Here is a 144,179-nt window from a genome sequence, read left to right as displayed (position 1 = left end):
GATGGGGGCCTTAGATATGCTTTATGCAAGTTCAGCCTGAGCAGCTCTAGCAGTTTCTTGAACTTGACTGCATTTGGGAAATTTTTAATATTTCCTGGAAATTGCCTGAGTCAGTGCAAGACCAATGATAAAACATATCTTGTAAGTCCTGTACACCACGTGGAGGCAGAGGCAAGACAAAGCAATTCTCCAGCTGTTTAAATAATGAGTACAGGATTCCCTTCAGGGGGTTCTTTCGCTTTGGAAAGAAAGTTAAGGCAGCATGGAAGGAAGCTTGCACAATGCCTGGAAAATTAAGTGGGGAAAGAAGACTGGGTGGTGGTAGGAAGCCCTCTAAGCACTATGAGGACAGATCTTGGGAAAGACCCTTGGCATCAAAGGAGAAACTCCCCTGGTCTTCATTTTTCCACACACAACTTTGTCATATCTAAGACAGCTGCGGGAAAAGCAAAGAGTGCAGTGTTTGAGAACTCCAAAGAACAAAATGAATGTGGCTTTTCAGTCTCAAAATCCCTGCATTTATCTTGCAGTTATTTGAATGAGGAAGTCACCCCTTCCACTTATGTGGCTGGGTAATGTCTTAGAAATAAGACACATTTTTTAAAAGAAGAGAGAGAGAGAGAGAGAGAGAGAGAGAGAGAGAGAGAGAAGCAAACCATAAGAGACTCTTAATGAGAGAGAACAAACTGGGGGTTGATGGAGGGAGGTGGGTGGGGAATGGGCTAGATGGGGCATGGGCACTAAAGAAGGCACCTGTTGTGATGAGCACTGGGTGTTGTATGCAAGTGATCAGTCACTGAATTCTACCCCTGAAACCAATACTGCACTGTATGATAACTAACTAGAATTTAAATAAAAATTTGAAAAGAAAAAAAAAAAGACATAAAATACATTCTGTCCCTGGTTCCAAATGCTCAGATTTCTAGGGTAGCACAGGACTAGCAACCTTGAGTCTCTCAGCTTCACATAGAGCTTTACTTGATCTCACAGCTTTGTTAGGGAACCAGCCTGCCTTTTTCCCCTCTCGCTTCCTTCCTCCCTCTTTCCTTCTCTCCCTCCCTGCCTTCTGCTATTCATTCAAGCAACAGCTCAGACAGTACTGACGAGTGTCAAACCCTGTGACAGGTGTTAGGGGTAGAGAGGGAAACACGAAGGCATCATTTCTGCCCCAGAGGAGGTCATTCCCTAGTTCAGAACAAGAGTACTTCAATTATAACAGGGAAAGATGAGTGCTTAGAAGGACACAGCACGGTGGAGGCCCAAGCTGACAGTGGAGTGTTGCTGTCCTCCTAGCTGAGGTAGGGTAGGGGACACCTCCCCAAATGCCTCTGCAGAACCAGCTTGCAGAATTTTCACATTTCCTTTCATATACTACCGGTCAGAGAGGAAACTGGTATTGTTTTTTGTTTATTTATTGAGGAGAGGGACAAGTCCTTTGGTCATTTCTCTATCAAAAAAAAAAAAAAAAAAAAGAAAGAAAGAAAGAAAGAAAGAAAAGCCCATGAAAACACACATCCTTTGTTTCTGCAATTCTATTTCTAGAAATCTGGCCTCAGATGCTTTCTAAAGAATATACAAGGATAAGAGTGTGAGTTCATTACCACGTTGTTTCTAACAGTAACAAACTGTAAGTAACCTAAACGTCCAATTATAGGGAAATGGTTAAATAAATTATAGAATGCTGTATAGCAGCTTAAGAGAATATTACAAAGTTTCACGTACTGAGTGAAAAGAGATTGTTGAATAAAACAGCATGCTGTCGAATAATTTATATAATCTGATACCAATTATAATTTTAAAAACCCTACACACATACACATACCACATTATCTATCATCTATCTATCTTCCAACCTAATTATTTAGAAAAAGCATGAAAAATGTGCACAACCTTTTCACAGTCTGTATTTCTAGGGAAGGGAAAAAGTTTGGAACAGGCATAGGGTGGATAAAAAGGATATTAACTTTGACTTCATATAATGCTGTATCATTTGAATTTTTTTTATACCAAGCAATATTCATGCAATACTCTTGTGAAAACATAAAAATTACACTTTAAACTTCAATGGCATACCACTTTAGGCAGCAGGCAGGAGTATCAGGCCAGCCAGGTGATGAATGGTTGGCAAGTTTCCGCTGCACAGGGTTGGACTTGAACATTTTGAAAATTCCTATAAAGAGAAAGGCTTCAGACCTGACCTTTCAAAGTCAAACCTAGGATTCTAGAGAGTTAGTTAGCCAGGTGGCAAACCTCATGCAAACATGTGAGACCTCCGAGCGGAACGTCTTGGTTCTGTCTCTGTGGTGCCCAGGGACAATTTGCAAAGAGGAAAGCTCGGTTAATATAACTAGTTGTTTCAAATACCAAACTGAACTTATCCATTCCCCATAGAGCTCCTTGACTACATCAGTCCAACTAGTTATACTTGTTATCATGCAGACAATATGCCCAATTATTAGACTGAGACGTTCCCTTTTTCACCAGTAGCTGTCCCTTCTTGCACAGGCATACGGAAAATGTGCTTGGCGCTCCTCTATTAACTTAAATTGTCAGCTTCTCCTTTGTTCTAACGATCTTTGACACTGCTTCTTGGCAGGAGGATGGAGGGGGCCAAAGGACTTCTCAGCTCAAGAGATGAAATCGATCCAGCTTTCAGAGAAGGAAAACTGACCTTTGGAGTCTGACAGACCTAGGTCAGAGTCCTGACTGCCCTCAGAGGCTGTGACTGCGGGCAAGTTCCTTGACCTCTCTGGGCCTCAGTTTCCCTATCTGTAAATGGGGGTAGTGTATTCTGCAGTTCAGTTCCAAAGGATTAAATGCACCTAGCACAGCGCCTGCCATGTCTCCTGCGTCCTTGTAAGCATACTGAGGAAAAGCATTGGTGTTTGTTTTTAAAGCAGAATCATCCTGAAATTATCATCTGGTCCAGAGGTTTCCTTCTTGGTTGCTTTTTTAAAGTGAGCAAAGACCTCTTTTCTGGCTCGAAAGAAGTCTTGGGGTTTAGGCTAAAGGCAGCTTGGCTTTTGGGCAGGGTGGGGTCAGCAGAGCTTGGGGGTGTCCTAGTGGGATTCTGTTTCCTGCAGCATATCCATGCCTTCAAAATATCTGGTAAATACCAAAAGCAAATTTCAACAAGCTGGTAATTCCAGGGGAAACAGGATTTCAGACTGTTTACTGAGAAGACACCCAGGCGGGTATTGACTATTTGGTCTGATTTTTACCACCGGGGACAATTTTACTTTATAATCCTCCCAATTCTCCTGCTACCGCAGTGAGATTCCTTTTGGGGTTAGAGCCCGGGCCTGCCATTCTGTGGGCTCCAAGGAGCCCCACCCGCTTCCCAGTCGTCTTCGGAAGACAGAATAACAAGGGCAGGTATAAAAAGTATATTCAGCTCTTGTGTCTGGAAGAAGACCAACTTAAAATATGGGGAACAGGGCAGCGTATTAAAAGCCTCTTTTAGAACAGTGCCTTTCTATATCCGGGGGTAGAAACGAGAGCTTTTATGAAGGTGCCTGTATTCCTGCCCAACGGAGCTTCCCCATAAATTGCTACCCACTTGTGTGGCTGGGGCAACCATCGAGGTGAGCGGGAGGCTTCCTGGGAAATCCTTTCCGCAGAGCTGCTTGGCCAGGCTGAGGAATGAGCGGGCGGACGGAGGAAGCTCATCCGGTTGCTCTGTTGCAGAGCCTGAGTTTTAAACTACACTGTCAGGCTCCGGAACTGGGGAGGTCACAGGAAGTCCTAGGGATTCCATGACACTGCTGGCAGCTGGAGGGCCTTGGGCTAGCAGCTGAACCTCTTCGCAGCCTCAGTTTCCTTATCTACAAAATGGGAACAACAAGCTGTTCCTCAGAAGCAAGTTGTGAGGATTCCATGAGGTCACAGACCCAGAGTTTGGCCTACAAGGCCCATGCATAGTAAGTGCTGACACGGGGTTATCTGCCAGGGTGCTGATTCCTGGCGGGATGAGTCCCGAATGCCTACCATGGCAGCCTTGGCTAGGCATTAAGGTCATTTCATCCTAGGAGGGAACGGAGGCTCAGGACCCTCAAATGCCTGACTCATATGAGTAAGTGGCAGAGGTAACTTGCTGCCCTCAGGTTAGTTCTCTGATACCTATGACACCATTAACCGATCCCCTTGGTAGAGGTGGGAAGCTGGACATCAGCAGTTGGTGAGGGACCTGTTGTGGAGACAGCACTCTCTCCCAGGTTTGCACACAGGAGGCCCTGTAACAGTCTCCTGTCAGCCTCCCTCTTCATGACCCCCTTCCTCTAGGTGTCCATGAAGAACCAGACCATCTCCTTCCTCCTGGCACCCTGGCCGCTGGGGCCGAGCCCGCAGAGGCGGCTGCACTGGAGAGTCTAGAGCTCAGGATCAACCTGAGCATGAGCCAAGGTGGGCTCAGGCCCTGTGACTACTCAGCTGTGGCAGAGCACTAATTCCGGAGTGACAGGAAGTCTGGAAGGAAGCTGTCTCTCGGGGAGTAAGTCTGGCTCAGCATGCAGCTGTGTGGATGCTCAGGGCCTGGGGAGAGCAGAAACCTCTGCCAGGCAGTTGAGGGGAAAAAAAAATTGGAAAAGGTCAAGAAGAAAAGCCCCTGTAAGAGATTTTAAACCTTTTTGGTATTTCATGCACAATGATGATATATTCTGCTCTGTGGGCTGGATCTGTACAAATCCACAGAACTTTCTAGATGAAATCTTTTGTGTGTGTGTGGCAGCCTCTGTCGTTTTTTCAACAATATTCACTATGACCCTAACTGATGCTGGGCACTTGCTGGGTGCTCTGTAGAGCAGGGAACCTGGCAGACCTCATCTTAGCTCTCAGGGAGCTCATGTTCTAGAAGGGAGACAGGCATTAAACATTAAACATGTGCTTAAAAGTATCATTATGTGAATTATAATAGGGATTAGCATCATGAAGAAAAAGGCAAAGAATGGAGGAATCTGATCTAATGGGGGAGAGGGTAGATAGTGAGAGAAGCCTTTAGGGAGAAAGTGATATTTAAGCTGAGGCTTGAAATGTACACGGAGGTTGGCCAGGCAAAGTGGGTAGAACGGACTCATCATTCACTGGATGATTTGATACTTATCGAATACTTCTTATTGCCAGGCACTGTTCTAGATTATTAGGAAACACTAGTGAGCAAATACAACAAAAATTGCTATGCTCCTAAATTCCCAGTTGTGCCGAGTTTCTATTGCTATGTAACCAACCACCTAAAAACCGAGAGGCTTAAAGTGGCCATTTATCTTGCTCAGAATGTGTGTTTCAGGAAATTGGGAAGGGTTTTTCTGGTTTGTTCATCTCAACACAGAATCACTGGGGCTTCACTGGCATGACCAAATCCCGGCCTGATGCTGGTTCATGGCCGGGAGATCTGCTGGGGTTGTCATCGACCTGTCTGTAAAGTTTTGGCGTTATGACTGAGCATTCCAAGAGGCCTGAGAAGCAGCGGCTGTTGCAGCCTCTTCTTCCCTTCTCCCCCTCCCCTCCCTGTTTCACTTTCTTCTTCTTCCTCCTCCTCCTCCCCCTCCTCCTCCTCCTCCTCCTTCCCCTCCTCCTCCTCCTCCTCCTCCTCCTCCTCCTCCCCCCCTCCCCCTCCCCCTCCCCCTCCCCCTCCTCCTCCTCCTCCTCCTCCTCCTCCTTTGCCTTCTCCTCCTCCTTCTTTTTAAAAAGTTATATTGACTTATGCTTCCGGTCTTCTTATGATCCAACCTCACAAGTCCCAAAATGTCACGTCTGCCACATCTACTGGTCAAACAAATCACTGAGGCCAACTCAGATTCAAGGCAAGGGGAATTAGATTCATCCTCTCAATACAAAGAGTTTGCAAAGACTTTGAGGCCACTGTTAGCCTATCACACAAGCAGACACATTAGTATGTGATATTAAAAAGGTCAATAGATGTCAAATAAATAAATAAAATCTTAATTCGTTAATTCAACAAAAAAAATCTGTCAAATAAATAAAATTTTAATTTGTTAATTCAACAACAACAACAACAAAAGGTCAGTTGAAGGTCAGTCAAGTGTGAGTAGGGACTCTGATTCTCTAAGTTCAAAGGCAGGTACAGTATGTGGAAGAGTCTGGAACTCTTAACATTTATATTTATTTAATTCACTTTGGTAACAGTGAGCCAGTGACCATTAATTGGGCACCTCTGATATACGCCTATGTAGCAGGGGTCAGCAAACTGGTCTGCAGACCAAACATGGCCTTCTACTTGTTTTGTAAATAAAGTTTTATTGAAACACAGCTATGCCTGTTTGTTTACTTTTTGTCTGCGGCTGTTTTCACACTATAATGGTGAATCTGAATATCTTCAACAGAGGCTATCTGGTTCACAAAGCCTAAATTATTCACTATTTGGCTTTTTACAGAAAAAGTTTGCTGATCCCTGCTATGTGGCTTCTATTAAATAAACAATGATGTGCCAGGTGCTGAGCTAGGTCTTTCTGTACATTAAGTCATTTGAGCCTCATGGAAGGTGTTATCTTCTATACTGATGTTGTTTCTACAGAGAGGAGACTAGAGGCAAAGTTAGGGAAATAATAACAGTAAGGCAAAAATGGATATAGCTGAAGGGAACCCAAGGAGAGTTGCAGTAGCCCAAACAGTTACCTCCCAAAGATGTCCCTAGTCTGATTTTGAGAGTCAGGAATGTGTTGTGTCACACGGCAAAGGGGAATTAAGGTTGGAATGTGGATGGAATTAAGGCTGCTAATCAGTTAGTGTTAGAATAAGGAGATAAAATCTTGGATTGTCTAGGTGGGCCAAAGGCAATTGCAAGGGCCTTCAGAATGGAAGAAGGAGGTAGAATAGGACTTGGAGTCAGAGATTTGAAGACACTACACAGCTGGCTTAGACACTACACAGCTGGCTTTGAAGATGGCAGAAGGAGCTATGAACTAAGAAATCAGAAGGTCTCCAGAAGCTAGAAAAATCATGGTAACAGATTATCCCCGGGTTCTGCGGAAGGAAGGCAGGTCTGCTGACACCAACTTCTGACCTCCCAAACCACAAGATATTATATTTACGTTGTTTTAAGCCTAAATTTGTGGTGATTTGTTACAATAGTAATAGAAATCTCATATAGGATACAATCCATTGGCTCATTATAGTGCAATCCCATGTGCTTCAACAAGGGAGGGAGGCAAGGATGTTCTGATAAAGACTAAATTCTTAGAGGATATGTCCTGTCTGGCAACACTCCCATCATTAAATAAAAACAAGGAGAGTAGCCCAAGGGAAACATGTAGGGTTCCTTAATAGCTCTTACTGTTCCCAATAATACCAATGTCATCTATCATAACTGAGCACTTACTATGTTACAGGCACTCTGCAGACATCTCTACTCTTTATAACAACTCCATGACATAGATTTTGGTCTCTATTTTTCTATATAAACAATAGCTCAGAGAAATTAAGTGATTGACCCAAGGTTATACATGTAGCAAGGGAATCTGAACTCATATTTCATTTGATTATACATCATTATTGGGTCAACCTAACCATGGATTTTCTTTACACTTTCACATTATTTGGGGAGAGGAAAGAGAGGTCATAAACCCCATGGGGAGAGATGTTATTCATCCTGGTTATCACCTAATTCCTCCGCCTAGAACATTATCTAGTGCACAGCAAGCATTCCACAGATACATTTTTTTCAATGGATGGACGGATGGATGGATGGATGGAAACTCTGATGGAGGAAGATGGGAACCCAGATTAGAATCAAAGTACCTGAGAGTTGGAAGTACCTGAGACTTTAGAAATGGTTTAACCCACTCCTTTATTTTTATAGGTGGGCAAACTGGGGCCCAATGAGTGGAAGAGAGTGAACCCATGAGGGCTTAAGAAGTGCTGTGCTGACTGACAAGGGTTAATTTTGGATGAATATACATTTATGAAGAGTGCGTTATTGGATTCCACAGAGCGGAAGTTCACATGTAGCTGATTCCATTCTAGATATTTTAAGCTGAGCTTTAGAAAATAAAGGTTAATGTGGGTCATTCCACTATCTCACTTTCAAGATTAGTCATCGTCTATAGACAGTAGGAGGACAGGGGATGCCCAAGCAGATACAAAGAGGGGAGAGAGCGCAGGGACTGACTTTTCAAGCTGATCCTTTTCTGAAACCCTGGGTGAAATCAGAGGCACTATCTGATCTTGGAAAATAGTACAGTTTTCACTGAAGTTTCATGGTATTACACTTGTGGAAGTATGCAAATCTGAGAAGAATGAGGTTGAAGGAACAGGTGGGCAGAGGGGGTAGTTGAAAGCAGGCTTTGTAAAAGTAGAAACAGAATTGGAGCAGAAGGGTCTTTTCTGTTCAGGAAAGTGAAGACATGTGGAACACCTGGGACAGGTGAGAACATACCTACTAACTGTGGCTGAGCACTTGGTACACTGTATGAGCTCCAGAAAGCCCTGTGGGTTTTATAGAGGGCAATCATAAGAGCAGAGACAGGACTGGGGCTAGAAAATGATTGCATAACTTAGCCTATTGTGTTAGAAAAAGGTGACAGTCAGCATTTCAATCAGTTGAATGAAAAGACCAAAGTTTTCTCTTTGTTCATTATAAAGAAAATGTATATAATAATTCAAAGATGTGCTTTCCGGAGTATGGATTTAGGATGGTGTTAGGAGGCTCTTAATTTGGAGAATTTTTTTTTCCCAAAGTACAAAGGACTTGATATGATAATACCATGAGACAGAGAACATCAGACAGAAGTGATTCATCTTCAAAGGGACATAACACAGTCATGGCTAATAACTTGAACTTCAAGCCAAAACAGACCATCCTTTACTTGCTGTGGACATGGGTGAAGTCACATCTCGGGTTCTTCATCTATGAAAAGGGAATACTCATGTAAGCTTTTCAAAGGATTGTTTTCAGGATTAATCAACACAGGTAATGCATGTGGTGCCTAGCACATACTCACTAAATTCATGTTGTGTGTATCCATTTCTAAGCTCTCTGGTGATGTTTTGAATCATTTCAGATATTTTTGTGAAGCTGTTGTGTGGTTAGGCATACCTGCCTCTCTGATTTTTTTTTTTTTTTAAGTTGGGTAAATTGTGTCCAGAGGAAGAGACAAAAATAAAATAACACTCATCATCCAGCTTTGTAGCCAAATGAGTCCTGGAGTAGAAAATGACAAATCAGTGTACGTGCATGTGTGTACATGCATGTGCCTGTGCATGTGTGTGCACAGTGCAGCCCCAGCCACTCAGGGTGTATGCAGGGATCTCATTTCTGTTTTCCCAGATGCACAGCTAACCACCTCACCCTGAGGACTGGTGCCTCTCTCTGCCTTTGCACGCTGTAAACAGCAATTTTCCTCTGGTCTTCCCTCAACTCAGGCTTCTTTTTACAGAGACAAACACACACACCTTTTATGTAGCCAGCCTGGGATCTTTCCTCATGGAAAGTGGACCCCAGGCAAATGTGGGTTGGTTCCTTGACCAAATACCAGTATGTGCTTTATTTACAAAGATCTGATGAGCAAAACCAACAAAGGTGCTCCAGAGAGAGGCAGGCTGCGTTGACCCCAGGTAAAAACAACAACAACAACAAACAATTGAAAAGGCAGCCTTCCTGGCAGTCCTATCCTGGTGTCTGACTGATGAGTCTGCTGATTAAATTCTTAACCCATACCTATTTGGGGCTTACGTCAGTTTTGCGTCTTTGATCCTTAATTTTGCAGCGCTTCAGTTCTCAATTTATTTTTTTTTTCAGTAAACTGCATAAATGACTCATCGACAGGAAATGTGGATAAATAGTCAACTTAACTGAAAAATACAAATAAACGTTATCTTTCTTTTGTGGGGAGGATTGGCTTAAAGGGGAAGGCGCCTTGGGAGAGGAGGCTGTGGTTGCCCAGATTTTGCCTTCTGTGGGTTCTAACCCCTTTCCCTCTGGGATGGGGATGGCATGATCCCCGCTGCTTAGGAGACAGCTGGCCATGTGGGGAGCTCGGGATGACTGGTGTCAAATCGGCAGTTTCTTCATTAGGAGCTTAAGTGATTTTTGAATCTGACAAGCACACGTGTGTGTGTGTGTGTGTGTGTGTGTGTGTGTGTGTGTGTGTGTGTTTGGGTAACCCTCATGAAGGATGGATCTTTCTCGTCATGCATAAGACTAATACTGTGGCCTCATCCATATACAGGGAGATCTAACTGCACACTACACAGATAATAATCGAACACTAATAAACATGCCATGCAAGTATTGAAAGAGAATTCGCATCCAGACGGAATCGTTACCATATGGGCACAGGCCTGTGAACATGAAGACATTTTCTTGATTCCCATGTCCACATGCCCTTTGATTCTGAAATCTTCCTGATTTCCATGTCAACAATTTTGTTAGCAGGGCAATCCCAGGGAACAGTTGCAAGAACCTGTCTTGTATCTCTCGGCCGAGATCAAAGCGATGAAAGTGGGGCGGGTGACACAAGGGCTGTAGAAAGAGCACTTTTCCATATTTCATGTCTGGGCTATGTCCAAGTTTCAAAGTTCAGGAGGCCCCCTGAGCATGCTGGACAGACCTGACTCCATGACTTATGAACGGTGTAAATATTTCTTTTCCTTTGCTCAGGCCTGGGGAATCAACCACCTTGCTCTCCCCCCGCCCCCAGCCGCAACCTCCTAGCAGGTCTCTGTGGTGGGTATGTCTCCGACTCTGCCATCTGTGATAGCCCCAAGAACTTGCTCGGATGCCATATGGGCGGGGAGATGTTTGCAGGGAGTTTCCTTCACGAGGGCCTTTTGCTACTGCATCTAGAAAATAGGAACCTTCAATTGATCCCTCTGATATTGAAAATCTAGATGCCTGCTACATGCAAAATAAAATTCAGGGCAACAGGTTATCGAGGTCTGATGAAATAGAAATACAGTTTTGTTCTGTTTTACAGGAATAAGAAATACTAAGATTAAAAATTTCAATTTGAAATTTACTTAAAAGGATCTAGAATTACAATTATGGTCACTATCATTTAAAAAATAATAATACGGGGAAAATTGGCAAAAGGTGGAGGGGAATCCAAGACCCTTCCTACAAACCCAAATGACATTAGTAAACTCTGAAATATCAGGGTGCAGTGTCTAGAACACCAGCAACACTGAATTAAACTTCAGGGAGAGTCTGAAATAGACTCTTCTCTCTCTGACTCTGGGAACTCGGATCTGGGATGAGCACAGAGAGATAAGGGGACACCCTCAGGAGAGCCACTATTAGATCTGGCAGGTGCCTCAGGAAACCCCTTAGTGATTTGGTGTGAAAATTCATCTTTCTTTAAAGTATTCCCTCATATTTATTCTCCCTCTGATAAGCTTTCTGATTTTATTAGATTTAGGTTTCTGGTTTTCAAATACTATGACATGTCTCCTAATAATGGTAGCAGCTAGACGTCCATAGTTCTGTATAATTATGGTCTCATTTAATCTTCACGTTACTATTTGTAAGAGGAGTAGTCATACTATCCCTATTTCACAGACATGAATAGGGAGCTGAGAGATGCTCTGAGTTGCCCAAGGTCACACATCTCATGGGGTGGGGAAGGGTGGGATTTGAACAAAGAAGTGTCTCCTCTGGCCTGTGGGGCAAACATATGCTGAGGGCTGGGACAAAGGCTCCAGAGCTCCACCCTGTCCCCAGCTACTCACCAGGCTGGCCTCTCCCTGCTCCTAGCACCCCGACTTTTGACCTTTCTTCTCTAACTGCTCTCACCACAGTAATCAATGAGGACTTACTTGTTTCTTTGAGGACCGTGACTGTGCTTTTCTGGATAGCTGGTCAAGACCCAGGTCCTAGCAGTGACTCCAACTCAGTGGCTATAAATAAAAATTTGCTAAGTGCATCAATTCCCTTCTATAAAGATTTATAATGTTGGGTGGCATTCATCTACTCCCCTAGAAAGTCAGGGCACTCTTCCCTTTTCAAGACACACAAGTTAACCTCAAATATTAACAGTACTTTCTAAGTACCATACAAATAAAAACCTGGAATCGAGCTCTTAGGGGCAATGGGTGAGAATAAATTTGTTTGCTCTTTGAAACAACAGATGTCACAGTGTGTGTGTATGTTTTCACGTAGTTGAAAGCAGTAGTACCAGTGCAATACCTGAGACATTTGGAGGACAGAAGCAAGGTGCCCTGGGTGGGGACTCTGGGTCTGTCACCTACATCTCTAAGCCTGGGGGCACAATGTGGAGTCACTCTGCCTCAGTTTCCCTGTCTATTCAATGGGGATAATAATAGAACCTATCTTCTAAGGATAGGTGTGAGAATGAAATGAGTTAATATATGTAAAGTTTCTGAGGTGGGGCCTGGTATGAAGTAACCACTATATAAATATTTACTACTATTATATTTCTAATGTGTTACTATTTTCGTATCTCTTCTATTTCCCTACTATTTTTATTTCACTAGTTTATCACCATTAGATGTTATTTGTATTATTGTAGTATTTCATATTTCCTGGCCTCTTATGTCTTGTTTAATCATTTGTTCATTTATTCAGTCTTCTGACATTTTTTTTTAGTATCTATCATGAGCTAAGATCATAAGAACATCTGAATCACTCTTTTTTAATGACTTAAAAGAAAGTTAATGCTGGCCTAACATGGTTGACATTTTTTTTTCCCTTTTCTTGTAATTACAGACACATTTAGTGGTGCATCTCACCAGCAGGTGTTATTAGGCAATTCACCAACATTTTTGCCAGCATCTATTAGGAACTTTCTTGTTCTTTCTCAGTACTCTACAAATATACCTGTATGTGCTTGTATATTTGTAAAGAAATCAATTGCATCCTTCTTTCCTTTCCTTTTTTCCTCTAGTAAGTTTTTTTTAGCATATTCTAACTGCCATCCACTTGGCCAGGACACCCAGCGGCTGCAGAACTCCAAGGAGCTCCTCTTTGAAGAGCTTACAGTCTATTGGGGAGATACACGCTAAATAGAAACATACAAATATATTTGTGATTCTCAATTATTCTTTGTGAAGGAAATATTTGAAATGTTAGCACCAGAAAATATTAATGGGTACCTGGACTGAGAATGAGAAGGTCAGGAAAGAGACACTGAGGAGGTGACATGCAAGACACAAAGTGGGCTCTTTGAGGGCAGGAGCTCCTGGGGAAGCCCAGGGGGTGGGTAACGTGGTACAGCGGCAGAAGCAGGGCCTTGAAGGACCTTCTGGTGTTCTGTGCTTTACGACTGAATGCAAGGACAGCCTCCAAAGGACTGCAAGCAGTGGAGTTCCATAAACAGGTTTACTTTTTGGGAGGATCAGTCTTTGCTCTGTGAGTAAAGTGTGTTAGAGGACCACTTGGGACCCTATCAGCCTTGGGAAGGTGTTGAGCTGACAATCATCTTCTTACAGGATCAGTGAAGACCATCCAAATTCCTATGGATGTGAACATTTGATACACTGGCCAAAGAGGCCCACAACATTTTTAGGAATGGGTTGCTTAATCCAAGATTCTCCACCATGGGGTGCCATGCTCCAGAGAGCACACAAGTGCAAAACATATATGTAATTATATATTAATATATATAATATGTTACATGCATAATTATATGTAATATATGTTGTATTATATAACTTTAAACAAATAAATATATGTATACAAGGTGGTCCTAAAAGCTTTTTACTGATTGAGTGATTCTCCACCACCTTTCTGGTGAATCTGTTACCCATGTCAAAGGCTACTCTGACTTGAATCCTGAAGTTACTATTCTAGGATTTTACTGTCATATATACTACAGAGGCTTAGGGAAAATTCAGGCCAAAATTCATATTGATAAGCTAAACAAATAAAAATAACAAGTTAAAACTAAACTTTGCTCATCTCCCTGCTCAGAATTTCTAAACCCTAGGACAGTGTCTGACACACAGTAGGGAATCAATAAATGTTGGCTGAATGAATAGACAAAGAACTCACTTACTGAAAACAGTTAAGTCTGTAATCTAAATTTATTAACCTTCTAAAATGGCTTAAATTTGCCAATAAATAGAACTGGTAAATTGTCACCTGACCAGAAATATTTAAGACACCTATCTTGTTATTTTTCTGTATTATTCTGCAGTTCCTTTGTGGGGCTCATGGTTTGAACTAGTGCATCCCTTCTTTCACCTTGCCCCATCCAGGCTTTGGCATTTTCTAGAAGCTGGCCATGTACTCTGCCTGGCAGATCTCATTCCATCCCATTCTCCCTGACTCACTTTCTTTTAAGAGTTTGTATGGAACCCCGGGGTCTGGCAGCAGAAGCCTAAGTGACATGTAAACCCCCTCTGTAATGGATCTTGTTTTCTCCAACCAGACTGGGTATTGATTTAGGTTCTCTTCCTCAAAGAGATGGCTGACAAAGCATGACAAGATAAACAACACAGCTTCTAACAATGTTCTGAGGAGCTGCTCAGTTTCCAGGGTGAGCACGAAAGTCCAGAGAAATGCCTGCACTGACTCCTGGTGTTTGCAGTTGCTCCTGGTAGAACAACTATCTAGAGCAGAGGTTGCAAAATACAGATGGCTCTGGGGGCTTAGCAACTAACCTTAATGAAGAGTAGGCGTAAGGAGATGTGGAAAAGGGAGGATAGAGATGGCAGCAGAGGGAATACACTCCCCTCCATTTTAGCCTTATGTTCCCATACAAAACCTTTTGGTATAAAATACTTCACTTCTAAATATTGGCAATTAACTTAGTTAAAAAGACTCATTGTGCTGGCTGAAAAACACACCTCAGAGGGACCGAGTGTTCTCTGGGCCCCTATGCGATGCCTGCCCAAAGTACTAACCACTGCTGTTCTCTTCCATTATCTCACCAGTGTCTTTCTGGCTTGGTGTCACATTTGTTTCCTCTCACATAAATGGCCTTAAATTGGTCTAGATTTTTCCTTTCTTCATTCCTTAAGGAAGAATGAGACAGTAAGGATCTTCCTCAGAAATCACTTTGTTTGGGAAGTTCAAAACCAAAACGAAAAATAAGCCTTCCTTTTACAGGAGAACATAGCCACCTGGCACAGGCGTTGGAGTAAAAGTGAAGAGGAGTTAGAAGAAAACTTGGAATAAGAGCCAGATAGTCTGTTTCCGTTCCTCAGAGCCTTACCTTGAACCTCCAAAGAGATGCTCAGCTTTCTATTGATCCTTCATTCCCCTGTGATGCCCTTCCTGCCTTCCTGTTTAAAGGTATCATTTGCCTCACTGAAGTCATGGCTGGGGCTTCTTGCCTCCAGGTGTGGAGAAGCTGACATTTTCCAGCACTTTGAAGAATATCCTTGGTGGCAGATATAGGTGGGTTTTGCTTAATGACACCTTCACGTTCCTTTGGGAAACCATACCTTTCTGTTTGAATGCAGTAGGGTAGGGTACTGGTCTACATGGCCTGCACTCCCCTGGCTGGGGAGCTGCCCTTGGGGTCTCTAGGGAGGGTGGTTCCTCACCAGAGCATTGACAAACTGGGACCAAAAGAAAAGAGTACTCTCATTGGACAGGCAGAATTAACTGGAGACCACAACACCTAGCACCGGGTAATGTGAATTTGGAGAAAACTGACATTCGCAGAGAAGCCCTTGCCTAGATCCCTTATGCTCTGAATAAGGAAACTGAAGCTCAGAGATGTTTGGTGGCCAGTCTAAGGCAAAAAGATGGGACCTGTAGTTTGTCACCGGCTTCTGGAGATTTGGCCCATATTGGTTTGTCGTTCCTCTGCCTCAGTTGCCTTATCTGCAAAGTGGTGACAATGGTTTCTGACTCAAATAAATTTTCTGAGAATAAATAAGGTCTTATCTTCAAAGTACACTGTGCCTTTGAAAGTACAAAATGTAACTAGTAAACAGTTTACTCTGGAAGGTTCACATCCTGTAAAATCAAGAGACACAAAGCCTTGAATATAAATGAGTCTTCTCTTTCCATTCCAAATTATCTCAGGGATGGTAGGACCTCAGATGCATCTCATTCAACTTCTTGAGTAAATCAGATTGCTCTAGAGAAGCTTCCAGGGTTTGAGTTCTACCAGTGAAAAATGGCTTTGGAGTGGGGGCTAAGCATGTACTGATAAACCTGGATTTTAACTCTGGGTTGATCACTTTCTTGTAAGACCCTGGCCAAGTTGCTTAAAGTCTTGATTTACTAGTTTTCTCTTCTGGAAAGGAACATGAATGGCTGTAGCTACCACAATAGTGGTGAGGATGGAAAGAGATCAGGAAAGTATATGCTGAAGACACTAGCTGGTACACAGGAAGCTCTAAGTAAATGGTAGTCAATGAGGAAGATGATGAGGTGATAGTACTAGTTAGTCATGGAGGTATTGTTACTGACTGGGTAAGTTCTTGGCTATCTGCTGATTTTCAGGGAAGATATGTAAGGACAAGGGTGAGGATATCACAGATAAGCTGGCTCAGATGGGTCATCTGCTTTTCCCTTCACCACCCAACGCAGGTCACACAGGACCAACTGTCACATGCAGTGGGGTCACCTGACCTTGTGCTGCTGTTTGTGTAGAGAAGATGCCCTCCTTCCTAGTGAAGAGAATGGCAATAGCAGGAGGGGGAAGGGAAATGAGACAGGAACAAGGATTGGCCTGGTGATTGTTGTTCTGTCAGTTTGCCTCAAAGCCAACCCAGCATGGTAGGTCCTCAGGGAGTCCTTCTCTGAGTATCCATAGTACATAGGTCTCCCTGTCATGGTATCCTGTGTTTTCCTCCACATCCCCATCACAAAATAATTGAACACTATTTCTGTAGTTAACTGTGAATCATGTCCCCTCCACCTGCCTATGAGTTCCACAAAAGCAGAGACTACTTCTGTCTCACTCACTACTAAATTCTTTCTACCTACCCCAGTCTCTGCATATAATAGGCTCTCAACAAATATTTGCAAAATAAATGAAAACATGAATCTGTTGCCAGCTTTCTGTTCTTCATGTCTGGAAACATGAAGCTGCAAGTGAGATCAAATTTGTGCCCAAATTGCCTCATTTTATCATGTCACCCTGGATAGACTCTTTGTTTCTGTAACCAGAAGAAATTCTTAGAGGAGGCAGAGACTGGATACATAACGATGCTTCTCATTTGGAGTGACTCAGCCTTTTCTGACTAGGTCAGACTTTGCCCATGTCTCCAAAGTCAGTCAAGGTTTCAATTTGGCCAGTTTTGGGGAATTCAGGGAGGGGTTAGACAAAGTCCCTAATCCTCAAAGAATTCACCTTCTAACAGAGAGACCAAAACTTAAAAAAGAAAAGTTAATTTCAGGTACTGATGGGAACCACGTTGAAAATAGAATGTGGTTACGTTACAGATGTGATAAGGATGAAGGGGTGGAAGGAGTCATACAGATGTGTGTGCACAGGGAAGGCCTGAGGACATGGTGGTTGTATTGAGATCCAAATGACAAAGTGAACCAGCTCTGTGGAGATCTGTGAAGAACATTCCAGGAAGGAGAAGCAGCAAATGCCCCAGGAGATGAGTGTGGTTTGTTTGAGGAACAGCAACAAAGCCACAGGAGCATAGGGAGCCTCTGTGGACTGGGATAAGGTAAGGAGGAGGCCGATAGGTAGGAACTGGGCCCTGCATAGTAATACAGGTCTTGATAAGGTTTTTGTACTTTATTCTCAGTGGGATGGGAAGACATGAGTGGGTTTTGGCAGGGAGACTGGGTTGTCATGAGTGAGTCAGGAGCAAGAATAGGTGCATTTTAGCCATGCAGGTGAAAAATGGAGGAGGCCTGCTCTAGAAGAGCAGCCGTAGATATGGGAAGATGAAGATCAACCGATGAATTGGATATGGGGAGAAGTGGAATCAAGGGTGAACTTGAGCAATTGGGTGAATAATCGTATCATTTACTCCTTTGGGGAAAATAAGCAAAGAAATAGGATTTGAGGGGAAGTCTGAGACACTTATTCCACAGTTACCTGGAGATGTCACTGGCAGGTGGGCACACAAGTTTTGAGCTCAGTGGAAAGGTCTAGGCCTAGAGATGGAGCTGTGGAGTCACCAACATATAATGGTTCTGAAATAGATCACTGATGGAAAGTAGGTGGTTAAGAATGGTGGAAGGAGGGAGTTGAACTCCTTGAATATTTAGGCCTAGAATTTATGCTGATTTATTTTAGGGTCTGAATCATCCTGATAGTTTCTTCCATTCTTCAGGATAGTTTGCTTTCTTACTTCTGAAAAGTCTCAAATTTTTATTAATTAGGTATTTGGTATAAAAATCGTTACTGTAAGCTATCTGTAATCACATTCTAGAAATCAGTTGGTGGGTAACAGATGCACATATGACCAAAGGAAATGCCAAAACCCACTTCCCATGGCTGTTCCTTTTGCTGGTACACATCTATTTTTAACACTCATTATTGCAAGGCAAAGCCCTTGTCACTTGAGGAAACTACGTTTCCCAACGGAGACCCAGGGCAACCGGACACAGAATGTGGTATGCCCCTGTGGGCCAACATTTACTGCTGCTGATTTGGCAACAGAGCTCAAACCACAAGAATGTAAGGATGACCTTTGGTCGCTTGTGTGTGGGATGTGTGTGTGTGCGCGCAAGGGAGCAGTAAGTGGTTGCAGAAAACCAGCTCTATAGTTGTAAGGGTTTCCTAACATGTCAAAGTTTCTCAGAAAGCTTTGCTAATTTAGGACTTCTTGACTGATTATCAGAAGTATTCACTCATGTCTTTCCTAAGAGCCCCTGTTCAATACACTCTCAGCTAAGTGGCATTCATTCTTTTCTGACTTGGTGGGTTTTGACCCAAGAACCTGAGAGAGGAACCTCAAGGATTCAAACCCTAACAGACCCTTGCTCGTACCCCAGAGCTGTGTTTCCATGACTCCCAGATTCCCAACTGAAAAGCTAATTATTTTTTAACAAAGGGCTTGTACTAGCTACAAATAAATGGTTTATTTTGGGGGTCAAAATCAGCTATTTCAGCTAAGTGGTACTGCTTAAAGGCAGCCTGTTTTGTAACCAGAAGCCCTTGGTTTGAATCTAGACTCTAAAACTTACTGGTTCTATTAATGAGAGAGTCACCAAATACTTCAGCTTTTTAGTTTGATTGTCTGCAAAATGGGTATTGTACTTTCAGCTTTCCCAGAGTCCTATAAGGACTGAAATGTGCTTTCTAAACTCCTAAGTGCCATATTAACCTTTAGATGGTGGAGAAATCCTTACTGTTCTTCCATTTTGTTAAGAAGAACTTTTGGAAAGGAGCAGAGGGTTAGAGGGAGAATCCCCATCTCCTGGGATTTCCTGAATTCAAGAATTCTTACAAAAGAGGGATGGGACTTTTATTGTCACGTCTCACTCTAGCAGGCAGGATGTGGGTGAATGTGAGTTTATAGCATGGTGACTCAACATAGTCCATTAAGAACTCGCTGGTCTTGGTTTTATCAGATGAGGAAGAATCGAACACCGTTTTGGCTTCTGTCACACAAAACCATATTACCTTTAACACTTGAGGGTTTCTGTGCTTCATCTGACTCACCTCTCCACGCTCTTTCTGGGCACATTTAGAGGAGGTTCTAATGCCCCTTTCTTCAAAGTTAGGCTCATGGTTGGGGGGAGAAATCAAACAGTATTCACTGGGTGTCTAAATCATGGGCCCTAGCAATTACAATTTAGGAATTTATACTTCAAATAGACTCATGAAAATACTCAAAGATATATGAGCAAGACACATCACAGCATGGATTGTAATGCTAAAGAACTAAAAAAAAAAATCTTAAATCCTAGGGGATATATTAAATAAATTACAGCATTTCCATTCAATGGAATATCAAACAGCCTTTATAAATAAAACAGACCTATATTTTCTGATATGGGAACATATCCATAATAAAAAAAAAACAAGCTGTAGGACATTTATAAAATGATTCCATTTATGTAAAATAGGATGTAAATACATCTGCCTATATATTCATAAAAATTTTCTTAGGAGATATATAAGGTTCTATTAAGGATAATTATTTAGGGACTGAGGATGAGGGGGGAATTTTTACCTCTCACTTCATATGCTGATTCCATGATCGTGGATTAACTTTTACCATATATAAATCAAACTTAATGAAACCTAACAGAAGATTTAGAAGCCATTAATTCCCCCTTACAAAACAATAAAATGAAAACATATGACTTAGGACATCCTACTTTAAGTGACAAAAACCAACTCAAGCTACACATAAAGGAGTATTTTCTTTTAAAGATTTTATTTACTTATTTGACAGACAGAGATCACAAGTAGGCAGAGAGGCAGGCAGAGAGAGGTGGGGAAGCAGGCTCCCCGCTGATGAGGGGCTCGATCCCAGGACCCTGGGATCATGACCTGAGCCAAAGACAGAGGCTTCAACCCACTGAGCTACCCAGGCGCCCCAAGGAGTATTTTTTTTTTCCCAAGGAATATTTTTATGAGAGAATCTTATTTTATGGAAACTGGTGGCATGAAGCACAGAGCCTGTCCTCAGAAATACCTGGAAATGGCAAACCATGGAGAACTCAGGCCATAGCCTTTCCCCATCTCTTTCCTCTGTTTTTCTCAACATGTCTCACTCTTACTCCTCAGAGACTTGTTTTTGCTGCTCCCCGGCCCACATGGCACAACATGGTGCCTTATGACTCTCAAACTTAAACAGTACAATACTAGTCAAGTGGAAAGACTAAGTCTCTTTCCCTTGATCCTAATTTCAAACTCTCTGGCTCTGCTTGTGCCCAGTGTCCAGCCCTTGTCTGGTCAACAGTGACTGGTGGGATGGGCTCCTGTGGTAGCAGGTGATTGCTGAGGGCCCATTCAGGGCAAAGGTATGGAAAGTTATTATGGGAAGATACTACAAAAATTATTCCAAGTAAGATTATCAGATGCTTTTGCAAGCTCAGGGGACTGGGTGGCTAGGTTATAGATGATGTTATATTTTTAAAGATTTATTTATTTGAGAGAGAGACCTCAAGCAGGAAGGGCAGAGGAAGAGAGAGAGAATCTCAAGCAGACTCTTCATCGAGCATAGAGTCTGACACAGGGCTCAATCTCACGGCCCTGAGATCACGACCTGAGTCAAAACCAAGAGTCAGACACTTAATCGACTGTGCCACCCAGGCACCCTCAAAGGATGTTATTTTTAAGTGCCACATCACTAGTATATTCTTTTTTGTCATGTGTCTGAATTTATTTTGCTATGAAAGTTCACACTGTATTAAAGAACTAATGGTTACCAAAAAAACCAACCAACCAACCAACCAAACAAACAAAAAAACACCATTTAAGGGCTAGAAAGTACTGACTTTAGATATATTTAGTAGCTTGGTTTTAGTCACTAATCAGTGCACACAAGCTGAAGTCACTTGGAGTCACCTAGTGACTGAGATAACTCAACTATCATATATCAGGTAGTGTTAGAAATTATGAGAAGGGAACACCCTATGTCACCAATTATATTCCTTCTTCTTAGTCTTTAATCAGCTGACATATCAGGAAACAACTAAAGGATTGTTTGAATTTATGTTTAAGATACATCAGCAGTAGAAGGAAAGAATGTTGAGTATCCTAGGGGAAATTGTATGTTTGCATCCATTCAGCCATCCATCCAGCTAATATTTACAGAGTATCTACTGTAAACCAAGCACTCTGCTAGGCATGAGGGTTAAAGGATGGTGCTATTACTCCTCTGCTATCAACAAATTCAGTCTAGTGGGGGAAACATGCACATAAATGAAAAACAACAATTCATGTAAATCATGTTGAAAGATGTAGACACAAATAAGAAGTTAGAGCCCAGAGGAGAGTTGGAAGGATGAGCTTTGGACAGGACAAAGAATACCTCTACTTTGTGACTGGGCGAGGAGGAGGAAATAGTGAATGCAATTTCAAGGAAAGTGAAGGTCCACCATTTCTTACAAATGCCCTAATGAGGAAATAGTCTCTAAGTTTGGGTTTTCTGTGCATTTATCTTCAAGCTTCAAAAAGGTCTGTCATTTCTACACACTGGGGAAAAAAGAGCTAGTTCATTTAATCCCTCATAGGACTAAGTCCCATGAAGTCCATGTTCCTTTTGTTTATTGCCATGCTCTCTAGACTTTTATCATGTCTGGTGCATCATAGGTGCTCACTAAGTATCTCTCAAAGAAAACTATTTACTGAATGAAAACACATAAAGTGCACAGATTGTAAGTGCCCAGTATGATAAATTTTCATAATGTGAACACCACCACCACGAGCAGGGAAGGGTATATTACTACCACCCCAGAAGATACTCATAGTTCCTCCCAATCACTACCCTTAAAAGGATAAGCACTATCATAAATTACTTTTGCCAGATTTTGGGTTTTATGTAAATGGAATTATACAGTATGTATAATTCCTTGCCTCTGGCTTCTTTTGCTAAATGTTATGCTTGAGAGATTCATCCATATCCTTGCATGTAGTTTAAGACTGTTCATTATCTTGCTAAATAGTGTTACATGGATATGACACAATTTATTCATTCTTCTGTTGATAGATATTTGGGTTGGGAGCTCTTAAGAGTAATGTTGTTAATAAGATTCTTGACTATATCTTTTGGTATACATGCACAAATTTCTATTAGGAATATCCTAGAAATAGAATTGGTGGGTTGTGAGTAAAATCCCAGTGTATAGTTGGACATGAGTAGGAACTACCAAACTTTTCTAAGTGGTTATACTGGTTTACATTCCTCTCAGCAGTATGAGTTTCAGTAGTTCCTCATGCTTGTCAGCAACTTGAAATTATCCATCTTGTATCTCACTGTGGCTTTGGCATGCATTTCTCTGATGACCAGTATTGTTGATCACCTATTCAAATTTTTTTTGGTAATATAAATATCTTCTTTGGTGATGTGCCCTTTAAATCTTTTGCCCATTTTTTTTCTTTTATCTGGTTATTGGTCCTTTTTCCCTTTGCAGTATTTACATATTTTGGATATAACTGCTTGGTTTAAATAGTATAGGTACTGCAAATATATTCTCCTACTCTGTGGCCTGCCTTTTTACTCTCCTAAAGATAGTTTTGCTACATATAACTTCTTATTTTAATGTGATCCAATTAATCCATCTTTTCTTTTATGGTACTTTAACACTTTTTGTGTCTTGTTTAACAATCTCGGGGCACCTGGGTGGCTCAATCAGTTGACAGTCAGACTTCTAGCTTTGCCTCAGGTTATGATCTCAGGGTCCTGGGATCAAGCTCTGAGTCAGGCTCTGTGCGCATGGGGGGCCTGCTTGTCCCCCCTTCCCTCTGCTCCGCTCCCCGCTGGTGCTTGCTTATGTTCTCTCTCTCTCTCTCAAATAAATAAATAAAATCTTAAAAATAAAAATCTTTGGCTACCTCAGGAACACCTGGGTGGCTCAGACAGTTGAGCATCAGAGTCTTGATTTTGGCTCAAGTCATAAACTCTGGGTCTTGAGACCAAGTCCCACTTCTGGGCTCCATGCTCAGCAGGCACTCTGCTTGACATTCTCTCTCTCTCTCCCTCTACCTCACCACTGTAACCATTCTTTTTCTCTCTCAAATATAAATACATTTTAAAAAATCTTTGGCTGCCTCAAGATCGTGAAGATATTTTCCAATGTTTTCTTACAGATACTTTGTTTTGCCTCTCAAACTGAAAATATAACTGGATTGATTTTTGTGTATGGTTGATAAAACTTCAATTTCTACATGTCCTAGCACCACAAAAAGGCCACTTGTCATAATTCAAGTGATTATATATCCATGGATCTATTCCTGCATTCTTTATTCTCTTCCACTGTTTGTCTATTCTAATGCCAATACCACAGTTTTAATTATTGTAGTTTTTTTTTTAAAGATTTTATTTATTTATTTGACAGAGAGAAAGAGATCACAAGTAGGCAGAGAGGCAGGCAGAAGGAGAGGGGGAAGCAGGCTCCCCACCAAGCAGAGAGCCTGATGTGGGCCTTGATCCCAGGACCCTGAGACCATGACCTGAGCCGAAGGCAGAGGCTCAACCCACTGAGCCACCCAGGTGCCCCTAATTATTGTAGTTTTACAGTGAATCTTGAAATCCAACTTTGTTTTCCTTTAGTGCTACTGTGGCATTCTTTGCCTTTTGCATTGCCATTTAAATTTTAGGATCTCTTTGGTAAGAAAAGCCTTCTGGAATTTTTATTGGGATTGCCTACTGCAAGGCCAGCTACTAAGTCAATAGATCCACTGGGAAAGAATGGACATAATTTACATATTGAATACTCCAATCATGGAACATGGAATATCTTCATTTGTTTAATATCATCATCACTTTCTGTTTTAATAATGTTTTGTAGGTTTGTGTAGAGGTTTTGCCTAATTTTGTTAACTTTCTATACTTTGACATTAGATGTTTTCTTTACTGCTATTGTAAATGTTATTGCTTTTTGTTTTAATCTAATACTATACTTCTTTACCATTAGAGAATGGTGCAGCGTATGTGATACAGAAGTAGAGCATCTTCCATTTGTTGGAAGGCCTAGCAGCTGCCCAAACAGTTTGTTCTGTCCCGTCACCGACATGGAGTGTGTGTGTATGCTATGGGTGATTTCCCACCATTCTTTTTTCCCCCAGCTTTATTGAGGTATAATTGACAATAAAAAATTTATATGTATTTAAGGTGTAAAACCTGATAACCCAATATACAAATATGTTGTGAAATATTCACCTATAGTCATAAGAGCCAAGATAAGGAAACAAGCTCACTGTTCATCTACAGATGAATGGATAAAGAAAATGTGAGATACACACACAATGAAATATTGTTCAGCCTTGAAAATGAACGATGAAAAAAAAAAAACAAAAACGAAGGATGTCCTGTCATTTGTGACAATATGGATGGCTGGACCTTGAGGGCATTATGCTAAGTGAAATTAGCCAGTCATAGAAGGATAAATACTGTATGATCTCACTTGTATGTGGAACCCAAAATGTCAAACTCATAGAAACAGGGAGTGAAATAGTGGTTGCCAGGGGCTAGGGAAGGGGGAAATGTGGAGACATTGGTCACGATGCACAAATTTTTAGCTGTGTGAGATGAATAAGCTCTGGAGAACTGGTGTACAGCAATGTGGCCAGAGTTGACAATACAGTATTATGTACTTGAAATGTGCTAAAAGAATAGATCTTGAGTGTTCTTACCATAAAAAAGAAAGAAAGGTAAGTACTATTGCTTTTTTAAGTTTTCTGCTTGTTTACTGTTGGTTTAACAAACATTTATTTGAGCAAATCAAAACAACTCATGGGTTCAATTGAGGAAAGGTAAAAGCAGTTATTTGGTATGACTTAGACAAGAATCTAGTGGTTAACATTTTTTCCACTTGAGAGGAGAATACAGAAAAGTAAGTATGTGAGATGGGTATTGTTCAGAAAGAGAAGAGAGGCTGAAGCAAGAGCACAAGACAGGCATCCAACTTCCCCAGTAGACCAGGGTTTCTCATTTGTTCAACAGTCTGGCCCACAGATGTGATTTGATTGTCACATGAATTTTTAAAATAAATTGAGTCAACATGTACAATTGGGAGATTAAAATACTAGATGGCCTTCTAGATTTTCTTGAAAAGTTAGAAATCTGACACATCAGCCTTCAATTTCTACATGGGCAAAAGAGCTGAAGGTGAGCTGAGCCAAGAGGCTCTGGGTATCCCGTTTTATCACTGTCCTTGTGACTTACTGTCTTTTGAAGTGAACTCATCTAGTTCCCAGATAAGCTTCATTTTCAAAATTCTCTTTATAGTCAAAGTTGTCAAAACTTAATGCTTCTGTGTTGGGACCTCCCATTTCCCTCCTCATTGTCTTTAAATGGCTTTTGTCCCTCATCACTCCACCGAATTTGCTCTTTTCAATCTCTTTGCCTTCTGGAATCTTGCCAAATCCAGTGGCCAATGCTTCATCTTCACTGTACTTGGTGTCTTGCAGTAGCAGTTGTTCCCTAGTGACCATGACTTCCTTCTCAAAACGAGGATCTTGAAATCTCTCATGATTCCAAGCTCCTCTTGTTTCCCTTCTGCCCTACAAGGTGCTTACGACTCTCTTAGCCTTGTTTTTACTGCTCCATCAGATTCTCAATGTGCCCGCTGCTCTGTCCTCAGCTTTCCTGTCTTCTTTATCTACCTTCTGTCTAGATGAGCTTATCCAGGAGTGTAGTCTTTATCATGTTTACCCCTCTATCCCCAGGGTCTATAAAAATGCCTAACATGAGAAAGGAGCTTGATCAATGTTGGTTGAATGAATAAGGGCCAACACTGGCAATGAGGGTTTCCAATGATTCTTGCTTTCTAATATGGTCAAGCTCTCCCCCATCTCCAGATTCTCACTGCTAACAAAGTTGCTCATTAGATCTTCTACATCAAAGGTGGCTCAGTGATGCTTCTAAGGGATGACTATAGAGAATCTTTTTTTTTTTTTGAGATTTTGTTTATTTATTTATTTGAGAGAGAGACAGTGAGAGAGAGCATGAGAGAGGAGAAGGTTAGAGGGAGAAGCAGACTCCCTGTGGAGCTGGGAGCCCAATGAGGACTCAATCCTGGGACTCCAGGATCATGACCTGAGCCAAAGGCAGTTGCTCAACCAACTGGGCCAACCAGGCACCCTATAGAGAATCTTTTTTTATCTTAATCAGATGTCTTTTTTTCTAACTTTTCAAAGAAAGCACTCATGACATTTTTATTGTTTAGCAAATCATCTGATTTCACCATTAATAGTAATTGCACTGAAAAACAAATTCAACTTTTATTATTTACTACTACCAAAGTCTGGAAAAATATCTTTTGATCACTTTTATAGTTTCAGTTTAATGTTTATCACGCAGTTTGCTACAGATCTCAGAATTTTATGCATTTCTGCATCAACAGCCATGGGCTGATTTTTATCTTTGCCAAGTGTTCCATTAAGACTCATTTCCAAAGATAAATAACTATATTAAAGGTAAATGTCAAAGGAAAGTATCATCTCTATGATCATACATTAAAATACAGGGTGAGCTATGTAGCCTTCACTTCAGGGTGTGTATTTACTGGGTTAAAGTTGAGAAGTCAGGGAAATTCTCTCTTTTCTGCTAGTCCTTCCTTAACTGTAACTTCCTACCCATGGGTGGACATTTTCCTTTCCGTTAAATACTTTCTGGAGGTTCAGACTCTCATTTGCTGAGTATGTTTAGATGAACTTCTTTCCATGTGCACATGGAGCTGTCTCAACAAGGTTCATGCAAACCACTCCTGCATCTTTTAGAGTTACTAATAGAGTAAGAAAAGTCTACTTATTGTAGGTAACAAACCAACCTAAGAAGGAAAGGCTGTGAAGATCTTAACAAGGCTGGATGGCTACTTGCTGGATATAATCCTATGAGCTATTTTATAAAGATGATTAATTACAGCAAGTGCCTAATCACACAACTATCAGAGCCCAGCTGTCTGAGAGTGAAAGCTAGAGGGATATTAGTCAGCTCTAGATGAAACCCAATATTAAGGGCAAGAAATATTCTCTATCCTCTCATTCCCCACCTGTGCTTTTGAGCTGAGGCTCCTAATAATTCTTGCTCTCCAGTTCGTCGAGGTTTCCCTCATGCCTGCATTCTTTGTCTCTGCTGGCCAACAAGCTCAAATCCCCCTTCATTTAGGTGGTGATGAGGGTATACGACATCAATTCAAGAATTAATTCATTTAACAGCTCTATTTATTGAGTGATGGCCAGGGATAATTCTAGGTTTGCAGACAAGACAGTCAAAATGCTGTTCTCTGCAAATTTACATTCTCGGGTGGAAGGGGAGGATGATAAGCAAACAAACAAACAAGACCATGTCAGGGAGTGTCAAGCACTACGCAGAAAATAAAACAGGGGATGACAGAGATGGATGGGGCAGGCAGAAGACCACCTAGAAGAGTTGGATGAAGGTGTGACACGCTCCATGAGGTCTGTTCCCTTCCTTCCATCTTCAGTAGCATCTTGAGCCATTCAGAGCCTAACTTCTAGAAGTAGGGCTGGATCTACTCTGACCTGAATCTCTGCTGCCACCCATTAATTCCTTTACCTTTACTGCCTGACATCACTGCAATCCCTCCCAGATTTCCTCCCAAATGTTATTCAAGCACGCTCTTTGTGTTCTAAGCCCTGTTCTTGAACTCTCCCAGCAGCAGAACAAGGCATGTCCTGTTATCACTCTTGTTTTTCTTTTTACATATGGGCCCTGAGGCCTTACATAACTTGCTCAAGGCTCATAGCTTTGTAAGTGGAGGAAAGTGCATCCTTTACCACAGGTCCTTTCAGCCTTCTGCACTTTACCACTTGACAGGAAGTGTGGCCCTGGCACTCGCCTCAACTCCCACAGCTAGATAACAGCCCCTCTACCCAGTTTTTCCTGAAACTCCCCACCCAACCCTCGCCCTGGGCGGAACTGGCAACATCACCCCCACCCCCCCCCCCCCCCCCCCGTTACCTGCACAGGATTGCTTTCATATCACCTGCACCCTTTCGGGAAACTTATGGGCTCCTGTTGGGTCCCTCTCGGGGGGCTGCAGGCATCTCCAGGGTGGATCCCCCTGTGGGCACAGTCAGCAACACAGACACCCCGAGGAGACCACCCTGAGGGAAACCTCTTCCTCCTCACTATGAGTGTGCTGTTTCCGGTCATGATCGGGGGAAACAAAATCAATCATTGTGGCCAGAAAAGAAATGCAGAAAACCAAAAGTCTCTGTTACTGGGTTTGATGTAGAATAGAATATTATATTTGCTCACGCCAGTTGAGAATATAAAAAACCTAGTATTACCATGCACCAAAAGGTAAACGGACCAATGCATTTTAATTCCATTTTTGTATTTTTTGAACAAAAGGGAAGACTCATACCTACTAATTGCTCTGCCTGAGAAATGAATGTCAGTATTACAATTTGGTTCCTTAACTTTTACATCTTTGCCAATGATTTTATCAAAGTAGCTCTTTTCATAAATTCATGCTGCTCAGATGGATAATCAGATTTGTCAATCTATCTTCTCTTATGGTAGACTGTAGAACACATTAAAAATTTTTAATTTTGAAAAGTTTCTTTTGCATGAAGCATATGTAGAGAAAAATTCTGAAATATGAGTTTGGCAGACACTTGGAAAATTCCCACCTTACCAAAAACTCCAGAAATTGCAATAATGTCCATGTCTTTGCTTATTTGGAATCAATTCTAACAGCCTTCAAATGGTTCTCCAGTCAAATAATTTTAAAGATTTATTATTGGAGAGAGGGAGGGAAGGAGAGAAAGAGAGACATGGGAGTGGGAGGAAGGGCAGAGGGAGAAAGAGAGCGAGAATCCTCAAGCAGTCTCCCTGCTGAGCACACAGCCTGACACTGGGCTTGAACCCAGGAGCCAATCCCATGAAATCATGACCCTGAGATCTACCTGAGCTGAAATCAAGAGTCTGTCACTTAGCTGAGTGAGCCACCCACAGGCTCCTCTCCAGTCAAATAATTTTAAATACAAATAATGCCATGTGAGAATGGTAGAGTTGAAATAACTCAAATTGTATTTCTTCATTTTTATGATTCCCATATTATCATTTTTTAATTTTATATCTTCTGTTTAAACTCAGGAATATGTGGTACCAAGGGTTTGGAGACACACTGAGCTTGAAGCACACCTAAATAATTCTAAACCATTATAAACCTACATTAGAAAAGAACACAGGGGCGCCTGGGTGGCTCAGTGGTTTAAAGCTTCTGCCTTCGGCTCAGGACATGATCCCAGGGTCCTGGGATCGAGCCCCACATTGGGCTCTCTGCTCCACGGGGAGCCTGCTTCCTCCTCTCTCTGCCTGCCTCTCCGCCTACTTGTAACCTCTGTCTGTCAAATAAATAAATAAAATCTTCAGGAAAAAAAAAAAAAGAAAAGAACACAGGTAGCAATTATATAACTGGGAATTCTCTGATTTATCTCCCATGTACAATACAAAGACATCCATTAAAGATAGGAAGTAGAAATCTGCTAATATGATTCTTACGTATTTATTACCAAAACTCAACTGTAACTGCAGTAATTGATTACAACTTAGGTCAACAAGAGATTTTTTGAGGGATGAATATTTTATCACTGGCATTGTTGAGAATTCCCAGCGCATCGTGATAATAAAAGGCAATATTTTATTATCATCATCATCATCATCATCATCGTTATTATTTTTGTTTGTTTGTTTTAGAGAAAGAGCACATGAGAAGGGGGTGGGGGTGCAGAGGGAGAGAGAGAGAGATAGAATATTAGGCAGGCTCCACACCCAGTGTGGAGCTTGACACGGGACTTGATCCCGGGACCCTGAGCCAAAATCAGGAGTCAGACACTTAACCAACTGAGCTATGCAGGTGCCCTTAAAAGGCAATACACTTTTATTTATTCCATTATTTTTAAGTTCTCTACAGATAATGCTCACACTACTTCTTGCTTGGTGTGTTGTGTGGCTGCTTCTTACTGATCTTTCCATTCCAGGGGCCTGGTACTACTCTCCGTGACACTTGGACTGGGTGAGCTCTGGTCTTCAAACTCCCTAATCCCCTTGGCTTTCCTTTTCCTTACAGAATCTCCTCCAACCTATATGCCTGACACTTGCCCTAGGGATCTGCCTCCTTTTTCCATACTCATCTCTTACCTTGCTGTCTAAACCTACCCATGCACAAAAACTCTCAAATCTCTATCCATAGCCTTAACCTTTTTCTGATTTGCTCCAGTTTGGCCAGAATTCCAAAGACGGACATTCCCAAGTATTGTCATCAAAAGGATTTTGGGAATGGTGATTTTCTTTCCCCCCTCAATGTGGTTAGAATCACAGCCCAGCAATAATTCTGAAAGTGCTGGGGTTTATGGGTAAAACATTCTTGAGCCTAAAGGGCACTGGAACAGACAATTCAAAACTATTCAAAATGCTCAGAAGAGTCACAAATGAACCAAACTGAGTGCGCACTGTTCCAGACCCTGAGAGGACCCCTGGAATGAGGAAGAGTAAATGAGTGACAGAGGTCTGCCACACTCCCTCCCAAGACAGCCATGGCTTATCACTCTTTCTCCAATGACTGCACACTTGCTCAGAAGCCTCCTCAACACAGCACTCCTGGTAGTCACTGCCAATTGATCAGAATTAAATTAAGAGAAGAAAACCACTGGCAGTGGGATTAAGTGCCCGGGATATGCTAGGCCCTGGGAATCTACAGGTCAGTACGACAGGTCCCCCATCTAGAAGACCAGAAGGAAGAGACTCAGTACAAATAGATAAGAACAGTAAAGTGGTACAGATGATAGGAACAGAGTTTGTGGAGGGAACAGGAGAAGCACAAAATGACCAGTTTCACCAGGGTGGGGCCCGGGTAGGGAACTCAAGTGGGTGACATCAGGACATTCAACTGGTGGGCTAGTTGCTAAGTTTCCCAAGATCTCAGCTTACTACTGTGTGGCCTTGGACAGATTATGTAACATCTCTGAGCCTCACTTTCCTCGCCTGTAAAATTATTACCTCGGGGGTAATAATATCACCTGCTCCACAGAGCTGTTGTGAGGAGTGAATGAATTAATCGACATAAAGTGTTTAGGAAGTCCCTGATTCATCAAAAGTACTCAAGTGGTAGTTGATGTTACCTTTTAATTCTGAGGCTAGAAGTCCAAGGACTTCTGATTTCATGGAGATGTCTAACAGTTTCATAGGGAAACGAAGATGAGCCTTGGGACAAGTCACCTCAAGCCAGGGGCAAGATGTGTCCCTCGGTGGCTTACTTGAATAGCCCCTGCTCTGCACACTGACAGCCTTCCTTTTTCAATCTGGAGCAGCCGTTAAGTGAACACACATCAGGGTGTCGGTCCCAGTGGGGCAGGAGGAACTGCTGGGCAGAGGGTGAATTGAGATTGTGTGGTTAAATGGGGAGATCTGTGTGTGCACCTCAATGCTGGCCAACTGGGGAGGGGAGGCCATCTGTAGGGAGCAGGGGACAGGTGACCGGGAATGGGACAAGACAGCCTCACAGCTCTGCCAGATAGTTTTAATTATTCAATACGTCATATATCATAGCAAAAATAAGTCTCTGTTTGGAAGGGATAAAAGAAAAGCCACATTTTCTCCTGTGTAAAAAAAATTCCGTGATGAAAGATGTAGAAAAAAAAATACAATTAAAATATTCCCTCTAAAACTGAGCAACAGCAGAAACATATTTCTGATTAGCACCCAAAGAAAACAGCCAAAGCAGGAAGCCAAAACTGATACTCAGTGGAGACTTTTGTATGTGTGTGTCAGGGGTTACTTTGATTTTCAAGTCACTTGGATTGATTTGACCCATAATGTTTATGTTACGTGAGGTGGAGTAGATGCTTTTCACTGGGAAATGAGGGGAAGTATGAGTCAAAGACTAGCCAGGAACCTGTTCTCTGAGGGGGCAGACAGAAAAGGTATGTTTGACAGACACACGACAGAGAAAGCGTGCCGGGGAAATACCAGCTGGACGAGTGGTGGACGCACCCCCTGCGTCTTTGGTTTCCTCCTTTAGGAGACCATCCCAGAAACTGGGCTAGGACTTCCAATTACTCTAAGTGGGCAGATCAGAGAAACTGAAGCTTTAGGCTCCTAAATCCACCCAGCCACCCACTTTCAGAGTAAGACCTGCAGTTTCTTTTGAAATCTCTATTCCTATCTGTCTTTCTGTGAACAAACATAGGCGTGTTCACAAAACACAGCCCAAGTCGTTTGTACTGTGTGAGCGTAGCCACTTACTTCGTGTTTGGATTTTTGCTTTCCTGTCTTTCCTCTTAAATAAGTCTGTTTAGAGGTAAAATGAGAAGACATTTCAATGCTCACTTCTGTGCAAAGACTCTCATTTCACCATGGGATCTTTTATGTCTCACCTCTGGGGCTGCCCTTACATCTACCAGTTGAAAAATGGAATTGTACCTATGTCAAATGGAGAACAATTTAGTACGCACAAAAGGAAAGAAAAAGGGTATTATTAGGTTTTTGCATTCATAGAAAAGAACCCAGACAGGCTGATGCATATGAATTTGCATCAATATCCACGGTGTTTTTGAACTTCATTTTTTCTGTACTCCACTGCGTCTGTGACAGCTGACGCACACTGAGAGAATGATAATGCCAGACGTCACTCTAGGGGTCTGTCTTCCCGGCAACCTAAGAAGCCGGGTACAGCTCTCATCCCTATTTGGCAGATGGGGAGGCTGAGGCCTAGCAAGTTGAGCTGATGAAGATTAATGGTACAGCTAGTAAGAGAAGGAGCAGGGCTCAGCCTCTGGCAACCTGCCTCCAGATTCCCTCCTCTTTATGCTAAATGCCTTCAGTCTTTTTATTTTCTCTCTTTAACTCCAAAACATCCCTTGGAGTATCCCTCTTCAGTATTTCCTCAAGGTTAGGAGCCACAGGCATTGACACAAACACCCCATGAGACTTACTCAGAGGCTGCGCTAAAGTTTCTGAACTCCATCCCACCCGCCTCTCCCCTCCCCAGGGCAAGGCTGCCTTTCAGGTCAAAGGGAAAAGACCTTTTTCTTTCTTTCTTTCTTTCTTTCCTTTAAGTTCTGCTAAAGCCCATTTCTCAAAAGGAATCAAGGAGTGATTTCTTTTTAACTAATTTCTCACCCTAATTATAAAGACGATTCAAACTCACAATGAAAAATTTAAATATGAGAAAAGCTGGAAGATAAAATTTCTTTCTCCTCTTCTTCTCAGAAGTAACTCCTCTATTCCTTACATGTTTCCAGAAATTCATAGTTTCTTGTCTGTTTTTTACACAAGTGGGAAGATATATTTTCTTGATTTTATTCAAAAAAACTTAGCGTGCATCTATGAGGTGTCAGCACTGGGAAGACAGTAGAGGATAATACAAATACAGATCGCTGCCATTATGAAATTCATGCTTTCATGATTTCACAAAAGAGAATGACTCAGAGTCCCACAAGTTAGATTCCCATCTTCTGACCATATTTATATAGAACCTGGAGAAAATCTATGTTTATTAACTTCTTTTGCATCCCTATCTCTCAGAGAGGGAGAGGAGCTAAGAAGGACCACACTACCAAGCCAAAGGGCAGTCTCTGGCTCTTTTCTGCAGTTGGGTCTATGTCTTTATTCTCCTAGGAACAAAATGTCTTTTGGGCACTGAGCAAAGTGCAACTTCGACACCTCCTTTCGTCTTTAGGAGTTTATCATCTTAGGGAGGCAGTGGTACAGTAGGGCAAAATTTCTGGTTCTAACAATTCCAGAAGCAACCATGTTTTCATTTTTAAATAATTTTTTTTAAGATTTTATTTATTTATTTCACAGAGAGAGAGATCACAAGTAGGCAGAGAATCAGGCAGAGAGAGGGGGAAGCAGGCTCCCTGCTGAGCAGAGAGCCAGACGCGGGGCTCGATCCCAGGACCCTGAGATCATGACCTGAGCTGAAGGCAGAGGCTTAAACCACTGAGCCACCCAGGTGCCCCGACCATGTTTTCATTTTCAATTCCTTCTCTTGAAGTATGTCTTTGAAAAGTCCACTCTCTCAACTAGATTTGTATTTAACTTAAAGGCAGGCTCCACTTACAGGCATCGTCTCTTTTGCCTTTCTTATTCAAACACGGATGATAATGCAATTTCACTAATTCTGCTTATTCTCGACTGTTCTACACCAGCTGAGACCCCAGGTGCTGGGCCCCCTTACACATCCAGCCAGAAAGCACACTCTCCTGAGTGCTTCTGGTCCCGTCTGTGGCAGGCATTTCATAAATGTGCCCAAGTAGGAAGTCTCACTCTTTATGAGGAGGAGAAAGCACAACTTCCAGCGGCTGTGTCAAAGGAAATTTTAAGAAATTTCTCTTAGCTAAACCAACAGTGGTGACTTCCTGTCAGAGTGGGAGGTAAGAGGCATTTCCCAGCACTGACAACAGATTGGGTTTGGTCAGACTGTTTATACAGTGTCATGATGAATTGAATGATAAAACAATGTGTAAAATTTCTTCTACCTCAACCAGAGCAGTATCCTAGTTGACAAGTGTGAGGAAAACGTTCTGTCAGTGACAACCTAGTAAGTTTAAGATCATTCAAAAGTGCTTCTTTAAGGGCTTTAAAGTACCTCAGAAACCAGTTGCAGTGGACACAGAGTCGGTCCCTCCTTTCTTCTTAACCCTTAGCCATTAATGTTTAAACTCGAGGCCTAAACAAACCATTAGCTTTAAGGTAAAAATTTTGTATCTTAAGAATTTTTAAATCCAAGTTGTTTTTTAAAAAATTATTATCTTAGATGTTCCATCACTTCTTTTCATATTTCATCTTCTAAGAACATGGCCATTGAGGCTCTCAGGGGTGCTGGGTTCTCCCAAATGGTGGTGGCGGCAAGCTGGAACCGTAGTGGGGGAGAGCTCATCCCTTATTCATCTCTAAGAATCCCACTTGCTATCAAAATCAGACTTCCTGGTCTAACATTTCCTGGCTCCTTTCTCTTCCTCTACGAAAGGGCTGGGTCAGAGATTTGCTTTCTCAGTCTCCTGGGTACATCAATTCTTGTCAAAGAACTATTAGAAAGAGCAGATGTTATCCTGTAGATTTTAGGTAGGAAGTGCCCAGGGGATGAGCTCTGCCACCGTGATGGTGTGTTCTTCCTCAGCCTGTTGTAGGACGAGAGATGTTTGGTTTCACATTTTCTGCCTGTTGCTTACTCCATGTACACCTACGGCACTGTGGTATCCCCATGCCAGCTTTGACCTTTCTTTCCATGAAAGAGAGCAAATACTCAGACTAATCCAAAGTCAGAGAAGTTCGTATAAGCAAGTATCAGTGGAGTGTTCCGAGCCTGCCTTATTTTGAGAAATATGAGGTTCGGTCACATAAGATATTTAAAAAACATGAGTGCCTCTGTCACATTAGATATTAAATCTAATCATGCCCTTCCTTTGTTTAGAACCCATTAGTAGCTCCCCATTGTATTTAGAGTTTAATTTAAACTTTGTGCCAGTGACTCCCACAGCCCCACAAAACCTGGCTTTTTAAAAAACAATGTTGAGGACATAGTGAAACACAAGGACCTGACATAATTAAGATATACAACTTGGTCAGTTTTGATTATGTCAAAACTGGTCATGTTGTCTGCCATCACCACAATCAAGATAATGAATGAAGAACAGATCCATCACTCCCTACAGTTTTTAAAATCCTTTAAAATCCATGTCTCCTTTTATACCCACGCTCAAGCAACCATTGATTTGCTTTCTGCCACTACATACTGGTTTGCATTTTCCACAATTTTATGTAAAAATATGTACTTTTTTGCCTGCCTTGTTTGACTGTGTATAATAATTTTGAAAGTCATCCATGTTGTTGCATGTATCAATAGTTTGTACATTTTTTAAAATTTAACTTCAACTAGCCAACATATAGGACATCATTAGTTTCAGAGGTAGAGTTCCGTGATGCACGAGTTGCATATAACACCCAGTGTTCATCACATCACGTGCCCTCCTTAATGCCCATCACCCAGTTACCAAGTTACCACATCCCCCTCCTCTTTCCCCTCCAGCAACCCTTAGTTTCTTTCCCATAGTTAAGAATCTCTCATGGTTTGTCTCCCACTGTGATTTTTTCCCATTCCATTTTCCCTCCCTTCCCCTATGTTCCTCTGCACTATTTCTCATATTGCACATGAGTGAAACCACATGGTAATTGTCTTTCTCTGATTAACTTGTTTTGTTCAGCATAATACCCTCCAGTTCCATCCACATCGATATAACTGGTAAGATTTCATCCTGTAAACAGTCAACAAAACAAAGAGGCAACCCACAGAATGGGAGAAGATATTTGCAAATGACACTACAGACAAAGGACTGATATCCAAGATCCATAAAGAACTCCTCAAACTCAACACCCAAAAAGCAGATAATCATGTCAAAAAAGGGCAGAAGATATGACCAGACACTTCTCCAAAGAAGAGATACAAATGGCTAACAGACACATGAAAAAATGTTCATCTCTTTAGCCATCAGGGAAATTCAAATCAAAACCACATTGAGATACCACCTTATACCAGTTAGAATGGCCAAAATTAACAAGACAAGAAACAACAAGTGCTGGAGAGGATGTGGGAAAGGGGAACCCTCTTACACTGTTGGTGGGAATGCAAGTTGGTGCAGCCACTTTGAAAAACAGTGTGGACATTCCTTAAGAAATTAAAAATAGAGCTACCCTATGACCCAGTAATTGCACTACTGGGTATTTACCCCAAGATACAGATGCAGTGAAAAGAAGGGCCATATGTACCCCAATGTTCATAGCAGCAGTGGCCACAGCGGCCAAACTGTGGAAAGAGCCAAGATGCCCTTCAACAGATGAATGGATAAAGAGGGTATGGTTCATATATACAATAGAATATTACACCTCCATCAGAAAGGATGAATACCCAACATTTTATCAACATGGGCAGGATTGGAGGAGATTATGCTGAGCGAAATAAGTCAAGCAGAGAGAGTCAATGATCATATGGTTTCACCTACTTGTGGAGCATAAGGAATAACATGGAGGACATTAGGAGAAGGAAAGGAAAAGTGAATTGGGGGAAATCGGAGGGGGAGATGAACCATGAGAGACTGACTCTGAGAAACAAACTGAGGGTTTTGGAGGGGAGAGGGGTTGGGGGATGGGAGAGCCTGGTGGTGGGCATTAAGGAGGGCATGTATTGCATGGAGCACTGGGTGCGGTGCATAAACAATGAATCTTAAAATACTGAAAAAAGAAAAGTAAAAAAAAAAAATTTCATCCTGTTGATGGCTGAGTAATATTCCATTATGTGTATGTATGTATATATATATACTATGTAAGTATGTATGTATGTGTATATGTATATATGTACTATGTATGTATGTATATGTGTGTATATGTATATATATACTATGTATGTATGTATATGTATATATATACACACATACATACATACACATATATACATAAATATGTGTGTGTATATATCTATATATACATACAAACACCATGTTTTCTGCATCCATTCATCCATTGATGGTTTGTTCCTTTTTACTGCTTCTTGATAATTAGCATTAATAGAATATTCTTTTGTACAGATATGCCATAATCTATTCATCCATTTGCCTATTGATGGACATTTGGACTGTTTCTAGTTTTGGGCTATTATGTACAAAGCTTTATTGATTTTTTTAAAAAGGAAACAAAAAGAAATTACTGCTGAAAATGGAAAACAAGTATTATTCTCCATGAACAAATTCACCATAGAAATGAGCACAAAACTAACAGGGTTGTGCAACTGCAAATGCACAATGATTTGCAACTGCAAATTATTGTATCACCAATACCACCAATAAACCCTCTTCCCGCAGCAGTCAGATGGGCCTCTTGCAGCCCCAACCCCATGAACTGAGACAAGACAATGACAAGCTATATTCTGTGGTGCAGTTAAAAACGGTGGATCTGGCAGATGCTACCACAGAATGTGCTGCTGTAATGTTGACAGATGCTATTCAGTCATTCCTTCATTAAGAAACAGAATGATAAGTCACCCTCTCCTCTGTGGTAAGCACGGCAGATACAAGGCTGAGCACGTGAATGGGGTCTCTACAGTTCATGAGCTTATTTATGGTCTTAAAAGCAGAGACCAACAATAAAACAAGTCTTAAAATGAAGTGTGATAAGCACTATGACAGGTGTCTTCTGGTGGTCTGAAAGAATACAACAGGGTACTCACTGTGCCTACAGTATTTCAGTGGTGACACAAATTATAATTAGGAGTCAGGCAGGGAAGCAGAAGAAGTAGGGAATGAAAAAGAGGTGCAGATTCTAGGAATAGGATTCTGGTGAGTCCTGTGATCTCATCTCAGCACAGATAAGGCATGGCCAAGAGCTCTGGATCATGTAATGGAGGATACATGCTAGCCTTTTTTTCTAATGCTCTTTGTTTCCACATTGAGTGATTTCTCCCTGATGAGGTAGTAACCAAGGTGATATAAATGTTGGTAGATTGGTGGTCTATAAGGATTTTATGAAGAAATTATATTTAATTTATGCCTTCTATATGTTAGATAGTTTACTTTATACAGCTAATATCAAGTTATTCTATATAAAATGAATCTGGCCCTTGTAAAGCCTACTGACTCACAATAAACTTCTGACTTAATTGAAGTCAGTGGGGGTGGTGATGAAATTAATGAAAAAATATCTCAGAAGATCATCAACGGACCCATAAAGCTGGAGGGAATCAAAGTTGTAATGGTGAAAAGCTGTCAATGTCATAAGACATTTGGGGACCCCTATGTGCTCCACCTAACATCCATTCCTTCCTTTTTTTCTTGTTAACTAAACTCCAAGTGTATTCAGGGATCCACCTTCTTCCTCAAAAGACAATGATCCTATCCCAAGGCTGGATATGGGTCTGATTGGACTAAATGAATCATAGTAGCCCCATGCCACCTGCCGATGATGGTTTAGGCATGAGCATGTGACACCACTCTGGCCACAGGGACATGATGGGAAATCTGTTGGGGGAGCTTCTGGCAAATTTTTCGTTAGAGAGGATCCCACAGAAGAACTGGTTTCTTCTTCCTCTGGGTGTTGCTGTCATTGGATATGGTCTGCTGCAGCCACCTTATGACCATGGTGATGGGGATGTTGCCAAAGCACATTCAGGGGATGGTAGAGCAGAGAGATGAAAGGATCTGGATCCTTAATGACTTCCGCAAACCTCAGACTCACTCAATTCTGGAGCTGCCCACTTTAGAAGTTCTCAGACAATAAGTTTTCTCATGCCTTAAGCCATTTTAAGCCGGGGTCGGTTAGGCCAGAAGCATCTGACTCAATCCATCCATCCATTCATTCATTCACCACATATTTTTTTGGTGGTCATTCTGGCCACTCTAGTGGCCAGAAACGCTACTAAGGGCTGGATCTCGAAATTCAAAAACTGAAGTCCAGTACGTAGGTTATGCACCTTGTTTTGGCTGAGGAAATGTGAGCAGAAATGGCCTGTGTTACTTCTGGGAAGGAACTTTTAGAACCAACAAGGGAAAGAAATGTTAGGCTTCCTTCCCTTTCTCATGATGACGAAGAATTACATGTTGAGAAAGAACTATTCAACCGGCTCTCCAGTGTCTAGGTTGAGTGAAATTCTACCCCTTCTCTCCCACACTAGTGAGATTAAAAAAAATAAATGTTGTTTAAACCACTGAGAATTAGGGATTGTTTAGCATCATGCCAATCCTGCGTATCCTAGCTGACAAGCATGTAAAGTGCTTAGCAGAGAGCCTGGTCCTCAGTGCACAAAGCCTTGCTGCTGCTATTGTTACAACGTGTTGGCGCCTACCCAGAGGAGTGAATGAAGGCCAGCATATGCCTGGAAATGTACTCAGAATGCAACTATTTAAAACCTAATTATTTATAGGCTTATCAGTAAAGAGGGTATCAGTCAGCTACAAAAGGAGAAAGCCTATCTGTTAACTACCAAAATACATGAGTGTACTCAGAGTTCAGGGTCCTGTGCCTCAGTACCCTAAGATCCCAAACATCTTTAGACATTGACAAATGTGACGTCTCACTTTTAAGGTTGGAAAATGAACTCGAGCAGGATCAATTAGAAATCTAATCTACTTACGGGGGGGGAAATAAGATGTAGGAAAATTGATATAATACAGAACAATGTCATGTTGCTGAGGCTATTTGCAAAAATGTAGTGTCCACTCAGTAGAATCTCATAGTACTTGGTGGAATGATCATGTCTGGGACATGGCACGGCACCTCTTTCAGAGGAACTTTGATAATTAGGCTATCCTGGGAAGAGGAGCCATGATGGTTCAAATTTAGAAGCCATCCTGTAAGGCCCTCAGTAAAGGCAAATCAGGTACCAACCTTGAAGGGGCACATTAACTGTCTTCAAATACTTTCAGAGGAGCAAAGCCAGAAGGCAAAACTAGGACAAGAGCTGGAAGTGTTAGGGACACTGAGCTTAGCTCACTACAACAAAGATACATGATCTTATAATAACTATATCTGCACAACAAGAGAAAGAGCTAGATCTTAAAATAGTGAGCTATCAATCAAAGTGTTTCCAAAGAGGATGAATAACCTGCAGGTATACAGAATTCATTCAACACTTATTGAGGATCTACTAAATACCAAGTGACAGGCAAGGAATCACAAATTAATGAGATACGATGTCTGACCCCAGAGTATTTATAATCTATGATGGGTAAATGACAGGTAAATAGGTAATTATTTTGTGTGGTAAGTGATATTGCAGAGTTTGTGCGAACTTTCATGGAGACGATGCACTCTTTGGATAATCCGAAAACACTGCACAGAAGTTATATTTGCTGTGTATTGAATAACAGTTCAGAGTTTGTATTGCAGAGGAGTAAAATATCGATGTGGGGTAAACGCAGTGATTTTAAAGTCTTTCAAAGTCTCCAGAACTTATTCCATCTTATAAAGGCAAGACAAACAAACACAATGGTGATGGAATGGAATAAGACACGTTTTTTTAAAAAATATTTATTTATTTATTTAAATTTTAGGCAGTGAACATACAGTGCAATATTGGTTTTTAGTTATTCTTCACTTACATACAACCCCCAGGGCTCATCACAGCAAGTGCCCTCCTTAATCCTCATCACCCATCTAACCCTTTCCCCCACCTACCTCTCTCCATCACCCCTCAGTTTGTTCTCCATTGTTAAAAGTCTTTGATGCATTGTTTCCCCTTCTCCTTTTTCTCTTCTCCCCCTTCCCACATGTTCATCTGTTTTCTTCCTTAAATTCCACATATGAGTGAGATCATATGGTTTTGTCTTTTTCTCACTGACTCATTTCACTTAACATAAGATCCTCTAGCTCCATCCATGGAATTGCAAAGGACAAGATTCTGTTCTTTTGATGGCTCAGTAACATTCCATTTTATACATATACTGCACCTTTTTATCCATTCATCAATCAATGGACATCGGGCTCTCTGCATAGTCTGGCTATTATTGATAATGCTGCTATAAACATCGGGGTTCCTGTACCCCTTCAAATCTTTGTTTTTGTATTCTTTGGGTAAATAACTAGGAGTGCAGTCACTGGGTCCTAGGGTATTTCTATATTTAACATTTTGAGGAACCTTCATACTGCTCTTCAGAGTGATAGAACTAGTTTGCATTCCCACCACCAGTGCAAGAAGGTTTCCTTTTCTCTGCATCTTCCCCAACTCCTGTTGTTCTTGTGTTGTTAATTTTAGCCATCCTGACAGGTGTGAGATGGTATTTCATCATGGTTTTGATTTGTATTCCCCTGATGATGAGTGATAGTGAGCATCTTTTCATGTGTCTGTTAGCCATCTGGGTGTCTTTTTTGGAAAAGCATGTATTTATGTCTTTTGCCCGTTTCTCAATTGGGTTATTTGTTTTTGTGTATTGACTTTGATAAGTTCTGTAGATTTTGGATACTAAGCCTTTATAAGTATGTCATTTGCAAATATCTTCTCCCATTCCACAGGCTATCTTTTAGTTTTGATTGTTTCCTTTGTTGTGTAGAAGCTTCTCATCTTGATGAAGTCCCAATAATTCATATACAAAAGACCCACAGCTAATATCATCCTCAATCGGGAAAAACTGAGAGCCTTTCCCCTGTAGTCAGGAACAAGAGAAGGATGTCCACTCTCACCATTACTATTTAACATAGTATTGGGAGTCTTAGCCTTGCAGACAATTAGACAACAAAAGAAATAAAAGGCATCCAGATTGGCAAGGAAGAAGTCAAACTTTCATTATTTGCAGGTAACATGATACTCTTTGTAGAAAACCTGAAAGACACTACCAAAATATTGCTAGAACTCTTTATGAATTCAGCAAATTTGCAGGATATAAAATCAAAGTGGAGAAATCTGTTTCATTTCTATACACCAATAATGAAGCAGCAGAAAAAGAAAGGAATCAATCCAATTTGCAATTGCACCAAAAACCATAAGATACCTAGGAATAAGTTTAACTAAAGAAGTAAAAGGTCTATACTCTGAAAACTACAGAACACTTACAAAAGAAATTGAAGAAGACAGAAGGAAATGGAAAAGCATTCCATGCTCATGGAATAAAAGAACAAACATTGTTAAAATGTTTATGCTACCCAAAGCAATGTACACATTTAATGCAATCCCCATCAAAATAGCATCAGTGTGTTTCACAGAGCTATAACAAACAATCCTAGAATTTGTATGGAACCATAAAGGCCTTGAATAACTGAAGTAATCCTGAAAAAGAAAACTGGGGGCATCACGATTCTGGATTTCAAGCTCTATTACAAAGCTGTAGTCATCAAGGCAGTATTGTATTGGCACAAAAACAGACCCACAGATCAATGGAACAGAACAGAAAATCCAGAAATGGATCCACACTCTATGGCCAACTAAATTTTGACAAAGCAGGAAAGAATGTCCAATGGAAAAAAGTCTCTTTAACAAAGGGTATTGGGAAAACTGGACAGCCACATGCAGAAGAATGAAACTGGACCACTTTCTTACATCATCTTACACACAAATAAATTCAAAATGAATGAAAGGCCTAAATGTGAGACAGGAAACTATCAAAATCCTAGAAGAGAACACAGGCTGCAACCTTGTTGACCTCAGCTGCGGCAACTTTTCACTGGACTCATCACCACATGCAAGGGGGAAAAATTATAATATGTACATATCTCAGATCTTTTTCAAGCAAATAAATAAATAAAAGAAGTAGTCTGCCTTATTCAAATGGGTGGTGTTGTGACCCCAGAGGCATTGGAGAGAGTCAATGGATCCAGAGTTCTTAAAAAACTTCAGGTAGTGGCTTGGAATGGAATCCAGAAGAAAAAATCCAGTCAGCAGGCAAAGAGCAGGCACATTTCCCTTCCTGCTTTGCATCTGAATGGAGAGTTTACCACTCTTGAAGTAGCTAGTTAAATGGTTCAGGTAGACTGTAAAATTCTTCAAGACCAGGGAGAGAATCTGGACTCATGCGATGGGGGAACTTCCCTGTGAGGCCCCAGCCCATCCAGATTTGCTTGGAAATGGAACTGGGAAAGATTGATGAGTTTTGGAAAAGGGATCAGTTTTATTTTGCTCTTCCTAAAGGATGTGGAAGACTGAAGTAGCCAGAGGGGTAAGAAGTGGGAGGATAAGTAACCATTCTGTAACTGCAACATCTGAGAGAAGGAGCAGCAAGCCACTAAAACCAATAGTTACTTTTTTTCATTTCAATTCAGAATCAATACAAAAGGGGTTACACCCTGAGAATGTTGAAAAGATACATGGTACTTGATGGGAAGGAGTAGCAGAGTGATAAATTGAGAAGCTGTGATAAATGAGTCCTAGATTTAAACGCTAAGGTTTCTGCTTTCCAGCTATCCGACCCTAGGTGAGTTATGTGCAAAGGGATTGCAAACACAGATCATGCAGGATAGCTGTGGGAATTATCGAGTATGTCGCAGGATCTATGTTGGCATGCTAGCTCAGTACTTGCCATGTAGCACATGTTTATCAACTATATCCAGCTTCATTATTTTATTCTTAGGAGACATACAAGCATAAAAGTAGTTAATTGTTAGTTTGGCCTTACAGGACTTTGGGTTTGAAATCTATTCAACAACTCTGAGCACCTACGCTGTGCAAAGCACTGACTTAGCGCTGGGGACACAGTGGGAAACAGCATAGTCGGGTTTCCCTTCATGGAGTTACAATCCAGAGGGAAGGTACAAACAGTAAGTAGGGAAATAAATACATAGGATACTTAACGATGAGAGCAATGAAAGAATTAAAACAAAACAAAACAGGGGTTGCAATACACGTGTGCCCTGAGAACTTCTACTGGCTGAACCGGCGACATTCAGGGAGAGATGTCAATTCCTGAAGGCGGATGTAATGTGTGCGCTGAGCCTCATACCAGCCCACTGACTTTGTATCCCACATAGTTATTCATAATGTCTTAGCGAAGTCAGGTTCCAGACAAATCGGTTCATTCATTTCAAAGGGATTTATTTTAGGACCCCCACACTTCTGGTCTTGGGCAAGTTGCATTACTCACTTACTAAGTATTTTGGCAAAACCTTCAACTGACATGTATTTTTAGTACTGGATTTATGTGTAAGAAAAATACATATGGAGGGGCTGGGTGAATAATCGGAGAGGAAAACAAAATAGCAACCTGTGTTTCTCAAGTGTCAGCTGGGTAGTAATGGAATAGAAAGTATTGGGTGATTTAGAGTATGTGGGGCTTAAAAACAATCATAAACAAAATATCAAATTGCTCAAAGTCTCATGGCGAGGTAGTCAATCATGAAAGAAGTGGAACTGACAGAGAGAAGGGTCTGAGTTGGAGGTGTGGAGAGACAGAGACAGACATAGACACAAAAAAGCAAGCTTTTAGGAGAGTGTTCTTTTTGATTGTAATGAATGAAACCTTTTTTTGGAAACAGTTTTGAAGAGCTCTTGCTAGACCTAGATGAACAATGTAGCCTCTGAAGTAAAGAGAGAATGCATATTTCATATCTTCGAATTTTTAGTTAGACCCTGAAAATATGCACCTGGATTAAAAAAAATGGTTGAGAAGAGTTTTCAACAACAGAAGTAGCTGATAAACAGGCTCATGACACACTTGGGGTGCTCGATATAAATGTCTGAAAAGAAGAGTATGGGCGTTTAATAAAAGCCCCATCTCATGACGTCCAAACTGCTAACTGCATATACTTAACACATACATCACTTTAACACAATTTATGTCATTAATTGAAACCCAGTCTGGGGAATAGCTCCAAGATCTGGCTCGGATTCTTCTTCCCTACTACCCATAGCTGAGCCCATGATTCAAGCTAGGATATCATTTATTTCTTCTGTAGTCTCGTAAGCCTTAAATCTACATTTTTAGTTTATGATGTTTCTTTTTTCTGAAGTGAATCTCCCAGTCTTCCTCCTGGCTTCCTCCTAACCTTCCAGATTTAGCTCAAATGCTTCTCCTCCATGAACCTTTTCTTAAGCAGAATTGCCCATACCTTGATTGGATATCCTATAACATTTTATACATGCCTTCATGATCCTTTCATTCATCATTGTCATGATTATCATTTATTGTGTGCCTACTACGTTCTGGAAACAGTGTTAAAGACCTTACATAGATTTCTTCATTTAATACTTGCTACAGCTTCAAGAGATGGGGATTATTATTCCGATTGACTGATGAGGTTAATAAATTTGCTTGATTTCATCCAGCTAGCAAGAGATGGTGCCAGGGTTTGAACTCAGTCTTCTTATTCCATTCAGTACATGCCATGCAGCTTCTCATACCATGCTGTTTCATTTTGCTGGTGTTGCCATTTATTTCTGTTCATGTCTGTTTCCTTCCGTAGATGACAACCATGTATTAACTCATGTTGAAGGGATGGATGGATAACAGGACAAGTAAAGGGTTCATCCACTGGTTTTATCCAGGAGGCAGAAGTGTCAGAGTAGGCAAGGTTGATTATTGGAGAGTTACGAGAAGGAAAATGCCATAGAGTTAGTAACAAGAGTCAAAGATCAGGGGTGCCTGGGTAGCTAAGCCCTTAAACATCTGCCTTCGGCTCAGGTCATGATCCCAGTGTCCTGGGATCCAGCCCCATGTTGGGCTCCCTCCTCAGCAGGGGGCCTGCTTCTCCTTCACACGCTCTCCCTACTTGTGTTTCCTCTTGCTCTCTCTCTCTCTCTCTCTGTCAAATAGATAAATAAAATCTTAAAAAAAAAAAAAAGAGTCAAAGATCAGAAATGAAGAAAACCATTCAGAGCAACAGTAGGTTCATAGAGAGCAATGATAAAGCAAGCTGTCATTCAGGGCAAAATTTAATTGGATACAAGTTTTAATTAGACACATAAAAGAAAGGACGTTATTTTTCATTGGGTATTCATAGCAGCTAGCCAAGTATGATAAACTTCTTTGACTACCTGACCATATAAAACTCAGAATAAGTTTCTATACTCTCCTCTCATATCCCTCTCCTCATTTAGGACTGGTACACATTTATATTATAATATTTATTCTATGTATTGTTTAAGAGTTCATCCCTCCTTGCTGGGCTTAGATCTCTTCAAGACTAGTGAATATATCTTATTCATGTTTGTAGTTCAATGTTTAGTATCTTAAGTGTTGAACTCAAAAAGGTGGGCCAGTGCATAAATGAAGTTGAAATAATCAAGAATGTTTTCTATACCATGATTTGTAAAATGAATGACTATATTAAAAATTTGTGATTTCTACAGACAAAACTTTCTTTTTAGAGAGGTCAAGATTCATTCCACACCAGGTAAATCCAGACAATCACAGAGAATTTTGTAGATACTAGGTCATAACTATGTTTTTCCTCTCCCTCCATTCTTCTGAAATAGGAGAAATACAAATCCTTTAGTCAACCACCTTGATTGTCTATCATTAAGACTTTGAAATACATAGAAAGTAGTATTTACTGTACAATTAAACAAAATAGAATTTTCATCTCATAAATAAGTTTTCTGAGTATTAAAAACAGTACCAGGTGATTGGATCAACAACTAATCATTTACTCATGTATTCTTTCAGTCATGCAACCAGTGTGTATTAAATTCCTTTCCTGTGTAAGGCTCCTAAGCTAGCCACTAGAGATACAGCTATGAGCCATAAAAAACATGGCCACTCTGTTCTTGCTGCTTATTATCCAGTGAGGAAGAAAGTCATCGAGTAATTAAAATATAACCAAAATTATACCTATGATAATTACTTCAAAGAGAGATGTATGGGACAATGACATCCCATTATAAGGGGAAAAGAATCATGGTACAAGCTGAGTCTAGAGACATGGGGATGTGTTTATCTTGTTGGGTGTAAGACCACTTTAAGTATTCATGTATTTATCCCAAGAGCAATGGGAAGGTTTGAGCCACTGAGTTAATATAATTAACCTGTGTTTTCAAAAGACCACTTTATTTATTTATGGTATAGAGAATGGAATGGGAGGAGGCAAGAGAGGATGTACAGACATCAATTTTTGCATAGATCTAATCGAGAATAGATAGTGACATTAACCAGGATTAGAGCCTCAGGAAGCTAGAAACAAGGTGATTTCACTGTACTGATTTCAAATAGAAGTCTACGAGTTTACTAAACCTACTGAGGCTACTCATTAGCAGGTGGAGGGAAACTATTGCTATCCCACTAGAAAGAAATATACCACCTATTTGCTTTTACTTTAGATATTAAAATATATACATTGATTTAATCAAGATAATCCAGCTTGACAGGAAAGAATGTCCAATGGAAAAAAGATAGTCTCTTCAACAAATGGTGTTGGGAAAATTGGACAGCCACATGCAGAAAAATGAAACTGGACCATTTCCTTACACCACACACGAAAATAGACTCAAAATGGATGAAGGACCTCAATGTGAGAACGGAATCCATCAAAATCCTTGAGGAGAACACAGGCAGCAACCTCTTTGACCTCAGCTACAGCAACTTCTTCCTAGGAACATCGCCAAAGGCAAGGGAAGCAAGGGCAAAAATGAACTATTGGGACTTCATCAAGATCAAAAGCTTTTGCACAGCAAAGGAAACAGTTAACAAAACCAAAAGACAACTGACAGAATGGGAGAAAATATTTGCAAACGACATATCAGATAAAGGGCTAGTATCCAAAATCTATAAAGAACTTATCAAACTCAACACCCAAAGAACAAATAATCCAATCAAGAAATGGGCAGAAGACATGAACAGACATTTCTGCAAAGAAGACAGCCAGATGGCTAACAGTCACATGAAAAAATGCTCCACATCATTCAGCATCAGGGAAATACATATCAAAACCACAATGAGATACCACCTCACACACGTCAGAATGGCTAAAATTAACAAGTCAGGAAACGACAGATGCTGGCGAGGATGCGGAGAAAGGGAAACCCTCCTACACTGTTGGTGGAAATGCAAGCTGGTGCGACCACTCTGGAAAACAGCATGGAGGTTCCTCAAAAAGTTGAAAATAGAGCTACCCTACGACCCAGCAATCGCACTACTGGGTATTTACCCTAAAGATACAAATGTAGTGATCCGAAAGGGCACATGCACCCGAATGTTTATAGCAGCAATGTCCACAATAGCCAAACTATGGAAAGAACCTAGGTGTCCATCAACAGATGAATGGATAAAGAAGAGGTGGTATATATATACAATGGAATACTATGCAGCCATCAGAAAATGAAATCTTGCCATTTGCGATGACGTGGATAGAACTAGAGGATATTACGCTTAGTGAAATAAGTCAATCAGAGAAAGACAACTTTCATATGATCTCCCTGATATGAGGAAGTGGAGATGCAACCGGGGTAGGGGGTTGGGAGGTAGGAAAAGAATAAACAAAACAAGATGGGATCCGGAGGGAGACAAACCATAAGAGACTCTTAATCTCACAAAACAAACTGAGGGTTTCCAGGGGGTGGGTGGTAGGGAGAGGATGGTGGGGTTATGAACATTGGGGAGGGTATGTGCTATGGTGAGTGCTGTGAAGTGTGTAAACCCGGCGATTCACAGACCTGTACCCCCGGGGCTAATAATACATTATATGTTAATAAAAAAATTTAAAAATTAAAAAAAGAGATAATCCAGCTTGAGGAAATAAATGCCTATTTGAGTTAATCAGGGGCCAAAAGTCATGATAAAAAACTAAAAAGAATAGAATTTGATTTCTTTTCATCTTCAGCTATAGTTTATTCACAATGCCTCCTTAAAAAGAACAAACTCTCCCTCCACTCTTCAAAAAAGGGTTTGAGACATTTAATACGTTAAAGTAGTCCATTTACTCATCCATTATTTTTTAATTTAATTTAATTAATTAATTTTTTTTTTACAACTGAACTTTGCAAAAGGCACAGAATTAAATCATGATTTGATGAGGGACAGGGTCTTATTTGATCTTTGCATTCCCAGAGCCTAGACCAATACCTGATTTTTTTTAATTGAATGCATAAGGAGAAGAAAAGAAAGTTCATTCACTGAAGAGGGACTTCCTATTAGTGGAAATAAATCTAAAAAGATTTGATAACAATGCTACACAGGAATTGGAAAACTTAAGATATATTTTAAATCTTTTTACCTCAATTTCCAATTTGACTGTCTGATTTATAATTTACATTTGTTTATAGTTGTCTTCACGCCAAGACTGGTTTCTTTCCATCTGCATGTAGAAATGTAATAAATTAAATCGTTATTGGTGCTGTGGTTATCTGTGGTATTTCCAGAGGTCTTTAGTGCAACCATGAAAATAAACACTGCATTTTTTCAAAAAAATTCTTGTATACTGAGAAAAAGATGCTGGGTCCCAGAGAAATTTGAAACACCAACTTGTTTTTTCTCCTCTCAGTTTTGATTCCATAGGACAGCATTTCTCTGGGGAAGCACCCTGAGTCTGGGTTATCAACATGTATTTTCTGAGTCTAGAGAGCTGAGTGTGTGGGGAAAGGAGGGCTTGTAAAGATGTCTGAAAGGACGGAAAGATGACATTGATTAATGGTACTGGTCAGAATCAGTGTTTTGAGCCTGGTGGCTTTGGGGAGCTATTCACGGGGTGGTGGATGTTTACTTCTGCTTTATAGCTACTGGAAGGCCAGGGAACTGGCTCAAGGTCACAGAAGAAAGTGAATCAAGGTTCAGGCTAATCCTCGATCTATGAGGGCCAAACCATAGTCCCCTCTATTGGTAAAACTCTTGACTGAATTGTCTTTGTTATGCAAACTCTACTCCTATATTAACTTTCACAGTTAGAAGCACTTTCATTCATCCTGTTGGCCAAACTAAAACCACTCATGCTCAGTCCCAGAAGCTTTCAGGTTCTGGCAGCTGCCGAAGATACATGAAGTGGTCAAGAATAAGGCAAATGGATATAAAGGGCTTTTGAACCTGTGAACAACTGAAAGACTTCAAATGTAAATTTAAAAAGAAAAAAGTCACATCATCCTGGTCCAAACTGCTACTCTGGTCTCAAGGTCACCTTCAACTTCTCTTTATTCCTAAGCCACACATCTTAAAGTTTAGTCTGTGCTATTGAGCCTACCTTCGACATGGTAGGCTGTTACAGCTTGCTCCTTTTCTCCCCTGCTACAGTCAGTGCTTGGGTTCAGTGCCTTTTATCTTGTCTTTCCCCTACCCCCACACCTCCCTAACTCCAGTTTAGCTGCTCTATTTTCCCTGAGTCCATCCAATGAATAGTCAGTGAAGTTATGTCTCTAAAGCCCAAATGTGTCTATGTGATTCCACTGTGAACTTTGACAGTTCCTCATAGTCTGTAGGGTAAGATGGAACACACCATGATTAAGCCAACCTAATTTTGAGATGAGAACAGGTTCATCTACTACCATTCCTCCTGTCTTGTTCTGTACTCCAAAAAACCAAACTATGTGCTTGTCTCTAAATGTGTCCCCTAGTGGCATTCCTCATTTGGTATGAGGGATGAGCCCCTGGAAATGGAAATGCTACTTGAGCCAGCTGTATATGGGGTCATTTCAGCATGGTGTCCCCAGAGAGGTATGTCTGGCACTGTACACTGGCAATGAGTCTCCAGATTATCTCAACTCCTCTGAAGTCATGACATCCCTCTGGCCATAGTTTCTTTGAGGACATGGGTCCCACAATTATTGGTCAATCATCCCAAGCTGAGGTTACACTGTGATTGGTTTTCTAATATTTAAGGGATGATCTATATTGTTGATGCCCCTGACCAGTTTTTGAAGCGACTCAAGAAGTGGAGTTCACCATTTAAGCTCTAACATGGTACTCTTCCTTTGTGTTCTTGGCCAGCTTCAGGAGTGATAATACTGGCAAGTCTTTCACCAATCCTAATGGGCCAAACCTGCTTCCTAGATTACAACATCAATGACCAGAGAAAAGGTCACAGAAACAAAAAACAACACATTGAATTACAAGACTATGGTAAGGTGCTCATTGGCTGAAAACGTGTGTTAATACTCACCATGAGTATGTAGTGTAGTTGATTAAATATATAATATATAATATTTACTTATTGTATGTATCTTTAAAAACTTACCCAAGTACCTTTTGGTCTCTCTATATAGATAGATATAGTGTGGCAAAGGACCGCATGAGTGGGGGAAGGCATGTTCATTTGTGCACGCTCTTCTCTAGTCTTATGTTCCCCCACCCCTTATCTCCACTTGAATTCCTACTTACATTTCAGGCTCTGTTTAAATGTTAACCTACACCCTTACTTTTTATGGTGTGCAGAATCTCAGGCCCTACCCCCATCCACTGAATCCTGAATCTGCATTTTAATAAAATCCCATTAAAGCCTGACAAGCACTGAAGCTTCCCTAAACCCCTCCAGCAAAACAAAAGCTCTAATTACACACCTGGCATTTAGTCTTTATGACACTGTATCATGATTAGTTGCTTACATGAACCTATAATCGGAGAAGGCCCTTGATGATGTTTGCTGAAACATGTTAGGACATACTAATCCAGAGTTCTGTTATTTATTATGATATCTGTAATACTACAGACTCTAGATTCATTGACCCAATTTCCTTTTCTCCTTCAGAGGTTGAAAATACTAAAAACCTGATTTTCTAGCCTCCCTTCCAGCCAGACATGGTCATGTAACAGTTCTGCCAATGAGACATAACCAGAAGCTTGCTAATACTTTCTCTTCTTTTGCCTGAAACTTGGACACAGTGTTGGAGGTACACCTTGGTTGCTACCATCAGGCCAAAGGGCAAAATCCAAGGGTTGGGGACCAAGAAGACAGAAAAACCTGATTCTCGAAAGCAACCTTCTGATGGCAAATATGATGTTCTCATCTCTGTGATCTTCCTGTATTTAAATGACTATCTGTTTGCTGTCAGTTGAGCTGAATCCATTTCCTACCCGTAACAGTGTCTCATCATTCAGACAAGCAGATCAAATTTGCATTTGCTCTCTTTACTAGTCCTTGCTGAGGTTCATCAAGGTGGGACAAAATAAGGTGTTAACGATGGCTTTTTGGTTGTTCCTTTTTTTTTTTTTTTAAAGATTTTATTTATTTATTTGAGACAAAGAGAGGGTGCGAGTGAAAGCACAAGCAGGGGGAGGGGTAGAGAGAGGGAGAAGTTGACTCCCCACTGAGCAGGGAGCCTGATGCGGGGCTAGATCCCAGGACCTGAACCAGAGGCAGATGCTTAATCAACTGAGCCACTCAGGCACCCCTTTCGTTGTTCCTTTTTTGCAAAAATTGTATTTCCATAAGTAACTGATTTAGAATAACATCTACTAACAACATTCCCCAACGAGTGATAGAGACATGGGATACATAAAAATGATATTACTGGAAGTTTTGGTGAATGTGTAAATCTTGGACTATCAAAGAAATTAGTTAAAGCCTCTGGTCAATATGAGAACATAAATCTCTCCCTTTGCTCTTCTTGATATCTTGATTGCCACAAGAATGGAGGGGGCAGCCATATGGGGAAGTTTAAAAAATACGGCAATTATGATTGCTTTAATAGGAGCTTGATGCAAACATATCTGAGTTATGTTTAAATCTAGCCATACTGCCTGACTCCCAAGGCATGGGGATGCTTTGAGTCATTACAGTCTTAATATTTTCCATACGTTAATTAGGCACAGGTTACATTTCACTGTGATGGCCAAATGGGAGACCTGCTGTGGAATTTTGTAGAATTAGCCTGTGTCACATCTTGGTCCCCGAACTACCCCATAAACTCTCGATGGGATTTTTGCTCCCACTGCTCTGGTCTTGAGCTGTTGGGATCTTGCAGCTGTTTCGTGGCCCATCACTGTCAAATTACCCTGAGAATCCAAATCATGCAAGTTGAACCACCCTGGAAAATTTATCCATCCATTTCTTGGCTCACATGGCCTCTGACCCACAATCTGGTGTCTCCTGAAGTCTATCGGTTTATCCTTTGTTATTGTGTACTTGGGCCCTATCCTACCTAGAAGAGCCACATTTTCAGATTGTTCCAGATGTGTGCTATATTTTAAAAGAGAAAAGATAAGGGCGCAATGAGCTCAAAGTCACAGTGAACATGTCTGACCTAGTTGCCCTAAGCACATTCTTTTGAACACTCTCTATGTGAAACCTGTTTCCTCTGAGGTTGAATTTGAGTTTGAAAACCTGGCAAATGACATTTAAGGTTGCGTTTGGTCATCAGGCTGTGTGATGTGGCTTTTTTGTGAAGATCCATCCAAATGAGGAAGCAGATGAACAAACAAGATCCGTTCTGGGTCTAGTCTCTGAAGATACTTTCAAAAGAGAAGTGTTTATCTCTTAAAGAAAGAATTATCACTAGGACAACTGCTCCCTGGAAACCCACAAGGCCACAGTCTCTGGCAAGTGAAGTAGTGTTGTGTTCCTTAATTGGCTTTTGTTCTTACTCCATTGGTTCTCAAACTTCAGCTGTATCAGAATCACCAGGGGTGGGGGGTGGGGGGTTATTATAGCACACACAGTGAGCTCTGCCCCCAGAGTTTCTAATTCAGTGGAGTTGAGTCCAATGGACTTGATAATTTGCATTTCTATCCATTTCCCAGGTGATGCTGATGGTACCGGTCCAGTACCACACTTTGAGAGCCACTTCTTGAGTCAAACATCATACTCTCATCCCATCCAGCCAGCTAACGGCTTGGCTGTCAATCCTGGGATTTTTTATTATTATTATTTTTAAAGCAGCCTGACCCAGTCTTATAGCTTTTACTGATTCTGATTTTCAATTATCCCAACTTCTCTTATTTTATGATTACATGGTTGATAACGCATATTGGATCTGAGGGCATCACCATGTTCAGCTGTGAGAGATTAGGCTAGCACGGTGGCACTGCTATGGGAGATCTTAGGGGAAGACAGAGTGGACAGAGTGTGGCAGTGTAATTGCCATAAGCAATTATTACAATTACAGCATGCAACTGACAATCACTCAACCTGAACCTTGTCAGTGAGCTCATGAACGGATTACATTTGCTTTTAGCCTCTACTATTTTCATACTCATAACTTCTGGAAGGAGCCACAGTTCTTCTGGCTGCAGTTGGCCATGTTTTCCCATTTGCGTGGCCAGGTATTCCAGCGAGACATTTTCCCCTAAGCTTTCCTTTTGTCTCTTTACCACTGAGGTACACAATAGGTGAGCTCCTGGTGCACATTTGAGATTTCTACTCAAGACTCCAGGGTGATTTTTCAATTACTTCTCCACTTCACTTTGATCAGAAAAGAAATACCCTAGTAATTCCAGAGTACCATCCAGCTGTGTTATTAATTCCTGTAGGCTTTAGCCATGTATGAGGATGGTATTTATCCCTTCAAGAAGTCCTCAACTATTTCAGACTTTTTAGTATTCTGTATTTGCTTTCAAAAAAAGGAAATATGGTGGTGGCTCAGAGAAAAGCCAGTAATGCCAAGGAGGCCAGCTGTCTTTTCTCACAGAGCACTACCACCTGGCCTCTGTCTGAACCCCACCGGGTGCCCTTCACCACCCCATGTGTGCTTGTTAGGCAGAGGCCCAAACACTGTGCTGGAGAAGGTATGCGGTGAAGAACAACACCCAGTAGAGATGTCTAATCCCTCCTCCTCTTGCTCCACTTCTAGTTCCTTCCCAATATAAGCCATGGGGAGAGCAGAGTTACCAGAATGCTGATAATTCCCCATAGCCAAAGCAACCTGCCTCCATGAGGAAGACACTCAGGACCAGAAAATAATGTCTGTGTATAGACATTTATAATCACAAGATGGAGGAAATGGCCTTTGTCTGACAGTTTCTTTCCTTTTATCTTTGCCTGTCAGGGAACCTAACAAGTAGCACTCATTCATCTTGATTTGGTGACTCAGAGTGTGTGTTGAGCACTCTGAAGAGCATTAAACCACCACAGGATTTATCAATATTTGCATTCCATCATTGTCCTGGGGCAGGGTCTGCTGGGTGAGTCACTCCTGGGCCACCTTCCCCCACTCCTTGGTAAGGAGTCAAGAATGGTCAGCAGGGTTCTCTCCCTTCACTTGGTGGCTAATGGGCACTCCTTGAGTCTGGTCACACATCTCCTTCAAGTTGGCATTTCATCCACCCCGCCCACCTGCCCACCCCTGGGGCCACTGACTAAAGATACCTCAGGAATGAAGAAGGCTGCTGACCCTCCCCCAGTGCTCATGTTTGCACTCTCTGCAGCTCAGCCCTTCTCCTCAGTGCTTTCTTTCCTGGGCCAAAACAAACCCAAACCAAATCCTTCGGGTGGCGGGTGGCGGAGTTTCCTGATGTGTCTGCTGACAGCCAGGGATTGGGGTGTTAGGGGATTAGACAAAAAATATATATATATATATATTGAGTGTGACATTTTAATAGACTTGTAACTCAGTTTGATGGGACAACTTGGGAACTATAAAGGCATCTGGAAATGAGGATGCTTGAGACTCAGGATCATGATCCACTCTGGGTTTTTAAATATTTTTTCTTCCTTCACAAGCAAAGAAAACAAAGCTGGCCATTTTTCACCTATGACATGGGAGGACGGGAGGGTGTTTCTTCAGAAAGTTTCCTCTCATTCTGGTTTTGACATTGATGAGTGGATTTGGCTTCAGAAAATCCCAGATGGGTACAGTTGGATCAATTTCCTGGGGGTAGCAAAGTGATTTTTCCCCCCAAAAGGATCTATTTTGGCTATTGGTACTTCAACCCACACTGAGGGCTAATCCTGGGGCCTCCGATGAAGCTGTCTTACCCTAGAGAGGGGCTGTGCATTTGCATTCCTGCTGCAGCCCTGTACTGAAATGCGCACACATAGGCAAACCCCACAGGAAGCTGCCGGTGCTGAGATGTGGGGCTCAAGCCCAGAGCACACTTCAGGGTGCAAGCTGTGTGCAGTCCTCATCCCTTTCTTGTGCTTCATTTCCATTCAAGTCAGCCTCCTACCAGAGCATGGCAGGAGGCTAATGCTGGCCATGGTTAGGGCGCTCCCCACCTTGGGTGACACAAGAGGCTAAATCCATGCCCCTCCACCAGTTCATCATGGTTGCTGCTGACATCCTCACCATCCAGGCCTGGAATTCTCTTCAAGTCCTGTAGTCTCTCCACAGGCCCACCATTGGCACAGGAAAGCTGCCGAGCCTGGAGAGTCTCTGCCCAGGGTCAGCCTCCTCAAAAGTACCAGAACGCCTACTACTTCAACATCTCACTGTCTCCTTGGCTGGCGTGGAGGGTGGGGGGGGGGGTGGGGGAGTGGAGTGGGTACTATGAGGGACACTGGATTCTGATTCTTCAATGGCCATCTGGTTTTTCCCCTTCCCAGGATCAAAGACACATCTCCTTTTTCTTGCCTCATCCTCAAAGGCATTCCTTGGTTTACCTCTCTCTGCCTTTTTAGGACATTAAACATCATGTCCTCAAAGAGCTGTAAATATTCATAAGATGCAGAAGCCTCCCCTTTTTCTTCCCCAAAGGGTTTCTGTTTTTCCCTGCCTTGTCTGCCTCTGTCAACTTCCTCCGAATAAAAGAATTGGGGGAGGGACTTTGGAAAATGTGCAGAGGGCCAAACTGAAGTGAACCGAAGGGAAGGTAATGCTGAAAAGAGCTGGAATTTCAGCCAGGGAAGTGGACCTTGTACCTAAGCGTGGTTATACCTGCAAGATGGTGTTACAAAAGGACTATTTCGTCTTGAGGCGGAGGTGGACAAAATGCTGGAGAAACGTCACAACGGCCTTGTGGTATTGTGAGCATCCAACGTCCAGCAGAAGACAAACTTCCTCTAGGTCCCACAGGCACACAGAGGGAAGAACAGGAATGAGAAGGAGGAGAAGTGAAAGCAAATTGGATAGGGGTTTCAGTGGGTGGAGAGATAATTGGCTTGAAAAGGAGGAAGTGCTGCTATTTTTGTTTGAGAGGGAAGGGAAGTTATAGAGGGCATTTAGGGTAACTGTTCAGTGGAAAAATTAGGAAGGATCTAATAAAACTGAGCAATAGATTGTGCTTTGAGGTTCATAAACAACGGCTCATGTTTCATAAAAGGTATAGTGCTTGCCATGCACCCTTCTAGGCATAAAGAGTATCATCCCTAGGATCCAGATGAAGGAACTATGCTGGAAAGGGCGGGGGCTACAGGAGGGCTTGGGCAAGCTCAGTCTCATTGGCCCTTTCCTGAACTGCCTATGGGATGGGATGAATCAGGGACTCTGGTTGGTTCAGCCTGAGTCTTGTACACGCCTGTCCCGCGTCTGGTAGTGGAGTTCACCTCACATCACCCAAGACATACAGAGAGTGGTAGATTTCTGAAGAAAACCAGGGTACTCCCCGAAGGAAAGGTTGTGTTAAAACAACTGGTGTTCCCAGGGTGCCTGGGTGGCTCAGAGGGTTAAAGCCTCTGCCTTCGGCTCGGGTCATGATCCCGGGGTCCTGAGATCGAGCCCCGCATCGGGCTCTCTGCTCAGCAGGGAGCCTGCTTCCTCCTCTCTCTCTGCCTGCCTCTCTGCCTCTTGTAATCTCTGTCAAATAAATAAAATCTTAAAAAAACAAAACAAAACAAAACTGGTGTTCCCAACAGAACCCCACTTCATAAAACACAGGAAAGAGAAGGTGCTTGCTGCTATGGGTGTAGAAGGACCTGCCTGGAGCCCCACGCCTGCACCCCTGACCCCTAAGATGCCCTGTAAACATCTCTTAGGAGCTCCTATGAACTGAGGTGTTCCCTTGATGCTCCTGGTCTTGAACAAATAAGAAACCAGAAATGAGCAGAGCAATTCTTTGAGCAACACAACAAATGTTACCAGGCCTTGGCACTGAACTTTGCCCACTTAACTAATAAGGGAGTTCCTTATGTCTCACCCAGAAACCACTTCTGGCTTCATATCAAACAATTTTTAATAAGCTCAGCTACTGGGCTACTACATCCCAAACCAACAGAGTAACAAAGGGCATTCTCTGGCCCCTGGGATATAATGTCACTTTTTGTTGCTCTGTTCTCTCACCTCAGGTCAGCAGGGACAGAAAAATTGAAACAGAAATCGTGGTCACGTACCTCTGGGACCTTCAAGCCTCCTTCAGTGTTTCAAGCCCAAATGAATTCACAGTAACGGAGCCAGTGTTCCCAGGATAATTTTCATTCCACTTTAAACTGTAATGGTTTGTAAGAGCACTAAGTATGCTCAGCTAGGGTGGCTGCACACTTCGGATATTGTGTTTGGCACTCCTTAGCTGGATCAGGGGAGTGCCTGCCAACTTGGATTCAGTCGATGGGTTGGGCAGACAGCACACCATAAAACTCCCTCTTTCTTGCTGGCTCTCAGTCTCACTTGTCTCTGTGCTTTGGACAAAGTCACCCTATTGCCCAGCATGAATTCATCCCTCCTTGGTTAATGAGAACAACTATGGGCTGCCTCTCTCTGGCAGCTGCCTATCCACAGAGGCTCGCTCTCTCTCTCTCCCCCAATATTGTACCCAGTAGCAAGGTGGGTCCACACAGACTAAAGTATTCTTTTTTTTTTTTTTTAAGACTTAATTTACTTATTTGAAAGAAAGAGACACAGCAAAAGAGGGAACACAAGCAGGGGGTCTGGGAGAGGGAGAAGCAGGTTTCCCACTGAGCAGGGAGCCTGACCTGGGGCTTGATCCCAGGACCCTGGGATCATGACCTGAGCCGAAGGCAGATGCTCAATGACTGAGCCACCCAGGCATCCCCAGACTAAAGTATTCTTGAGAGAGGAGTTCCTTTTCAATAGCAGAGAGAGCCAAAAATCTTCTCATACATCGTCACGGAGAATTAGGGGATCCTACGGATATGCTGGCTCTCAGGAGCAATGACTATCAAAGTTGAAAGCTGGGCCTGAGCTTGACTGATTGGGATGCTAAGCCAACTCCATGTGCCCTGAGGCAATTCCATTTTCCTCTGCTGTAAAATGGGGATATTACAGGTATAGGCAGCCCGGGGTGGCTATGAGGCTTCAATGCAATGATGTTCTGTGCCAAGTGCTCAGCAATGGGTCAGGAACCAGACAGTAAAATATCTGCAAATGTCAACCCCTGTGGTCGTTATCATGAATATTTTAATTATTAGCAATACTCTGTGGCTACATAAGTAACTCTAGAATGTTAAGAAGTTTCCCTTCTTGTACAATGGCAAAGGATCTTGCTAGCAGGTTTTCTTTTCTGATGTGTAAATCCAAAAAACCCAAAGACTGTCTTTTGAGTTGGACAATCCATATAAATCTCTATTTCACCACTTATTCACAGGGTAACTTGGAAAAAGCTGCTGAGTTTCAGTTTCCTTCATGTAGAATTCCTGTTAATTGACCTTAAATGTGGATAACAAAGTAGTTAGGTCAGAGAAGGCTGGTTTTGATGATGAGGTACATTGTAAACATTCAGTAATATTACTTTAACGGTCATGAAATAAAATTGAACTTCTATTAGATTATTTTCTTTGATTTACTTTTGAGGTGATCAGTATACTAGCCGAGGTCCGTCATCTGCTTCTAGTTTACTCAGATTCCTGATCTCTTCCCATGCTTGCTCTGTGTGAGTGGTCCTTCAGAGTTGAACATTTTGAAAGCTAGTCATTTTGCTAATTATTTTGATTGGGAAACAGGATGTGTTTTTAGAAATAAATGTATTATTTATGTCACTTGCTCTTAATCTCCTGAGGCAGCATAATGTACACACGCTTTACAATCTAGTAAATCTGTATTTGATCCACAGCTTGGTTACTTAACCATATCTGTACTTTGGTCTCAACAGCAAAATCTCACTCAGCTTTCTCATCTAAAATATGAGGATACTATTAGTATTTTCCTCATACTGTTCTGATGATTAAAAAGTATAATGTATATTAAGTGCTTACCACAAAAGAAGCAAGTTAATTGCTCTGTGGTACCTTAACTTTTATGAAACTTACAAAAGAAAATTGATGGCAAAAAAAAAAATACTGCACCAAGTACATTTTAACGCATCTACATACTGAGGATGATGAGCAAGTGAACTTTAATTCTCCATCAAGGACTCTATATTGAGTTGCCTGGTCCCAGATTCAGTGACAATAGAGTTATTAAATAAGGACATTTGGATTAGTTTATGGCACTTGTTTTATGATTGAACTTCAGACTCTGAGGGGGATAAACAGCACAGTCCTTCCCTTCAATCAGAAGCTTCATCAGGGTGGGCCGAAGGCACTAAATCTGGCTGGGGATCATCAGGAATAACACAACAATAATCCATTCAGAGACGGAGCTGCATTTGTGCAAGTGGTACCCATACTGAGTTCAGTAGGCAGAGATACTTTCCTTGGTTGCCAGGCAACAAGGAACATGCTAGTCCTAGTCCATCAGTATCAAAATGAAGCATTAACCAAACCACACTCCTGGTTCCACTTAAAGGATGGCAATATGGAGATGCTGGGGAACAGAGAATTATGTCATGTGGAAAAAGTGAGAGTTGGTGCTATATAGCAAAACCTCATCTTTGAAGCAGGAGTGGTTCAGTAGGGATCATCTACTGATTGTAGTTCCTGCTTGAATGGAAGATGTTAGGGAGAGAATACTAAGTATTCTCATGCCAAGTCTGCACCATGGAGCGAAGCAAAAATTTGGGAACCTTTTAGCTAACATGATAATATGACCAAAGTAGATAATTCTTGTCTAAAAGTATAGTTTTAAACGTGGAATAACTCTGATTGGCTCTGAATTCTCCAGTTCATCACGATATCCCTTGTCTAAGAGTTATTTGCAGTTTTAATTTTGCCAATAACCAATGTAATCAGACATTTCACTTTGACTTTATAGAGAAAGGCTTAGACTCTCAGGTCCACAAACAGATGTCAACACCGTTGCACTTCAGAACATTTTTATATTATACTATACTATATTATAATATATATATTATATATGTAATATAATATAATATAATATAATTATAAAGATATCTGTCCTAGAACTTGTGTGGTTCTCTAGCTAGGAAGGAAAATTAGCATTGAACTAGGTTATCACATAAGCTACTCATTTAGTCAGCAGTATAAACTGACTCTTTACTAGCTGTAAGAGAGTTTATGGTATGAAAGCCGATAAACTTTGTTTTGATCAATTTCCTTAAGTATACCATTTATTAAATCAGATATAATAAACAATAAATCAAGTTGGAAATAGAATTTTCAACTGGGCAGTCAGTTTAATTGAATATGGTTATGTACAACTCCCATGAGTATTGCCTGAAATCAAATAGTTGTTATAACTGGCCATAAGGAAAACCAAAAGGGGACAATTAGAAATATAGAATATGAGAAAAAGGGAAAAGGAACTATATGGAAGTTTTAGAAGATTTTGAGTCAAATTTGTGTTCTAAGACAGAAGTCATAGGGAAAGTTTGAAAAAAATTTTGAAAAAAACCCACCATGGTAGAAAAGAAAATGAAGGAGTATCTGATTGAATGTAGGTGAGAAGACTGGTCATAATTAGTCGCTTCTCATCTGCAGCAGCAGCATCACAGCTGTTAGGACAGAAAGCCACCTTTTCCCTACCTTTCTTCTGCTCTTGTGGTTTGCACATAGGTCTTTATTCAGAGAACTGGTCTGCACACACAGGCCACTGAGGTTTTCAGAGATATTAATGGTGATGGTCATGGAGCACAAAAGGACAGGGGACTTCATTTGTCATTGCTGGAAGCCAGTGGGTAGGAGTGAAAGAAAGGCGCCTACAGGAATTATCTTGGTGGAGACCTGGGCCACTGCCTGGAGCCCTGGCCAGGTAATTTATCTATGTCAATTAAGTTGGGACCACTAAGCCAACACAGGCATCTGCCAGGTCCAGCTCAATCTCTGTTTTCTGCTCCCCATGGGTTTGGTCAGACACCCTAGCTGTGCCTCACAGTAATGCAAAACAGCTTGTTCTGAAAACTTAGGCTTGTGTCAGAGATGTCCTTCCTGATGTCTGGAGGATTGCTCAAGATGAAAAACATGTCTAGTCAAAACAGGGGAGAATGGACCCAAAAAGGTTATGAGTAATCAAAAAAATCATGTGAATACACAAAGAATTTTTCAAAGGACCTGGATGCATCCTCACATGATCAACTCATTGGCTTTTATGCTGCTCTTAGTCATGGATTCTCTTTCTAGAACAGACCAGAAGAGTCAAGAGAGAATTAAATCCAGTGACTCATGGAACTACCCTGCTTTTCACAAATATTGAGAATTTTTTCTGCTTCAGACACAGGGCTTGGTATTATGTACTAGGTATAAAGCAGAGAATAAAACAGATGTGGCAGCTCTTGCTTGTTCTGAAAGTTTGAGATTACTCTCAACTAAAACACTAGCAAATAGAACCAAGCCAGGACATTTACAGTATAATACATTCTACTCTATGCAAGCAATGCAAGGATGGTTCGATAGTAGTTAATCTATTGATATCATTCACCATAGTAATAGGTCAAAGGAGAAGAGTCATTTGACCATTTCTGTACAGATGCCAAAAATTCATTTGACAAACTGCAGTAGCCAATAAAAATTATTGATAAATAGTAGATATAACTTGCCATAAGAAAAGCCATTTGCAGTTCTATAAGAATCAGGTATATCCCATTTATAAAAATAAAAAATATATAATATCTGAAATAACAAACATGCTTAAGAATGTTATATAAAGAAAACTTTAAAACTTTATTTCTATAAAGAAAACTTAAGTAGAAACCATACCATCAGCTTGAGTGGGAATATTTAATACCATAAAGATATTAATTCACTCTAAATTGAGCAATTAAAAATGATCTTGACCACAATACTAAGGCTCTTTCATTTTCTCTTTCCTTTGCTCACTTGAGCTCCATTTTTCAGAACTTGACAAGCTGGTTTGAAAGTACATTAAAATTAAAAACTATAGCCATTATCAGTGTTCTGACAAAGAAAGACAAAACAATAAATGGCACGGAGTCTAGAAATAAGCCTAACTATCCAAGAAAACTCAGACGGATATTTAGTATATAATAAAGAAAGACTTCGAACTGGAAAGGAAAATACAAATAAATATTTTTGAAATAATTAACAATCATTTTGAGGAAAAATAAAGCTGTATCATTCCTTCTATGAGATAGGTTAAAGATTTAAATATTTTATATTTAAAGAGTGAAACTAATGAAGTACTAGAAGAAAACAAGAGAAGAAAACCCTCAAATGGTGAAGTCCTTTCTCAGCAAGATACTAAACACAAAAGCCAGATAGGAAATAAATGATAAATTTAGATAGATAAGAATTAAACTTTTTTTTTTTGTATGGCAGAAACAAGAGCAAACTGGGAAAATACTTTCAGCACACATGATAAAAAAGTAGGTTTTTTTTTTTTTAATTTAAAAAGGGCTCTTATAGAACAAGAAATGAAGATGAATCAAAGAAAAATTGGAAAGGAAAAAGGTAAGAACTTCCTGTTTAGAAAAAAAGAAACTTAAGTGGCTTATCAAAGTGAAAAGAAAAGATATTCAAGTTACTCAAAGATAAGATGTATTTTTTCATCTATCAGATTGACAAAGATTAAAATGTTTAACAACATACTATGCAGTCAAGAATGTGAAGACACAGGCTATCTTATACTCTCCTATAGGGATATCCATTCGTACAAACTCTTCATGGGGATGCTGTAGATGTCAAAATGTGAATGCACATATTCCTTGACACAGCAATTATACTTCTAGAAATTTGCTCAATCAATATACTCACTAACATTTTCAAAGGGAAATATGTATGTGGGAGCATTTTACTTTTCATTTTACATCTGTGTATATTAAGTGACCTTTTGTTTTCTATGAATATTTATTGCTTTTCTTATAAAAAGAGCCTTTCCTGCTTTGTTGTACTGTATTTTTAAACAAGGATTACATATGTAGCAATATTGTTGTGAATAAAGGCTCATTTGCTTTAAAAAAAAATTGACTATGCCATCTAAATCCTCCCTTACCTAAATGAAACCGTAATCTCTTTTCAAAAGCATTCAATTCAAAAACCTTTAACTGGATGAATTTTGAAATACTGTTTTATAGTTTCTCCCCAAGATAAATGATAGTTCTTCCAATAATATCACTGAAAAACCCATATATATGTGAATGTTTTAACTAAATAAATAAAATTTTACAAATAAAAAACCAGTAAAGATATAAAAGCATTAAGACAGGGTCTCAATGATAAATTGAAGCTGATAAAATTTCCATTACACTATATTACCTGGAAACGCTTAAGATGTTGAGACTGTACAAGGCTGAAATAAAAACAAGCACCTGAATTTGATGTATTACAGATGGAATTTGATTTTTAAAGAAGAGTCCATATTTTTTGTACATAATGGCCACTTTCATTACCATTCAAATAATAGCATCACTTAATTAGCATATGCTCTCTAATCCTGGCTTAAAAGTGTCTTAAAACTTGGTATTTTTGGGGGGGTGCACCTTGGTGGCTCAGTCAGTAAGTGTCTCACTCTTGATTTCAACTCAGGTCATCTTGGGTGAGGGGGTGTGTGGGATTGAACCCCACAGTGGGCTCTGTGCTCAGTGCAGAGACTACTTATACGTCTCCCTTCTTCTCTCCCTCCCCCTCTGTCTCTCCCCTCTGCTTGTGCATTCACATTCTCTCTCTCTCTAAAATAAAAAAAAATCTTTAAAAATTTGGTATTTTTTTCTATACTTTAAATACTAGCAAGGGAATTTAAAAGTTCAAATACAAAATAAGTTCAGCACCAAAGTGCAGTCACCACATTGCTCAAAATCTCATGATTTAAAAGGTTTTTTGAGCTTTTTTCTGGGCAAGGAACTACTATGGAGCCATTATGCTTATAAAGCCTCTAATAATGCTCAGATGTTTCAACTTGGATTTAATGAAGGGGGAGAATGGCCAGTCCTCTTATTATGCTGTAGAGTCAAATGACAACTGGTAATCAAGAACAAAAATTAATAAGCAAACTTCCATTTTTATCTAAAGTATAAAATTAGGAAGTCAATCAAATATGAAGTCTATAGATGTTGGTCACATTTTTTGTTAATTCACTGTTTTTTTTCCTGGGTTAGACAAAGAAATAATTTATTACTGTTTCTCACAATACTGGAGTTTGCATTCTAATACAAAGTGAAGTTAGGAACAAAACTATGTTTATGGCAACTTGTTAAGTCACTCCTGATGGCTTCAGTTAGAACAAGCCAATCACAAGTCAGGTTGAATTTGCCAATAATCTGGGCCTAATGAGACAGAATGTATCCAAACTTTCTAAAAGGGATTAAACATACTGTTTAACTTTCATCTGCCTTGTTTATCAGTACAACATGGACGCATGGGACACTACTGATGGATGAAAATGCAGGTCACCTGCCCCCCAGAAGAAAGGACCCCAGACCAGGGAAGGAGGGCTCTGGATCTTAGTTCTGACTCTGCTGGAAGGGAGCTGGGTGATTGTGGAAAAGCAATGAATCTTTGGATGGCTCATTTTTCTTATTTGAGAAATGAAGAGAGTGAATTAGGCTTCTGAAAGCCTCTTTAGCTTTTAGTCCATAAATAACACTCGTGGAGTCTTTTGCATGGAAAACAGTGGTAGAGAATCTGAAGAAATAGATGGCCACTGTGTTGTCACTTATGACTATCTCAACACATCTGGAAAGAAACTTTCCCCTCTAGTGACTTCCTCTAAGCCATGTGGGATGATTGACTGATTTGTGCATGCATGTTTACTACAAGTACAATGCTAGGTACTGCATAATATACTTGTGAAGAAAAGACATGGTCCTACCCTTGTGGAGTGTATGTTGTTGTGTTAGCTGGTAGAGCTGAGTTAGGTTGAGTACCCCCAAGCTGCTGGGATAAATTAAACTGGTCATTAAATTCTACCTTCAGTTACCTTGCTGAAGTCTTCAAAAAATGAGTACACCAAGTACTCAAACTGATACACTTTAAACTAATGTGAAATGGCAAATTCAAAGTCTGGTGTACACAAACAGATTTTTCAATAAATCCATGTATGCTGCTAATGTTATCTTTTTGCAACAACAAAACCAATTTATGTACTCAGGAGTCTTATAATCAGTGGTATATTGTAATCTTATTTTAAGCTATTATCCATGTAAAATACTGTATGTTTATATTCACACATATACATATAATACATAAAATATGTACATATTATACATGTAAAATAAAACAATTATGTTACTGTTAAGAACCTAGATTTTTTTGGCATAAAAGAAAATATATACAAGTATGAAGTCAAAGAAAAAAACTTTTATCCAAAATATGAATTGGATATCATTGAGAATTCATTATTTTTTCCCTCTTATTTTTTTGTTGTTGCAGCTTTCTCTATTGGGAAGGCTTAGAAATAAAGACAATGCAGGAGTAATGAGTAACCTTAGCACTCAGATTGTAGTTTTCAAACGCTATGTCTCTCTGGAAGGAACCAGAGTTCTCAGAAAGAAGCTGATTCTAGTCTGGAGCTGGAAATGAGTGAGATAAGCCTGGGAAATCTTGTTGGGCTAGCAAGCAAGGAAGCCTTGAAGGACTAAGAGGGATAGTGTCAAGAGATGCAGGAGTCAACCATAAGGCATTCCCACTGTACTCATACAGGACAACTTAAATATCAAAAAGAATAATGATGATGGACTGAAACCCAAGAAACATATAAGAAAATTCAAAAGGAAAAATCCACTGTTACTAGGATATCAACTTACTGCTCTGAAGACTGATAAAGGAAAAGCATCAAGAATTCCTTGAATTCTACAGTGCCATCTATGAAGCATTCTTGCCTAAAAATATAAACTAGAATCTAATCAAGCCTCTGGATCTAGCCACCATTTGTAAGAAATATGGATGACAGAAGAACAAGTTAAATGACACTATGATGAATGAAATTCAGAATGTGTAGTACACTCAATTTCTCCAAGAAATCAATGGTACAAAAAGGTGTCTCGGGGGACTTTTCTAGAAGAGATTTAGGAGAAAAAATGCATTTTGTGAACTATGTTTTAATCCTGATTTAGACCCATTTTTTGCAGAAACATCCTTGAAATAATTTGGGAAATTAGGTATTAGATGGTATTAAGGAATCTGTTAATTTTTTAAGAGTGATAATAGCATAGTAACTATGTAAAATATTCCTTATCATGTAAAAATGCATACTGAAGCATTTATGTCATTATGGTTGACACAAGGTCTAAGATTTGGACCTTAAATTCTCCAGCCCCATTCCCAATTGCACTACCCTACCAACCCAACCAGAGAAGGCTAGATGAAGCATGACTGGCAGTATGTTGATTGGTGTTGAAGTTAGGTGGTGGACATATGAAAATTATTAACTTACTCTCCCTTCTCTGTGAATGCTTGAAAATTTCCATAATAAAATATTTTAAGGGCGCCTGGGTGGCTCAGTGGATTAAGCCGCTGCCTTTGGCTCGGGTCATGATCTCAGGGTCCTGGGATCGAGCCCCACATGGGGCTCTCTGCTCGGCAGGGAGCCTGCTTCCTCCTCTCTCTCTGCCTGCCTCTCTGCCTACTTGTGATCTCTGTCTGTCAAATAAATAAATAAAATAAAAAAAAATATTTTAAAAGTACAGGATCACAGAGAAAGATGTGCTGTTGTGTCTGTACATTCAGCCAGGGTTCACTGACTCCTGTAGTTTCTCTGTATTTCTCACTTTTTTCATCGTAGGCAAGATCTTTGTCTTGCTAAGTCCCCAATTTCTGGATTCACTGTGTTTCCTTTAAGTCAACAAATTTCTAATTCCATTTATCTCATCCTGTTTTCTTCATAGGGGTCTTGGGAAGAGATCCTATATATATAACACTTTTTCCATACCCCTAGCTAATGTAAGACCCTGTGTCTATTTTTTCAATCATCTCAAATTATCTGTCTTCATTTATTTTTCTTCTTGAGAAGCCTTTTCAGTTTGTGCTGGATTTGTGGGTGAATTTTCTGGTATATTATTCTGTCTAGGAAAGGACTTTTGAAGTTCTTCTAAGAGACAGCTTTAACCTTTAAATTTACAATTGCAAACAGACGTATGATTAATATTTAACCCACTTCATTATAGGAGAAATAGAAGGTGAATATGCTCCCCATTACATAAAGCTGCTTTCTGGACAAAACCTTTTTGTTTTTGTGATGCCATTCCTTCCAGATACTGCTGAGACAGTAAGATCACTCACTATGTATTTACTTAGAATTCTGTATTCCATATCAATCATATGCAATGTAGTCTTTAAGCTCCCTTCTTAAAATGGGCCACAGAACACTCACATCTTCAGCTACAACTGAGTTATGAATCATACGTGTGTGCACAGGTCTATTGTGAAAGAAGCCAAATTGGTGAGGAAATGTTCATCCCTATTTGCTGAGTATATACTGCAGACTAGGTTCTGTGCCAAGTGCTTACATACACCTTTTCATTAATGACAGTTCATAGTAATAAGAACAGTTATTATCATTACAAAGATCATTTCCTTAGCCTCTGCTATGTTCCACTTGATATATTTTCCATTTGAACAGACAAAAGCTCTGAGGTTACTGTGGCTATTTTAAGTGAGGTTAAGTAACTTACTCAGGTTTACTCAGATATGAAATGATGAACTATGACTTCCAGACCTCTGCTGCCTTTGTTTTTTTCCACTGGTCCTTTGCATATGACTTGCATAATTTTTGCCACCTTGCATACTGCTTGTACTATTATTCATGTATTTTTAAATTGACATATTTTCCTTAAATATATTTACCCCCAAATGAAATTAAGTGACTTTCATTAATGGGAAACTAGTATCACTTACCATAAAGAACAGGTATCCATATAAATAAATACTATGAAATTTTGGCCTCTGCAGCCAGAGACCTGCCCCACTCTGATGGAGTACACTGATTTCCCCTTCATGTCTGGTTATCCCGTGGAGTGTTGCACTAAGTCATCTGTGTACTGTTAGTGGTGTGAGTACCTCCCTTTAAGCAGTACTTGGTTTAATGTCTTCCAATATGGTTTCAAATAAATTAAGATATTATGGATCATGGGTCTCTGGCATAAAAGATTAAATCTCAGGCATATTTTGGCAAGTATACTATTGGCATTAGGCATGAAAGTCTAAGAAAAAAAGTCTTAGTTCAAATAACTAGTCAGAAAACAGGAACACAAAGGGGAACTTAATAAATGGGCTAATTATATTTCCTGGCAATATTTTGACAATATTGTTTTCCAGTGAGGTACAGTGCTATATATACAACCCTGTTTCAAATACACTGTCTATTCGTATTTGTGGGCACATGTATGTATATACATGGGTGTATATCTATGTATCATTCATTTATATTGTGAGTGCTTATGCTGTTGTATACTTCATGAAGATTATGTACTCCTAAACTAGAATGGTCCTGTGAATTATGCTTGTGCATAGCTGATGGTCCCGATTTATGTACAAGAAACTAGTTCAAGAACCATTATAAGAGGAATGTCAATCATAGTTATTCTCTGACTGAACATTGCAAATTTATTAATTAGCATGAAGATTCCTCCTGACAGTTTTGGGTTGGCATATGTGTGCACACAATGGTTAAGGATGTCAAATCCATTTAACAGGAAATGGAAAGCCCATTCTTTACATTTTTTATTCACAGGGTAAGATATCATTATAGGAATTTTGGTCCAAGATCAAGCTCTGTAGGCTGGAATCCAAAGTCTTTGGATATTAAAAAAGTTCAAAAACCTCTTTCATGTAAAAATTTTCCTATTTGGAAGGTAATATGATTTGGTAGAAATAAAAGTGGCTCTGGAGTCACACCTGAGTGTAAATCCTCATTTTCCACCTATAAGCTATGGGACCTTATCTTTGCATTTGTCTCCCTGTGCATTGAATGAGGGCAACAGCTCCTTCACAAGAGGATTTTTACAAGATTAAAAAGGTAAATATTTTTTTAAGACTTTATTTATTTATTTGACAAAGAGAGACACAGCGAGAGAGGGAACACAAGCAGGGGGAATGGGAGAGGGAAAAGCAGGCTTCCCGCAGAAGAGAGAGTCCAATGAGAGGCTCGATCCCAGGACCCTGGGATCATGACCTGAACTGAAGGCAGATGCTTAACAACTGAGCCACCCATGAGCCCCCAAAACAAGTAAATATTTCTAAATTATTAAGGCTTTTGTTTGTCCCACTGAATTTTTCATTTGTTTATAGTTATCATTTTATTTGTCATAGTTATTTATTCATTAACCAAACATGTAGCACCTATTATATGCCAGACCTTATGCCAGGGAGATGCAGGAGTAAATGATTCCTCCAGCCAATAAACCAGATTAAGAATATTATGTTAAGAGCTACAAAAACAATCGAGAAAAAAAAACCACACACACAAACAAATGAAATAGACAGTAAGTGCTGGGCACAGCAGTCAGCAGAGGTCTCTCTGAGGAAGTGGCATTAATCTGAAACCTCACAGTGAGATTGAGTTGCCCATGGGAAGAATCTGAGTGGCATTTTAGGGGAGGGAGAGACAGGGATAAGATAGGAGGCTATTACTACAGTCTGTAGAGATATTAATGAATTAATTGAGCAAGGACAGTTTAGCAATGCAGGTTTATCTGAATCTTGTAATAAATACTTCTTTCCCTTTCCTAAATGTCCTCAAAAAGACAATTATGATATTGGACAGTTTCCACTAAGCATAAATTCAAAGGAAGAAACCAAAAATGCTTCCTACAGAAAATCTTATAGAAAATAAGATCTTGGAGCCTCATGGACTTTCTATGAATTGTTTTTCATCCTGACTAGGCTCTGGGATCAGATATGTTACTATGACAAATGGGTCTGCTTCCAATTTGATTATTATTTTCATTTAGTATTGCCTATTCAGATTTCTGGTAATAAAACTTTCCAGAGATATTAAAAAAAATTAATGTTCTCTCCTTCTCTTACAGATATTCGCTCGGCTGACTCACTGGCAAATCTGAACAGAGAAATTGTTTTGTTGTGGTGCCTCTGCCATGGGTAAAGGCAATTCTTGTGTGATGTGCTGGGACAGCCAAAAAAACCATACGTGAAAGGCATGGAACAGGACGCGTCCCACAGAGTAAAACAACTTGCAGTTCATATCCTTTCCTCTTGGTTCTTCTAATCATGGCTTAATTCAGAGAAAAAACAATGAAGAGCCAACTGTCGGTTTGTTTCCTGGACAGCTAATCATGAAAAAAAAAAAATCTTCTCTCTATAGGGGTCCATGAATTTCAAATTACAGATAACCTACACTGCCTATTGCCTGCTGCCTTTCACCCTTCTGCTTTTGCGATTCTAGCCTCTAGACTCCTCCTTTTCTATTGTCTTTCTCTTGCCTTGGAGAGCTGACCTTCAACACCCTGCTATACTCTACTTTCTTTGATGATTACTTAATCCAAGGAAACCAGTTCTCACTGAAGAGTGAGCAACATCTTTACACTTGCAGATATGACAAGGTCAGGTTTCTTGCTTTTTAATTATCCTAATTGCCCTGGAATGGATTCAAAAGCAATACTGGAGGGTAATAACCAAAATGGTCTGAAATAACCCATCCCTAGCCCTCTACACCACCTCATCTTCTCCTTTGGTTTTGTTATGTGGTTTTATGAATTAGTGCAGTATATACACCTCAGCATTCCCTTATTCATTTCCTCAGATGACTGGGACACCTAGAGAACATATCAATAAAGTAGTCAGAGACTTACTAATGCCTGCCCATGGTTAAAATTAAGCCTCAAAAATTTTGAGGCTGCTTTGCAGATTCCTGTATAGAGAATGATTCAGCCTCTGATGTATATACTAGAGAAAACACCAGTATAGTGTGGTGGGAACAGCATGGGCTGTGAAAAAAGGCTGGGTTGGGTCAGGATTCCAATACACACTAACTGTGTGATCTCAGGCACTTTTATCAAGATATAATGGAAATTACCTCATAGAGATTTTGTGAGGATTTAGTATCATAGTGTAGCAAAGCAGTTAGCAAAGTCTGACACATAGTAGGAATTCAATAATTTGATAATTCAATAACTACTGGCTTTTACTTTTATTACCACTACAAATTGCCACTATTAGTTTGGATGGGATGAAGACTATAGAAGAAGCGCCTCTGGCTAAAAATAGGAGCTCCCATAATGGTCTGCTTAGTAATGGCTTCGATAGAATGTCTTCTCCTTTGTACAACTTTTGTGTTGGACCTGCTTCAAAACAGTGCTGTGTTCCCTGATCTCATTGTGAGAGGAGAGAATGTGCCTTTGTGCTTCCTCAGTGTCCTGCAAAGTGTCTGGTGCATAGTAGGTGCTTAACACAAGTTTGTTTGAATCAAAGACACAACAAACCTAAGTAATTTCTTTTCTATAGTTTTTCAAGACTCAGATGCTTAAAGGGTTGAAAAATCAGAGTTGTTTTATTTAAAGATTTATTTTTATTTGAGAGCGAGCACAGTTGGCGGGGGTGTGGGGGACAGGGAAGGAGAGAAATCCCAAGCAGACTCCCCACCAAGTGTGGAACTCATCATGAGGCTCCATCCCAGGACCCCAAGAGCTGCTTAAAAATAGAACAAATTCCTTCCTACTTTAAAATCTGTTTAATATAGTTATCACTGAACACATTCTAAATACTGAAAACATGGTAGAACCAATAATCTGCAGATTCCAGGCAGATGGATTTAAAAACAACTCCAATTCATCTCAGTTTTCTTTAGGCAAATCCATCTCTATCTGGTTTTAAAAATTTCAGAGATGTAATTTTGCAGACAAAAGACCTGGCCACTTTTTATAGTTGAGATTACCAAAGATAACAAAGAACAGCATTTTTCAAAAATCTGCCTAAAAATGCATTTCTTAGAAGGATAATTAATAATACTGTAATGTATATTTGAAAGTTGCTAGTAGTATAGCAAATTAAAAGTTTTAATTTCAAGGAAAAGACATTTTATAACTGTGTCATAATGGATGGTATCTAGACTTCTAAGAGTGATCCTTTCACAATGTGTACAAATATCAAATCATTATGTTGTACACCTGCAACACAATGTTATATACCAATGATATCTAAAAAACACATTTTCAGCAAACACCTGACAGAGGTAACCAATTGACTTAACTTACTAAATTAAGAGCAGTAAATTGATTGGGGCACCTGGGTGGCTCTTTCAGTTAAGCAGTTAAGTGTAACTCTTGGTGAGTGTTTCATGGTATTGTTGGAAGAGTTGAGGACACTCGGGCTATTAACATAGAGTCTCACTTAAAAAATCTGAAATCTTGAGAAAGCCTGTGTGGCTCGGTCCATTAGGCATTAGACTCTTGATTTTGGCTTATGATCATGATCTCAGGGTCATGGGACTGAGCCCCATCTCTGGCTCCATCAGTGCAGTGTCTGCTTGAGATTCTCTCTCCCTCTCCCTTTGCCCCTGCTCCCCTCCCCTGCTAGGGCACTAATTCTCTATAAAATCTTAAAAAGAGTAGAGTGATCTTATTAAGATTTTCACTTTTTTTTTTTTTAAAGATCTGAGTAACATAATTATCCAAAAGAAAAGGCTATGTTCTCCGTCAATGAATGCTTATTCAGAAAATTTTTGGACAGACTGTCAGGACATTGTTAGAATTGCTCAGAAAACAGTCATGATGGCTGGTGTTGGGGGTACAAACATGGTAATGGAACACAAATGAAGGGTCTATTCTGGGGATCTTTGTAATATCAGCCCAGACCTAACAGTGGCTTCAGAAAATAATTAAATTAAGGAGAAAAACAAATAGCTAAACCACAAGAATCTTTCCTCTTTACTTCCCATGTGATTTCACTTTCTATACGGCAATGAACTTTGGTTAATTCCCTTTAAATACTGTTTTTCCCCTTTTGCTCATTCTTTTTCTCATTATTGTTCCTTCTCTTATCTGTCCCATCTGGTGAACTCCTACTTGCTCTCTAAAGCCCAGCTCAAATGTTTCTTCCCTTCTGGAGCCATTCTTAATCCCCGTCTTTTCACTTCCTGGCAGAATAAAGCCTTCCCTTCTCAGCACTTTGAACAAACAAGCTGTATTGCAAACAGTTTGTAAATTTTCTCTCCAGACCAGGATGAGCAAACTCTGGCCCATGGGCCAAATCTGGCCTGTTGCCCGTTTTTGTACAGTTTGTAAATTAAGAATGTATTTTACACTTTCAAACTGTTAAGAACAAACAAAAGAAAAATACTATTTCATGCCATATTAAAATAGGAGATTCAATGAAGTATCATGTGTGTTTCCTTTCATGCTATAATGGCAGAACTGAGTTGCTCTGACAGAGACTATATGCAGCACACAACGTGTAAGATTTTTACTATCTGCTCAATTACAAAAAAAAAAAAATTGCTAGCACCTGCTCTGTGGGCAGAGTCCATAATGTCTTATTCCTATAGCGGATACGTAGAATTACCATGGGATGAGCACTACACTCTTCACGTGCATTAACTTTTTTTTTTTTTTAAAGATTTTATTTATTTATTTGACAGAGAGAGATCACAAGTAGGCAGAGAGGCAGGCAGAGAGAGAGAGAGGGAAGCAGGCTCCCTGCTGAGCAGAGAGCCCGATGCGGGGCTCGATCCCAGGACCCTGAGACCATGACCTGAGCCGAAGGCAGAGGCTTAACCCACTGAGCCACCCAGGCGCCCCATCACGTGCATTAACTTATCTAATCAACAACTCTGAGGTGAGCACTATTATCATTCCCATTTTACAGATATAAGGAAACTGAGGCACAAAGATGCTGAGACCTTCTTCTCAAGTTATATCAGTGACTCAGCTGTAGGACTGTGTGAAGCTCACAGCCACATTGTGATCCTGGTCATTGTCACCATGGCACCGAGGCAGGGCAGTGACTGGTGACATTTGTGGAATAAATTATGACATCACCTTCAACTGTATTCCTCTGCTTAGCAGAAGGCACTCAAGCACAACTTTTATTAGTTTTACTGAGGAGAGTGAAGGCCATGTTTGGTAGATGGATTAATTAGCCCCTTAGTGGTCTGTGCTGAATATACCCCACCAGCCAGGCTCTGTGACAAGGCTGAGATAAGGAAATGAAGGAGCTTGCCTTCTGGGGATGAATCGCTGAATCTTTGAACAAGGAGACAGAAAGCTCTCTCTAGAGCCTATCCAGGACAGTAGCTGAGTAGCAGACAGGAGATAACAGGTAGTTTCCCTGAAAGCTTCATGGCAAACGTTCTTCCATTGTTTTCATAGTGAAGCCCTCATTCACTGTATTTAAGTCTTTGCCCCTCATGAGAAAGATTTGGTGATGAGTTCCTATGGCACAGTGGCTGCTGCCCAAACACTAAGGGTGTTTTCCATTTGCTTATAACTTCTTCCCCCCACGTCCAGGAAGAAAAGGCCTGCCAGATACTTTTGAGTCCCCTCATCACTACCTGGGCATTTACTACAACCTGCAGAAAACCAGGATTTTTTTAATGACTGCATACAACATGACGGTCAATGGCCAGTGGCAGGGCAAAGGGTGGGAAACAGTGAGACATTCACTAATTAGGTGTGTGACCTGGTCCCCTAAAACACTCCCGGTGTTTTAGTGTCTCTACTTGGAAAATGGGGATACTAATTGCCACTACCTTGTAGGGTGGCTGTATTAAATAAAATAGATTTCAGGACATTTGCAGCCTGAGTTCTCCAGTATTAACCGCAGCTATGGCCATTACTTAGACCATCTGCTGGGCTCCCAGGGGAGTCAGGGTACCCATGGGCTGAGCACCCCGATGCCAGAGTGGATAGCGTTTATGAGGAAAAAGATCTGGGGGCTGAGAGGCTTGAGATGAAGCAAAAAGAACAGGAAGGCAAGGTTCTGGCCCAGGAGGCTGTGGACCCAAATGAAAAAGAATTCTTTTTTCTCACCACTTTCCTGTGTACAGTCGCCCTAGCTAAGCCCCCTCAAAAAGGCTACAGTGATACCCCTACAAGTGATTCAGGAGCAGGCAGCATTCCCAAAAGCTGAGATCCATAGAAGAAGAAAGACCAGAAGAGAAAGCTGGAGTTCGTGGATGGCTCAGAAGCCCAGCAGAAGGCTTAGGACTGCCAGGAGCAGCTGATCAGCCTGGAGCTACTGGCCTATGAGTGCTAACAAATATGAGATCTCCTAAACGATGGCTTAGCCCGGGATCTGTGCAGCCTTCAGCCAATCAGAGGACCTGGGATGCATGGAGGGCGCATTGGGGAAACAGATGGAGTCATTCTTGAGGGTGAGGGGTCCTGCTATGTGCCACTGCTGCAGCCAGCCCCTCCTGAGTGTTGGCTCCCCTCCTCACTCTGCCACTTTTTCTCCCTTTTAAATCCTTGTATAACCTGGTGTCATGCAAAAACAGTTTCTACTCTGAAATAGCAACCACCACCACTAATATCACAGTATCACTAGACTCTAGAAATCCGGTCTTGAAAAGAGCAGGCAGTTGGGCTAAGGAGACGTGCTGAGTATGGGGAGTGTGTGGGGCAGAGTCATTGCAGCCGTCTCCTACTCTGCTATTTGCTGGAATGTTTTTCCAGGCACAGTATTAACCAGAGATCCCTACCTGAAACCCCTTTAGTCTCCAGTAGATTGAGGCTAGTCAAAACTCCTATCTTTGTCCTTCAAGACCATAGACTCAAGTTGGAACCTCTACTGCCTTACAATCCCTCAACAACCCCTTGCCAATGCTGTCATCCTCAGCTGGTCACGGGCACCACCCATCCACGCCTCCACCCACAGTTTCTTTTTGCTCAGTGCTCTCTCTTCAACACAAAGCCTTCAACCTATGTGCTCTGTAAAATCCCAGTGGGGCTGTCATCATAAACCCTTACTACACAACGTGTGTGCAGTCTGTGAATCATCAGCACTGGCACCACCTGGAGCTTGTTAGAAATGCAGACTCTCCAGCCTGAAGGGGTCCTCAGGAATTAGAAACCACTTTTTAAGAAGCTTCCTGGTTGATTTACATGCATGTTATGTTTGAGAAAGACAGCTGCAAAATGTAACTCACTTGAGAAGTCAACATCTATCCTCAAGGAACACAGGATCCATGGGAGGATCCAGATGTATGGGTAAGGGAAAGAAGGCGGGGCGGCTGGCTGGCTCCGTTGGTGGAGAATGCAACTCTTGATCTCCAGGTTGTAAGTTTGAGCCCCATGTTGGGTATAGAGATGAATTAAAAATAAAATCTTAAGAAAAAGAGAGAACGAAGGGGATTCCTCCCATAGCCTATTGGAGAGGCATGATCACTACAGATCAGGTACCACACTTAAACTGAGGAAACCACAGGCAGTCCTGGATTCAAGTTCTAATAATGCTCAGGGTGCCTCTGCTCTGAGCACTGCCTCCTTCTCAGGATCTTGGGAAAAACAGGAGAACATTTAACACTCAACATTAGTCTTTTTAGAGATCACTTCTAGATTGGTGTTAACATACACCTTCTCCTGTTACAATAAATACACTGAAATGAATAAGGACTTGGTTCCTATGACATGTTACGAACTCACATAAGACGCAGAATCATGGGTCAACAGCAACACATCCTTTCTTTGTTCTGATGATAGCAGCATCAGTAAGAAAACTCCCTCGTGCTCTTTGGAACTTTGATACTTTACAGAGTGCTTTTGGATATTTCTTTGGGCTCGTATTTACAGATGGGCAAGAGAGACTTTGTACTATGCCAGCTGGATAGTGAAGAAGGGAGGTCGGGCAGGTACTTGCCAACGCAAATGATGGTAAGATGTGGAACCAGAGTGGCTCTGAGCTCTGGTTCGTAAGCAGTGATCACAATTCCTAGACAAGCACATGTCTAGTCAACAATAAGAAACATCATATTCTGTTTCTCAATCTCTCCTTTCCACTCATAAAAGGAAAAGTTCTACTCTTTTGCGCCTATGGGTATAAAGGTGAAGCAGAGGTATAAAGGTGCACCAGCAAAAGGGAGGCAAGGGTGATGCCTCAGAGCTTTATCTAGGATGACACTAAGAGCACTGGTGATGAGGAACACAGGTAATAATTATTAATAGTTTAGATGCAATGCCTTTTCCTTCAGGGTTTATTACGTAGCAAACACTGTGGTAAACACTTTACATATATTAACATATTTAATTCCTCTAACCACACTGTGAGGTGGGCATGAATACTCCCATTTGGCAACTGAGAACATGGAGGGTCAGAAGGGTTGAGAATCCTGTTCAAAGTTGCATGGCTGCCTTATTTTGCACACAGATGGGTCACTCCACAGCAGAGTCACACAAGCTGTAGATGACGGACATCTAGAGGCCAGTTATGAAGGCGGTGATGCTTTCTGTCGCTTCATAAGGGTTAAAATAAAGCAAGCACACCTGGAACTTCTAGAGAAATAGAACCATGGGGTTCGCTAGCTTAAATGACTGAGACCAGTGGTTTTTAAATGGGACCTCAGTTCAGAATCACCTGGAGGGCTGGCTCAAACACATGTGGCCACCCTCCTCCCCACCCCATCATGGTGAGTTTTGGTTATGTCAGTCTGGTGTGTGGTCTGGGAACCTACACTTCTATCCACTGCCCAGGAATGGTGACCTAATTTGTGGGACCCAGAGAGAAATTAAGAGGCAGAGCTACTTATTCAAAAACCAAGAAAAAACTCCCTTTAAATAAGATACTAAAATATAAAACATTTCTGTTCTTTCATGGTCTCTCTCAACTAACCATGGTATTCTTCATTGGCTATTTGCTGTGTTATAGCAAATAATGACCCCGAATTTGACTGTTCACCCGTAGACTGAACAATGACAATCTGAAAGATCATTTCACTTGTTTGTGAAATCACTGACCTGAGACAATTTATCTTTGGATCATATATACTGTTCTGACCAGAAGAGTGGAATTGCCACACAAAACTGTTTGAATTGTCTTTATTTGACTTCTTGATATGCAAGTATTCTCTCAACTTTCTTCACTTTTGACTTCATAAGGATTAAGGAAGTATGGAGAGAATCAGGAACCATGGTTGGCCCTATCTTCCCCTTTCCTCCTGAGGGTCAGCAGGTGGCTAATTCACAGGAAAGGATGGATAGTGTTCCTCAGAAGGTTGTACCTCTCAGAATGCCATTGTTTTTTTCTGGGTTCAGAGAGAGTTCTAGCTCAAATGGAAATTGTGACTGCTCTGGGCTGTCAGTGGCTCTGCCATGTCCCCCGGTTTATTCCGTTATAGATAAAACACGCTTACCATATACTGGCTCTGAATCTCGCTGAACTCCCACACTGTGGGTCCACTGGAATTGTGCTCATGGGACAGTGCGAATACCATCTGTGAATGGGGCCATACCACATGCCTGTTTCTTCCCTACCCACACCAATGCTTTCATGTCCTACCATCTTTACTTACTTTATGGATTTTACACTACTAAATGGACTTCACTTGCAGAAATAAATAAGAATTTGAAGATAGCAAGAGTGCTAAACCAAGTATGAGGCCCTCCTGTGTTAGGGCCCTGTGTCCAGGTGATAATATGACACTGGCCTGGGGACCACACTTTAAAAATCCCCAATTCAGACACTTTCTATAACGTTCTAGTTCAATTTCAGTGTATTTACTCAAGAACAGACAGAATTTGCTTCTTAACCCAACAACAAAATCTTACAAAAATTTTTCAGAAGAATCAGACCGCTTCCTGAACAAATAACTCCTACAAGGTAACATTTGAATGGGCTAAAGGGCAAGAAAATAAGAAACATCCAAATTGAAATTGTTAATAAATACAGATGACTTCGGGATGCCTGGTGACTCAGTCAGTTCAGCCTCTGTCTTTGGCTCAGGTCATGATCCCAGAGTCCTAGGATTGAGTCCTGCATCGGGCTCCTTGCTCAGCAGGGAGCCTGCTTCTCCCTCTGCCTGCCTCTCTCTCTCTCTGACAAATAAATAAATAATATCTTAAAAAAATAAATACATATGACTTTCTAAAAGTGAAGTCCTGAGGCAAACTTGAATCATATTTTACTGAATCCAAAAATTTGGGACAATACTGCAAGATACTCAGGTGGACTCAGGATCCCTGAAGCATTCTGCATTTCTAGAATTTCATTTTGGTGGGTTAGCTCCTGACCTGAGTTTATTCCACCAAAGGGTATAGGATTTCAACACACATTAGAGAGGCTATTTCCAGAGTTAGAATTCCTCTTATTTCTCATTAATTTTCACTTACTTTTTTAGGTTAATATAATTAGCTCAAGCTATTTCGGTCTTCTTAGCAAGGAAGAACTTCCCTCTTCCTCAAGCCATATTTAGTTTTCCTTCACTGGTAGGATCCAAAGATGAAATTTCCAACTTACAAAGTGAATCCCCTCAATGCTGAAGCTTATCCTTTCACCGTGACAGAATTACTACTTTTACTCCCAGAAAATGGGCCCATTTATTTCAGAGGTGTGCTGGTAGGTTTTCTTTGAAAATGAGCTCATAGGAGAAGTCGTCACCATGGAGGTGCAAAGCACTAGCCCCAATCCTCACAACTACTGTGTGGATGCCTGGGTACATCACACTTCCTTCCCACGCTGTCATTTGGTCCAGCGAAAGTCGGGAGAGATCTATTCAGGGCTTTTCACTTGTCTTAAGCGTCTAGGTGTGAAACCTTAGCAAACTTACTCTTGACCAAGTTGTTTTCTCTTCTCCAACAAAAATTATTTTCCCGCCTCTGCTTCTGCGTTTTGGTTTTTGGTGGATTTTGCTAACATGCTCCTTCGATCTGCTTTCCTACACTGTTTTCTTTCAACAACTAGCAGCTCAGGAAAAGAAGACAAAAACATGGTTTCTCACTCTGTAATTGTGATTAGAGATCATGACTTGCTTTTATTATTAGATTAGAGATCATGACTTGCTTTTATTATTCTTGAGTGGTTAGGAGTTGACTTGAACTTTGCCTCTAAATTTGTGTGACCTTGAGTATACCACATCATCTCTGAACTTCAGTTTTGTTAAAAACAACTTACGAACACCATCGCTGATCTTAGAACATATTTTCTCACACGCTGGATACCTGTTAAAATGCAGATTCCAGACCCTACCCTCAGAGTCTGATTAAGTTGGTATGCCAGAGACATTTACTGTTCACTAAAGAGGCAAGTGTCGTTTGCCATCTCAACAGCTGGGGGAAGAAGTGACATGCATCACTACTTTGCCAAAGGATTTTGGAGCTGGTGCATGGCTATCTCTGCTCCCTCCTCCCTTTACCAGGTGACCCTCAAGTCCCATGGGCCAGCTGTGTACCTATATGATGGAAACATCTACAACCCTGGATCACTACTTGGAATGGAGAGGTCCTACAGAATCTCTAGAACCATGACAGCTTGGAGTAAAAAATAACACTCTTGGGGTGCCTGGGTGGCTCAGTGGGTTAAAGCCTCTGCCTTCAGCTCAGGTCATGATCCCAGGGTCCTGGGATTGGGCCCTGCATCCAGCTCTCTGCTCAGAAGGGAAGCCTGCTTCCCTTCCTCTCTCTGCTTGCCTCTGTACCTACTTGTGATCTCTGTCTGTCAAATAAATAAATAAAAATCTTAAAAAAAAATACTATGAAAATACTTCAAGCTGACTCTGATCGTGTGTCAGTAACTGTCCTAGGTGCTTTACATAAATTATTTTTTAAAACATTCTTTTTTTATGTTAAACAACACCTTTGGAGGTGGGCCTGCTTTTGCAGTGTTAACTAACTTATGACAAATCCAGAACTTGACACCGAATGTAGGCTGCTGCTATAACAAAACTCTAAAGTATACAGCACTGGCTCAGCAGCCAGGTGGAAGGCAAGAGGGAAACTGAAAGTGGAGTTAGAAATGTGAGATTATGTTGGTCTGTGGCAAAAACCCTTGTTCAACTGTCACCCATGATAACTTGGTGGGGAGACCCCAAGAGTACTGAGCTGGCAACTCCAGGAAGAGTGGTTTAGAAAACAGAACATCAATAGTACATATTAATGAATATTTGCTACAACCAGCAAAGTGCTATAAAAGAGAAATAAAGAAGAGAGAAATGCTCTAGAATGAATTGGCAGAAATGAAAAGCAACAGAGCCCAGCAATGTGATGCCTTGAGACACTGGAAAACCCACTCCAATTGGACCATGGACTGTGAGAAAGAGGATATGAAAGGGCTATGAATGACAAAGTTCCAGAAACACAGATGATCCAAATGACTCTGGGCAGAGATCAGATTTAGTGTGTGGCCATTCAGTTGGAAGGGACCAACAAAGAAATAAGGCCTTTTTGAGAACAATGTCTCAGACAAGATGTGTCGATGGGGTTCTTGGCAGAAAGGACTGACTTCAAATAAATACACTGAAATTCTTTTCAATCTTTGAAGGAGATGTTTTTGTCTAAAAGTCAAGAGACCTAAAATGACTGTTAGACCTCAAGCTCCCTTGACTAGAAAGTCCTTAAGGAGGGCATATACCACAATATCCATTTGAGATGCTGCAAAGGAAAATCAAACAAGAATTTCCCGGAGGGTAGAGCCAAGTGCTTCAGAGAAGAGTGGACAAGAGACTTCCTGTTTCCTCCATAAAAACAACATTAGAGTCTAGTTAAGAAACCTCTTCCACATGAGTATAGGAGGCCACCATACTAATTCCCAGTAAGACTTCAGAGTTAAAACCAACCAATAACTGTGGTGAACCTCCTTTGTTTCCGTTTGCCAACTGCAGTTAACATGTCCCTGTTTCATCATTCGTACTGGGAGTGTCTGTGGAGAAGTGGCACATAACTTGCTTTTTTAAATCATAGTTCTCCAGTGTAAGAGGAACCATATCTGGACCAGGAAGTGACTACTGGCCATCACCCAGAAATCCTAGACTTAGAGCTCAATGCACCTACTGGATGGGGCTTTGGGTTGTCTTTTTTAGGGAGGGATTGAGTATGTTCTCTGTGTAGGAAAAAGGGGCAAAGGATGGAAAGTGTCAGATATGTTTATTGTCCGTTCTATGTTTTAGTGTAATCTTGTATTTCTCAGCACTTGCAGGAAGGTGGGTACCGGTACAAGTTATGGCAATGGGCTACCGTGCCAAGAACAGTAGAGTTATGTGACTTCTCTATACTCCCTCATAAAATAATGGAACCAGAAAATATCAGCGGACTGGATGCTGGATCGCTACTTGAAAATAACTACTATGGAGAACCACCAAACCTGCAGCCAACTTTACGTGAGGAGGTAATAAGCCTTTGTTTTGCCAAGTCACTTAGATTTTGAGGTTAACTGAGACTATCCTAATCAATATGCCATATTTGGGATAGGGCTCAGGAATCTGAAGTTTTAAAAGCATCCTAGATAATTCTACATAGATGGCATAGAGACCTGACTTTAAGAAACACTGCCTTTGATGATTGCCATTAGCTAAATTGTCTAAAAGGACCTTAGAAGAGCAGATAAATTAAAATTGACTTTAATCCTGGCTAGCAGTGAGTACATACATTCTTAGAATATTCATAATATTTGTTGCTTTCATGCATGTTGATTGTAGTTTAAGTGGAAATATGACCTACTGTTTAGGCTACTGCTGCAAATAACAACTCTGTCAAGAGAGCCATATAATGACAATTCAAGTGGCTGGGGACATCCACTCAAATGCACTGGGCCATGTTTCCCAGGCCCTGCTGCCTCAACTGTCTTCCAGACTGGAGGGACACAAAGAGCTTAGACCTCTCTACTGCCTCCCAGCCAAGTTCACTCCCTGAGGGAGGCCAGTCCCATTTCTGAGCAAAAACAATCACTCTCATGCTTTATCCCCTAACACTCACTCTTGCCAATTTGGAACCTGTGTATACTCTGAAATGGTGGAGAATAGAGTGTCTCCATGATCCCTTCCAGAGTTTGTTTTGCTGGCTCTGATGGATCTCCTTACTTCTGGGTCTGTTCGATCTGCAGTAAAGATCATTCCTTTAGTGGCTCTTTAAGCATAGCAACTGAAAATGTAGGCTTGATTACCTGCATTACGATATACTCCCTGGGAAACATTTGATGAGCCCCTTCATCCCTCCTCTTTATTCACCTGTAAGGGGAGAACAACAGCCCCTTCACTAGAAGGTCATTGTAAAAGTTATAACAGACAGAGCATGTTAGCACAGTGCATGGTACATAGTCAGTGGTCAATTAACTTTAGTTATTAACCTCAGATTATATTGTTCTCAGTGTCATCTTGAATTTTAGCTTTTTCATGCCATGCCCTAAGTATCGAAGGTACTTAATTTGAGATCATGGCCAGAACTTCTGCCTCTCTCAGATACAAGAGAAAGCTTTCCCAAACACTTCATACCACTTCGTAACTAAGTTCATTTACATTGAACTACGCAAATCTTTATTTGAAAAAAATTAAACGTCAATACTGAGTTTGGTGGTAGTTGTAGGTTAACCAGTTAGATGAGTATTTTTATAATGGGGGGGGGGACCTGGACCCTTATGAAGAACATTCCCCCCATCAAAATTATTGAAAATCTAGCCTGAAAAACAACCAGCTTACTCTGGGTTCCAGAGAAGTTGGACAGGGGAAAGGGTTCTTACCCTGAGTTTACACAGAGGCTCTGTGTTTCTCTGTTCAACATGCTTTTAGGGGGTGTCTAACTAGAGACATTTTACTGAAGAATATCTTCAATGTTACTTAGCCTAACCACCGACAAGATGAAATCTATTTTGTCAACTGACTTAACACTTTGATAGGGAACCTATTCTTCCATGAGCTCTGTTAGAAAGCATTTCAAAGTATCAAGCTGAAATGTGCCTCACTGGAACTCCTACCCATCACTTGAGTCCTGCACCTGCCTCAGTTCTAGGATCAACACTCATAGAATTGGAATCTGACCTTATCAAATATGAAGGCAAACACAAGAAACCACGGCCTTGAAGGGTGGAGCAGTCCCTACCTGAGCCCTTTTCAAAGCTTTGTCCCAATGATTCAAACAGTCCAGCAGCCAAGACAGAATTTTATAGTAACTCATCTCCTTTACTTGCTTTCCTTGGGCACTGTGGAAATAATTCCTGCCTTAAAGAAATTCCTTCTTTTGCCTGTCCTCTTCCCTTGCACACCTTGTCTGCTTTAGTACTTTGTTCTTCCAAAAAAGAAGAAAGAAAAATAGACAGACAGACAAAAAAAACTCTTCTTAGGGGTGCTTGAGTAAGTAAATCAACAAATAAGCAAAGCAAAGGTTTTTTAAAACTGTGTCCACAATAAAAATAGAATTTATGATGTGTCTCCATTTATGCCGAAGTATAAGAATTACTGACAAAATGCCTCAATAAATTTAAAAAAATAAAAAAATAAAATCACTCATTCCTCAACCCTATCCTGAACATCTTTTGACCTTCTTTGCTCACCTTTCTCCCGGTTCTGAATATTAGAACCCTGAAAATTAGAAAGGGAAACTCTTTGGAGTTTATTAAAGGTGGAGAGAAAAACTGGGTGGGGGGGGATGCAGAATGAGAATCATTTTGAGTAGGCAGAGATAGAGTGGGAACACATCCTACTTTGTGTCCCTTACATCAGCGAAAGCACTTAAGGATAGCATTATAGCCACGTTGATGTAGCCAGAGCCATAGGGAGTTTCTGGCAGACATGTGATTCTATTTCTCAGTGGAACACTTTGAAGCAGTGTTCACTGGTACACTTATTCATCCACCCAAATATGTGAGTGCTTTTTATGTGCAAGGCACTGCCTCTGTAAGTTAACAGTAATGCCACCAATTAAGCGGAAGTTCCTCAAATTGTTAATGACCCCTTTACCTCCACTGTAAAGAAGACTAGCAGAGTCCTACCAGGTGTTCAATATACTGTATCAGACATTTTAAGCTTCAAACTTTTATCTATCTATCTACCTACATACCTACCTACCTACCTATCTACCTATCTATCAATCATCCAATCCATCATTACTGGAGAGCCTCAAATAAGAGGCAATCCAAGGAAAGAAACTTAAGCAACTTTAAGATTTTAAGAAAGATATTGGGCTGTGGTGTATGGTTCTGTCACTTCAAAAAGAAATAACTAAAATTGTTATATGAATTCTGTTAAGGTTCTATAAAACAACATATCTAGCCAGAGCTAAACTCCCTGAATGTGCACAAAATCCCTTTTTTGTTGGACAGTCACTCTGTTGGGGATCCATATCTTACATAGCTTTTATTTCATTCCTAATCAGTATCTAGCACAATGTGAAACATATAGGAGATGCTTACTTCTCAATAATTTCACGGCTGGAGGTGGCTTTGGAGACCAACACAGACCAACCCCCTAATTTCTATAGTTTCAGACTTGGGAACCTACGTGGACTATTAGAACAGTTTCATAATTGACTGTTAAGCCTCAAACTTCCCCAAACTCTACAGAGCTGCGGTACCCCTCTTTACTTGGCCAGTGATTGCCAATCTGTTAAGTTTCACCTGAGGGGCCAGACTTGACTCAATCCCCACCCAACTTCCAAACAAAATTAGGTCTCTTTTCTGATGCTTAATCAAAGCACCTTTTCTACTACTTATAATTAAACTTTGATTTTTGTGAATAATTTTATAACATCTACCTCCTAACCAAACTATAAGTGCTGTAAGAAAAAGAACTGGTCCTTAATTCATCACTATATCCCCAGAGCCTAGCACAGTCCTGGCATATTGAAGCTCAGTGAATATTTGTTCAAAAAATAAATAGTCAGAAGTCATGCACAAGAGCTTTCTTTTCAAGACAAAAATATGATTAGGTCTTTCTTCTGTCTAAATTCCCTTTTTTACCTCCCTCCCCCCTTTTTTAAACAGTAAAGAAAAAAACTGAGAATGGCTAAACAGCAGAGCCATCACAGGTGGCTTCTCCCAGCTGCTTGGGTCCTTCTAGACCACCACTCTTCCGTCTGTGCTGGGTCCTCTGTGGAATCCTTTGCCTGCCACTCCTGACCAAGGAGGTAAGCACCTACTCATCCTTTACCTTCATGGTCAAGTCCAGGCTCCCCAGGTGAGAGTTGGCTGGTTGGTTGTTGACACTCACGGCACTTTCTATTTGCAGGACAGCAGGACGGTGGATATGCACAGGGCATACTTTCTTTCCCCAAACCTGTCCCTGAATTCTTTCTACCACCCCTAACACTGCTTGAATGATGGAGGGGCCAAGGGCAAGTAGCAACCTGTGGTTCTCCCACCACCTGCCATTGGCAGCTCTTCTCTGCTTCTCCCTTCTTCTAGATCTCTGTCTCCTTCTTCCTTGACCATTTTCTGGTGTCTGTCTTTCTCACGGTCCTCCTTCCCAAATTTTACTTCTGTTATGTCAGGTGAGATGATTTAGCTCCTATTTTTGTTTCTTCATTGGAAATAGGACCCCTAAGAAAAAGGGGTAGGGGTTCACACATCACAGTTAAAGAGTCCTAACAAGGTATTTTCCAGAATAAAAAGCTATCTTTCATGAAGTAGATTCTGCTACTCCCTTAGCATGCAAAAAGAAGACGGTCAAGTTTCTGGCTTCATATTTAACTTTTCTTTCCTCTTACAGATGTTTTAGAGCCTAAGCAAAATGACTGTGTTTTGTATAATCACTTCACTTGGGACATCTCAAATTCTCATCAGACTCAGTGAGTGGCCATCCATTTACAGAGTGGGGCCACTTTTGATGTTGACTCTATGAAGCTCTGGAAAAGCAACATTAGGGAAGGAGGTGTTCTTAGAAATGGCTCTACAGAGTTTAAATTCCAATTCCTCATTCTGTGTTCAGAATAAAGTATTCACTAAAGACAATCATCTTAGAATGCCTAGTCTCAATAACAAGGGTAAAACCAAGCCCCTGATAAGACCAAACTACCACACCTGATGACCCTCTGGTTTCACCTCCCTTTTGTGGCCTGGCATTGTTAGGGAGGCCAGGGGCTCAGATAATCAATTTCTGTCCCTAGAATATACGGCTGCACATTTCCCCAGCTGTTTCTAAGCAAAATTGAAACACATGACTGGATATTTTGGAGATTTGTTTCCTTCTGAGCACTACTCACCCTCCACCCCCAAAGCAGAAAATCTGACTATGGCCTCTGTATACTTTCCTTTGTCAGGTTCAAAGGATACAAAGTAAAATCAAAAGAGAGAATAAGCACAGGGAATAAGTACAGAGAGATATAGTATGGATACATTATATTAAACAAACCTCCCGAGTTTTAATTAATTCAGTTGTATTTAGATCTGGTGCTTTCTTCCTGAAATAAAACCATTAAGAAAATATGACATAACTTTTAGAGTAAAACTTCTGAACACATAGAAGGTATTAAAAAAAAAAAAAACCCAGACAGCAATGGATACTACCTCATTGGTAACACTCTGCATATTTTAAAGATGTTTTTATAACACATGAAGGGCTGAATCTCACATTGCTTGTGAAAAAGAAAGCAGTTGTTTTAGTCCATTTTATAAATAAGCAAAGAGCTTCAGGGTCAGGTCATGTGATAAATAAGAAAAATCTCTCTGTAGCAATTAGAGTTATGAAAAAAAATAGTCAACAGATTCTAGAAGGTTTTTAAAAACGAGTCTATTTTATATCCAATACAGAAAAATCAATAATAAAGTCAGAGGAAGAAGAAAAAAGGACCTTCCTTTTTCTCTTGAAATGAATTAAATTTAACTGTGGTCATCAAAATCTGAATATGCAAAATCTGAAATCAGCCAATACTAGAAACTCTTAGCACCAATTTGAGACTTAAACAGTGAAACATGTATTTTGAACTTTTAGATTTATATACCAGTTTTTAATCTTTAACATTGGCATTTTTATTGCACTTTAACACTTTCACAAACATTACTGTACTTAATCTCATTTTTGGGGGGGCTGACAAATCATCTTTCATGAAGAGAGATTTCTAGAGAGCCCCCCACCCAAAAAAAAGCATAGTATTAAGGGGGACCCAGATCACAACAGACTTATTACCCAATTAAGGGCAGGGGAATAATGTGTAGGGGACAGATTGAGCTATGAAGACAAAGCATCTCAATTGAACGGTATTATAGTCATCTATGAATTAGCCAGCTGATAAAAATCTTGTTACAAGTAGGTAAGTGATGTATACCTTTGAACATTCTATACGTGACCCAATGATTTATGAGAAATCAGTTCCTGAAAGAAAGTGAATAATACTGTTTTGCTTGTATTACACATACATTCTACCCAACCTCCAACTAAAATAAGTTTTTGTGTTTCTCCTTTCAACTTGAACTCTACCTAAAATTCCAATCTGTTCTCAACCTCAGGTACTGATTCCCCATCCTGACTCAAGTTAAGTTCTCTCTGTAAACACAAGTCATGACAGCTGAAATCCACTGTGGGTCTCTGCTAATGGATCCCCAATTTAGACGGAGGGCAACTGGAGACAGGGCATGTCTGGCAGGGGCCCCCAGCTCTGGAATCCCCTGCCTATCTTGGTTGATCAAAGCTCACTTGCCAACCTTCTAGGCTCAGAGCCAACCTTGTATTTTTAGAGTAATCAAGAGGCAATCCGAGGCTGGAATTTTAACAATGTGATTTTCCTCCTTCAATGAATTATTTTAATTGAGAGCTGGTACTAGGTGTTTTCAATCATTTAAATTAATCTATTTTATCAACTTCAACTAATTATTTGTTTAATGAATTTCTTCAATTTTGAAAACTATGCCCACTGCAATATGCTCCTGGGAATGAATACAGAAAATGAATACATTAATTATAGTAAAACATTCAGGGAGTGAAACAAAAGACAGTAACATATGTGAATGAACATCTAATACACACATTTATACACACAGTGCCTTTTTCCTACCTAAAGTGCACCTCCAAACCCTCTAATACCTGCCTGTGGGGAGGTGGCTCCACTTAGGACATTTTGGTGAGAACAGAAAAAAATGGTGGTACTGTGGGAATGTATTCCTGTTCTCTTCACAGCCCTGTGATGCTGCATCTGTCATGCTCAGAAATGCCTGTCACTCACCTCTGAGACCATTTTTAGTTTCATGCCACGAAGAAGACACACATTAATTATAGGTTGGAAAGGGACTGGAATGCTGTGGTGGCACATTCCATTTTAATAGAAATGATCTGAATGCAGTCATGCTGAGTGTTTACCCTCATGCATACTGCTACTGTTAAGTACTCTTTTTCTCCATGTTGTTTTTCTTTGTTTTCTTTGTTTGCTGTTGCATTTCATTCACACCACTATGAGACCTTAAAACCACAATGAGTGAACATGATAATAGCACACTGTATGAAAAGATAGCTAATGAAGATATTGAAAAATATGTAGCTTATATGATAGAGTCTTAATTACAATCCAGTTTGATGAAGCTAGGATCACACTTCTTGATCCATGACTAGACTAGTGAGGTGACTTATCTGGGAAGATAATTTGCTTTGGATACAAGAGATAACTCTTTCTCTCTTTGACTGACATCTTTAATTTTCCAATGTTCTATTTAATTTTGGGTATAGGTCTCTGTGATTTCATTCTGTGTCAAATATCTCCAAAACCAAATAGGTTAACTTTAAATATTATGGAATTTTAAACCTGATCTCAACATATGCTGTCAGCACAACAGCAATACTGCAACTTTTAATGTTATTTAATATGGTTTTGACAATTTCTATTACTGATGTGCTAATGAGACCTTAAAGGCTCTAATCCATTATAGAGTATGTAGTCAAGGTTTATATAAGCAGAACTTCCTTGGCAACCAACGTTTTTTTGTTTTTGTTTTTGTTTTTTTTTAATCTAATATAAGAGGGATGGTCAATTTTCTACTCCACTGATGTTTTCCATTACAATAATGAAGCAGGTTACATTTTCTTTGTCACAGGAAGACTAATTTGGTTATTGGCTTTCTGTTTCAATTCCATATGCTATTTAAATTAGTTGAAAATACAGGTTCTCTATTTGTCTTCTACATGTGCAGGGTCAGATATAAAAATCATTTATTCCATTTGGCTCCAACATTAATATCTAAGAGCAATTTTTATCTGGATATGTTTTTCTTCTACTTTTTTTTTTTTTTAAATATTTTGTTTTTTTATTTGATAGAGAGAGATCACAAATAGGCAGAGAGGCAGGCAGAGAGAGAGAGAGAGGAGGAAGCAGGCTCCCTGCCGAGCAGAGAGCCCGATGCGGGACTTGATCCCAGGACCCTGAGATCATGACCTGAGCCGAAGGCAGAGGCCCCAACCCACTGAGCCACCCAGGTGCCCTGTTTTTCTTCTACTTTTATGGGTTCATTATTCAAGCAAGATGATCAACTGTGATTGCTGTATATAATGCTGCTCAATTCAAAGAGAAATTTTTGATGTATCTTGAAACTAATTTGAATGTGGGATCATATAGAAAGAAAAAAAGCTGAGAAAGCTTGAGAGAAAAAAAAAAGTCATCTTTCTGTGTGGGAGTCTTTTTCTTGAGACCAGACTCTACATTTTAGACCCAGAATTCTTTCATGTCAGTTCACTTTGTGGTAGATGGGATAATGGAGGACCTCAAAATGCCTATGGAGATGACATTTTGATTATATGGACTTGTTTAGAGTTTTCTCAACTTTGGTCTTGTTACTCTCATAAGTAGATGACTCTTTGAAGACAGAAGCCATATCTCATAAATCATTGTATATCTAGCATAAAGCCCTTCACCAAATAGGTGAATGACAAATGTCTCTGTAAATTAAGCATTAAGAGATATTTGGACAAGTGAAAGGTAGGAAATGAGCTAAGAGTTCCCAAGGACATTTCTATAAGTAGGTGGTTATATGTTGTGTGCTTTATTTTTATTGGAAGCTCCTCTCTGAATCCAAATGGCCATCAACTCGGAGTCTCTTGGTTTACAGCCACTGCCCTATTACTTGACTTAACATTACTGCCTTTGGAGTCACTATAGGAGTAAGACGTAGCTGGCCAAGAGGATTCACCTCATATTCAATGAATTAGCTTGAACTGGTGATGATCCCTTGTTGGTATAGAGAAGGGAATTCACACTACTATTCCTTGGCTCAGTGAAAAAGAGAGACATGATGGACATCTCTGGGTCTGACAATCAAGATAGCTTTTTCTGACTGGTAGTATAATCCTTCTACCAGATTCACCCCTCATTCTTCTTTCCAAGCCAGATAATCTGCCTCTGCAGATCTCCAGCCTTAAACTGGAATTAGTCACTCTTCCATCCCTGCTCACACAGCACATTATTAGGGCCTTCATTTCATATTTGTCACTGTCTTGCCTATCTACCTACTTATCTACCTTCCTTTCTACCCACTTACGTATGCTAATTTCCCTAGAGCAGCTTCTCTTGGGGGACAGGGATGATCTTTTTTCTGATCCTACGTGCCCAATACGGATGAATTTTGCTTATAGTACATACCTCACGGATGATGATAAAGGAAGCAGAACAGTAGGCTAATTGATGAAAAGTCACCCAAGATAATTGCAGTGATTAAGGGACTGATGGTATTTAAGAGGAGAATCTTGTATCAGTACAGAGTGACTCGGATCTCCAGCAATGAGAAATCAAGTGTATGGGATTCCATAGGCTAAGTGTCAATGGCACAAGCTCATTCTTGAATTTTTGCCTGTTCAAGAAGAGATTAATGGCAACCTGAGTCACCCAGGGCTCTAAATGTCATTCTACCTCGTGCTCTGTCACCACAGAGGTGATGACCCAGGGTGAGCAGTGACACTCAACCAAACTTGAGGAAACAAAATAAGAAAAAGCAGACATTAAAAAAGGTCAGTGTCCTGCAATTCACAGCTGTGTGACTTCGCCAAGTTACTTAAAATCTGTAAGCCTTAATTTCTTCTTCCCATGTAAAATGGAGATAATGTATCTACCCTATAGGCTGGAATCAAGTGAGATTATGTAGGCAAAAATACTTAGGATGATTAAAGATTTGATATAATTATTTAAATGACCAAATATATATTTCACAGATATATTTGTTTTCATCCAGTTTCTGAAAATGCTTTTAAAAAGTAAAATGGGTACCTCCTTATTAATCCTCCTATGGATCAACCTCCTATGGGTCTCTTCATCTGACTGATGATTTACATTGTTTATTATATATTTTAATGAAGTGGTGAATCTAAGTGTTTCTTTAAATTCTGTCAGCCACTGTTGCAAATTAATTGAAACTAAGGAGTGGGTTGTTGGAACTTCGAATCTGTAGCAGGCCAGTCAGAAGCACAGGTCACAGCCCAGGGATTGTGATAGACATGTCACGTAGAAGGTGGGAAGGCAGTCTTGCATGACTGCGCCCTTCACCTCTGAAACCTGATGCTGTCTCTGGGTAGTGTCAGAACAGACCTGAATTCTGAGACACCCAGCTGATATCTGAGAATGGCTAGTGTTGTGGGGGGGACCCCTTCCATTGTGTTGGAACTGGGTCCAGGAACCCTAAATGACATGGTATGCTCTAATAACATGAGCATAATTTTAAAGATGATTGATTGTATGCACTGTTTTCCCTTCTTTGCCACTTCTTTTCCATTCTTTACTGCATATGAATGGAAGAACCATATGCTGGTGGAAAATGTGTCTTAAATTAGTAGTAACTATCTAATCCCTAAAGAGAAAAATGATTTGGACACCATACAGAATGGCTGGAATGAAAACGGAGGTCATGTGACTTCTTTAGCTTTCCAAAGAGGATATGTTTACTAATTTACACTAGCTAGAGTGGTCGGCTTAGTTGTTCTAAATCATGAATCCTTCAATTCATCAATGCATGAGTCAATAAAGGTGAGATAAATGCCTTTGGATCTTCCTTTCAAGGTGTTTCCTGGCTTTTTTTTTTTTTTTTAATTTGACAGATAGAGATCACAAGTATGCAGAGAGGCAGGCAGAGACAGAGAGGAGGAAGCAGGCTCCCTGCTGAGCAGAGAGCCCAATGTGGGGCTTGATCCCAGGACCCTGAGATCATGACCCGAGCCGAAGGCAGAGGCTTAACCCCACTGAGCCACTCAGGCGCCCCGGTGTTTCCTGACTTTTATATCCCTCCTCCACTCCCTCACCTAACCCTTAAATGTTAGGCATCTAGACAATGGCATAAAACAAAAACTCAAAGTTCCTCTTTAGGGCCCTTTCCAATCACTTTCATATGTTATTATCTTTGAGTGTAGAAAGAGCAGACACCTCTGTTTACAATGAAGAAATTGAAGCCCAAAAGGTTAAGTAACATAACCATAGCAACCAAGCTAATCAATGGTCAAATTGGTACAAAGATAATTCTAGTTGCCCCAGAGATGAATGAGATAGCAATTTTCCTCAGAGTCAGAAGCCCAACTATGCCCACCTAGCTGAAATGATTCCCACATAATGCTAGTAAGCATATGGAAAAGAATAATAGCAGCTAACATGTATTGAATACTCAAGCCCCAAACACAGTGCCGAGCACTTCATATGAATCCTCCCTAATCCTTGCAGCAAAGGTGTGGAATAGGTACTATTATTAATCCCACTTGCCAAATGAGGAAACAGACAAGATTTAACAGTTTGTCCAAGGTCACCCAACTAACAAGTGGTAGAGTGTAGGATTTAAATTCAGGTTTTCCTAATTCCCATGTCCATATTCTTAACGAATATTGGCATTGCTTCTGTTAGTTATTTGACATTGACTAATTCTGTTCCATGACTACATTTTATACTGACTGACACAGCTTTTTGGAGAAAGGGGAGTGGGGTGGAGCTAGATGGGGGAGGTAAGGAGAGGAGGTGGGATGAGGAAGGAAGGGCGCATCCAGTCAGTCATTTTACCTCTTCCGTATTGATTCATTCCTACTGTGCTCCAGGAGCCATACCAGGTGCTGGCCATGGCTGTGAAGATTATTAACTTTCTGACTCTCATGAGGCTAAGGGCTTCAAGAATCCTGCACCCACTGCTCACAGCACACTGACTGTGTGTGACCACTTGAGAAGATGTGGGTAGCAGGCTGGAACATCACCTACGGCTTTCTCTAGACAAGCTGACAGGAGAGAACTCCCTCACAGCTGTCATGCCCGAAGAGAAGGGCCATGAAAGTATGTAACTGCTTCTCTTGAAGCCAATTCTGAGGCCCATGTTTTGACTTATGGTATGCATTCTGTACTGTATATGCCCCTCGGTGGGAAGTGGATCATATTGCAACCCCCGTGTTATGTGTAACCATAGCGAAGCAGCAGGCGGAACCCTGCTGTTGGCAGGGAACTGTTTCTCATAACAGCCTGGCTGCATCCCTGCAGGGGCCTGAATGCAGAGCAGGTTTTCTGTCACTGAGCATGGGGGTGGCCCTGAGACAGTGCCTGGGTAGGCCTCTCTTTCCGATTGTTCTCATACTCTTCCATGCTTTCCTGGGAATCAGTCTTGCTGCTTCCTCTCCGTGCCAGTGTTGGCTTCTCTCAGAGCCAGTGACTGGCTGTCAAGAAGCGTTTCAGGACAGAGAAGAACGGGAACAACTGCAGATTCCCCAGATGTGTTTAGTGATTGTGACTCACCACATCATCTGGCCCCACGGAACAAACTCCCAAGTATTTCTCCTCAACATCTCTTTCCATCAAACTAAAATGACAGATTACCAAAAAAAAAAAAAAGAAAAAAAGAAAAAGAAAAAAACGAAAGAGAGAAAGTTCTGAGTAAAGGATAAAAAGTTTCATAATGGGATTTGAAAGCCAGGACAATCATGTTATTAAAAAAAAAAAAAAATTGGCTGCCATACAGCTAGCTCAAATGACACCAGGCCCATTGCCTAGTGAACTCCGGGTGAATCGGCATTCAAGTCTGCCTGGGCCTGATTTTTGGAGCCCTTGTCATGTGGGGAATCTGAGGTGGGTGTGCAAACTCCAGTGAGGCTGAGATGTGCGTGATCAACCTGAGGGAAGCTCGAGCCTGGGGAACTTGGAAAGTGGTCTTTCTTGGCCTGCCAGAATTTCTGTGTGGACTCCTGCCCACCACTCTTTCTCCCAAAGGGACAGGAAAACAGACACTAGGATGGCACAGGCAATATGGTGAACAGATGTCTGCCTCACAGAGCTGAAGACACTCGGCTTTCCAGAGGTGCAAAGGTAGCAGAAGTTGTCAGGGGCACAGTGGGGGAAGGAAGCTCATCAACCATGCATTGCTACCCCTCTGGGATGAGGAGCAAAACACAGTTCTGTGCCATCCACCAGCAGCTCCCTCCAATGCAAGATCCTGACGCAAGAGAATTTAATTCGGGAAGTCCTATCCAGCAGGTAGCTCTCTGAGCCTTAGTCCCCTTCACCTGACCTGTAACATGACTACTTAACCCTTGTTCACATTTACACATTCACACTCTACCCTGACTCACATCCTTTGTTTCCTTCACAAACTTTGAGCCTCCTAGCAACTACTGACATCCACTTTTCCCTGGGTTCACCTCTTTCCTGAATTGACCCCATCAACCAGTGAGACGGCCAAGGGTTTGTGCCCCATCCTTGAGTCAGCTGAATATACAAATGTCTGTACCAATGCCCGGGCATCTTTATCATACTTGTGGTCCACCTGCTCTTTGTTTACCCACTTGTGTACACATGTAAGGGAACTTGCGTTCTTTCTTGCCTTATGTTCGTGAACAGTATCCTGTTTCACCACCTAGGGTGAGCCAAGAAATTTACTTACAGTGAATCAGGAATGCCTTTGTTCATGCCACAAAAAACAGTATGTCTTTTTTAAAAATGCTCTGTGATTTACAAAACTTAGTATGTAAAAGTTCAGATTCAAGTAGGAAAATTAAGTGTACACACATAGTTTTCAAGAACTTGCTAAGGTGAAGAAAGCCAGCAGTTCTCAAAGTTGAGAGCACCTCCTCAGAGAGGTTTTGGAAATTGCTAGTTGCAATGATGGAGGTAATGTGACTGATATTTACTGAGTGGAGCCCAGAGAAGCTAAATCAGATAGTGTTATACAACAAAGAACAGTCCTGGCAGACATCCTGCAGCCTTAAACCAAACTCTTTTTAACATAATCACAAACTGTTTTTATACAGTTTTAATGTAGTCTCAATTTTCTAGGAATGCAACTACAGCAAAAAAAAAAAAAAAATCAAAGGAGATTGTGTTTTGATTTGTTTGGAACTTTGCCAAGAGATTTTCATCATCGGGAGGTACCAAAAAAAAAAAAAAATCACATCACAGATAGCAATGAGCAAGTGGTTTTTGCATCACCCATATACACACCTGCGTTGGGCTACACAGAGGCTGTAGCATTCATAGTCATACTAACACTATTTTTTTTAAAGATTTTATTTATTTATCTGACAGACAGAGATCACAAGTACACAGAGAAGGGGAAGCAGGCTCCCTGCTGAGCCGAGAGCCAGATGCGGGGCTTGATCCCAGGACCCTGAGATCATGACCTGAGCCAAAGGCAGGGCTTTAACCCACTGAGCCACCCAGGGACCCCCATACTAACACTATTAGTAATAGCATTACCCATGGTAATACTTTGCATCTTTTTAAAAATGTCTTCTAGTGTTGCCATACCTGAGATTTACTCTGATGAAATGTTATTTAAAATGATTTTTATTTCTTTTACACTATATACAGAATATTTATTTAGCTTACCAATTTTATATGAGTTATATAACCTATGAATTTCTACACAAGATGGTAAAGAAGTGGTTATTTTTTTATAAAAGTGGACTTTGGATTTGATGGAGACAAGAACCACTGGCATAAAGTCACATATGTCTGATATTTGGACGGAGGCATTTTTCATTGGCACGAACAGAAGAGATTTCCTGCTGTACTAATGAGAACAATGAGGCAAAGATTTTCAACGTAAGTTATGTGATAAAAAGTCTGGGAAAGGACTTTTATTTAATCATATTTTAACTTAGCCAGCCACCTATCAAATAATCCCTCCTATGCCTAGACCATTTTCATTCTAATATTTGAGAAGCTTCCTGATTACATCACTTTGCAAGATTTTCTTGGGTATTAAAAAGTCAGGGACTTGACCATCTAGAAGCATAGACTGCCCTCTCTTGGAGGGTGATCTGCTTTAAGATGAAAGTATTTAACACAGTTAGCATTTATAACCTTGAATTCCGTCCATCTAATGAGGTTTCTTTTAATTGAAATTCTGAAATACCCCTGAACCTTTCTTACAGTATCTCTAAGGTGGTTATATTGTAATGCTGGGCTTCTCAAAATCATTTTAGGTAGCAGATGACCAATAAGGAGTGTGTATTGTCAAAGAGAAGAGGAGCAAATGGACATAGAAGACAGAGAGGAAGATGGCCTTTAGTGTCAGGTAGATCTGGTCCGCTTTATGGCTCTCCCACTTCCTGTCTGACTTCAAAACAGTCAGTGTCCTCCTTGGTATATTGGATACAATACCATTTGCCTCATTGAGTTGATCTGAGGATTAAATGAGATCATGAATGTAAACCCTCCAATAGAAGGCCCAGCTTATAAAAGGGACTGAAGAAAATGCTTGCATCACCCTTCTCCCCTTTTCTTTCTACTGGACAGATGTTCCAGTAGATTCTATAAGCCTCTCCCATAGAGGGTGAATAGAAAATTTCAAGCCCATATTGTCCCTTTGGCTTTCCCCTCTTAATCAGTGGTGACTCATTCTATTTCAATCACCTAGGTATTTTAAGAGTCATAGCAAAATATGAACACATTTGAAGTTTTATCTATTGAAAATTATAATCAAATCATCCCCTCCAGAACTATCTCCATCCCCCTGCCCAATAAATTCACAGTGAGTCATAAAAGCAGAATTGGTGGCCAACTCAGATATCTATTGTCATCAATAACTTTTTTTTATTATGTTCAATTAGCCAACACATAATACCTCATTAGTTTTTGATGTAGTGTTCAACGGTTCATTAGTTTACTTTTTAAGAATTTTAGTTATAGTTAGCTTATTAAGTTTTAAATTTCTATACAGAATATCCCCCAAATCCTCTATTTACTTGACCTTCAAATCACAAACAAGAAATTTATTCTCTGCCATGAATAAAAAGGTCAGGGGCGCCTGGGTGGCTCAGTGGGTTAAGCCACTGCCTTCGGCTCAGGTCATGATCTCAGGGTCCTGGGATTGAGCCCCACATCGGGCTCTCTGCTCAGCAGGAAGTCTGCTTCCCCCTCTCTCTCTCTGCCTGCCTCTCTGCCTAGTGATCTCTGTCTGTCAAATAAATAAATAAAATCTTTTAAAAAAACAATTAAAAAAAAAGATCATTTTTGGCAAAATTCTTTTAAGATTCCTCAAAGGCTATCCCAAAGAGATGGGTACTGAATGGTATTGAATATGTGGGCAAAAAAGGCTTTTTGGTCTAAGGGTCCTGATGGAGATGGTCATACATCATTTTGGAAAAGGGGCCTATGCTCAGATTACTGCCACTTCCCCTAAAATTGTGATTTTTGCCTTGAGAAAAAACACTGCAGTATCATCAACTTGTGTCAATGCTCAATAATATTCTTCCACATAAATATATGACCCATACATATGTGCTCTATTTCTGATTTTATTCTTTTTTTTAAAAAAAGATTTTATTTATTTGAGAGATAGAATGAGAGAGAGCATGAGATGGGAGAAATCAGATGGAGAAGCAGACTCCCCACTGGGACTCCAGGATCATGACCTGAGCCAAAGGCAGTTGCTTAACCAACTCAGTCACTCAGGCGCCCCGATTTTATTCTTCCTATAATCTAGCTATTCTTTCCCTAAAAGTAGGCCTTCCTCAGCATAGTCATCAAGAGAGGAGACTCCTCCATGCCATTTCAGATGAGCAGCTGAGGTGCACAGACTGTATTTTGGGTGAGACTCTTTCAACTACTGTTTTGGGGGAACTATCTATTGTTCTCTGCAGTTTTTTTCTTTCTAAAATGAGGGTCCTGCTTTGTCTTTACCGTAAGTTAGTGAAATCTTGTCTTTTTCTGATTATTTCACTCAGCATAATGCACTAAATGCAGTAACACACTAAAGGTCCACGCATAGTGTCACAGATGGCAGGATTTCCTCCTTTATATGGCTAAATAATATTCCACTATATATTCCTATCTATGTATCTATATCTCACATTTTCTTTATCCATTCATCCATTGACCTTTCACTGTTTCTGTGTCTTGGCTATTATACATATTGCTTCAATGAACATAGTGGTACAGAGACCATTTTGAGATAGTGATTTCACTTCTTTCAGAGAAATACCCAGAAGTAGAATTACTGGGTTATACACTATTTCTATTTTTAATTTTTTGAGGAAAAACCATGCTGTTTTTCACAGTGGCTGCACTGATTTATATCCCCACCAACAGTGCATAAGCATTCCCTTTTGTTCATACCCTCACCAACACTTGTGATTTCTTATCTTTTTGAAACTGACCAATTTAACAAACATAAGGTGGTAGTTTACTAGTCTTAATTCTGATTTCCCTGATGATTACTGATGTTGAGCATCTTTTTATGTACCTGGTCATCTATCCATCTTCTTTCTAATAATGTCTACTCAGATCCTCTGCACATTTTTTTTTTAAATTGGGCATTTCATTTTTAAAAATATTTTATTTTTAAGGAATCTCTACACCAAATGTGGGGCCTGAATTCACAACCCTGAGATCAAGAGTTGCATGCTCCAGTGACTGAACCAGCCAGGTGCCCTCCTCTGCCTATTTTCTTAACCAGAGATTTTTTTCTGTTGAGTTGTAGGCATTCTTTATATATTTTGCATATTTTTAAAAAGATTTTATAAATAAATAAAATCTTTAAAAAAAAAGATTTTATTTGTTTATTTGAGAGAGAGATCACAAATAGGCAGAGAGGCAGGCAGAGAGAGAAGGGGAAGCAGACTCCCTCCTGAGCAGACAGCCCGATGCGGGGCTTGATCCCAGGACTCTGAGATCATGACCTGAGCAGAAGGCAGAGGCTTGACCCACTGAGCCACCCAGGTGCCCCTATATTTTGCATTTAACCCCTTACCAGATACATGATTTGCAAATATTTTCTTCCATACCACAGGTCACTTCTTTATCCTGTTGATGGTTTCCTTTGCTCTGCAAAACCTTTCTAGTCTAATGTAATTCCACTTGTTTATTTCTGATGTCTTTGCTTATGGTGTCTATAATGTAAAATATTAAGATGAAGGAAGAAAGCTGATATCTTCTAGTCATGCCTTGAGTTACACTTTACTTGTTAATGAAGACTACTCCTAATAATAATAGTTTAACTCAAGAAATGGCTAGAGGACATTGATCAAGAATGGCATTAAGAAAAAAAAAAAAAGAATGGCATTAAGTTCTCATGTTATCCTCATGTAAATATCTCAGATCTATTGGCTTTTTAGCTATTTCTCTTGGTATTATTATTTTTTGTGGCTGCCCTGGGGATTACAATATACCTCCTTAGCTATTTGGTCTATGTACAATTAGTATTTTACCATTTCGGGTAAAGTGTGGAAATGTATCCATACAGGGCCACATCCTTTCTCCCTTCCTTTGTGCTAAAGTAGTTGGTTGTATTATGACACCATGCCTTACAAACCCCACCAATCAATGTTACAAATTTTCCTTTAAATTGTTCCATGGCTTGTAAATTAAGAGGAAAAAGAATCAAACATTATAAAAGTATTTTGAATTTTCCCAAATATTTACCCTTTTTCAATGCTTTTCATTATTATGATTTGAATTTCTACCTTATATCATTTCCCTTCATCCTGGAGCACTTCCTCTAGATGATCTTCAAGATCAGGTGTACTGGTGACAATTTATTTTAGTTTTGTTTAATGCGAAAATGTCATCAGCCTTCAGTTTGTAGGATATATTTTCTGGGTGATGAATTAGGATTTGACCATTTCTATTCTCTCGTAGCACTCCAAAGGTGTTGTTCTACCCTCTTTGGGGCTCCATAATTCTGCCGAGAGACAAATTAGTAATCAGATCACAGATTCCCTGGATGTTTGGGGTGTTTTTCTCTTACTGCTTTCAAGGTTTGCTATTTATCCTGGGATTTCAACAGTTTGACTATGATGAGCTTAGTGAGGGCTTCTTGAGGTTTATTCTGCTTGGTTTTCATTGATCATTGTGTATCTTTGTATCTGTGTTTAATTATATTTATTAATGGATTGGTCATTAATTCTCTAGATATTTTCACTTCTCCAGTCTCTCTCCCTTTGCCTTATGCAATTCCATTTACATATAATACATATATTGGACTATACGATATTATCTAACAGGTCTCTGAGAATTCATTCTTTCTTTCTTTTTTTGTCTGTTATTCACATTGGATAATTTCTGTTTTTCTTTCTTCAAGTTCACTTGTTATTTTTTTCCACATCTCCAACCAACTCTTAAGTGAGCAGTTAATTTTTTTAAAATTTCAAATACTACCTTTTTGTTTCTATAATTTCCATTATTTGTTCCTATTTTTCTGAGAAGACCTCATGCCTTTTCACTTCATCATGAAGTGTGCCATTCAGGATAAGCTGTAAGAACCACATTAAAATTCTAGCTTTTTAAAAGTTCCATCATCTGGTTCATTCTGGGGTCAGACTCCATTGACTTTCTTTTCTCTTGAGAACATGCTCCACTTTCTTGATTCTTTGCATGTGGAGTAATTTTGGATTGTATCCTTAACACTGTAAATATTTAGTTGTATAGATTCTGGATGCTTGTTATTTCCCTTTGGTATTTCTTTCATTTTAGCTAGCAATTGTCTTATGAACTTAAACTTCACACTGTTTCTCGGGTGGCCACTGCAGTCTCAATTGGTCTCTTGTCTTCAGCTGACTTGCTTTGAGTCTCTACCCTGCATGCATGGATTTTTTCATTTGTTTGTTTTTTAAGATTTCATTTAACATTTGAGAGAGAAAGAGCACATGGTGGGTGAGGCGCAGAGGGAGAGGGAGGAGGAGGATCCCCACTGAGCAGGAAGCCTGATGCAGGGCTCAATCCCAGGACCCTGGGATCATGACCTGAGCTGAAGTCACATGCTTAACTGACTGAGCCACGCAGGCACCCCTAATCCTGCATGCATAGTTTAAGAGTCAGCAAGAGATATGGGTAAACAGAATTTAGAAATTTTGTAGATCTCTCCTTGTGATGAATCCCCCATTCTTGGCCTGTTCTGGTTTTTCTGGCCAGAAAGACTGTCTTTTTTCCTAAGCACCCCTGCTGCCTTGCACCACTGCCCTTAGCTTACCTAAGCCGTGAACATGGGAACCTCATTTACACAGCTCCTCTTTTATCCACCCTCAAGTGTTACTAGAGGGCATCTTTTGTTCACTCCCTAGTATCTCCAGCTTTTCGGATTAAGTCAAGGTTCAAAGCTATTTTCTGCAGGAAGTCATCCAATAAGGTCTTATTACATCATTCCCAGTAGGAGAAGACCGATCAACATTCATTACCAGTGTGGAAAGTTGAGACACTCTGGGAAGCCCCCCTGCTGAAAAGATACTGAAAATGAACATGAGAATTGCTTAAAACCTCAGCCGTTTTCCTAAAGAGTATCAACCAAGTTTTTCTTTTTGCTAAGAAATACCACAACCATTTAAAGATCACTTACAGCACCCTTAATCACTAGACTCAAAGTTACAAAAATAAGTTATTTTGATAGAATTTTGTTTTCAGAAATTCATCTGGCTATAGCTCCATTTCCCAAAATTATCCTCAGTGTACCTCAAAGACTGAGGGATAGTTTGTGCCTCCCATTTTTGTCACCCTGAAGGTTACCAGTCTATGGTTTCAGAGATTACACAAAAAAGTTTAAGCCAGTTTGCATTTATGGGGTCAGTTCACACAGTGTTACCCTGCCCTCTTTCTTTTCTTCCAAATGAGATTTGCCTCAACACTGGAACTTTGTGGCTTAGGTTTTATCCCTGCTGGTTATTTTCTCTCTGAAGCCACCATCTACAATGACATTATAATCATTTCCCCAGCCACTAACATGTGTGTCACAAGCTGAGATGTAATGCGTTCAGATGAAAGATGTAGAGCAGGAGATGGGTATTAGGAAATGACCTGGTTTTAATCATATGTCACTTGTAATAGGACACAAAGGATAAGGGGGATTAAAAACATAAATTAATAGGAATTTTACCCATTTGCCATTTGACCTCTGGATTCCTTTTACATTAGTGACTTGAATTATTTATTAAGTGCACTCTGGTGGACCAAACAGGCAAAAAGAATTAAGCCTAACCTTACTAGTTTGCCAATGGCATCAGTATCTATTTAGATTAGAGCAACCCTCCTTGTGGCACCAAAAAAAAAAGTATAGAAACAAGGTTCAAAGTTTACTAAAATGATAACAACAGTTATCTCTGGTAAGAAGAGTTTAAAGAAATTGATACTTTCGTTGTTTTACTGGCAGGAAAATATATTTAAAATCATGATCCTTAAACCAAAGCCAAAATCAGCACCACCCAAATAAAAGGATACATACAGAATTTGGATGTAGACTGTGGAGACACAAGTTTGCCAGGATCCGTGTAGGGCTGATACAGGAACACAATAGTGTTACATTTACTTTTTCTAGAACCAACCCTCAGCCCCACTACACTCTTTTTCTGTCCACTTATTCCTGTCTTTACAGATTCATTGCTTTAAAAAAATAATCCTTGTACCATCCTTTTATCAGTTCTAGAAGAGATCAGAGGCACTGTTCTAGGCTTTGAAACTACAGCAGTGAACAAGACAGATGTCTCATGCTCTCCTGAGCTTATGTTCTGGTGGGTTGTTAGTATACAGCCAAGTAGAGACATAAGACAATTTCTGGTAATATTAAGCCCTAAGAAATAAAGAGAATAGGAGGAATAAGACAGAGAACAAGAGATGCAGGGCAGGGGGACGGATGATCGCTTTAGGAAAGGTCAGCAAGGAGGTTCATCTGAGCTGATGACATTGGAGTTAGGAGAAGCTGTGATAGGAAGGAACTAGTTTCACGAAGTTCTATTAGCACAAATTAAGTCCACGGTGTGTTTTATAATAGATGGTGTCATAGAAACAAAAGAAAGTGTTATCTATGTTTAACGTCTTAAGGAAATAAACCAACATATCTTTAGTGGTTACCTCTGGATGTAGATTAAAATCTGGCAATCCATTTGCCACTGCCTAGATTTCCCTATTTTTAATAATGAGAAAAAGACTCTGAGGGAGCTCAAAATATATCCAGAAGGAGATACACAGCCCAAAGCAAAAGTAACGTAAGATCACTATAAGTAGTACTTAACCAGCTCAAAATAATTGAGCACTGTGAATTGGAAGGATTCCCAAAACACAGAGTGAGACAGACAGAACTCTTCAGTGGCTGGACAAATTGCAGTTGGGTCAAGCAGGCACGGGAGAATTCCTTGCTCTGTCTGTGTGGCCACATTCATTCCAACAGGGGCTACAGGGATAGCTGCCTCTGCAGAAAGCCCTCCGGGGGCAAATGGTGCCTTCTGGGGGCAGTTCCATTCTCAACACCAAGAGGAGAAAGGCACACAAGGCATTCCTGGAGAAAAGTGAGGTGTAGGAACAGACATACTGACGAAGAAGAGCCTATTGGCACTTCTAGGTTCATGACATGTGCAGAAGTATTTTAAATATAAATCTTTAGTTTAACAAAAGTTATTTGTCTTTATCTTCAATCATAGCTCTTCAATGTAAGTAAAGAAAACATGGGCTTCTAACCAAATGAAAGCAGATGCTATGTGAAGATATTATTGTGTCTTCATTTTTATTTTACATTTTGCCTCTGGTTCTAGAAACCAAGGATAAGATTAGAAAAACAAAATATATATCAACTTGAAACTCATATTTGGCTAGAGTCCAAGAAAAAAAAATTGCAAGGCTTTGAGTGGAGGTCTACATTTAGACTGAGAAGCCCACCATTTCAATCTAGAACCAAAAAATTCTTCATTGATCAGAACCAGGTTTTCATCCCTTCCACCCCTGGGGGCCAGTCATGATGGCAAAGAGGCTGATGATCTCAAACAGTCAACCTCATATATGTGCCCTGCTCTCATGTGCCATAAAGCTTGGGGAAGGAGCCAAGCAGAGGAGAGGTCTTCCTTGGTCATGGTCAAGAAGGGTGGAGGAACTCTGGCACCTGCAGCTTAGGAACATGCCACGAGCCTGGCTTCCAGCACAGAAGTTGTTGATGATGCTCTGTGGGAACACCCCAGCTCGCTGGAGCCATCAGAGATTTATGTCACTGCTACAGAGTAGCCTCAGAGAAGCAACCCACAAGCCCAAACCAGCCTTGTTGGACATGCTTGGCTTGGGGAATTCTTCTTTTTTAAAAAATTGCTCCAATATTTAGAAATTGGAAGAATAACCCAACTTTCTGCATTTTGTTTGTAAAAATCACAAGATCTGGCACCTCTGGGCCCACATTCTTATGTGTGTCATACTTGGAAGGAACTCATAGTGGCTGTTTCCAATGCATACGTTTCCCACCTGGCCCCTCGTATTCATTTACATTATCTTATACACACTTCTGTTTGCTCTTTTTGCAGGAGCTAGGGCTGGACCAAAATAGCCAGCCTTTTTCACTGTGGCTCACGATGCTGGTCATAAACAGAGGTGAGTTGGCTGGAAACAGTTGAAATAGCCAATGTTCATGTACATATTAACTCAATCTCTACCCCCTGAACAAGAAAGACGTTTCCTGCTTCCACTAGAAACTGAGAGCATGGACTTTAAGAACACTTGGGCACGACTTTCAGATGGGTAGATAAGTTTTAGATGAATAAAAAGGGAAGCATTAATGAGAAATCTGTCATTCTCATTTCCTTCTGTGTGATTCTTCTCTTTCTGAAGGACATTTTTGTTCTCCACCACATACCTCGGGGGATTTTAAAAGAAGTATTTGGGAGGGAGTTTCAAGGGAGAGTCACATATTTTAATGAGAAGACTTAAAAAAAATATTTAGTCAAGAGCCAGAGATCATATTTTAACCAGATTTCCTGGTCTGAGGATGGCTGGCAAGTGGCCCATAGCCAAGCAGGCAATCATCAAGGGTAGGGTTGACTCACACACTGAGGGGTGTGGAGAAGATGACCCAAAACTTTGGAAAATCTAGTATTAACTCATATTAGAAAACAGCGCCAAACAAGGATACTTTCCATCCCTACTCCCCTCTCCCCACTCTTACTGCATTGAATTTTATCTGTAAGTGTATTTGCAAGGGCTTTCTGAAGTTATTTATGGGCAAGCAGAATAAAGTGGCCTTTTCATATGGTCATACTCCTGGTGGAAAATCACCATGTGTACAATTTTATAAAGCAAAAATATCTTTCACACAAGCTTGGAATCTCCTCTCCTTTATTTGTACTATTCAATAAAGTAGATATTCTCTGACTCCCCAAAATGTAGTAATTCAAGCTTAATACAGAATATGGGCTCCAGCCTTGACATGGATCTGGGCCAGTTACCTGCTTTGATTCTTCATGGAAGGGAAACCCCTCGTGAGCACACACCATGACAAATGGGCCATTTTAGTGTCTCCAGGATTATTGGGTAGGTAGAAAAACTAAGAAAGTATCCCCCTCCTGACTTTTGTAAAAGCTTCTTGTCTCAGAGCGTCGAGTACCAATTGTATTAATATTTCTATTAGCCCTTTAGTTATGTGTCTAGCTCTAACATACTTAGCTACTGAGAGGCAAAATTTACACCCTAAAGGAAGTCATGCATGAGCCATCTTGTAGAGATCAGCAGACTGTTAGATTAGAAAAAAACTTTCTGTATTAAAGAAAATACTTGAGGGGCACCTGGGTGGCTCAGTCAGTTAAGCATCTGCCTTCGGCTCAGGTCATGTTTTTGGAATGCTGGGACTAGCCCTACATTGGGCTTCCTCCTCCGAGGGCAGTCTGCTTCTCCCTATCTCTCTTTGCCCCTCCCCCACTGTTTGTGTGCTCTCTCTCCTTCTTAAATAAATAAACAAAATCTTCAAAAAGAAAAGAAAATATTTGAAACTCTTTAAAACATTTCCTTAAGCTAACAAGAGCCCACAAGAGTTTCATTCATTCAATAATCAAAAAATATTTACTATCTACTTCATTTCTGGACTTGGGGAATTGAGTAGTGACTTTAGAAACTTCTAAGAGGGCAGGGTTGATGGTGGAGAAATGGAGAGATGGCCATTAATAAGTACAGAGAATAAAATAAAGCAAATAATGGACAGGGAAGTGACTGGGGAACACAGGAGGCTTTGATTAAGTTCTGAGGAAAAGTCTCTTTGAGATGGTGGTATTTGTGTTTATTCCTGAATGAAGAGAAGAGAGCCACCAAGGCAAGAGCCAGGAAAAAGCATTCTGGGAAAAGAAGCATCAAATGCAAAGGCCGTAAGATGGGGGAGGGGAAAGATTTCATGGATTAACAAAAAAGAAGGCTGGAGTGGCTGGTGTGAAGGTGAACAGTGGTACCAGATGAAGTCAGCAGGTTAGGCAGGGCCTCTGTCATGTGAGGAAGCCATCAGAAGGTTTTTCATAGTAAAGGGATGCATCTTTTGGGAACAGTACACCGTGGCTGGCAAACCACACCCTGTAAGCTAAATCTAGCCCTCTGCCTGTTTTGTTAAATAAAGTGTTTTTGGAACACGGTCATGTTGAGTCATTTGTGTATTGTCTGTGGTGGCTTTTATACTATGATGGCAGAATTGTGAAGCTGCTACAGAGACTATATGGCCCGTAAAGATGGAAGCTTGTTGTTTTGTTGTTGTTTTAAAGATTTTATTTATTTATTTGACAGACAGAGATCACAAGTAGGCAGAGAGGCAGGCAGAGAGAGAGGGGGAAGCAGGCTCCCCACTGAGCAGAGAGCCCAATACAGGGCTTGATCCCAGGACCCTGAGATCATGACCTGAGCCGAAGGCAGAGGCTTTAACCCACTGAGCCACCCAGGCGCCCCGAAGAGGGAAGTTTTAATGGGCTATGTGACCCTTTACAGAACAGGTGTACAAACTCTTGTTTTAGATTATGCATTCTTAAGTCATTTTTGGACGGTGCATGTGGTCCATGCGAAACTGTCTACTAGGGTAGCCTCAGTTTTCTCAAAAAACACTAGTTATACTTGCTAAGATAAAAATATTTAAGAAAATAAAAAGTTGCCTTGGAACAGGGATCAGATTCACCTGTATCAGGTGAGCAAGAAAATTACCTAGCCAAAGGCTGCTTCACAGCAGCAAGAAGTTAATTCCTACAGCAAGACATCTATCATCAAGTTTGCTTTTTTTAGTGGTGCAATATTGTCATCAAGGATCAAGGTGTTTGCCATCTTTATGATGCCCTCAGGATATGGGAAAGCTTATTCCTCCTGGTAGCAAGATGGCTACAATGCTTCCAGGAGTTAATGTAGACAAGACAGAAGAAACCTAGCAAAAACCAGGTTGGGTATTTCCTCCCACATACTTTTTTATTAAGGGAGGGAAAAAGCCCTTCATGACTCACTGCTTATGCCATCTGATTAGATCTAGATCCCCTAGGTTAGCCTGTTTTTAAACCAATCTCTGGTAAGGAGAATGGATTTACCATGGCTGACTTAGGCTAATGAACATTCATCACCTGGAACTCTGCACACATACATGGAGTATGAACACCCAAACAAAGCCAGGCTCTTGCCAGCAAGGAAGGGGGAGGATAGGTTGAGAGCTGGGCAACCAAAAGGACTGCCAAAGGATGGGGTCTCTGGATAATGATCCTCTGTCTGACAGGACTCAGAGAATCATTGTCAAAGGTGGAGGTCAGAGGAGAAACAGAAAGCAAATCCTCCCACTGGGATGTGAGTTCATGGTAGTGGAATATAGCTTACTGCATAGTTCTTTCATTTCATGCAAATGTCACCTCTTGATTCCACAACAGGTTGAGTAAGTCATTCCCACATGTGGATAACTTGCTCTCAAGGCAACATCTACAATATATTTAGCCTCTCTGATGAGTCACTTTTCTGGACAGCTGTCTCCTGATCTTGAAGAAACCACAATTGTTTGAACATGGCCTTGTTTCAATAGAGTTTTGCAAGTAGGGTCTTGATACCGTATTGGGCTCATGTTCGATTTCCAAACAGGTTCTTCACAAACACACTTCCAGTTATTTGTATTCTTCACCTGTCTAGCTGGCTAGAAACCACAGCCTTCTTTCATTGTGTGCTTCAGGATAGTTGCTTTATTTTATTTCATTTTTTATTGGCAGGAACTCCCCTCCTAGGAAAAGGCAACTTTGCTTCTTTGATTTCATGTTAAATTCCCACATATTTAAGGTGCATCGTACCAGAGCTCAAAGTCTGGTTCCCAGGATGCTGAATTAGTTGCTATGTCAATGGCATCTTCTGTAACATCTGTAGAATTACTGCAGAGAATTGTTAAAGGCCAAGAGAGCTAAAACCTGGCCAAGACTAGACCAGAGAGAACGGTCTTAGAGACTGAGTCTTGCTGTATCCCACAAATGTTATGTAATACCTGAATCTTCATTTTATCTGGTTTTGTTTTGAATAGGGGCTATTATAGTAATAGGGAAGTGACTAATGTGCTGTGATATTTGGAGAGGACCAGCCAAGGCCAAATCATTTTCATCCCGAGACCAAGTCACCTGCATGGAATTGACTTTTGCAAAGTACAGGCTATAGGCTCAACCTTCCAGGAGAGGGACTGCCTGATTTCCAGTCTATATAAAAAGATTACTCTTTCTGAAATCAGGAGCTATCACTCACACTTTCTTCTGTTTATTCATTTATTCTGTATTGAAAACACCTTTTGTGTGTTAAGCACTGTATTTGGCACCGAAAAAACAAATGAGTCAGACATTTATTGAGCACAGTTATAAGCCAGCTGATTAAAGCAGTGTCCATGCCCTCAAGGGGGCACAGTCTAGTAAGGGAAGTGGTCTAGTAAGGGAAGTCTAGTAAGGGAAGGGGGCACCTAAACAGCGAGATGAAGTTCAAAGGGCATAGGTGGTACCAGCTCGCAGGGAAGATCATGAACTTGAGTGCCAGATTCTGGACTTTGAGCAAGTTCCTGAGCATCTGAGAGCCTCAGGTTCCTCGTCTATAATGTGGGGATGCACTAGGATGTACGGTATCTAGTTACCATACATACTAAGGAGGATGAGGCTGCTAAAGCTGTCAGCCTCAGAGCTAGCACATAGCGAGTGTCCTGGTATACCTGTCTGCTAGTTATATGCTACAGGATGGGCAGCATCGCCAGAGAGCTTGGTGGCCATGCACATAGGCAGTTTAGAAGCCAAGCTCTATCCCCCTCTTTTTTTAAAGATTTTATTTATTTATTTGACAGAGGGAGAGATCACAAGTAGGCAGAGAGGCAGGCAGAGAGAGGGGGGGAAGCAGGCTCCCCACTGAGCAGAGAGCCCGATGCAGGGCCCGATCCCAGGACCCTGAGATCATGACCTGAGCCGAAGTCAGAGGCCTAATCCACTGAGCCACCTTGGCACCCCAACCTCTATCCCTTTATGTCCTGTGAGCTTGGGTAAGTTTCTTACCCTGCCTATGCCTTAGGTTTCTCCACTGAAAAGCAGAGAGAACACCCAGTTCAAAGAAATGTTGTGACACCTAAATGATGTAATACATATGACGCTTTTGACATGCTGACTGGTCCATCTGCACCCCACACAGAACTATAACTGCTGTGGCTACTCCAACAACAAAGACAACGATTGGTAGGGTCAGAACACATTTTGCAGAAAAAGTGACACTCAGAAACATGTGTCATTGGTTTCAGGGGCGGGGGTCAAAGCCATCAGCCTCCATGGCTGTAAAAACAAATCCGCACCTGTCTTCTGGAACATGGATCAGTGGCATCTTGTTTGTGCAGTTTGGACAGAATATTCAATTATGGAAAATATGAGAGTCGCTGCCTCTTTATTTTCATGGGATAGTACAGAGTGTGACAAATCCAGACTCGCATCTCTCTTCCTCCGAAATGGCCAAACTTCCTTGGAAGTCTTCTTTTCCAAGTTGCAGAAAACAACTTCAAAAGCACTGAGCTGCACATACTACTGTACACAGACCACTACTGTCCTCCACCCCACCCCCCCAAACCCTGCTCATTCACAAACCTCTAACTTTCGTCGGTGGACAGCTCTGGGCCCTGGCAGGAATGATAGGAAATAGGTGGGAAGAAAGCAAATGACTGATGACCAGGATGACATGAGAAACGGATGGAAGCTTTTGTGCTCTCCACACCCTCACGGCCTGGCATGCAACTTGTTTTCCTTTTCCCAAGTGTTAGCGCCAAGATGGCGACATGGTTTACTCACCATCACTAGTGTTCTTTACTGGATTTTTTGGCTACTAAGTGTTCTTTTACAAATAGTACAATTTTTTTTTCTTTTATGGGCTCTTTCTCTCTTCTCACTTCAAGTAGCTGAGTAGAGTTAACCCCACTGCAGTGGTTCACCAGGGGTGCCCATCTGGCCCCGTCCTAAGCATATCAAGGAATTCCTTTCTGCTAACCTGACTCAGCTCAGGCCAATAGCAGTCAAGCTGAGGATTCTGGTCTTCTCTTTCAGGTCATACTTTCTCTTGGAAAGATATAAACCTGTAGTTTACAGAGAGGACTACGGCACACCTGAGAAAGCAACAGATTTCACAGAATACATAGGAGAGGCAAGAAAAACAAGGCCTAGGGATGTTATTTAAGTTCCTAAAACCACCCAAACCGTAGACTTTGCATTTATACATGCCAGTAAGCTCACCTTTTAGCTTAAGCTTATGTCATGTTCAGTTTTCTGTCTCTGCAAAAAGCAGAATCTTAATCCGCTCGGAAACCATTTAAGAGCTGTAGACAATGGCAGGATATATCCAGCTAAGCCACCAATTGATTCGACTTCTTGCCCAACTCCAGTTCACAGAATACAGCAGAAAAGTGTCCAAAACCACTGTGGCAGCTCAAGGGGAGAGTACAGAAGAAACACTAGCAAATACTTTATCACCAGTTAGAAGCCTGGACCTGATGCCTGTCAGTGACTTACTTTCACATGCATATTTCTATCCCCATCAATCAGAATATACACATAACAGCCCTTCCTGAGATGATCTATAGAGAAAGGCAACTTGGGGACATACACTGGTGTTGGCTCAAGCTAGATACTATCCCTGGAAAGTAGTCTGTAAGACTTTGCACCCAGAAACTGAATTGTTTTCAGGAACCATATGCTAAGTTCCTCTGAAACATTAGTTTTTTTCTCAAGGCCACACTGGACTATTCTGAAAATGAGAAAATACTGTCTGGCTTAAGGCTTGTTTTTAGGGTTAGTGTCAGGTTTTATCGTGTTGTTTATACCGAGTTACACTGATGTCAGACCATTACTCAGTTTTTAAGGGTCTTCTCTTACGGATCGGGGGAGGGAGGAGCAGCAGAAATGTGAACAACGGCAGCCGTGTACTAGGCAGTTACTCTGTGCTTGGCTTAGGCCAACCATGTCATCTATTCATACCCATGGTTTTTAGAGATTGGTATGACATTCTCTCCATAATACAGAGGAGAAAACTGAACCTGAGGTAACAGCTAGTATCTTAGAGTGTTGGAGAGCTGACTCAAAGCCCTTAAATATTATTCTACCTTCTTGATATGTCCCATTGTATGACATTTGTAAGACAAATGAAAATGACCATCATTTACTTAGCAAACCACTAGCCAACTTAAGAGTTATAGAAATCTAGACTTTCTACTCTGAGAAAATGCATATTCGAAGGGAATACCAAGATGCGCTGACTCAAGATTCGACTAGAAGAATTACCAAAGAGCCCGTTTTCAACTCACATCGTTAAGACCTAAAGACATTAGAGCATAGAATGTTGATGATGGAGGACATGAGTAGTTTTGGTTGTTTAGGTCATTTTGGATTTTTAATAATTTCTCTAATTTCTCTGAAGGCTACTGAAGACAGACCAATCATCTATTTGCTTTCTGCAATCCTTCTTAGGAGCTTATTCAGACTAATACATGCAACAAATAAACACACAAATGAAATGAGACTTGGCCCACTGTGATAATTACACACAACTATAAACTCATGGGTCCTGAAGTCTGTTGATTATCAGAGAGAAAAAAACAAAACAAAACAAAACAAGCAGAAAACCAAGCAGATACTGGATATAAGATTCTGTGTTCTAGTTTTTTCTACCTTTAAGCATGAAGATCTCTGGGATATACCTTAGTCAGTCAGCTTGGAAGTAAAAAGAGTGGTCCATGTACTTTAAATACTGTTCTTAGGACACAAAATATTAAACAAAACAACTCGGTTTATGTATTATGAATTCCTTGCAAAGGGACACAACTTGCTAAATTGGACTTGCAGCACCAACCCTGCCTAGCCATCACCTTCCCTTTGACTTTACCAATGGTAGCAAAATTATTTCACAGATTTCAATCTCCAAATGACATTCTTAACACATATGCAAAGCCAACAGGCACCAACAAATTGAAGGCAGTGGAGTAAAACTGCAAAGGCAAACCCAATGGGATGGGCCATTACGTAGTTCGTGGCTTGATCTCTATCTCTGTTGGGGAGATCACAGAATTACTGGGAACAAGATGGCTGAGCCATGTGCTGTGACAACCTCTTGCTTCCTCTATGATTCAGTGTGCACATCTTTTAAATGGGCCCTGGGAAGTGCTAGTTCACTGCCTCCCATGTTCCAGTCCTTCTACCTGTGTAGAAGCAGATTTCCAACTAAGACTGAGAGTCCAGGAGAAGTTTACGTTGTAGCCCAAGCTGTTGATCATGGTTTCAGTAGCAGGAGCTCTTGGGAAACACCCGTGGCTAAGTGGGTGTCTGCTCTGTATATGTGGGAGCTCATTTATGCATGTCGGTATGATGACTCGGTTATGTAGGCAGACTGCTGCGTAACTCTCTTTCCATGAATTTTTAAAAATAAGTATTTAGAAGGACAATTTCCTGGTTAAAGTTTTCTCCCTCCATACTGAGCTCTTCAGAATCTGACCTCATATATTTTTATGATTCGGCCTTAAACCAATCACCAGAAGATCATCAAAAGCTTCTCTTTGGTGCAGATGTCCTGACTAGTGATTCTGAGATTTTGGTGAATAGGTAGGTGATACTGGACAAATAATTTTACCAGTAGGCTCAGCTTCATTCAAATGTCAAGGGGAATAGGGAGGGAGAATAAGGAGGGAGGCTCCTTGGCCTGTGCTACCCTACCTCTGGTTCTTCTGTCAAGTGAACTAATTAACGGGTCTCCATAAATCAACTATTTATTTATTACTTGGTTATTATATGGCAGGTGTTGGGTAATTCTTTCATAGACTTTATCTCATTTTATCTTTGAGACAGTCTGTGGTGGGGTGCCTAAGTGGTTCAGTCAGTTGAACATCTGACTCTTGGCTTCAGCTCAGGTCATGATCTCAGGGTCGTGAGATGGAGCCCTGGGTCAGGCTCTGCGCTCAGCAGGGATGCTGCTTGTGATTCCCTCTCTCTTCCTCTGTTCCTCCCCACCACATGTGCACTCACTCTCTCTCTCTCTCTCTGAGATAAATTTATCTTAAAAGAACAACCACCACCATTTGTGTATTTCCAGTTATGTGTAAGGAAACTGAGACTCAAGGTGGTTTAATAAATAACCATATAGCTAGTTAGAGGCAGAACTACGACCCATACTCTGGTTCTACCTTAGTTCTCTACACTTAGTATTCTACACTGCAGCTTTCAACTATGTCAGCTGATTTACACAGAACGCTATAGAATATGCTCAAGAGAAACTTTGACAGTTCATTTGCATCTAGAAAACTTAGAACAAAAATATTTTTCTCAGTGTTTTTAATTATAAACCTACAGTATCAAAACTGTTTTCTCAGTACACAATCTACACAGGATCTTTATTTTTCTTTAAAAAAAAAAGATAAAATGTTTTTTCTTAATAGATGCAGGAAGTTACACAGCTCTTAAGGTGTTAGGCATCTTTATGATTTTTGATACACTGTAAAAAGTTTTATTACCATATTAAATCACTTGGACACACATGCTTTCTAAAGATGAAAAATAGCGCTAGTTATCTTACTAAAAAAATGATAGCTTTCAAAAATCCATTTCTGTGTATTTATTATATTGAATATTAAAATTAGTGTGTTTTCTTGGGCAAACACAAATTTAAAAATTTTGCATTGTCAAAGTAATTCCTGGGAATCTCTTCAGCCCTTTCGCTATGAATAAGCTCTTTCAAACCATGAGGGGGGCATTTGGTAATTTACTGTGGAAACAAGCACCAAGTGGCATTCTAGGGATGAAAAGGAGGGTTTTTCTCTCTGGGAGAATCTGGCTGAGCAAACATATCTTGCAAACCACTGGAGGGAGGTGAAAAAGATGGCTGTCTCATCAGGGTGGCTGCTCAGTGACACCCAACACCAAATGCTTTCCTTTTCCACTGACCCAACTCAGGGAGGACACCTAGATCAGAAGTCTGCTAAGCAGAGATAGAATTTGTCTTTTGTTTCTGCAAGTGAATGAAACTCTCATAGCCAAATGGTGCTGAAATGTCATCTGACATCTCTCTGGATGGCTCTAGGGAGAGTTGGTGGTTTTCACCCAGCCCCCAGAGCACAGTGCTGCCCACACCAGCACTGTTCTGCATTCAACTAAATTTTGCTAAACATAAAATAAGCGCTGTTAGGAATTCGTTAACCTTAAGAGCTGAATAAATCAGTCAATAGCTTTATTTGTTGCCTGCTGTGTTTAGTCTTGGAGGGGGGTGCAGTGTGGAAAGTCACAATTAAAAGAGAACACGTGGTTTGTAGGTATGGAACATTTCACAGGCAAAAATGTCAACTATAAAATGTTAGAGCCTGAAGAGAGTTTGAAAGATCCCTTTTCAGACTATTTTCTAGGGAGCAGGAGCTCTGTTTTCCAGGGTCAAATGAGTTTAAAAAGTGATAGATTAACTGGTTTCCTCCCCCAGGATTTCATGTCACTTTGAACATGCTAATGCACATGACAAATCTCCAAGTGTGGGACTGCTGTAACTTGCAGCATACCCTGACTATTTGGACCAGATTTAGGAATATTGCCTAGAAATTATTTGTTGATGTTCATTGCTTTATAAATGAAGATAATGAGGTAAATGACTTATCCAAGATCACATGGGCAATTACTGGCAGATAAGAGCACAATGTAACCCTTCTCATTTTATATCTCGTATTTTCCAGCTGAGGCTGCTGTATGATCCCAGTTTCATAAAGTCTGCAGTTTTGAGGCGCTGTTCCTCCTCTCGCTGAATTGATTGGTTGTAACCACAGATTAGAGGAGTGAAAGAAGATCAAAGATTTAAGGGGTAATAGCTCTGCCTTCGAATCCCCCTCTGCTTCCTGGAAATAGTTTGCCAACTTACTCATTCTCTTTGAGCCTCAGTTTCCATACCTGACATACGGTAATAATAGCACCTATCTGGTTGAATTGTTCGAGCATGTCAGGAGAGGTGGATGGAGGCCAAGATTATCCAGATCTTCTGAGTTCTGACTATGAGGGCACTCCCACTCCAAAGGCAATGGGACCCACTGGAAGATTTAAGAAGGTCAAGGTTTGAGAGAGTTTACCCGGAATGGCAGCACTTTGAGGAAAAGGGTTCCCTCTCTTCCTCACAACACCTGCTCCAACACATTATACTAAATCATAGCAACACAACACAAAATGTGCATAGAAACAATTAACAACAGCTTTACATGCGCACAAACAAAACTACACAGTGAGTATGGGAGGAAATGCCATCCATGTTTTTTATTATGAAAAATATGTATTTTGAATAGTAAGACTTCTCTATGTCATGTTTTACTTTGTGCTGGAAATGAAAACGTAAGCATGTTGTAAAGGAATCTGAATACTTAACTGGCTGGACCCAGGAAGGTAATTTATAGTATTTAATAATATAGTTAAAGCTAATTCCATTTCCCTAAGATGGATGGCTTTTCCAGGGCTCTGGCAGCTTACCCATTTTATAGACTTTTAGGTCAGAAGCATCAACTTCCCCAGGACTGGATATAGACTTGCTTTGTTACCTCATTTGAAGGATGGGAAAAATAAATTTATGTGTCAGGAATTTTGTAGGGTCATTAACTTCACTCTGCCCTTCAACATAAATATGCCAGCTTTAATTTTTCATGCAAGCGGTCCACCTACATCCCAAAGTCCACGCAGCCTTCCCTGGGAGACAGAGGTCATAAATCAGAACTAGCGTGGTCCTGCGTCATTCTACAGAGCTGTGTTCCCCAGCTCACAGTGGTTGGAAATGCAGATAAAGAAAAAGGGTACAGAAGAGGGACTTTTATTTACTTTTGTTTGCCTTCAACACAATTCCTACAGGGAGTCTTAACCATTTACAGCTAGAAACTCTAATGACTCTACAACCATTCCGAAGCTTCCAAAATACCCTCACAAATAAAAACAAATGATGCAATAAGTACAATAAGCCTTTGGGGAAACTAACCATAAAGGACACCGACGTGCACACAAACATACACAGCTCTACCCTGCCAAGAGCACATTCCTTTTGAAGACTAACTGAGGATCTTACACTTCAACAATCCAACTGTTACCAACAGACCTCAGCACTGCGAGAGGCTTTGTTGTTAAACCACAACCTCTCATTGTCCCTTCAAGACATCCTGAAATATTTTCAACATCTGTAAGATATACCACATGAAGCACAACAAAGGAGAAACAAACATGTTCCCGCAAACAATGTGATGAAAAATAAGTGTACTCCACAGCGGCTCTCCTAGTTTTAATTAAAGGGAAAGCCACAGAAGGAAATTTATTGGGGGGGGGGGGATTTGTTTTTTTAAGTTTCAATGATTTGACCTAACTAGTAGATTTTGTTAACGCTGTAATTAAAGTTATGCTAAAAAGCCAAAGACTCAAGTGTCAAGGAAAATGCCACCGAACAATTTTATATAGAGAAAAGAAACTTAATTAAAAGGGACTTAATTTTCATCCTTTGGGAACCTAAAAACTACAAGTAATGGCCCTGGGGAGGTATCTATCTTTCAGATTTTTTTTAAAAAACACCCTTTTATTAAGGAGAGGACTTGGGATTCTATAAATTGACAGTACATGGGCTTTTTAAGAAACTGGACCTTCTCAGGGTTGTAGATGTTTTCATGAGACTGATTTTATGCCAGCTCAGGTTAGCCTCTAGTACTATTCATGAAGCAACTAAGTTTGTGTTGGCCCCACTGACCTCATAACTTTGCGTCCTGTTAGCCACTGCAGTAGACAGGCTCCAGAAGGGGTCCCATGACTCTCATTTCCCACCTTTCACCCTGTGGTGGGTCTCCTCCCTAGTGAGTGTGATCAGAACCCGTGACTTACCACTAACCAATAAAATATGACAGAATATAGCCTACCGAAAAGAAGTCATTAAAATACCCATGATTATGTCTATCTTACAAGGAGCTCTCTCCCTTGCTGGCTTTGAAGAGGCAAGTTGCTCAAAGTTGTGAGCTGCCTGTGAAGAGGAGCACATAGCAGTGAGCAGAGGGAAATGCCAGTGGCTTCAGCTGCAAACTGAGGCCCAGGTTCTGACAGCCTGTAAGGAAGTGAATTCTGCCAATAATCATGGGACCCTGAAGTGGATCCTTCCCTAGGCGAACCTCTAATGAGACTCCAGCCCCGGTCAACACTTCAACTACAGCCTCGCAGATGGCCCAATAAAGCCTTAGCTCTTTCTAATGCTGGGATATGGGGTGCCAGTGGGAGCCCACTCTGCACTCACAAGATATAACCCCAAATTGTAGGGTGATCAATGTCTGCCGAGCTACCACAACAGTCAGCAATGGAGGAGACAGTTTTCGTGTTTCTCCCCTTTCTCCTTCAGAAAGGCAACAAAGTATTGGTAGCAGATAGAATAGCATATGCTAAGACCAGGCCAGAGACACAGAAAGAAGTAAGACAAGGAGAGCAGTCACAGCTTGGAAAATATGTCAGAAGCAGTGCAATTTGTGAGCAGTTTTCCCACCTTCTCTTTTGTACTTCCCACAGCCATCCCTTTGGTGGAACACTTACATTTTGCCCCTGCCAATTGACCCTGTACCCTGGGCCTGGGCACTCTCAAGAGACCCAGACTGCCTAGGCATTCTCTGGACCTCTGCTGTCCCATTAAAGCATGTTAGGGGACATAGAGCGTAGTAACAAGGGCACTGGCTCAGGGGTCAGACGGTCCTGGATGAATGCTGCAATTCTACCACTTCAAATCCAGTAACCTTGGATAGATTGTTCAGGTTTTTTAAGAGGGACTCAGGGTATTGCTGAGAATATTTAATGAGACACTGGCCATAGCATATGGAGCTCCCGGCCTGGAACATAGTGTGTGCTAAATAAATGATAGTCACTCTTTTCTTCTAGGAAGCTTTAAGTTCCTCCTCTCCTGATGATTGTAAATTCAGGCACAATCATGGCTCAAAGGATTATTTTACAAATACTCTTGGAAAGAGCATTTTAAAACAAGGGGCAGCGCTTAAATCCATGGAAAGGATTCTCTAGCACAGGGAATGTCAAATGGAAGGGTAGGCCAGGGGAGAAACAGGTCTTCTCTTTCGTTGTATCCTGTGGACCACGGAACACTCTTAGTGCTGTGCATTTCTTCTCTAAGTTAATCCCCAGGACAAATCTGTGCAGTAGAGCTCCCACTACTTTCTCTCTACAGGTCCCACAACAGAGATTTGGTACATTCCATCACTGGCCAAGTCACAGGGCTGTCACTGTCAGTAGGGAATTTTCTATCCTCTTCCCAAATGAGGTTTCTAGGGTTAGCGATCCCCTTCAAATAATATGGTATCTGCACATGTGTGCACCATGGGGCAATCAGGCCATGCAGATGCAGATTGAAGTTTCTTTTTTGTTTCTGGGTAGTAAGTAACATAGATCCAGGCTTTCCTGGAAATATTACACAGGGCCCAGTGTTTGGTGTCAACCCACTACATGTTTCCCAGCATCCCAGGCCTCTGAACTTCTACCACCCTGGCCTGACTGTCCCTCCCCCCGCCCCCCAGTTCCTTCCTAAAGTTGTTGTGCAGGCCCAAGAAATGTTTGCCTGGCCAGTGCATAAGAACTTAAGTAGATTTGAAGTTATTGAACAGAATTTGAAAAATGTTACCCATGACTCCAAAACAAAAACAAAACTTAAAAAAAAAAAGAAAAGAAAAGAAAAAGTAAAGCTTTGTTTTCCCCTAGCTCACTCTGCCCGGGAAAGGTTATAGTTAGGTGAACAAAGAAAGCTACGTCGTCTTCAGGCACATACAAGCAAAATGAACAGAAAAGAACACGACTGAGATGTACTCAGGGATAATAGAATTTGACGTGATGCTGGTACACAGGGCGAACGTATTTTAGAACTCAGATGACTTGGTAGGCACTAAATAGCCATCCCACGTCAACTGACAAAACTGTAAGTAACTGAAGACTTCAGAGACAGACAAAAAGATACTTTCCTTGTGCTTTTCCAAGTCAGCTGTGAATTTGGAGGAAAAAGGAAGATAGGCAGCTGAGTCTCATGGAGGAAACACCATGACACAAGAGAGGAAGCAGGAGAGGGGACAGAAAATATGAATTACAAAGATGCTTATTCAGTCAACAAGTATTTTGCAAAAGAGGGATAATATGGGGGGGGTATTAATAGCATTTACTCCTGAGGAGGTGGATAAAGCCCTTAGTGAGTATCTGACACGTAGAGAGACCCCCCCACAGCTATTAGTTATTTATGGTATTTACTTGGGCACCATTTGCAAAACCCTAGTGTCGGGATGTTATGGTGGCAGAGATGAGAACTCAGCTTTGACCTTAGAACCTAGTGTCAGAGTGCAGAACCATGCAGATATTCTGCATTTGATTGGGGTTTTATAGTATCACAAACATTATAAAGAAGGATACAGTTCAGTCACGTTGCTCAAATAACAGAACACCAAAGAGATCTTCACATATACTGTTGTTTTAAAACCAGTGGCCAGACAGCAATACCGGACATGGACTCCTCAGCTGACAAATTGCCCTCCTGGGCTGGGAGATCAGAGGAAGAGCAGAGGTGGCAGAATAGAGATGGTCACATGTACCACCTTTCACCTTCTTGTCATCTTCTGACATTACCCAGATTTGTACACACTCGCTTGTTTTTGCTTCTGTAGCTAATACAGGGTGGAGATAATAAAGTACATGGATTTAGAATGACAAAAGTTGTCTGTTTCGTGTCTCTAATATTACGTTCCTAAGCAACAAAAAATTGCTCTGGTCAGAAATGTCTTAACAGTATATGGATTTCTCTGCATTCAAGCTCAAACACTATTTACAAATGTGAATCCAATGGTCTACAAACCCGAAGGAGACATATTCCTTTCCTCTGACAAAATTCTAGGCTTTTTACAACAGTAGCAGCAACCTGACCCTTTGCAAGGAATCAGAAAGTTGATGTCCGGGCTGTTCAAGCCGAGTTTGCAGCTGCAACCCTTGCTGAAAGCACCTGGTTAGCTCAAGGAGTCAATATATATTGTGAGAAGAAAATAAGCAAATACATATATATACACAGAAATTGTGAGAAGCTTTGTCCTCACCCCTCCCAAGGACCTGGAGCGCAGCCCTAAGGGAAATCCTAGCAGTCTGTCTGGTGTTCACGGGGCCATGTCCATCTGTTGCTGACACATGTGAGCCTCAGCTCTCCTATCACCTCTAACACTGTTGGTGTTATCATGATATTTTAAAAACTGAAGGAAGGACAGCTCCTCCAGGCAGAAGGCAGGCATGCCTGATCCAAATAAACCCCAAATCCCACTGGCATTGTTGGCTATCTTAAAATACCACTGGATAGTACCAAACATGGATGAGGAACTTTACCATCTGCTCTCCACTGTCAGCTGCCAGGTTAAGTGAAGGGCTAAGACGGTATTAAAAAAAAAAAAAAAAAACTATAGGGGCACCTGGGTGGCTCAGTTGGTTGAGCGACTGCCTTCGGCTCAGGTCATGATCCCGGACTTCCAGGATCGAGTCCCGCATCTGGCTCCCAGCTCCTCGGGGAGTCTGATTCTCCCTCTGACCTTCTCTTCTCTCATGCTCTCTCTCACTCGTTCTCTCTCAAATAAATAAATAAAATCTTAAAAAAAAAAAAAAACTATATCTATTTCTTCATTACATGATCAGGCTGCACTGCTTTGTTTAAAAAAAAAAAATCTCTAGAGGTAAAATTGTATCCTTCTCCTAAATTATCCAGGCTACTTCAAGTCGATTTTGAAGAGTTACTTTTCTTTTCTTTTTTTTTTTAAGATCTCATTTATTTGACACAGAGAGACACAGTGACAGAGGGAACACAAGGAGGGGGAGTGGGAGAAGGAGAAGCAGACTTCCCACTGAGCAGGGAGCCCAATGTGGGGCTCGATACCAGGACCATGGATCATGACCTGAGCCGAAGGCAGGCATTTAATGACTGAGCCACCCAGGTGCCCAGAATTACTTTTCCATAGACAAATGGACATTGCCTTTTAGAGGCTCGTAAAGCACACTGGTTAAGAATCTGAGGCTGGGAACCCTGCAAACAAGGGTTTGATTCCTGACTCACCACCTACCTATGAGCTGGGTGACCTCAGGCAAGCAGGGACACCTCTGCAAGCCAGGCGTCTTCTCTATAAGGCAGGGAGGAGGCCAACACTATTGGCCCAGGGCATCCTTTTGAGAATTTGGAGAGCTTGTGACATGAAGTCTCTCTCTCAGGACCTGGCACATCCTTACTCAATTAAGTGGTAGCAACTCTTTTATTGTTACACAAGAGACACCATTGATCAGAACGCACAAGCTGATCTGTAAAGTAACTGGAAAATAGGTTTCAGCCAATGAACATTTCTGTACCTTAGAATGTGATCATTATACAAGCACACATTTCATCCTCATGGGGGCTCCGTAGAGTTGACACCATCTGCGATTTGAAATGCCACTTACAAAGGACACAAAACCCACCAGGATCAGAGTGTCACCTGAATTTGAAGGAATTCCTTTCTCGGAGTAGCAATTTGAAAAGACAAGTTCACTATGACTAGCGGACTCTTCATGGATCAGACAGCTCTTGGAAGCCCTGGTTTCTGGCTGCCTGCACCATTTTAATAATTCATCCAACTCATCTTGGACCTCTGGTTTCCTCTCTCTCTGTCCAAAAGAGTGAAAAGCATATTGCATGAGAGGAGGTTAATTATTCCTGCAAATTGGACTCAGGAGTCAGAACTAGCTTCAAATTGTAGCTCCACAGAACACAAGCTGTATGACTCATGGTTTTGAGCACCAGTCTGTGCCTCTGGGTTTGGGGATCAATGGGGTACATTCCTGACAGGGTTGTTGGGAGGATTCAGACTGAATGTGTAAGAAATGGCCTGTGCATGGGAGGAGCTCAGCAAGGGGTAGCTGGTAAGATGGTGAAAATCATTCTCAGACTTTTTGCTCTGAGAATTCAATCTTAAATTATTGAGGACTCCAAAGAGCTTTGGCTTATTTGTGTTTTAAAATGTATTTTACCTATGAAAAATGAAGCAAGAAAGCTTAAAAATGTTTGTTTTATTTAAAAATTACAACAAAACCTTTGTATGCCAACATAAAAAATACTTAATAAAAAATAACTATTTTCTGGAAACAAGAAAAACAAAAAAATGCTTTGCTTTGCATTTTTTTTCCCGAATCTCTTTAAGGTCTGTCTTAATAGAAGAGTGTGGAATTCTTAGAAGAGAGTAGGATTCTTTTATTTGCTTTTGCTATAATCTGTTGCAATATCACACATCATGTTACTTGTGGAAAATTCCATCTTACACTCGAGAGAGAATAAGAGTAGAAAAAAGCAAATAATATCTTAGTGTTATAAAAATTGTTTTGACTTCATAGACTCTGTGATAGTGTCTCAGGGACTTCCACACTTTTGAAAACAACTGAATTACAACAACTGTCTTTCAGACTCTCAACTGGAGAAGATGATCCAAATGCTTATACTGGGAAAAAAATGAGGCCAGTGCATAAGAGAATAGAAGGAACATCAAGACCAAGAATATAATAAATCTGAGGCCCATTGAAGAATTCCCTTTGGGGGATAAGTTTGTATTGAATAGGGTGGGAGGAGAACAGAGGCCAAATGTATTTACAGAATCAGAGTGGTATGAATTATATCCTGTGATGCTGGTTATCCAGACATCACATCAGGCTTCTCTGCCATCTCCTTCTTCCTTCCGCAGCCCTATCTTCTCTATTCCACCACAGGACAGCAGGAAAATGTCCACTTGCTCCCTGGATTATTAGATGATGTAGTTCTACCCTAGTAGGGCCTGGTGGCCCAAGTCCATGAAAACATTATTAGTTTTTCAGGCACATAAACCTGGGTTCAAATCCCTGATAGGCCACATTGTAGCTATGTGGTCTTGGTAAAATTATGTAATTTTACGCCATTTCAGAATCCTCACAGTAGATTTTTAATTAGCAATAATTGCGCCTCAGGTAAACCTCATTGGCTACGATACTGCCACTGTGCAAAGCTCACAGTAGATTTTTAAAAAGGCCACATTCTCCACAACTTTTCCCATTATAAGATGAAGTCATTTTCCCCAATCCATGAATTGGGCTGGCTTTGGGTCTTCATTACTAAAAGCAGCAGAAGCAACAACACAGGACTTCTGAGCACAGTTTCAAGAGGCCCTGCAGTCTCCACAGACATCCTCCTGGATCCCTAAGGCCCCGGCATCTTAACCTATCCAGCATCAGCCTAGCCGCCCTACAGAGAACTCCAGTGAAAACAGTAGAACTCCCACCCAGTCAGCCACAGAACTGTGAGCAATCATCATTTTGTGCCAGTCTACCAAGGAGGTGGTATTTCCTAGGGTAAGCCATTTGTCTTTGTTTGCCCAGGACTTGCCCACTTCCACCTCTGGTCTCCCAAAAAGCCCTCAGTCCCATTAGGTCATCCTATCTGCAGCAAAGCCACAGAGACCTCACGGAAGGATCAGAACAGGCAAGTCATTGTTGGAGGGAAGGACATGAAATGAGGCTAAAGGCGAAATACAGAGCCTATACCATGGAAGATGTTTTTTTTCTTGTTTTCAATTTACAAAATAGCTCTGTAAGAATTTATTTGATAATGCCTTTAACGAAATGAAGATTTCCATAGCTAATAAAAACCTGATCATCAATTATCTTTGTCTATGTAACTCAGTTTGTCTTGCAGAGCTCTTAATTGCTTCAAATCTACCCACTAGTGTTTTCTGTGGGAAGAATACTACACTTAAAGCTCAGCACAAAGGTAGCAGGGCCCTGGGAAATTACAAACCAAAAAGAGAAAGAAAACACTGGACTTAACTAAACTCAAACCAGCTGTGAGTTCTCAAAACAGTATCACTGTTGAATAAGGAAAACACTTAATATTATATCATCCTGGGTGGATCTAGAACATGACTTTTTTTTTTACAATATTATTCCCCAAGGGCATATCTAGTGCAAACATAATCCAAGAAGATGATCTGCAGGTAAGATCAATACAATGCACCCACAAAAGGGCAGACCCTCCCAAAATGACAGGGTGTGAGACTTGAACTCTTTACAACTCTATTTTAGAGATGTTCCTTAGGAAGGAATATGGCTGGGCCAGAATGCTCATAAAAATCTGAAATTTGTTAAATGATGGTGGTAATATTTTCCTCATGTCATAATTAATTGACCTATAATTTATTTTAAATGACCAAGAGGTAATGGGTTTCTCTTCCTAACTGAAATTGCTTGTTATTCACACAATTAAAATAACTTCACTACTCTATTAGCCGAAAGAACTTCACGCATCCAAGAAAACTATCCTGTACATCACTGAAGAATTCTGACTCAGCAAAAAAACCACATGTGAAATCATTCAGCAGGGTGAACAACAAAAAATGTCAGCCTTGAAGAATTTAATCAAGAAGGTATTTCCTCCTGCAGACTTCTGACAGCCAGCATGTGGCAAGTGGGTCCAGACACATCTGTATTGCCTGTGTCTTCCTGGCACACAGGGACATATCAAGATAGTTAAGAAAGGTATTTCTGTTGCTCTGCAAATAAGCAAATGGCTGATTTTTGAACTGGATCAAACTAGGATTCAATCAGTTATGGACCAACTCCCACTGCTTCTTGGAGAGAATAAGCAAATATACAAAGAATATAGGTCTTAACTTTTTAAAGAATGGAAGGTAAGCAGGACTCTATATTGTTTTTAACACCTTCTAAAAGCAGTAGACCATCACCATGGCATGACTTTGTATATTTGAGGATATACATGGCTATTTGCATCTATCTCCCCATTTTCTGCAGCGATATCCCTATCTATATCCATCATCTGGCATGATTATACCTCCCTTCACCAGAGACTGAAGAGTATAATTTCTCCACTTCAAAGCAGTTGATTACTCACTCCTAAAGTTTAACAATTTTTTTATTCTGTTGGCAACCAAAAAGCCAGTACATTAATAACTTGGGGTAGAGTTCGACATCAGAGAGCAGTAGGTTTAAAAACTCAAGGTTTTCCTAATTAAAGTTAGCACCAGGAACTGAGTTTTAGACTCATAGGTATAGATTTCCTAGCCACCTTCTAGACATTTACAGACACCTCTCGAAATTTCAAAACTGGTTCTCTAAAATTAAATACCTATTTGGAGAGTATAAAAATGTATAGAAAGCTCTACAATCAAAAAACACAAATCAAAGATCCTTTTCTCAAAGAATAAATGTTTAGCAAACACTAAATGAAATAAAAGTATGGCAATAATCATGCCTTCAAGAGAAAAAGGAGAATGTGATACATCTAAAAGATTCAAATTTAACTGCAAAACTTATTTAAGTAGCTGTAAATGCCACGTATCAAAAAACTTTACTCCTTTCCCATAGCCTCCATTGTCTTCCACCAGAATGAGGACTCTAGTCTTCTAACTGGTATTCCTTTTACCCACTATCTGTTCTTCATACAGAAACAAGAGTCAAGGTGAATAAAAAGATAACTCGTTCCATCGGTTCCTCTGCTGAACACTTCTACATGGCTTTGGAGTTTTATGCTAGGAGCAAGGAAAACCCATTACCTTGGAGAACAAGGCATTAAGTGATTGGTCCTCATCTACCCTCTGACCTCACTGCAAACCACTCTCGCCTTTGGTGGCTGTGCCAGGCTCCCAGGCCTCCTGTTCTGCTTCTTGAAAACACCTGAACGCCTCCTACTTTCAGGTGTTGAATGTTCCTCTTCCCATTGCCTTGTGAGGCTCTTTTCCTGGCTTTCGCCCTTCCAATCTAACCTAACATCACCTTCCCAGAGAGGCTTCCCTGATCACTTTAAGAAGCCTCTTCCTGGGGTACCTGGGTGGCTCAGTGGGTTAAAGCCTCTGCCTTTAGGCTCAGGTCATGATCCCAGGATCCTGGGATCGGGCTCTCTACTCAGCAGGGAGCCTGCTTCCTACTCTCTCTCCCTGCCTGCCTCTCTGCCTACTTGTGATCTCTGTCAGATAAATAAATAATCTTTAAAAAAAAAAAAAAAAGCCTCTTCCTTGCTATCCTGACTCCCTATTACTTCACTGTGTTCCTCATTTTCATGGCTTTTATCAAAGTCTGAAAGTATTATTTATTAGTTTGTCATGTGTTTAGGCTGCTGGAAATTAAGTACCTTGGAAGTTTGACCTTGCCTTGTTCATTCACTTCTGGATCCCAAGTGCCCCGAACAGTACCAGGTTTTGGCTGAAAGACAACTGCTGTGACATCTACAGAACTGACTGGAAGAGAGCAAGGTTGGACTGGGTTGAACATGAGGAGGCTTGCATATTAGTCTGGGGGAAGAATGATGGTGGCTGGGACCAAGGTGAGGGGAACAGGGGTAGAGAAATGGGGATGGGTAAGAGAACTTCAGGAGATGGAATCAGCAAGATGGGTACTAAGTTGGATACAGGAGATCTTAGGTTAGCATCAAGTCTTCCTTCTTCACAGTGAATTTTCCAAATAGGCACCTTCCTCTCTAAGTTTTTGTGACTAGTAAGTTTGCAATAAAACCAGTCTGATACTCACCACAGGTGACTGGTACAAAGAGTGATGTAGGACACCTGATACCCATATATAGGTCATAAGTAGGGGACAAGATATTTCAGTTTTCCCAGGGCAGTGCTGGACTACTGTCTCTGCCTAATTACAAATAATAACCTCTTACCTTCTCAAAAGAGTCCTAATTCAAATAGCACATTCTATAGTCACACTAGATAATTTAGAGAAGTTAGTTGTCCCTAATATCATCTAATATGAACTCTGCTCATCAAGAGTGCCCAGTATTGAATAGTAGCCAAGCCAATAAAATCTAATTTCTAGGAACACATGAATACTAGGTGAACAAACAGAGAATGGGAAATACTGCACAGGAGGTGGAGTTTCTGTCTGGGAGGCTGGCTGCATATTCTAGAGCTAGACTTCTCTGGGAGCAACAGTAAGGCTGACAGACACCCTCCCTCTTTGATCCCAGATAACCGGGCTGGCTGCCTCCATTAACAAGAGTCATTTGAGCTAATGTCTTCCTTACCACTAATGAGTTTAAATTACAAAGCTATCACCTAAGGCAGAAGAAGTGTCAGATGGTTGCCGTCATCTATAGAAAGGTACCCTAGAGACTCAGGAATCATCATAGCAGTTTCTCAACCTGTGATGGTCAGAGATATCAAGAGGACTAAAGACTTGACCTCATGCTATATCTGGGAGCTTAGAGCTGGCAACCATGAAATGTTGACAGCAAACTAAGAATAAGCTCTCCTGATGATTATGAGCAGCAAAGTAGAACAGACAAACATCTCTCAAACAAATCCACTGATCCTAGGCTTTGAAGATACTTCCAACTTAGAAAAAAAGAATGATCTCTTAAGTAAAAATTTTAAAGCCTCATGGCTCAGTGTCTTCAAAATCAAAATCAATTTCCATGTTTCTTAATAGTTGGTCTGAGCTTTCAGTGGGCCATTGGTCTATAAATTATACCAGCTTTTGTACCTTCCCTCCACCTGTACTTTTTTGCTGGAAAAAAAAAAAATACTAGGTATGACTCCACCAGGCATCTCTTTAATACAAAAAGCTAGGTGATAATGTGATTTGATGTTTAAGAAGGCAGTCTAAAGTCTTGTATCATTGACACATTGTTCTGAGCAATTGAGAAAATGCTTTCTATGCCTCCAAACTGGAGCTTATGCAGTTTCATCTAGGTAATCTCCTATAAAATGTTATGGGGGTTCTCTTTTCTCTTTCTGTTGGCCAATGGCCGCCACCCAGAAAAAGAAAGCCATGGTTAGGATGAAAGGTAGGTCTTGGTTCGACTGAAAGAAAATACAGAAGCTTTTTCAAAGCATTCCTTATACAAGGGGATTCCTTAAGCATAACTTGATTCACTGGGAAATATAACATCTGAATGATAACCAGCAACTTAAAATATTGTGAAGTCTACAGTCCAATGATATAGCTTCAGAAATTGAGAAAAGCACTAACTTAAGTCCCAAGCACTGGAAATTGAAACAACTTTCTACCCCAAACAATGTAAATATAATATAGCATACAGTAATCCAGAGAAAAGCAAGAGGAAAATGGGTCTACAATATTGAAATCCTGATATTTAAATGCAATGAAAATACCTAATTATTGGCAAGGTTTACCGACGTGTCACTAGAAAAAGCAGTACTGACATTTTCTGTTCTTTCATTCTCCCCTCATTTTTGTTTTCCTTAAATTAAAACTCACAGCAAAACAAAGCCTCTGGCAGGGCTGTGAGAACACTATTCATTTTTCCCCCTGACCTGATTAGTCAGAATGTCTTTCGAACTATTCGTTTTCAATTTACACCACTGCCAGAGAGAAAGGCCCTCAAATTAATGGTTGCATTGATTGTTTATGCCTCCAAGAGGAGGAACATTAAAAAATTTCAGCAATGCTCAAAGAAATGCTGATCTCCTGAAAGGATTTTATTTAATGGATTTTTTTTAAAAATTAGGAGTTCGGAAAAATTGCCAAATGTGTGTTTAAAATTCCACTTACAAGTTTGGCTGCCTAGTGAGTTTGAGTGGTGAAGGTTTTGTCATTTCTTAGAATAAAATGCTTTAACCTTAGATTCTTGGATCCTTGGACCTACCAGTAGGGATCTTGATAGAACTGCAATTCTGGCTCAAATGTAGGGCCCATTTACCACCCTGGCTTCCCCTTCATAACAAATGCTGTCCCACATCACTTCCCTAAGTGCCCTTCCTGGGTGGTTTCTCCTCTATGCCTCTGCTTTTGGAAGCTACACTTCAGGGAAAAAATGCAAGAGAAAAGGTTTCAACAAACATTGGTCTGTTTGGTTGGCAGAGCAGGGATGGGAATTTCTGCAGAGCTTTTCTTGGGCAAGCTTCTCTTCATTTCCTGCCAAAGAAGTTCTCATGCTGTGCCTCAGATGGAGGAAGATAACAGAATACATGACCATTCCTTCCTTCCTACATTTACCCTAAAGAAATGCAGCAGGTATTTGCAGCAGAGGAAGAATCCCATTATAAGTAAACTCCCTTTCATTATTGGTCTCTCATTTTTATATGGGCTAATACAGTGATATGTGCAGCAGGCACAAAATCAAGGTTCACTAAGAACTAACAAACAATATTCATGGATGAGAAGTAGAAATCCTTCTCTATTTTTACTGAGGTTGGAGGACTATAGTTTATGCCATGACAAATGAGGTTTCATTAGATACTGAAGTAATTCTTATTATTTTATAAAATACTAAATGCTCATTTTTCTCAATCCCATCTTATCTCTAAAACTTTCTGATGGGTGCTTGAACCAAGCAGTCATACTCCCTTCTCAAATGCCCTCATGCCTCTTTGTAAATACTTTGACCTGAATTGGCACACAAGACAGGGGTCTGTCTTAAATGACACCTCATTTGAGTGAGTTACAGTGGTATAAAGAGACCTGGTTCAAACCAAGAGCTTGAGGAATGCTAAACTACAAAAGGCAAAGGTCAAACTGTTTGAGACTTATTATCTAGTATATGAAGCTCTACAACCACCCCCCAAATCATTTGTAGGCTCAGACCTGCTATTGGCAGGTCAACACAGTCAAAATTGTCTCACAAAACTTCCAGAAGGAGAACCAATCACTGTGTAGAGCAATGGGGTCCTGCAGTCATCACCTACAAAACCCCTACCTCTAACAGTGATTGTGTGCTCCCTATGAATTATGATAGGGCTTAGCCAATTTTTTCCCTACCCAAACCCATGGCACTATTCATCAATGATTGGTGTTGATTCTACAACCATTGCTTTGACCATGTGGTAGTTAACACTCACAGAGACCTGGTACTTCTAACAACTGGAAAGTCTGACATTTGTTGTCTGAGTCTTGTTGCCAGCTACACCATCATAGCTGACCTGTTGTTTACTAGACTACCCAAGGTCATCTCCCACTGTTGGTTTACCTCTCCAGCTTTGGAGTCTATCGTCCTCTATGTAATACATGGAATGTTTTCCTTCTTCTTGATTACATCATATTGCTCACATCCTTTTAGAATCTTAAAAAGTTTTCCTGAAATCACTGATCCCATTTTTTAAAGTCACAAATAAAAGCCTCTGGTTCATTTTCCCAGGCACTGTGCTCCTAAAAACTGATTTTATGACCTGGTATGGCACATATCCTGTTATCCTGAAAGCCCCTGAAAACTGTCCTTAATAAATACTTGAGATGCCTAGTAGGTCATCCAACTGGGCTGGAGGAGATTGTGTAAAAGGTAGTAGATTGTGTAAGGAGATTCCCCTGGTAAAAAAGTGATTTTAATACTGGCATGATTTACAGTTACAGAACACAGTAATAATAAAAAAACTGGCCAATTTTTAGTTGTTTTTATTATTGTTTAAATTCTCTACATTGAACCTTTTTATATGCCACCCTTGGCAGATTGTTACCACTCCATCCTTCTGTGCCATCGCTCAAAGCAACTCCAAAATGACCAACTTCTATTCAAAACCAAAGCAATTCTGCAAGATCCTCCTTAATAAAGCACTTATTTTACCCAACGGTCAAAGATTTGAAAGACCATAGGAAAAACAGCCAAACAGTGTGTACACAAGCAATTACGGTCATTCTTCCATGGGTTTAAGATTGCAAAGGACACCTGCATTGACTTTAAAGCCCTAGCTTCTTCCTTCTATGTTAATACAAGTGAAATAAAGAAACTATCCACTTTTCTATAAAATCTCAGACTTATCCTTAATATGATAGTTTGGTTACCACTACACCCAGCTGAATCTCTTTTGGAGATCCCTTCAATTAGGTACAACTAGTAACTCCTAACAAATGACTAAGCTGAGAGAAAATACTATTTCACCTTTCTCTGGCAACATTCCTGAGATCCAGGGCTTCCCACATACCACATCATGCCAAGTGGTTTACTTTCTCATTGCCAAAAATTCTTTCAATGTTGTTCTTCCCTGACATACTAGTTAGGAACATGTAAGGAACATGAAAGTGTGTGCAGAGATGGAATATGGCAGGATTTTGCAACCAGGCCAGGCATGATACACACTATTCATGCTCATTCTTTACACCACTCATGGGTCAATTTCAGCCACACCCCACACCCAGAAGTAATGGAGACTGCAGAAGGGCTGGCAAGGAGGCATTAGAAAGGGATGTCAGCGACCAATTATTGTCTCTACTATAGCACCAGATAGTAGGGTCCATGAAGTCAAGGCGTGCTCAGTTCTGTCACTACCAAAACTCTTGTGCTCAATACAGTGCCTCACACATTGCAGAATCTTAGTAAATGTTTGCCACCTGGATGCATGGTAAGCATTGTGTGAACAATAAGGAAAGGACTGGACCTAGGATAAAATTCAAAGACTTTAAGTCTTACCTTTATTAGATGAGTTCATCTGCTAAAATCCAAGAAGAAGCTCAGCTGAGCCCATGAATGCTAATAAAAGTTTATCATTTGGTTGAGAATTTTACAAGTCAGGACAATTTATAGCAATTCACTTAAAAATTGTTCAGTTTTACCTTTCTGAATAATTTACACACACATACACATTTGGTTACATAAGCTGTTTGCTGAATTAATGGCAAGAAAAAAAATTGGTTTCACGTGGTTTCCAGAGACAAAAGAGAAGGCAGGTAAACTTCGACAATAAACAAACACAGCCTCAATTCAGTGTCCTGGTACAAGGGGCTTTGGAATAATTGGGGGAAAAAATTCTCTGTCTTTTGAGTTTCCCTTGAAGGACCTTACTATTGCATGTCATCCAGAAAGCCTAGCAACCAATTTATAAGCTCTCATAAATCAATCTCTGCTAGGCAGTAGCCCACATTGTGTTCAAATTGTAAGCTTTTCTACTTCTGCCAGGAAGGAATACCAGTGTAGAAGCTGTGGAGATGTGACTAATTCTTTCAGGTACAATAGGAGAACAATGATGACTAATGGGCTCCATTCTTAAGATCACAAGAGAACTGTAGATTAACAAGCATCAAAATTATGCCAAAATAATAGGCATTAGAAAACCAGGGTACTGCACAGATGGATTGCTCCTGTATGCCAAAGAAACTAATGAAATCATTCCCCCTTCCATGCTTGAAGGTAAAGAAATGAAACGCATGCACATTATAAGAAACATGAAGCAGTGGGTCCCTTTTACTTAAGACTGTGTTGTTTTTCCCTAATGGACTGATGATAGGATGTGAAGGGTCATGTAGGTAACTCATGGCATATCCAATCACTGCTTGAACAAGAAGTTTTTAAATGATTTAACTGAATATTACAGAATAGAGCATATATAATCAACAGGCACTAAAAATGAAGTACAAATAAATAAATAAGCCACGATGGTCTTCCACTTACCCTCAGAATGTGCCTGGATTCTCTTCAGTGACCTTTGCAGTCAATTCCATGTCCCCTTGATGTTGGCACCCAGATTACCCAGTTCTTAGTTGTGGGTTGTAGGACAGCTTATCTGGGAGTTCACAGTTTAGTACCTATAGACACAGGGCATATGACATAACAATGTCAGGACCGAAACACTCCCCAGTGCCTCAGGCTTTAGGGGACACTGGAATCACCAGGAGAGTTCATTAAAATGTAGGTTGCTGACCTCCAGTCTGAGGTTTTGATTCAGTAGATCTGGAGTGGATTGTGGGAAACTGCATTTATTTTTTTTAATTAACAGGTAACGTATTATTTGTTTCAGGGGTACAGGTATGTGATTCATCAGTTCTACACAATTCACAGCACTCACCATAGCACGTACCCTCCCCGGCGTCCATTACCCAGCCACCTCATCCCTCCATTCCCACCCCCCAGCAACCCTCAGTTTGTTTCCTGGGATTAAGAGTCTCTTATGGTTTGTCTTCCACTCAGTTTTGTCTTGTTTCATTTTTTTCCTTCCCTTCCCCTATGATCCTCTGTCTTGTTTCTCAAATTCCTCATACCAGTGAGATCATATGATACTTATCTTTCTCTGATTGACTTATTTTGCTTAGCATAATACCGTCTAGTTTCATCCACATCATTGCAAATGGCAAGATTTCAGAGGTTTTTTGATGGCTGCATAGTATTCCATTGTATATATATATACTGCATCTTCTTTATCTATTCATCTGTTGAGGGACATCTAGGATCTTTCCATAGTTTGGCTATTGTGGACACTGCTGCTATAAATGGCATGCACATGCCCCTCAGATCACTATATTTTTATCTTTGGGGTAAATACCCAGTAGTGCAATTGCTAGGTCGTAAGGTAGCTCTATTTTCAACTTTTTGAGGAACCTTCATACTGTTTTCCAGAGCGGTTGCACCAGCTTGCATTCCCACCAACAGTATAAGAGGGTTCCCCTCCACAGGGTTCTACAGAGTTCACCAACACCTGTGGTTTCCTGACTTGTTAATTTTAGCCATTCTGACTGGTGTGAGGTGATATCTCACTATGGTTTTAATTTGTATTCCCTGATGCCGAGTGATGTTGAACACCTTTTCATGTATCTGTTGGCCATTTGGATGTCTTCTTTGTGGAAAAGTCTGTTCATGTCTTCTGCCCATTTCTTGATTGGATTATTTGTATTGCTATATACTTTCCTCTCAGGACTGCCTTTGCTGCATCCCAAAGAATGTGAACAGTTGTGTCTTCACTTGCATTTGTTTCCATAAATTTTTAAAATTCTTTAACTTCCTGGCTGACCCATTCATTCTTTAGTAGGATGCTATTTAGTCTCCATATATTTGAGATCTTTCCAACTTTCCTTTTGTGTTTGAGTTCTAGTTTCAAAGCACTGTGGTCTGAAAATATTCAGGGAATGATCCCAATCTTTTGGTACTGGTTGAGACCTGATTTGTAACCCATGATGTGATCTATTCTGAAGAAAGTTCCACGTGCACTAGAGAAGAATATGTATTCTGTTGCTTTGGGATGGAATGTTCTGAATATATCTGTGATGTCCATCTGGTCCAGTGTGTCATTTAAAGCCTTTATTTCTTTGTTGACCTTTTGCTTAGATGATCTGTCCATTTCAGTGGGGGGGGTGTTAAAGTCCCCTACTATTATTGTATTATTGTTGATGTATTTCTTTGATTTTGTTATTAATTGGTTTATGTAATTGGCTGCTCCCATGTTAGGGGCATAGATATTTAAAATTGTTAGATCTTCTTGTTGGACAGATCCTTTGAGTATGATATCGTGTCCTTCCTCATCTCTTATTACATCCTTTGGCTTAAAATCTAATTTATCTGATATAAGGATTGCCACCCCAGCTTTCTTTTGATGTCCATTAGCATGGTAAATGGTTTTCCACCCCCTCACTTTAAATCTGGAGGTGTCATTGGGTCTAAAATGAGTTTCTTGTAGACAGCATATTGATTGGTCTTGTTTTTTTTTTAATCCATTCTAATACCCTGTGTCTTTTGATTAAGACGTTTAGCCCATTTACACTCAGGGTAACTACCAAAAGATATGAATTTAGTGCCATTGGATTGCCTGTAAAGTGACTGTTACTGTATATTGTCTCTGTTCCTTTCTGGTCTATGTTACTTTAAGGCTCTCTCTTTGCTTAGAGGACCCCTTTCAATATTTCCTGTAGGGCTGGTTTGGTGTTTGCAAATTCTTTTAGTTTTTGTTTGTCCTGGAAGCTTTTTATCTCTCCTTCTATTTTCAATGACAGCCTAGCTGGATTTAGTATTCTTGGCTGCATATTGTTCTTGTTTAGTGCTCTGAATATATCATGCCATTCCTTTCTGGCCTGCCAGGTCTCTGTGGATAGGTCTGCTGCCAATCTTACTGTTTTAGGTTATAGACTTCTTGTCCTGAGCTGCTTTTAGGATTTTCTCTTTGTCTCTGAGACTTGTAAGTTTTACTATTAGATGATGGGGTGTTGACTGATTTTTATTGACTTTGAGGGGAATTCTCTGTGTCTCCTGGATTTTGATGACTGTTTCCTTCCCCAAATTAGGTAAGTGCTCCACTATAATTTGATCCAATATGCCTTCTGCCCCTCTCTCTCTTTTTCTTCTGGGATCCCAATTACTCTCTTACTGTTTCGTCTTACAGTATCACATATGTCTCGAATTCTCCCCCTCGTGATTCAGTAGCTGTTTATCTCACTTTTTCTCAGCTTCTTTATTCTCTATCATTTAGTCTTTATATCACTAATTCTCACTTCTGCTCATTTATCCTAGCAGTAAGACCCTCCATTTTTTATTGCACTTCATTAATAGCTCTTTGATTTCAACTTAGATTTTAGTTCTTTTATTTCTCCAGATAGGGATTCTCTAGTGTCTTCTATGCTTTTTTTCAAGCTCAGCTAGCACCTTGATAATTATCATTATGAACTCTAGTTCTGACATCTTACTAATGTCCATATTGATTAGGTCCCCCACAATAGATACTGCATTTTGTTCTTTTTTTTTTTTTTTTGAGGTGAGTTTTTTTGCCTTGTCATTTTGTCCAGAGAAGAATAGATGAATCAGAGAACAAAATGCTAAAAGAGTAACAACAACCCTAGAAAAATATACACTACACAAATCAGAAGAGACCCAAAACCAGGGGGGAAAGAGAGGGGGAAAAAAAAGGATTAGGCTGGTGAACAAAACAGAGCCACACACTTGATTTTGGGTGTATTTTGGTCTGTTAGAAGAAATTGCCTCTCAAATTTTTAATGTAAGAAAAACATATACAAAAATAGGGTAAATATGATGAAGGGATGGAATATGACTGTAAAGATGAAAATTAAAAAGATTTAAAAAAACAAATTGATAAGAAGTTAGTTGAAAAAAGAAAGAAAAAAATTAAAAAAAAAATAAAAGGAGAGAATGTGGTCAGGCTGGAGACTAGAACAAAGCCATACCATAGATTTAGGGCATATTTTGGTCTGTTAAAAGAAACTGTATCCCAAAATTTTAAAAGAAAGAAAAATTTATACATATACAAAAAATGAGGTTAAATATAATGAAGGGATAGAAAATGACTATAAAAATGAAAATCTAAAAAGATTTTTAAAAAGGTATTGATAAGATGGTTAAAATAAAAGGAAAAATTTTTAAAAAATAGAAAAAATAAGAAAATTAAATAAATTTAACTTTGAAAGACTAAAGAATCATGGTGGGGGGTGGGGAGCCATGAATTCTACATGCTGTAGAATTGTAGAACTCCTAGCACTGGAGTTTTGCAGTTCTCTTTGAACAATAAACTTGATCTTGGCTGGATGTTCTTGTTGCTCTTCTGGAGGAGGGGCCTGTTGCCCTGATTCTCAAATGTCTTGCCCCTTGCCAGGGCTAAGTAATCTGCTTGGGTTCACTCTCAGGAGTTTTTGTTCCCTGAACGCTTTCTGTAGAGCTTTGGAGGAGGAGAATGAAAATGGCAGCCTCCCGATATCCACCCTATAGGAGCCAAAACCTCAGGCCCCACTCCTCAGTGCTCCCTCAGAGGAAAGCAGTCAATCCCTCCCATCTCCCTGGTCTCCGGCCACACTCCGGGTCACCTGGCCTATGACCAAGTGTTTCTATCTCTGGCACACAGCCTCATTTGGAGTCTCCAAACCCAGCAGATTTCTGCTTCGTGCTTCTGCACCTCCCAGAGGAGGAAGGGGCATCTTCCTAGATCTGCTGCTTGTTGGGTCCCTGTTCAAAGAGCAGTGGCCCAACTTTGCCTCAGATCATGGTTTAAGGTAACCCTGAGCTGAGAGTTCACGCCTCAGCTCTGTCTCTGTAGCCGGCTTCTCTGCTCTGATACCTGGGAGCTCTGACATACTCAGGCTCCCCCGGGTCTTTCTGTGACCCTGAGACCACACTGGTCTCCACGAGGGCTCCACCCCCCACTTAGCCTCTGGAGCAATGTCCCTCAGTGGAGCAGACTTCTGAAAGTTCTGATTTCATGCTCTGTGGCTCTACTGCTTGCGGGATCTGTCTGATAAGAGGCTCCCTCCCCACCACAATCTACCTTCCCGAATATCATGTCAGATGCACTTCTTTGCATGTCCTACCTTGCAGAAAGTGGTCGCTTTTCTGTTCATAGAATTGCTGCTATTCTTTTCTTCGATCTCACACTGAGTTTGTAGGTGTTCAGATTGGTTTGATAACTATATAGCTGAATTCCTGGGACCAGACGAAATTTGGGGCTCCCACTCCTCTGCCATCTTGCTCCTCCCTCTGGGAATTTGCATTCTTAACAAGTTCCCAGGTGATGCTGATGCTGCTGGCCAGGGACACTTGTGGAACCAATGTATTAAGTTAATAATCAAACACCTGCTTGAAGATCCTTCATTTGTCTGGAATACAGAATAGATTTGTGGCCTTAAAAGGACTTTCATATTGGTACCTGTCATACCTACATTTGTCTAAAATCATTTTTGTGTGTGTGTACGGATTTTCTTTTAACAAAATGAAGTGCTAGTATAAACAGTATAAATTTGCAAGAGGGTTCACAACATATAATTTAAAAACAAGTGAAACTGAGTAATACTTTTCAAATCTAGATACTTATAAGCACAGTAAATATCAAATAAAATAAATTTTTAAAAATATGTACATTAAGCAGATACCATTTTTTCCTTTTTGCTGGAAAGTAACATAACTTTAGGAATATGTTTATCTAAAATCTTAACCTCCCTTTTGCCCATCGACAAACTATACCAAAAAAGGGACCCACCCACTCCCCATGTCCTTGCACCAGAAGTTTCTCAAAAGTTTCACTAGAATAACCTCACATCTTCTTCAGGATCTCTCTTTCAGCATCATCAACTCTTATATATTGACTTTCAGTAAATCTTAGTTCTTCACTGGCATGATATCTTCAGCTAGTCCTTGGGAAGTTCAGCAATTTGCCACTTGTCCCAAGTTTAAGTAACAGGAATGTGATCGTCAACTTCTCCCAGTGGTTCTCCTCAATCTTTTTATTGTGCTCGAATCCCAGCAGGCAGTGGACAGGAAGATCCCCCAAAGCTAACAAATTCTAAATTACAAGTAAGGGCTACATGTTGGAAGGTCCCCTAGAGATAGTCTATCTTGGGTTAAATTAATCTGTGACTGTATTTGGTGTGGCTGGTAGAGTGGCGCAGGAAGATCTGCACAGGTGTGGCTCAGATGGGGCATGCCCTCAGCACCTTGCCCTTCATCTGGACTTGATACTCCCTTATACTCATTTATATCACCTGCCCAGGCCCTCTGGATTGCTGAAATTGCAGCCCCTGAAAAACCCACTAGTTGAACAAACAGGAAAACTATGGCTTGAAGGACTGAAGCCAATTTCCCAAGAGGTATATCCGTAGCTAGTGCCACATGCTAGTGCTTGCACAGAATTACAACCTGGTTCAAAGCTTCTTCCTGGAGTCTTTCGGGTTTTCCCTATAAAGAATCATGTCATCTGCGAAGAGAGAGAGTTTGACTTCTTCCTTGCCAATTTGGATACCTTTTATTTCTCTTTGTTGTCTGATTGCTGTTGTTAGGACTTCTAATACTATGTTGAACAAGAGTGGTGAGAGTGGGCATCCTTGTCATGTTCCTGATCTCAATGGGAAGGCTGCAAGCTTTTTCCCATTGAGGATGATATTTGTTGTGGGTCTTTCATAGATAGATTTGATGAAGTTCAGGAATGTTCCCTCTATCCCTATACTTTCAATCATTCACACTGTTGGTGGGAATGCAAACTGGTGCAGCCACTTTGGAGAACAGTGTGGAGATTCCTCAGGAAATTAAAAATAGAGCTTCCCTATGACCCTGCAATTGCACTACTGGGTATTTACCCCAAAGATACAGATGGAGTGAAAAGAAGGGCCATCTGTACCCCAATGTTTATAGCAGCAATGGCCACGGTCGCCAAACTGTGGAAAGAACCAAGATGCCCTTCAACGGATGAATGGATAAGGAAGATGTGGTCCATATACACTATGGAGTATTATGCCTCCATCAGAAAGGACGAATACCCAACTTTTGTAGCAACATGGACAGGACTGGAAGAGATTATGTTGAGTGAAATAAGTCAAACGGAGAGAGTCAAGTATCCTATGGTTTCACTTATTTGTGGAGCATAACAAATAATATAGAGGACAAGGGTAGATGGAGAGGAGAAGGGAGTTGAGGGAAATTGAAAAGGGAGGTGAACCATGAGAGACTATGGACTCTGAAAAACAACCTGAGGGTTTTGAAGGGGTGGGGGGTGGGAGGTTGGGGGAACCAGGTGGTGGGTATTAGGGAGGGCACAGATTGCATGGAGCACTGGGTGTGGTGAAAAAACAATGAATACTGTTACACCGAAAATAAATAAAAAATTTAATTAAAAAAAAAAAAAGCTTCTTCCTGATGTGTTGTTGCTTTCCCCCATTTGGGGTCTATTTGGTGTCAACAAAGAACTTAGACAAGAACTTGACCAGCCCTGTCACTGATCTTGCTCTCTGAATTATCTTTAATGACGCAAATATTATAGTGGTCCACATCAGTCTATGAGATGGCCACGTCAGCTTATCAACAAGGTACCTTCTTCAACTTGGTACCTTTCTCAACATGGTAACTTCCTCTGGAGCATGCTGAAACATGTTGAGGATCCACTTCCCATTTTTAGGTGTGTGTGGGGGGGGGTAGAAAATACTACGTAAACAAGTCCACAGTCAAAGAAATGACTCAAGCACTAGCCTTGAAGTAAGTGGCAAAAATGGTATAAGTTTTCACAAAGGAATTCTTTAAAAGTAGGAGAAAAAGATGAACTTAGACCAAAAAGCTTATGGAACACTCTGAGTTTCAAAACATATTGAAATCAAGCTAGATACACTTCTCCTTCGCTCTCATTTGGCTGCCTGAACTATTCTCCATGTTCCTTTTGTCTTCATTGTAGAGAGAGCCTTTACCTGGCCTAGGTCAACCTCCTGGTTCTGACTCTTAACTGCCAAGCAAGGGACAGAGGCAGGAGAACCAAAAGTAGTGATTTTCAAAATTAAGCATGCCAAACAATCACCTGGGGAACTTGTTGACGATGCAGCCTCTTGGTTGTCAGCTGCAGAGGTTTCTGGTGGGCCTGAAAATTACATAGTTGAGCAGCACCCACAAAAGTTTTTGATGCCAATGACACTTAAGGACACTGGGGAAAATGCCTGTGCTTCAGAGAAGTACTTTTCAAATTTTTGTGTGCCCACAAATCTCTGTGAAAATGTACAGCCTAATTAAGTAGGTCTGGGGTGGGGTCTCACAGGGTCCTGGAACAGGCTGGAACTACTCTTTGGGTGGTCTCTAGGATTTAGAGCTGTGCTGCCAGTTAGTTTCCTGGGTTCAAATTCGGATCTGCACTGGACTGGCTGTGAGTCTGGAAAAGTTTCTTAACCTCCCTGTGCATCAATTTTCTCATCCTCACATGGGATATGCTATTAGTACTTATTCCTATGATTACTGTGAGCTTTCAGTGAGAGAATAAATATCAAACTCCTAGCATGCAGGCTTAACATCAGCTATTATATATTATATATTTAAATGTCACATATTATATACATCATATATATTTATACATTTATATACTATAAATATATAAAATATATAATAAATATATATGTTTACAGATACTGTATTTTGACTTGTGTTTGATACATGCATACATCACTAGGGGGATTTACAGAATCACAGACTGGTGTCTTGGTGGGGGCTTACCCGGGTGAGCTGAATTCAAAGCTCCTTTTCCAACCTTCTTCTTCCTCCCTTCTACACAAAATGCACATCCTGAATATGCCAAATAGCCATTCTCTCCTCTCAAATCAGAGTTTCCAGGAGAACATCCAACTAACTGGCTATCTTAGTAGGAATAGGAGAAAGAGAAAGAGAGAGGAAACCCAAGTTTTGAGCTGTGCCCATTCTAACAGATTCTGAATT

Source organism: Martes martes (genome assembly GCF_963455335.1).
Source record: "Martes martes genome assembly, chromosome: 5".
Taxonomy (NCBI): domain Eukaryota; kingdom Metazoa; phylum Chordata; class Mammalia; order Carnivora; family Mustelidae; genus Martes; species Martes martes.
Note: the sequence above shows the minus strand (reverse complement) of the source record.